Here is a 144179-nt window from a genome sequence, read left to right on the forward strand (position 1 = left end):
ATTTGTCAGTCATTTGCACCAACACAGGTCAATCTAAAGCCAAGATTCACACAGTACAACATCTCCATACAAACTAGTACGTGATTAAAAAAAAGTCAAGCGTAGCAAATGAGATATAGCATAAATTTTATTACATGGTGAGGAACATTGCAAATAAAATGAAAGCAAATAGAATCTTTGGCACTTGAGATATTGAGATTGAATAGATCCTTATAACCCTCTTGTGGACGTTGTGTTCACATTTTAAGCACAGATAGTCTTGTATGGTTGTCACACATTAAAATAAATGACTAAGAGCTTCTTCAGACTGTTTCACAGGAGCTGGGTACCGCTGTGTTGGTTTCCAGGTTCTTACTGTTCTGATTCTTCCCTTTTCCCCCGAATTTAAGGAGCAAAACAGAACTCTTTGACACTGCATTGAATGAGCACTGTACTTCCAACAATAGCCAATGACCATCTACAATCTTCCTCGGTGGTCAATACGGTTCTTCCTATTATTATAGTTTAGTGGACTATACTTGATTATGGCCAAAAAAATGGTGATGTATGGTCACTAAAGCCTGGTAATAAAATGAATAACATAGCTAAGTGATTAGAGGCGCCCCCTCTGCTACTGAAAGGCTTGACGTTACATTAGAGATGGTTTGCTCTTTGACATTAGAGAAGATATGATTTGGAGGGCTTTAAACATTTACTTCCAGCTTAATTCTGTGGTCAGCCGTACATGGCCACTAAAGGAAATCTCACCTGGATATTACCTAAAGGACCATGTTGCTGACTAAATATAATAAACAGATTGCTCAAACTAAACCCAGTTGGTTCTACAGGCATCCAATGTTACTGTTTCTTCTCAGAAGCTAGGATACATAAAGAGATTTATGATTTACCCTTTCATCGAAAATAAGGTTAGGAGGGCTTTCCAAAATTTAATATTGAAGGCAAATCCCTACTATATAGGCCATCAATATTAGATCAATGGAGGTCAGACTCATAGCACCTCCACCAATCAGTTGATCAAGGGGATGTAGTGCTTTTCATTATTTACCAAGCACAGAGCCATATACTTAGCATTGCAGATCTCTGCAGCTCACTCCCATAATAGTGAATGGGATGGAGCTGCAATACTAGGCACACCATAAGGGAATACCATGGGCTCTTCAATCAGCTAATTAGTAGGTGTGCCAGGAGTTGGACCCACAACTATCTGATATTGATCTTCAGCCATCAATGCCCAGGAATTTAAAGTGACCCTCTGGTTTCAGGACAAAATTCTGTCGTGAGACCAGAGGGGAAGAGGGGTATATTACTTGCAACTGTTGTTCTCTGCCACACCTCCAATCTGCCAATTCCGGCTACTGTTTTTGGCTATGCAAGATGGCCAATAGTATTTTTAGACTATTTAATTCCCCAAGTGCACTGGTAGTGTTAGACTACTAATGCATTATACCTGCACTCTGACTGTCCAAGGCCGCTCATGTAATCAGTGCTGGCCAAGCAGAGAGCACTGCACAGTATGCATTAAGTAGTTAGAAAGTTACAGCAGTCATCTTAGACGAGTGAATACAAGACCTGGTATTGGTAAGTCAAAGGGATGGCAAAGAAGAACTGCAGGTAATATACCCCCCTTCCCTCCAGTTTCTGGTCAAAATCTTGCCCCTAAACAAGAGGGTTACTTTAAGAATTGATTGGGAAATTTAAAAGGAGCTTGTTTTCAGTAGTCAAACTGAGGAGCCTTTTCTCAGTAGTTGCCTCGGGAAAGGACACCTAGATATTACCTATAACTAGAACCATGTTACTAACAGACTAGAGGAAGGCAACAACTGGTGCAACAAATACAATTGGTATATCCACATAACTGGCAAGCTTGGGCATTTAGTTCAATCACAGCTGAACACATATTTGCTTTGTTCTTGCAGTAAGATAGTTGCTGCACATGGTTCAAATTGCAATGGCTTCATGTGTGATGTGTAAAGTGTAAATAAAAGTCAGGATTAAAGATGAGCGAGTATACTCGCTAAAGGCAATTGCTCGAGCGAGTATTGCCTTTAGCGAGTACCTGCCCGCTCGACAGTGAAGGTTCGGGTGCCGGTGGCGGGCAAGGAGCTGTGGGGGAGAGCGGGGAGGAATGGAGGGGAGATCTCTCTCTCCCTCTCTCCCCCCCGCTACTCACCGCTCCCCCGCACCGGCACCCGAACCTTCAGTCTCAAGCGGGCAGGTACTCACTAAAGGCAATGCTCGCTCGAGCAATTGCCTTTAGCGAGTATACTCGCTCATCTCTAGTCGGGATATATATTGTTCTTAACATTGCTTGGTAAAGGGAAGAGTTTTAGTGCCAAGTCAACTGTGATTGGTGAAGGCGAATGTAAGGTGAGCAGCACATGACACCTACAGTATGATACACAGGTCTAAACTGTCAATGCAAACTGATTCTAACAATGTAAAAATAGTCTTGGTAATGACCTATTACAGGGATAGTTCTGGTTTTCTATTAGCCATAACAGCACAAACATTGTGTCATTTGGCTAGTAGGGATGAGCAAAAAAGCAAGTAAGATGCTTGGCTGCATACTGAGAGATATAACCAGCAGAAAGAGAGATATTGTGATCTCGCTGTATAGAGCTCAGGCAAGACAACATCTGGAAAAGTGTATTCAGTTCTGGAGATCTCACCTTTAGTAAGACATTGATAAAACAGAACGAGTCCAAAGACGGACTTCAAAAAAAGTGGAAAGTCTCAAAAACAAAACTTATCTGGAGAGACTTAAAGAACTTAATCTGTATAGCCTAGAGGAACGATTTTGGTGATAGGGGAACGGGCATGATCAAAACCTTTATATATGTTACAGGAGAAAAGAAGGGGGGGGCATATGGAAACCTTTATATATGTTACAGGAGAAAAGAAGGGAGAGTGGGGGGGACATGATGGAAACCTTTATACATAATACAGGAGGTGAGAATGTAGAGGGGGCAACATGATGGAAACCTTTATACATAATGCAGAAGGAAAGAAGGGAGAGGGGGCAACATGATGGAAACCTTTATACATAATGCAGGAGGAAAGAAGGGAGAGGGGGACATGATGGAAACACTTATATATGTTACAGGAGGAAAGAAGGGAGAGGGGAGACATGGTGTAAACTAGTATACATAATACAAGAGGATAGTAGCGCCATGATGGAAACCTTTATATATGTCACAGTTGGAAGAAGGGAGAGGAGGGGACATGATGAAAACCTTTATATATGTTACATGAGGAAGGAAGGGAGAGGGGGGACATTATGGAAACCTTTATACATAATACAGGAGGAAAGAAGGGAGAGGGGGGACATGATGGAAACCTTTATATATGTTACAAGAGTAGAGAAGGCAGAGGGGGACATGATGGAAACCTTTCTATATGTTACATGAGGAGGGAAGGGAGAGAGGGGACATGATGGAAACCTTTATACATAATACAGGAGGAAAGAAGGGAGAGGGGGGGGCATGATGGAAACCTTTATGTATATTACAGGAGGAAAGAAGGGAGAGGGGAGACCTGATGGAAACCTTTATATATGTTTCAAGAGGAGAGAAGGCAGAGGGGGACATGATGGAAACCTTTCTATATGTTACTTGAGGAAGGAAGGGAGAGGAGGGACATGATGGAAACCTTTATACATACTACAGGAGGAAAGAAGGGAGAGGGGGGCATAATGGAAACCTTTGTTATTGTTACAGGATGAAAGAAGGGAGAGGAGGAGCATGATGGAAACCTTTATATATAATATAGGAGGAAAGAAGGGAGAGGGATCACATAATGGAATTCTTTATATGTGTTCCATAAAGAAGGAAGGGAGAGGGGGGACATGATGGAAACCTTTATTTATGTTACAGGAGGAAAAAAGGGAGAGAAGGGACATGATGGAAACCTTGATTTATGTTACAGTTGGAAAGAAGGGAGAGGAGGGGATGTGATGGAAACCTATATATAGCACAATCAAAGCACAGTCTGTTATGGCTGGTAGGGGACTAATGACCAGAGGGGGGTCCCTACAATCAGCCCACTCCCGTATCCCTACCTACTTGCCCCCCTGGGCGACAACTGGGCAGCGGTCCTTGCTCTGACCTAGTGACAGGGACCCCCAGGGAGAGGGACAGGAGACGGATGGTCAAACAAGCCGGGTCAAAACCTACCGAGAGCGAAACAACAGAGGGTAATACAGAGAGTAGTCAGGGAAAACCATGTCAAACCAGGGAGACACATGCGCAGTACAAAAGGAGCAAGACAGGAATGGAGTCAAAGGCATAAATGTGTCAAAAACCAGAACAAGCAAAAACAGTAAATGTGGGTACTAGAAGAGCAAAGTCTAACCGAACACTGGCAACCTCTGCTAGCACTCAGCAGCCTTATATGTAAAAGTCCCCGCCCAGATAGGGCAAAGGGGACACGCCTATAGGGTAGATGATAAGACTAGCTGTCCCCAGGGCTGTGTACTATACAGATAGTCACACGGCTGGCCGAAGGGAGTGCGTCCCCGAGCACAGCGGGGCACATGCCGCCGGCAGGAGCGGCCAACCACCAACATGGGGGAACCATGACCGGAGCCGCCCACACTGACACCAGCGGCACCAGGAGGAGCAGAGTGTGACTGCCGGCTGCCAGCGCCCCCAGCAGTAGTCCTATACCTAATACAATAGTTAACAATCCCTAAAAGAAGGAAGAATAGGAAGCATTTAAAGAGACCAGGATGAATGAACACAGAACTTGCACACATGTTAAAGGTGAAGAAAAATATGTTTATCTAATGGAAAGAGGGGGGAATGTCTAAAGATTATAATTTGGTCTGCAGAAACTGTAAGGCAAGTGTCAGAAAAGCTAAAGCTGATAATGAATTGATGCTTGCAACAGAGGCCAAAAGCACTAAAAAGGGATTTTGTGGTTATGTCAAAAGCAAAAGAAAAGTCAAAGATGCTATTGGATGTTTACAAGATGAAAATGTTTATTTGGTTAAGAATGATGTTGAGAAAGCTTAACTTTTAAATTCCTATTTTGTATCTGTTTTCTCTCAGAAAGTAGATGGAACATCCACTAATCTTCCCTGTGCTATTGGGGTAATACAATAATGCAGGCTATCTATAAGCAGAGAGATGGTGAGGGAATACTTAGCTAACCTAAATGAATTCAAGTCTCAAGTTCCAGATGAATTACATCCTAGGATACTAAAGGAAGCAGCGGAGGTAATTGCTGAACCACTCGCTGTAATCTTAGAAAATCCCAGGAGAACAGAAGTCCCAAAAGACTGGAAAAGGGCAAATGTTGTCCCTATCTTCAAAAAAAGGAAGAAGGTGGATCCAGGAAACTACAGGCCTGTGAGCCTGACTTCCATACTGGGAAAGATATTTGAACAACTTATTAAACAGCATGTATGCAAGTACTTGGATGAGAATGGAGTAATTAACCAGAGCCAGCATGGGTTTGTAACAAACAAGTCATGCCAGACGAATCTAATTTCCTTCTATGACAGTATCACCGACTGGGTTTATCAGGAAAATGCGGTGGATATAGTATATGTTGACTTTGGTAAAGCATTTGACTAAGTATCCCATACCATACTTATTCACTAAGCAACCATTAGGTGGATTCACAACTGGTTGAGTGATCATACTCAAAGAGTGGTCATAAATGGCTGCACATCCAAGTGGAAGAATGTATCAAGTAGGGTACCACAAGGCTCTGTCCCAGGCCCAGTGCTGTTCAACATTTTTACAAATGATCTGGAGGAGCGAATTATTGAAAAACTAATCAAATTTGCCAAAGACACAAGGCTGAGAGGAGACTTAATAGCTGCCTACAAATATCTGAAGGGCTGTCACAGTGCAGAGGGATCAGCCCTATTCGCATTTGCACAAGGAAAGACCACAAGCAATGGGATAAAACTGAAAGGCAGAAGACACAGATTAGATATTAGAAAAACATTTCTGACATTGAGGGCGGTTAATGAGTGGAACAGGTTACCACGGGAGGTGGTAAGTTTTCCTTCAATGGAAGTGTTCAAACAAAGGCTGGACAAATATCTGTCTGGGATGATTTAGTAATCCTGCATTGAGTAGGGTGTTGGATCTGATGACCCTGGAGGTCCCTTCCAACTCTTCCATTCTATGATTCTATGTTACATGAGGAAAGAAGGGAGAGGGGCTACATGATGGAAACCTTTATACATAATATAGGAGGAAAAAGGAGATAGGGAGGCAGGTGCATGATGGAAACCATTATATATGTTACATGGGGAGAGAAAGGAGAGAGGGGACATGATGGAAACCTTTTTATATGTTACAGGAGGAGAGAAGGGAGAGGGGGGGCATGATGGAAACCCTTATATATGTTACAGGAGGAGAGAAAGGAGAGGGGGGCATGTTGGAAACCTTTATACATAATATAGGAGGAAAGAAGAGACTAGGGAGGCATGATGGAAACCATTATATATGTTACATGTGAAGAGAAAGGAGAGGGGGGACATGATGGAAACCTTTATATATGTTACATGTGAAGAGAAAGGAGAGGGGGGACATGATGGAAACCTTTATATATGTTACAGGAGGAGAGAAGGGAGAGGGGGGGCATGTTGGAAACCTTTATACATAACATAGGAGGAAAGAAGAGACTAGGGGGGCATGATGGAAACCATTATATATGCTACATGTGAAGAGAAAGGAGAGGGGTGACATGATGGAATCCTTTATATATGTTACAGGAGGAGAGAAGAGAGAGGGGGGCATGATGGAAACCTTTATATATGTTACAGGAGGAGAGAAGGGAGAGGGGGGGACATGATGGACACCTTTATACATAATACAGGAGGAAAGAAGGCAGAGGAGGCAGACATGTTGAAAACCTTTATATATGTTACAGGAGAAGTGAGGGGAGACATGATGGAAACCTTTATACATAATACAGGAGTAGAGAAGAGAGAGGGGGAACATGATGGAAACCTTTATATATAATACAAGAGGAAAGGACGGAGAGGGGGGCATGGTCCATGGTGCAAGTATAAATAATGTTCAAGATAGAAGTATATTTATTAGGAAGCTAAACACTTGAACAAGGGGACACAATCTGAGGTCAGTTGGGAGAAGATCAGATGCAATGTCCGAAAGTATTATTTTACCGAAATAGTAGTAGATACTTGGAACAAACATCCAGCAGATGTTATGGGAAAATAATCAATAAACGAATGTAAGCATGCCTGGGATAAGCATAGATCTATCCTAAAAGAGACTTAACAAGGATATAATGTAAGGACAGATTAGATGGGTGATGTGGTCTTCTACTGTCAATCTTTTATGTTTCTATCACAAAAGTAAGTGGATTCATAGTTCTGAGTCTGCTGTATTCATGAGGAAACCATTCTCTCTGCCCCTTCTCCATGGTGAATGACAGGTTCTTGTTCCAACCTGACCTCTGCTTATGTCTTATTCCTCCTATGCCTTGTCTTTCTCACTTGTAAAACTCTGACTATGTCATCGCTCCGGGTGACATGAGGAATTTCAGGGAGTTATATAAACTAGTAATGACATTCTACATGACTAAATTCAAAGTAAATATGCAGCCAAGGTCAATGCAATGCCTTTTAATGTGACCACCTAAACAGGGCCTCACTCCTGAAACACCGAAAACAAAGGCAATAACATACCTGGATACATTCAATCTACTTTGTGTACATCTGAAAAGCTTTGCTTTGATTGGTTCAAATAGCATTCAACACATAACCAATTCCATGGGGCAAGAACAGTTTCCAATCAAGGTAAAAGAAAAGTTGTGTCAGGTACACAAGATAACCTGATATCTTACAAAAGCTTCATTATTTATCGACTTGCTTAGCTTTGTTGTATTTTGCCAACCGTCTGCTGGTGATTTATTGGTTAAACCTCAGGGGGCCATAGGATGTGGTATAAAAATACTGACCATATAAGCTTTTAATCTTGACAAAATGTACCCTTTAATATAATTCCTTTACATTAAGCAGTACAATATATGTCTTACTATATGGAAGGCTCTAATGCACTTTGTTTGGGTCCTTTTTGGCAGTAAAAGAATCTTCACAGTTATAAAGTTGCTCCTGTTTATTGGCACTATGGCAATGAAATTAAACAAGTCTTTGCACCTTGTGCAAGTAGCTGGTGACTATTTTGCAAAGTGACAAAAAAAAAGACAAAAAAAGACCCATTGGTGAATTGTAAAGTGATTGCAGTGATGTCCGGGAGATCAGTCCAGGGCGAGCAGCGGCTGAGTGTTTTCACTGTCTCTGAGGTCCTCGTGCATCAGGGTGCCAGGTTCTACCACTGATTGAGACCTGCAAGAAATAAGCAAACATCATACTCACTGTGTGTTATGTATAATATTAAATGGGTTGTGTAATGTATCATAGTATCATAATATGTAAGGCCGAAAAAAGACATCTGTCCATCCAGTTCAGCCTATTACCACCCAATGTTGATCCAGAGGAAGGAAAAAAAGACAATGGGGTAGAAGCCAATGTTCTCCAGATCTTTTTGCCTTACCCATTCTTCTAAGCTTAGGATCTTTCCCTGATCTGCCTCAGCTAGCCCTGCCAGTAAAACAGAGGATCCACCCCAGGAAAGGGCAGTCCCACATCTGGAACTTAAATTGATTCCCTATATGTCCCTATATACTATAGATAAGAGGGATTATATGAGGACAGGCTGGAACAGAGTAGCCAAATAAACAAGCAGAGATCAGAGTCCAAAGAGACTATAGTCAGTACCCTAAAGAATAGTCCAAAATCCTTAAAGGAAGGCACTACAAAAAAACATTCAGAAGTACAAAAGCTAACACACCTAACTAATGAGCAGGATCAGTATACAAATATTGTGCATTACCAGCTTCTTCTGCAAAGAGGAGCCTGGATAAATACCCTAAGAAAGTCACTGATAGACTGACTGAGATGATAGACAATCAGTGCCAAATGCCAACACCGGCAAGTACATTACATGGTTCGGCACCACACCCGACCTGCTCATGCACCCGAACCTCAAACAATGGAAACCTATTAGTCTATGGGGGCCAACCAAGTGTTATGCATAGTATATCCATACTAACATTATAAATGCGAAAGTAATTATGTTTGTCTGTTACGTTTTCACGGCTAAACCGCTAAAGCGATTTGGCGGAGGTTTGATAGGGAGAGGACGTGATGAGGAAGGACATGTTGTATCCAAAAAATTTATAGACTTCTTTAGGAAGCACGACAAGACAGATTTGGTGATGCGCAGGTGCACCTCTGCTCCGCCGCCGGCGCCACGCCATGCAGCGAGGCAGAGGGCAAGAGGATGAACATGATAAGGCATACCTACACAATCGGGCAGACACGTGAAAAGAATACAAATTCCATGCGAACGAAGTCGCTGGTAACAAGTTAGTGTATTTTAAACACACAGCTAAGATTAAAATACCCTTAACCATGGCTGAGTGTCATATCAAGCTTCATTCTGGAGGGTCATTGGCATCAATTAAAATCAATAGTTGCTTACTGATTTTGTTGGGCATCCTGGAATGATATAGTTTAGCTTAGTGGCAATGCAGTGTATTTGGGCAACTGATCGATTGCTGCCCCTCACATCAGCTGACCATGGTGGTATCGACAGTAGATCTCCAAAAACTGTCATCCACCTACCACTAGGTCATACCATGCATAAACCGTAGAAGACTGCATTCACATGGCCATATTTGTGGTCCTTGTGAGTCCATTTACTGTATTCTGTACCAAAAGTTGGCTTAGATAATTTATTATGCCCCAGATAAGTGTAAAAGCTATGTGAATGCCTTGCTCACATCAGTGGGGGAACAAATAACCCTGGGCTTAATAACAAAGCGGAGGCTGCCTGCACACGAGCGTTTTATTGTGGCTATTTTGCCGCGATAAAACGCCGGCCGAAAATCTGGACCATCCAAAACATTGCATTCCATTTGTTCAGATGGGTGATTTTCTGGTGCGTAAAATCGGCCAGCCGGAAAAGATTGCGCATATGGAGCTTATTCCCGCCAGCCACTTTTACGCGGCCGGAAAAGATAGGTCTCAACCTATCTTTTGCCAGAATACGCCAGCCGGTCCCATAGACTCCTATGAGAGCCTATGAGAGCTGCCAGAAAAGGGAGGTTGGAGGGAGTTTCGCAATGGCTCACGTTGCTGTCCCTCCTCCTCCCCTTGCTGGCAGGTCCCATAAGCTGAGGAGGGGGAGGGAGTTTTGCACACTAGCTCTGCTAAACTCCGGCTCCATCTCACCCCCTCCCCTTGTTGGCAGTTGGCAAGGTGCGCAGAGGCGGAGGGAGCTTAGCATACTTACTCCAACCCCATCCCTTTTCCGGTAAGGGTCTCAGAGGGGGAGGGAGTTGAACAAAGCAGAACTCTCTCCCTCCGTCCGACAGTATTCCAGGCTGCAGCATATATACGCCACACCCGGCCATCTGAATGGGCGTGAAAATGGGAGATGCAGCCACGACTTGGTCGCGGGTGCCTCTTATTCATGCAATTTTCAGCTGCGATGCAGGCAGACAGAAATTGTAGCACCTGCATGAAGGAGCCCTGACGATGTCGCTCCTCTCAAGGTCTGAAATTACTATGAGATTCATTGAAAGCCACTATCATGATCCTACTGAGGAAAAGATGACAGGGCTAAGGCCTTGTTCACACAGACGCTGTTTTCATGCATTAGAGGCACCTGAAAATATTGTGCCTAAATAGAACCAATTTCTATAGAAGTGTTCAAACGAAGGCATTTTAGACACGCAAAAAGCTTGAACCGATCATAATGCAAAGAAGCATCAAAAAAAGGACCTGAGTAGAGAAGAGCGAGCAAGCTCAGATAAAGCAGTTACTTGAGTGAGCATTGCTCTTCTCGAGTAACTGCTTACTGGTCCGAACAAGCTCGAAGGGGCAGTAAGGGTGAGCGAGGGGCGCGGGGGGGGGGGGGGGGGGAGAGTGAGAGAGATCTCTCTGTCCCACCCCCACCCCGCTACCCCCCGCCGCCCCCTCAAGCCTGTTCGGACCAGTATGCAGTTACTCGAGAAGAGCAATGCTCCCTCGAGTAACTGCTTTATCCGAGCATGCTCGCTCATCTCTAGACCTGACCTCTCTTTGGTGTGTGCTTTTCATAGACTCCTATGGGAGCTGGATAAAACGCACCATGCACCTCCGATCATGTGAACGGGCTAATTAAAATAGCTGCAATTCACCCGTTCGCACAATCTTTAGTGCAGGATAGGTGCAATCTTTTCATGCGCCTACAATGGGCTAAAACAGCGCTCATCTGAATGAGGCCTATATATAAGGACATCATATGCAAAGAGACCGTCCAACCAGGCAGTAAGTTTAATTTGAAAGGAACATCAATCACACGGCCCGGATCACATCCTGTTACACCATGTCAGTTTATTCCTGCAGAACTAACTTCTAGATCATCTATCAAATGGGGAGGGATGGAGCTACTGAGTTGGAGCTTTCATGGATAGTATGAGTTCTGTTAATTACCTAATTAGTCTAATAAAGCTTCAATGAGATGAAATGTCTACATCTCTCAAAAAGAGGGTCATACTGCTAATAAATTCTGCTGTTTGATTTATATGAGAGGATTTAGAGGATCTTCTGAATTACGCAACCATGAAATCTAATACATGTGAAGGTCAAAACTTGGCAGGATTAAAAAATGTGGTTGATTCATTTGAGAGAATTAGAATATCACTAATTTCAGTTTTCTATATCAATTCAAATGTTCAAGTGCTACAACCGTGTATGTGTTTGTATATTCACATTGTAGTATGTATGGCCAAACGAACCGAACCCAGTATAGTCTGATGCCACAGGCACTTGTTACTCTCTTCTGTTTGCCCCTTCTTCACACAGGGCTCTTTCAACGAGCGTATATCGGCCGCTGTTTTCACTCACTCTCTCATCACACGATTTTATTGCAAGTGTGAAGGCACTCGAACACTAATCTCTCTCCAGTCCTGAAACCATAGTTGCTACATTCTATTAGTATAGGTAAATTGTATCAACAGGGAGTCCAAACTAGACATGAGCAAACTTTTGAAAAGTTTGGTTTGGGCGGTCTGCAACATTTCAGATAAAAAGTTTGGTTTGGTCTGAATTAGTTCAAACCGAACCAAAACTTCACCAAGACCCCTAAAATAATGATCCTGGCCAAATGGTGGTGGCTCAGTGGTTAGCACTATTGTCTTGTAGTGCTGGGGTCCTAGGTTCAAATCTGACAACACCTGCATGGACTTTGTGTATTCTCCTTGCGTTTCACAATATTCACCTTTGTTTACAAAGTACATATATACATACTACACAGCATTTCATATCAATTGATATTTTCTGTACTAATTGAGGCTCACAATCTATATTCACCTATTAGTATGTTTTTGGAGTGTGGGAGGAAACCGACCCAAACACAGGGAGAATATTCAAACTCCATGTAGATGTTGTATTTGGATTCAATACGATGGCTGTGATTGGTTCATCGAGCGCTGCTGTAATTGTTTCTCGAGCGCCGCGGCTCAGCCAATCACTGCAGTGCTCGATGAACCAATCAGAGCCAGTGCTTCCTGGAGGTGGGGTTTTTGAAACCCCTGACCAGGAAGCGCTGGCTGAAGACTACAGAGACGTACCGTGGTGCTTCAAAAGGAGATGTGCGGCAGAGCGGACAGCACCTGTTAGGTAGTATATTGTTTTTTTAAATTTTTTTTAATGTAGCGAGAGGTTATTTTAGGGGAAACAGTAGGATTTCCTACTGTAAAAGCTGCATCGCACCACACAAAAATGCAGCAACACAAAGGAAGCCTCAATGGGGACACCTGGACTACGAAAAAAATCGCAGCTGTATAGAGCATGCCGCGATTTTGTTTTCTCACAGTGTAGCAGCCTACAAAACATCGCTCATGTGAAAGAACCCATTGGAAAGCATGGGCTTCACATACATGTGATTTGTAGCACTGTCACACCGCGACAAAAATGCGTGATTTTTTCGCCCGTGTGAAAGGGGCCTAATCCTTTCTGAGTGTTGTTGAAAAGCGCAACAACAGACATGACATACAATGTTTAGGGTACATTCACATGGGTCAATAATGACTCTGCTGCACTCTAATGTTCATTAATACCCTCTATATTTAGTTCCATTATGCAAATTATACATAATTATCACCTAGAAAACCCATAGAAATACGAAATAAAGAAGCATTTTACTGAGTGTTCCTCAGAATATAAACTACTTGGAGCTCTGTGTGGTGGAATAATAAATGGGATTGCTATTTTAATTGCAAACATGTCCTTGGTCTAGGTCAATGCCATTAATCTGATTGCAAGTCACAGCTGTGACTGCTGAACCACGCTCATGTCTTGTGCTGCAGGCAGCCATACAGCTGGAGATATACGGCTGCCTTCTTCCATATCTGTCATGCTAGGGATGCACCTCAAAAATTATGGAGCATGTTTTGTGAAAGCCATAGTATTGTTTTACAGCTGATTTCTCTTGTCTATAGGCCTAAAGAGGACAGGTGAAGCAGCTTTGTATGTGACCTGTGTAGAAATGTTTCATTGCGTTTAACCTCTATTGTGTCTGAAGTGTTTGAAGGTTTCTAAGAGATGCTATCCTGCGGTTTCTCCATGAAAATAGCCGTATCAGCATGGGTTTATGAGAGATCGCTCCTGTCAGACCAACCTGATCAGCTTCTACGAGGAGGCAAGTTCTAGACTGGACCGGGGAGAGTCACCAGACCTTATGTGCCTTGACTTTTCCAAAGCGTTTGATACTGCGCCGCATAAAAGGTTGGTATATAAAATGAGAATGCTTGGTCTGGGCGAGAATGTGTGTAAGTAGGTAAGTCACTGGTCAGTGATAGAAAGCAGAAGGGGGTTATAAATGGTACATACTCTGATTGGGTCACCCTTACTAATGTGGTACCACAGGGGGCAGTATGGGGCACTATTCTTTTAAATATATTTATTAACAATCTCAGAGAAGGATTGCACAAATACGTGCAAAATAGTTAAGGCCTCTTTCACACAGTCTACAGCGATATCGCAGTGAGAAAATCACAGCAATATCGCGTCAGTGTTCGGTGTGATATTGCTGCATTTTGTCCCGATGATATCGCAACTTTGTTGCGCTCTTTTGCAGCCCTAGCTGCATAAAAAAAAACACAAATTCATTACCTAAGAGGCGCTGTCAGCTCCGACGCACGTATTCTCTGCATCTCCAGCACTTGTCTTCCGGCAAAGCTTCGTGGTCAGGAATTTGAAAAACCCCACCTCCAGGAATCGCTGCCTCTGATTGGTTCTTAAGCATTGGCTCTGATTGGCTGAACCACGGCGCTCGAGAACCAATCACAGCCAGCGCTTCCTGGAGGTGGGGATTTTCAAACTCTTGACCAGGATGTGCTATGGGAAAACTGCAAGCAAGTCTACCGGGGACCTGAGTAGACGCGTGGCAATGCCGAACCGTGCCTCTTAGGTGATGTATTTGGGTTTTTATGCAGCTAGGGCTTAATTTAAGGCTTTTTTAAGGCTTAAGTATTCTGTTACAAATGTATCTGGATAAATTGGAGGCTTGGGCAAAAAAGTGGCAAGTGAGGATAACAATAATAAATATAAGGTTGGGGACAGAAAATACATGCCACCATTATATACTAAATGGGAAAACACTGAGTAAAACTAACATGGAAAAAGGCTTATAAATTAAAATGGAGCAACCAGTGCCAGGCAGCTGCTGCAAAGCCTGTCAAATAAAATCATGGGATGCATCAAAAGAACATTGTTTTTCCTCATTGAATCACTAGTCAGAGCACACATGGAATATTGTGTACAGTCTGGGGCAGCAGTTTACCATAAAAAGATAGCAGAGGTCGAGTAGGGTCAAAGGCAAGCAACAAAAGTAATACATTGAATGGATGAACTACAATACCCAGAAACATTGGAAAAATAAAGGATATTTACATTAGAAAAAGCCGCTGAGGGGCGACCTAATAAATTTGTAGAATTACAATATACTAGTGGTCATTACTAGAGATCTCTCCCATTATCTATTTACACCCAGCATAGTAACAAGGGGGCGCCCTCTACATCTGGGGGAAAGAAGGCTCCTACACCAACATAGAAGGTCTTTACTTGCTCTCTTCATGAGGAAGTAGTTATATTGCATTCGCGTAAAGAGTTGAAAAAGGGACTTGATGTCTTATCTGAGTGTAATAATATTGCATGTTGAGTTACCGATCACTTCAGAGAGGTTGGTGATCCAGGGATTTATTTTGGATTTCGAGTCACATGAACATTTTTTTTCCCTAAAATGAGGAAAATTGGCTTTTGCCTCATGAGGGTTTTGCCTTTTTCTGGATCAACATTGCATAATAAAAGACTGAACTGGATGGATATGTATCTTTTTAAATAAACTATGTTTGTCACTATATTGCTATGTTACATTGTATCCTTTCTGAAACATGCTCTTATGTTCTAACGAGAGGAAATAGAGCCAAACAATGGAAAAACAACAGCTTGGTTCAGCGCTAGTCAGAACACGCTCTTAGCCATAAACTCAAGAGTTCAGGGGTGATTGGGCAATCCAACAATTCTTTTGGCGATGCATTGTTCTTACATAAGATGCGGTAAAGTCTATAGTTGTTATTTTGTATGATTTTTAGTTTGTTTTGTGGTTGTGAACATTTTTCTATGCTGTTTAAACTAAAATTGGGCCATAGTGTTTCTGACCTAAAAAAGACACCACGTAAAACAGCAATAAAAATGTCCATGAAGAACACAGCAAAGGCTTAAGCATGAGGACAGACCAATATAATCCACAGGCTCTGCAGGGAAAGATAAGTACCAGCATTCAGAATAGGCCAGGTCAGTACAGGGTCAGGAAATGTGAGTGCAATCTAAGCATTGTACGTCTATGTGCTGTGCGATAATTGGGCCATGGTGACCCGTGACAGTATTAATGATAGCGTGGCACAGCTGGTGTCCCTGTCGCACTGGGCTTGCAGTGGCAAAATGAAGAAAAATAAAAGTAATATAACAAAAGAAAGATAAAGTGTCAAAAAATGACCCCTTTTTTTGCAAAAAGGAAAGACTCAGAAAAGACATTCTAGCCATGCTGTCATCTGTCATCATCTTGCATAACATGAAGACAGTTTACCCACCATTTGGGACCACCGTCCATCAGCTGATCGTCTGGCCCGTTGTTCATTGCAGCAGGCTGGATGTTGTCATCAATGGACAGCAGAGAGGAAGCGCAGGTGCTGGCTTTACTCCCATTGAAATCAGCAGCAGTGCGGCTCTCCCATTAGTCTCAAAGGGAATAAAGTTGGCAGCTCCATGCATGATCACACTTGCCTAGAGTTGATCAGTGGGGTTCCTGGACTACAGACCCTTGCTGATCTACTATTGATGACTTATTACTGACTACAGACCCTGGTTAATCTACTATTGATGACTTATTACTGAAGATCGCAATTTCACAGAAATGAAGCAAGGTGTTTTTGAATGAAAAACGCCTCACATCGGCATGAAAACTGCATGTTGGCAAGTATGATATCGCACTCGCCCGTACGAGTCTAGCCTCATAGTGGGATTTTTATGCCAATTCATTGACAAGTCATTTAACCCCTTGAGTGGCACGCCCGGAAAATTTCCGGGACGAGCTCCACTGCTCATAGCAACATAGCCCGGAAGATTTCCGGGCTCTGTATCACTATGGGAGCTGCAGAGCACAATGCCACAAGCTGTGACAGTGTGCTCTGCCTGCACAGTCCCACAGAGAACAAAGCAAGGGCTTTGAAAAACCAGCAGAAGATATTGCCGACATGTCGGCAACCTCCTGCTTTGTTTACAGGTTGCCATAGAGACCATCGGCTTGTCAGAAGCAAGCCGATGGTCTCTGTGGCAGGGAGAGCTGGTTGTTAGCTGTCAGAGGACAGCTAGGTACTAGCTCTTACAGCAGAGATCAGAGAAAACCTCCGATCTCTGCTGTGTTAACCCTTTACATGCTGCAGTCTATGTGACTGCAGCATGTAAAGGGTTGTCACTGCAGCATGTAAAGGGCTGTCATCATCGGACCCCCGGAATGTGATCAGGGGTCCTGATGGGTCCCTGTGGAAGCCCCCTAAAGGGACAAAAAAAAATAAAAATAAAAAAATTATTAAAAAAATAAAAAGAACACTTGTCTCCCTTTACTTTGTAAAAAATCAAAAATACAATCACACATGTGGTATCCATGCGTCGTAATGACCCAGAGAAGGAAGTTAATACATTATTTAACCCCTTAATGACATGGCCCCTTTTTTTCTTTTTTCCCCATTTCTTTTTTCCTCCCCCCTGTTTAAAAAATCACAACTTGTCCCGCAAAAAACAAGCCCTCATATGGCCGTGTCAATGGAAAAATGAAAAAGTTATGGCTCTTGAGACGCAACTGCAAAACTAGTTGAAATTCAATGATTAGACCATTTTAAAAAACCTGCCCTGGTGGGCACGACAGGGTGGTAGGAAACCTGCCACTCAAGGGGTTAAATATGAACAACTATGAATTTACACCAGGTGACTTTTGATCAACCAGCGACTATTTTATTTTGGTGAGCTAAAATGAAACGACTGTCGGCTAATCGCTTGTTACCCTGTTGGAGCCCATCTTTACACTGAATGACTATTGTTTGAATTCGCTCTTTTGAGAGATTAGTTGGTTGATAGTTGTTCCATGTAAAAGGTACCTTAAGACTGGGTTCCCACGGGATGGAAATCTTGCGGCTTGGTCGCACCGTGGTAGAGCTGTAGCTTCAAAATCTGCGGCATTTCGTTGACAGTTTTGGAGTGGTTTGGCCACCAGCATTCCGTTGCGACTTTCTCTCCCCATAGTGAGGAGTGAGGCCGCAACGGTAAAAAAAAAAGAATTGACATGCTGCGGCTGTCAATTCCGCGCCGCATCGCTGGTTCCGCCCTGGCTGTGCCGTGATGGATTGGCCGCCTGGTGTAGACAAGATTTTTGCAAAATCTTGTCCACCCCGCTAGCTAATCCTGGGATTAAGAGCCGTAGGCGGATTTGCTGCACGGAATTTCGGCGGCAAATCCATCCCATTTGAACCCAGCCTAAGAGAACAAGGAGTCTATGAACAGCAAAGAATGACATCAAACTCAATGAGAGAGAAGCCAAGTGGAGGCAGAGGATAAGTGCTCCAACATTCAGAAAAGAGAGAGACAGACATTTGGTGGGTGGGTGCACGCACACTGATAAGGGTCCACACAGGGTTTATGAGAGATCGGATGCAGAAGGAGAGACTACCGAGTAAGGCCCATCTCTACACTTGCACTTTTTACTGCGATTACCGCGGCGTTCAAAACACGGCGGTAATGATGATACAACCTTCCCATTGTTTTCAATGGGGCCTCACAGACCTGCGCTCAAATGCAGCGTTAGAAAATGCCGCAATTTTCAAGTGCTGTCTGCTCTATTTTGACACGTTTTTGCGCTTTTTAACGCACTTCATTACCCACTACAATGATGGGATGCATAAAAAGCGCTGCGTTTTGCCGACACCGTGTGTGAGAGTGGCCTGAGAGAGGAGAACCAGAGACGAGTGACCGGTGTGACTACTGCATTAAAGTGCCGTTAGATTGTTCTTTGCTGCCAAATAAGGGCCGAACTGTGAGAGGCTGTGTTATCATTATTCATGTAAGGCCGCCTGCAGATGGATTCGGCTGCGAGAATTCTCGCAGCAAGACCCGACCCGAGCGTCTACAGAGAGCAGCGTGACACTCACCTGCTCCCGCGGCCCCGGCTCTTTCATGTGCCGGCTGCTGGGCAGCTGGCGCATGCGCAGTACGGAGCCGGTGGCTGGTGAGTGACGTTTCTGTGAGGGGCTTTGCGAGCCCCGCACAGAAATAGAGAATACCGCGATTTGTTTGCCGCGCAAAATTTCGCACAGCCAAATCGCGGCCATCTGCATAGGATTGCGTTTGTTAACGCAATCCTATGGCAGCTTCCAGGGGCGGAATTTCCGCCCGTCTGCAGGCGGCCGAAGGCTTGTTTATAAACAGCCATGTGGTGGAAGAAACAGTCTGTTCCGGTGGTTCCGTGACAACCCTGTGACTTGTTGGTCCACACAAGCTATACAGCCGTAAGGCCACTCTTACGCAAGTGGCAAAACACCACGATTTCGATTGCGGAGTTTTGACGCAATTTTACTGCCATTTTTGGACGCAGGATACTGTCTCTGAAAGCGGGTTTTAGCACACCTCATCATTGTGATGGGTGATGAGGGGCAGTAAATGCGGCAAAATAGCAGTAATTACAGTAATAATAATCTTTATTTGTATAGCACCAACTGTAGCGCTTTATACAGATAACATTCCCATAACTAGCCCTGAACCCCAAGAGAGTCCCACATGTAGTGCTGCTATAGCCTGTCCCTCCACTGATGCCAACAGCGGTGCGCACAACCTGTCGGCACCATTACATTCACAGTAATCACAATGCCCTTCCTAACTATTTCTAACAGTGTTCCCTAACCAGTAGTTCAGGTCTCTCGTGGCAGATTTATGACCATATCCACTGGCTACATTATAGCATCCGCATGGACAATATTGTGTCCATAGCATATCTCCGTCTTCTGTTTTTGGATGTGGGCCAGCTCCTTATGATCACTTTAAGGCTGCTTGCACACGGGCAACAAAATCACATAATTATGTCACTATGCGATAGTGCTACAAATCGCATGTTTGTGGATCCCATGCTTTTCTATGGATTCTTCCATCTGAGCGATGTTTTGTAGCCTTGCGACATTACAAGATTACAAAATCGCGACATGCTCTATACAGCTACAATTTGCTAATTTTTTTTTCTATGTAGTCCATGTTTCCCTATGGAGCCTTCCTTTGTGTTGCATCGCACGAAAACGCTGTATTCCTGCCTTGCGATGCAACTTTTACAGTTGGAAATCCTACTGTAAAAGCCCTAAAATAAGGCTTAGCTGCAGGAAAGAAAAAACAAACAAAAAAAAGAAATACGTCACCTAAGAGGCGCTGTCCGGCTCCAACACAAGTCACCTGAAGCTCCCCAGCACTTGATTGAAGTTCTCTGGCATGGCTTACTGGTCAGGCTTTTGAAAAGCTTCCAGGAAGCCCTCTACCTCCAGGGGAGCTTCGGGGGACTGCACTGGAGCCAGACAGTGCCTTTTAGGTGATCTATTTAGTTTCTTTTTTTTTTAAGCAGCCAGGGCTTATTTTCAGGGTGCACAGTTTCTGGTGTAAATTATACCCAATTATGTTGGGAAGAGATCAGGAGGAAAAAGAGTAGAATATATGAGAGTCTGCAAACCAAGTATGAGGCTTTGTAAATGCACGAGAAGGAAAACAACGCAAAAAACAAAACACATAAGTGCATCATTTTCTTTCTGCAGGCACGTAGTAAGATGTGTGTATTGGTTTTTCATGCACAAAGGTTTCCATAGCCTTTAAGCCTAATGTTGCTTACAAGGTACAGAAAGATGAGGATCTCTGCTTAATAGTCTGCTTATCTCCATTATCCATTATATTTTAAGCTATATTCTCATTTTTATATATTGTGCTGTAAATTATTGTACTGTGCAATAAAAGTCTGAAATGTTTTAAATTGTGAGTAGACTTCAGTAATTAGAGGCAGAAGAGGATTACCTTTTCATGTATTTCGGAGAGCAGTCTCTCTCTAGGTTGGTAGGCGCACACTTCACGTGGATGGCATTGTAAGACGTGTGAGTATACTCATTTTCATCATTGTAATCAGGACCAAGCAGAGTCCTTGCCCATGTCCCCATATCATACGGAGGAAGTGTACCTCCAAATTCAGATGGTAAACATTCTGGATGGATCAACTGGTGCAAACTGTTAAGATTATTACCATGGAGGAAAATCTGTCAAATAAACAAAGAAACATGTAAATATCACAGGAGAATCGACTGTACTTTCTGGAAATAATGTCAGTCAGCCATAATTATTCCATATAGTGTGCAGTGTACTTGTTATCCTGCCAATACCTTCTAGTCAATGTATTTCCCTGCTATCTGTTTTGTCTTTCAGAGCTAGAACTCTGTCTATGGTTACCTTTACGTGGGACAACTGTTGGGCGCATAAGCTTTACGCAGGAGCAATAGGCATTCAAGGAAATGGAGATGGAGCCGGAAGAGGACAGGGCTCAAATGGTGGACCCGCAATTCTGATTTAGAATGCCAATCAAGCTGCATGGTGTCAGGCTGTGACAAATGTCCTACTACAGGACACCAGGACCTCATGGAGACCGTTTGGTCAGAAACATGCAGACTAGTAGCCCGCGGGAGGTCATTTTGTTGGGCTCTAACAGTCTTCGTGTTTCTCCTTGCTTAAAGGAGCAGATACCCATCCTGATGCTGGGTTGATGCCCTTCCACAGCCCTGTCCAGTTCTCCTCATGTAATGGCCCATGTCCTGGTATCTGCTCAATACTCTTGAGACACAACAGACCTTCTTATGAAGGCATGTATTGATGTACTGATGTGTCATCCTAGAAGAGCAGAACTACCCGTGAAACCTGATTTAGACCTTATTCACACGAACATTTTATTGCAGCTATTTTGCCATGATAAAACATCAGTCGAAAGTCACAACCATCTGAATCAATGGACACCAATGCATTCGTTCAGATGGGTGATTTTTCCAATACATAAAATTGTGCGCCCGGAAAATATAGGTCTTGCCCTATCTTTTGGCCGCGATCGGCTGGGAGCTCCCATAGAAGCCTATGGCAGCTGCTGGCAAAGGGGTGGGGTGCAAGGGGGAGGGACTTCAGCAGCGGCTCATGCTACAAAACTTCTCCCACCTCCCTTTCCCTCCCTTTGCCGGCAGTTCCCATAGGCTTCTGTGGTAGCCTCTATTGCTGTGATCGGCCAGCAAAGGGAGGTGGAGGGAGGGGCATCTCTCTCGTTCATGCAATTTTTGGCCATGATGTTGGCGGCCAAAAACTGCAACGCCCATGGTAAAGAGGCCTTAGCTGTTGGTACCGACGATGTTACCAGCAACATTGCCAACCTGAAGTTTTTTTCTCTGGACAACTTATCTAAAAATCGTGGAAAGACAATATTTTTATGGCCAAATTTGTAAACTGTACTTAGTGATAAAAATGATAAGTGATTTATGTCTATAGCTCAATATACTGATATTAACGTTTTACCAGCATTTAGTGTGACCTGTATAGCGATGATCATTTAAAATCAGAATGACCTGTTCCAAGTATCACCAGCCTTAAAAAAAATAACAAACTCAAGTATTTTTTCATTAACAGTGAAAAAAAGTGCCCTGTTTTCACAGACTTACAAGAATTTTAGGAAGGTTGGTAACCCTGGCTACTACCCTGTTTCCCCGAAAATAAGACGCGTCTTATATTAATTTTTGCTCCCAAATATGCGCTACGTCTTATTTTCAGGGGGTGTCTTATTTTGCCGCGGCAAATCCGTCTGCGGCCGCTAATCCCTCAATTGGCCAGCTTTGTGGACGAAATTTCTCAGAAATCTCGTCCACATGGGACAGCAAATCTGTCATGGTAAAGCTGGGAGAAGCCGGTGTTGTGGTGCGGATTCACCGGCCACAGAAACGGAAAAGCGTGCGGCTAGGTATCTTCAAAACAAGCGGCTGAGTGCCATGGGTTTTGAAGCAGCGCTTTCCCGGCGGAAATCTCGCTGTTTATTGCTGTGGCCAAACTGCGAGATTTCCGCTGGAAATACGCTGTGAGAACCCAGCCTTAAGAATCACACAGGGTGCCTGACTCACACACAGAGCCATAAAAAAAAAATAAGGGCTGTAAAGTAACGTACCTGTCTGCAGACAGAAGTTCCTGTACCACTTGTAAGCAGGGATGGTATTGCAGCTTCCGGCCACCAGGGGGAGCTTATCACAGCAGACATGTACAGCAGAAACAGAACGTACAGTATGGACTTTTCCAGCCAGCAAGGGGAGCTCACAACAGCACACTCGTACAGCACAGCAGGGACAGGATAACAGCAGACTGTCTGCAGATCTACCTATACATCTGGAGGTAGGAGACAACGGGGATGGCAGCAGGGGACAGGCCTCTTGACTTGCCTGCACACTTTACTATGCCTTACTATCGGGGGTGCCTTATATTTGGGACTTCTGCAAATTTCAGGGGGTGCCTTATTTTCAGGGGTGCCTTATTTTCGGGGAAACACGGTAGTAGTAACAAGGATACTAGCAAAATGCAAAACTAGAGAAGAGTCAGTCAAGAAGGATAAGGACAGAATGACTGTATATGGCCACCACCTACAAAACCGGTCCACTTTTGGGGGGGTGCCTTGCTGTTGCCTCCCCAGCGCACCTGTTCTTACTTTCATTTGCACCAAAGCAGTTGAACCTGATTCACAATCAATTGTTTTCTAACTGGACAGATTGATTACACTGAAGTGACTTGGGGTTATACACTGATGCTTAAGTGTTCCCTTAAATTTTTGGAGCATTGTATATATTCTCCCTGTAAATAGTGCATACTACATCCAAATGAAAAGTATATTCCAAAGATTTGATGAATCCCATGTAAAAACACATAAAAAGGCAGCATATAGCCCTCACTGGCCAGCCCCTTCTTGGGTAACTGTCAATGCCAACCAATACATTTTCATATCACAAAGTCGTGAAAAGTACTGACATAAGGTATACTGAATATTCATAATGATAAGTATGTCGGCACTTTCCATATGGATCAATATTTGTTAAAACCAAGTAAAGAAAACACTTTCAAGACATATAAATGTTGCCGACCAAGATGGCGGCTGCAGCACAAGGCGCACTTTGCCTCAGCTACACTTGGGGGTATGAAGATGTGAGAGGTATTGTCCATTTATACTGTATGTATGAAGAGGGAAAGGAAAGAGCCAACTACAGGTGGAAGACAAACTTGTGGATAGTCACATAATGCACAGTGATGGGAATTATCTGATTATTTTCTATTGGTTTTAGTGTGGGCTATATTTATAAGGGCTCTTTCACACGAGCGCTGTCCGCGCGCAGTATAGCCACATGCAAAGCTCACGGCTATACTGCTCTAAAGATCGCATGAACTGGTTAATTTCAGCTACTTAAATTAGCCAGTTCACATGATCCGAGGTGTGTGTTGCATGCATACCAGCTCCTATAGCAGTGTATGGAAAGCACGCAGCAAGGATAGGACAGGTCCTATCCTTGCGTGCACCCCGGACTGACATGCGAGTTTGCACTTGCATGTCCTATCTTTGTTAGATGTGCAAATTCATCATATTTAAGAATCGTTCATGTGAACGCTTCTATAGGAACCATATACTTGGGATTTCTTGTAGAGGGATTACTTGTAGAGGGATAACTCACATGATTAGTTAGACTCAATGTACACAACTATAATACAAATATGTAATTAAAACATATGGTACCCATAGAAATCTTTGCACCTATACTGTAACTCTCTGTCCCATCCATCTCATATGGAAGCATACAGAGATTTTTCTCACTGACTGTATGTCTTTTGTCGGTTCTTACTTCTTATGATTTCCTCCTCTGTAATGCCTGGGTTGGGGTATATGGTAACTGTGTGGGCTCATATTGTCCATGAGGAAGGAAAAGGAGGTCAACTTGTGCTAGTGCTCTTTACTCACATTCCCATTCCAGATAAGTAGATGCCCACTTTTAAGACCTCCACTCACAGTTTAAGGCTTCCTAGCGTGTTTGGAGCTGTGTGCTGCCTGTATTAATCCACAGACAGCATACGGCCCCATTATAGTCTGTGAGGCTATACACATGGACATATTTCCCAAAGACCAATGGTCCATGTGAAGAGACTCATTGCATGTCCTATTCTTCTCCGTATCACGGACGAGAAGCAGGACATGCAAATGCAGGTCAATATAGTGCCTCTGCATAAACCGGATAGCACACAGACCAGTGTCTGTGCGCTGTCCAATGCTAGCTGTGTCCAGCCCTGAGCCTCTTGGGTGCAACTTGTGCACACAGCCTAATGCAAAGAGAAAAGTTGAAAAGGTCAATGGATTCTGTCATATGGTATATTATCACTGCACACTGTGTTTTTGTAAATGGGTCTTACATAAAATATCTTACTTCCAACTCTTCTTATGTATGTTGATTAATTACTGATCCCTTCACCTGTTATATGATGGGTTCAGATATCAGAGGGTAAGATTATATCCTTAACTGTATTAAGCAAACAGACTCAATTACTTTGCGTAAGAAGAGTCAGGAAATAATCCCTTCCTCCAGTCCTGTCTAAAGATTGTGCATCTGAGCATTAACATATTCGGGAGAATATGTCTCAACTCAACAGATCCTGCTGCAGGAAATAATGAAATGATAAAATAGAACACCTACTGCTGTAAATAGATATTCTCCATTATATACGGCATCTGATCTTTTATACAATTGTCCGTAATTACAGCTTCTTGTGCTGCCAGCAGTTTTAATAAATTTTCCCTTCATATCACAAATGAGATTCTGACTGGTTAGTTCCTGTTCTTTCCAAAGATCAAAGATGCCTCATCCTAAACACTCAGGCTGAATATAACCCATTGCCATAGCGTTATTGATCGGAAGCAGACAATCTGCAAGTTGCAGCTGTGACCACAAAGCAACATATGTCTTAATCTCAGAGGTCACCAGGAAAAAAAACTGAAAAAATGGGTCTCTGGAGATTCGGGGAGAATCGGGGATGCAGCCTTGCATGAGTTTTCATGTCTTACCCTTTTTCGCGTTTTGTCTTTAAGGAAAGGTTTAATTATGGTGTACAGAGCATGGATGTACCAAGGTTGATTGACGAAGTGGACGCCTCCAAAGCGAGCTGGAAAACTGTCCTAGAAACAAGAGGAAAACAGATGTTCGTTACTGAATATAATAGGATGACCAGCTGGTCAGAAAGGCAATACATTACAATGATTTCATTGCTGAACCTAATTAGATTTCTGCATATATAGAGACTGAAACACACATGTTGGTGAGCAATAAAACATTCCATGCTGTCTCTTACGAGGCAAAATACTAAAAGTGTATGCTTGTTTTTGGTGAATTTATGCAAATATATTTAAGAATGTATTAAATTGTAATTCCTTAGTAACGGTGCTATTATCAAAATGCTTCCCATTACCAACAGTAGTAGGGGCATAGCTATGTGGTGGTTGGCAGAGTATGCACCCCACTTCCTTGGGCGCAGGTGGGGAACACCATACGTAGTATTGTAGAGTCCAATGATACCCAGGCTGTTTCTTCAGAATGCATAGACACTTTATTGCATCGGTACACATGCGTTCAGTCTGAATCATTTCCAAAAGATTGAACCAACTATATTAAGCCTTTTGTCATGATTTTCAGTCCTGGCCACCATCTTGCCTCATCTCCCAACGCCAGAGGCTGTGGAGCACATCTTCCCTGGCTCCCCTGCAGGCATCCAATATCCATCATCCTCTGTCTCTCACTCTGCATCCTGGATGGCATGCACATGAATTTGTTCTTAAATTGTCCCCCATCAGTTATGGATCCTTGGGATAGGTCATCCATAGCAGATCAAGGGGGTCTGACAACTGGCACCCCTACTGATTGCCAGAGCTGCTGTATTTGGCCGTATTCACACAACGCGTATGCGTATTTGTGCATGCATTTGCATCACGTTTTTGAGGAATGGGCATTGCATAGTTGCATGTGCAACTGCAAGCATAAAAACAGGCACCCATGGTCCCAGGCATTGAAATGGCCAATTAGAGCATATGGAACTAATTACACTATTTTCCTATGTAATAAAATAGAACATGTTGTGGTGCTTTTATTTTTTATTTTCGCCCGACCCAAAATACGCATGTCAAATACACCCATGCAGTTCTGTTAATCAATGGGTTCTATTCTCTGCATTTTGTGCAAATACAGTTGTATGAATTAGGCCTTCGTGTCTGGTGCTGGTGTGTGTCAATGGCTCTGGGACCTGCACCTATCTGACTTTTATGGCATATTCTGTGGATGATGGAAACACCCCTTTAAGGGGGGTCTCTCATGAATGGATTTTTATTGCGGGACAATTTAATTGCTGTCCGCGTTGAAGATCCGCGGTAGAACACGGGCATTGAAAGGCATATATTTTCAATTTTTTGTCATTACTTGCGGGTATGAATTGCAGAAGAAAAATTGCAGTACGCCCTATTTTAGTGCGGATTCCGCTCAGACGGCCTCCATTGAAGTCACTGGATGCGAGTGTTCCATCGCCTATATGCAATTAACATTGCATATGAGCAGCGTAAACACTCGCAGCTGGAGGACAGAGAGAGAGCTCTTTTTCCAGCGCGGACGATACGCTATAAATACATGAACATCCGTGCGGGAAAACGCTCGCATCCACAATCTTCTGCGAACATTCACAATTACTTTCCGTGAATGATCGCAGGTCTTCCTCTGGCGAAATCTGCATGTGTAATCCAACCCATTTGTGTAAGCTGACCTAATAAACCAAACCTTCACTTAGGGACTTAAACAGATTGGCATGATTTAGTCCCGTTATGATAATCACGTCCGCATAATGGGACAAAATTAAACCATTGATTTCAATGGTTTCGTTTTCACTAGCGGTATTCTCACTTGTTAATACTACGTGTGAGAAAGATAGGGGAGGACCTATCTTGCAGCTTTTTTTTTCTAACTCTCACGGAATAGCGCAGAGTTTGTAAAGAAAAAGAAAAAAAGTTTTTTTTACCTTGTTCATGCGCAAGTATGCGGTGAACGAAGTTGTGTATACACTCATCGGAAGAAGCCCTAAGGGCGGCTTCAGACAACCATGTTTGTGCGCATATTTGCATGCACAAAATTTGCATGAGCAATACACAGAATAGAACCCATTTATTTCAATGGGTTCATTCTCATAAGGCCCAATGTGTCCAAGGGCGGATTTGAATTGCGGACGATCCGCAGTTCAAACCACCCATAGGGAAGCATGGGCGTTCACAACTGAATTAAAGCATGCAGATTTGATTTGCGAACCTTTGGTTGCAGAAATCAAATCGCAGCATGCTCCATTTCAGCGCGGATCCCGCACAGATGGGGGGCTGCGGATTCCACGGCAAAGCAGGAGTTTGAAAAAAAAAAGTACTGCGTATGTGCGCCAGCACTTCTGCACTCATCCAAAGTATAGGAAAAATGAAGACCCGGACAAGTACGCATCTTGTTCACCCGCGGGCAGGGTCGAATTCCGCTACGGGTTACCGCATGCGGAATCCAACCTGCCCATGCACATGAGCTCTTACTCTTCTTTGCGCATGCATTTCGGTCGTGCAAAAAGAAACGCGGCATGCTCTATATTTGTGTGCATTTGTGCACCAAAGGCCCCATAAAGTCTATGGGAGGTGCACAAATGGGCAATACGCTGTGCAAGACAGCAAGGAAAAGAACACATCTGGACCTCATTAGGCTGAATAGCTTTTAAACCATGGAAGGGGTGTGACCCGCTCAGAAAGGTAGAGATTGTTGATGCCGAGTCCTTAGCCTATGGATGTTACATGTAACTAATATAAAAAGAAGGTCTAGAAGTAAAATTGCCAATTTGTCAGGCTCATTCCCTTTTAATAGAGCATTTGTTATGCAGCGTATGAGTACAATGCAGCAGAAGATCTAATGCCTTTTGCATTGTAGCATTTTGTTTTCTCACCCACACAGTCCCTTAGGTCCTCGGTGAGGACACCTGAATAGAACTATCCAAAGCACAAAGAATGTATCTGCATTATTGAAAGCTTTGATTCCCAATGAATCCTCTAAAATGCAAAATAGCAAGAATTCCAACATTCGGCAGCGATGAAGTATTTGTATTCAGCGCACATTCTTACTGGGACGCGTCATTATATCTATAGCTACTCCAGAGCCTCCTCTGCAGCGCCCGTCCTCAGTTATCTCTGCTATCAGACTATGGAGGGTTTAATTTGAACCACGGCTAATATTTACTGGGGTTTGCCCCTGCTAGGCTCATGCACCCTTTACAAAAAACACTGCAGTTTTTTGTGGCAGTTTTCATGCAGCTTTTGAGAAAAGTCAGACGTGGATTTGAATAGAATGGAGAATGCAAAAGAACGACTTGAACATGAATGGGTCAGATTCCACATACGGGATCCCGCAGCGGAACCCAACCCTGTGCCCGGCCGGTGATCCTGCGTACCTGTCAGTAGTCTTTCTTCTCCCGTCAGTACAGATTTTGCTGCGCTGTCGCTAGGTGATGACGCAGATCTCTCGACTGTTTGGGCATCAGACTAATGGCATTATTTCTATCTTTTTTGTTGGTATTTGTTTGTTTTGAAGCTTATGAAGATTTTTAGGTAACATTTTATTGGTAGCCTCCCTGTGATTTCTATATTCTACCAATATCAGGATGTATACATAGGGGTAGGGTATATAAGGCTTGTAAAAAGAGTAGTCTGGTTACTGGACAACCCCTTTTTTGTAGCACCCCCTTGAGTAAAATAAACAACAGAGAGAAACGTAATCCTCAGCAGATGCCAAGATCATGCAGTGAAATTTTATTTTAAGATACTCGGCTAAGGCACTACTCACTCGAGTAATGTGCCTTAGCGAGTATACTCGCTCATCTCTAATCATATGCAATCCATAAGAATAAACACATATTAAAAATATTCTATCACATGTAGAGATGAGCGAGCACCAAAATGCTTGAGTGCTCGTTACTCGAGTCGAACTTCCCGCGATGCTCGAGGGTTCGTTTCGAGTAACGAACCCCATTAAAGTCAATGGGCGACTCGAGCATTTTTGTATATCGCCGATGCTCGCTAAGGTTTTCATTTGTGAAAATCTGGGAAATTCACGAAAGTGATGGGAACAACACAGAAACGGATAGGGCAGGCGAGGGGCAACATGTTGGGCTGCATCTCAAGTTCCCAGGTCCCACTATTAAGACACAGTAGCGGCAAGAGTGCCCCCCCCCCCCGCACTGTCAGCATAACGATCGTTCTCCTCTGCCATAGCTGTAACAGCTGTGGCAGAGAAGAACGATGTTAGCCCATTGAATTCAATGGAGCCGGCAATACAGCCAGCTCCATTGAAAGCAATGGGCTGCCAGCGAGCGCGTGATGAATTTTCGGGAAGGGCTTAAAAATATAAGCCCTTACCTGAAAATCATCCTAAAATGTGTAAAAATAAAAAAAAAATGTATACTCACCTTTCCGCTGAAGCCGGAGTTCAGCCGCGTCTGGCCGGCAGTTCTCCTGAACTGCTCTGTGTAGTATTCAGCAGCTGGGGATTTAAAATCCCCGCCTGCTGAATGAGCTGCCTCTGATTGGTCACAGCCTCACCAATCAGAGTCTCAGCGGAAATCTCGCGGTTAGGCTGCAGCGAAAAACCACGAGATTTCAGCCAGGAGAACCGCTGCTGCAAAACCCGCGGCGGCTCGCTCTTCCGCTCCCAGCGGCGGCTTCTGCCGGCTTAACTGCAGCGGATTTGCCGTCCCGTGTGGACAAGATTTCTGAGAGATCTCGTCCACATGGCTGGCTAATCCCGAGATCAGCGGCCGCATGCGGATTTGCCACGGCAAAATTCCGCACGGAATATCCGTGCCAAATCCGCCCCATGTGAACCCAGCCTAAGGGACTCCCCTGAATGGTCAAAAGGTTGCTGCAGAGATGGACTGTAAAGTGCTCTAAAAATTGTGCCAAAATCACAGTGTGCGCCAGAACTGAGCATGCTCCATGGACACTTGCTGATTGGCTGAGGCTTAGTTAGAAAAGGGCAAATTTTTGTTGCACATCAGCAATGCAGAAACTGAAAGAGTAAGAGGAGCTGCTGCATGACAAGCTGAGAAAGGAGAAGGCGTCAGATAGCGGGACAAGAGATTGTTGGCTGAAAGGACACAGGAACAGGACTGCTTGATCCAGGAGAGCAGAAGACCGAATCAGAACCAATCCAAAGACTGAGAACAGAAGCAGAGAGGAGCACTCCCAATCCCCAAGGAACTCTGCTGAATTAGTGGGGTCAGTAGAAGCTGTGACCAACACTCAAACCATAAGTGAGACCAGCCTCAACACAAACACTAGGTGTACACACCAACAAATAGTCAACAGAAGACAAGAAACGAGCAGAAGAAATTGAATTATTTAGCAAACTGCTGTTGCTTGCGCTGCCGCTTACGGACTGAAATATTAAAGGTGCATGAGCAGTAGGTAATAGAGATATTTTGAGTGAGTTCTGTATGTAAAATTTCCAAAAGACTGCATTACTAGTGGAATGTTAACCGTTAAAGATGACCTGTAAGACTAAATTCCACAATCATCTTTTCTGTGAAACTGGACTGATAGTAGCAGAGTATTATTGAGACTGTTATCATTTAATTGCTGTTACCTCACATTGTGTGCAAAGCATTATTATTTGTACATTCTAGTTAGCAGTAGATGCTGGCTAGGTGTTCATAGGTAAAATTCCAATTAATTAATCTGCCTTATTCCATTGTTCACTTTTATTCTTGCACTCTTAAATAAATATTGCATCTTTTGGTTACTCCTTCTGCTGTATCATATCCTGAATACTGCTTTACTTCCCTCTACCTGCAACACCATGAGTGACAATCCAAGTGCTTACTGCTATTAGTACCATTGTCTCTTTCACATGGCGTACAAAATCTCGCTAGGAAGTCATTTCTACAAAACACATGTATGGAAGCTCATGGTTTCCAATGGGTTCTTTCACATGATATGTTTTGTAGCCTGAAAGAACCCATTGGATACCATGGGCAGGGGCGTAACTATAGAGGATGCAGGGGATGCGGTTGCACCCGGGCCCAGGAGCCGTAGGGGGCCCATAAGGCCCCTCTTCTCCATATAGGGAACCCAGTACTATGAGTAAAGCATTATAGTTGGGGACCCTGTTACAGGTTTTCCATCGGGGCCCGGGAGCTTCAAGTTACGCCTCTGACCACGGGCTTCACATACATGTGTTTTGTAGCAATGACTTTGTAGCGAGATTTTGTAGCACGTGTGAGAGAGGCCTTAAGCTAAGGAGGTCCCACAACATGATTGGGATACATTATGGGTCATAATCATACTACATTATCTGAAGCATTAATTTAAGTTATACAATATGATTTTATAAAACTGGAAAGCGTTCATATTAACCCATTAATGACGTAGCCCTCTTTTTTCCCATTTTCGTTTTTTCCTCCCCCTTTATTTATCCATAAATGTAGCTGTATGAGGGCTTGTTTTTTGCGGGACGAGTTGTATTTTTCATTGGTGATATTTAATGCACCATATTATGTACTGAAAAAATGTACAAAAAAGGTTAGTTGAGTAAAGTGAAAAAATACTTTACATTCCGACATCTTTTGGTGCGTTTTGTTTCTACGGCGCACAAACCGCAACAAAAATGACACGATAACTTTATTCTATGAGTCAGTACGATTACTACGATACTAAACTTATAGTTTTTTTCTTTTTGCTGTACTGCTTTTATTTTTTTTCAAAGGCATTTATTTTTTTTAATTATTTTCTGCCGCCATCTTCTGCACGCAATGACTTTATTTTTCCATCGACATAGTTGTGCGAGGGCTCAATTTTTGCGGGATGTTCTGTAGTTTGCGTTGGTGCCATTTAGCAATACATATGACCTTTTGATAGCTTTTTATTGCGTTATCTCTTAGAGACAGGGTGACTAAAAAAGTGCCTCTCTGGCGTTTTTTTTAATGACATTCATTGTGCGGGGTAAATAATGGTTTACTTTGATAGATTGGACTTTTACAGATGCAGTGATACCAAATATGTATTTTTGCTTTATGATTTAGATTCTTTTACTATAAATATGGCAAAAGTTTTTTTTTTACTTTTATTACTTTCTTTTTAATTAGTAAAACTTTATTGATCTTGTCTTTCCTTTTTTTTTGTCCCCAGAGGGGACAACAACTTGCAATGCCTTGATCATTCCTGCAGTATGATGGAATGCCATAGCCATACGATCGGGCAGGCAGTCTATCAAGCCACCCCACGGGGATGGCTTGATAGGCATTCTACCATGACAGCCCTGGGGCCTTTCAGAAGGCCCGCGACTGCCATGACACCTGTACTGGACCGTTCAGGGGATTTAAATACGGCTGTCAGACTGAATATATATGTATGTGTATATGTATAAAATATATTATTTTGGGGGAAAGATTCAGTATAACTTGTATTTTATTTCTTTACATCTCTACTCATTTTGAGCTTAGAGGTCCGGTGGGTGGTCCTATCAGTGGTTGACAGTGTATGTGCATAGAGAAGTCCCTGTCAATCACTGATCGGGCCGCCCTCTGGACCTGTAAGACTAGAATAAGCAGTGATGTAAATGAGTAAAATACATTGTATCCTGAATCTTTTCCCACAACACTATATATGTATCTGTCCAGCTCCTTTTGCGCTGTAAGATGATACTTGCTATTTGGTCAGCACGTTCCAACCGATAGGTTGCCTTTAAAATATAGTATGTAAGTACCCAAGAGTCATAAAAAGTGTCATGAATATTATGACTAATATAATGGGAGTAAACAGTTAAGAAACAAAGTCAGTGCCATAAACTTCTTTAATGGAATTGTAACTTTTACGGAATAAAGGCTTTTATAACTCCTACAGGCAGCAATCCTGCGGTTACATCAAAACGTGTTATTTTATGTCAAAGCTTACAATACACCTACATGCCAACTAGACGCGCACATCGTTATTACGGGAATTGGAGTTTAATCATGAGTAAAGTATACTATAGAAATAATGTATTCTACAGTAGATGGTCTTAACACATGGACTGTCACAGATTTACGTAGGCTATAAATGTGAATCTATCTGCTGTGACTACAGATCATTAAATAAGTGATTCCTCCTCAATTATTCCAACCGCCTTCCCAATCAGTCAACAATAGTGATATGTGGGGATTCAGTATGTCATTCCTAAAAGTCAATGATATGTTAACTGGCTGAGCATTTATTACCTGGTGGCAAATTCATAATCTGAGCCCTAGTGGCTAGTGATTCATCAAATGACCTTTTCCTTGGTGGTCAAAGTAATGCTGAGGGTTTGGTTACACTGTGACATTTTTTGCACAGGAGCATTCATTGCTCAGTGAATGTAGGTGTAGCGAGCTAAGGATCATTCCGGCCCACCCACCTCCATTCACAGTAAACTGATGAATGACAGCCTGTTTACACAGAGCGATGCAGTGGCAGACCAACAATGATCTTTAGGTCTGCTTAAGGTCTTATTCACACAAACGCTTTATCGCAAGCATCTGAAGCATTGGCTTTCAATGCATTCGTTCAGATGGATGATGTTTAGCTGAGTGAAAGTGGCCAGATGGAAAAGATAGCAAACACTCTGCCAATTCAGGTGGCCACATGTTGACACGGCCGGCAAAGATAGGTCTTGCTCTATCTTCTGGCCATGATCAGCCGGCAGCTCCCATAGAAACCTATGGAAGCTGCCGGTAGAGGGAGGGGGGGGGGGGGGAGGGAGGGAAAGGGAGTTTAGCATGGCTAGTGCTGCTAAACTCCCTTCCACCTACCCCCTCTCCCCGTCCCTTTGCCGTCGGCTCCCATAGGCTTCTATGGGAGCTGCCAGCTGATCACGGCCAAAGGATAAGGCAAGACCTATCTTTGCCGGTCGTATCAAAATTTGGCCTATGTGTGTCAGTTGGTGGACCCCTGACACAGTTTCCCTATGTCAGCATGGTGGCTGACTGTCTATCCCCCTGGTATGAGGACACTTGGATTTTCTGTTAGTTTCATCTGTGTGCATATGATCTCTGGGTGGAGTCTGTGTGGTTTGCACTATATGTTATAGTCCTTGCCGCTTGCTGTGTGATTTGTGTTCCATGTTCTGTCTTGTGCCACTTGCTGAGTGATCTGTGTTCTTGTCTGTGCCGTTACAGCTTGCGGTGTGAACTCTGTCCAGTGACGCTGGACTCCTGGTTAGTGTAGGCACTAGTTTCCATGTTTTTATCAAAATGTCAACTAATACCTGGTATTTACATTCAGCTTTACTACCTGCTACTAGTGGTTGCATTTTCGCTGCTGTATGCTGTGTTTTCTGGCTCTGTGTGTCCTGTAGTTCTGCCCCTGTGATGTGGCATGTGTATGTGTCCTGTTCTGGTGGTGTGGTTCCTAGGAGCAGCAAGGGCCCAGTTCTGAAGACCGCTGGGCCGCACTTTATCAGGCTCTGGTAGGGCCATGTCATCCTTCCTGTAGCACAGGGCCAGTTGTCTGAAACCTGTGTGTATCCATTCTCTTTTGGTCACGATCGTGTGAGCCCTATGCTTAGTTTGCCCACACGATCGTAACACTTGTAATTGTAGGCACAGCTCTCATTGAAGTCAGTGGGAACAGTGCCTGCAGTTACAAGCACCAGGCACCACTCGGGGGTTGGAGCAACAGCTTCCGCTCCGTACCCCACAAATAGAGGCACTGAGAGCATGCAGCTGATCGTTCGGGTCCCGAGTCTAGATCATCAAAAGTATTTGTGCTTGGAAGACCCCTATAAGTAAAGTCAAGCGTGATCAGATAAATGTAAGATGACTAATTGTATTAACGGCATATCCTTGTCGTATTATTTAATAAGGGCTAGGAAAGTATATTGCCATATTTGTTTGCGACTTCTGCTAACCTAGACAGAATACAAAATGATAGAACATTTTGGGCATGACTGTAATAAAGAGCTGCTGGGTGTCTACATAATAAAATGACAAAGCTGGTGGGCCAAATCCTAATGTGTGTGGCTAAGTAGAGGATCAATTGACTGAAACTACTGCAATAAAGAGAATCCCAATGCAGTAAAGAAAATCACTTTGTGTGAAATGTTAGTAATGTTCTAGCAATGAAACATCTGATTAACAGACTGAGAAATGTGTAACTGTGTAATGTGTGTTTTATAGCCTATAAATAACCAGAGCAAGCCATTTCTGCTCTTCTATACAATGAAGGTCTGCAACTTTTAGAATGTGTCGTATAACCTCTGGAAAACAGAAAAGAAGACCTGTCTCTCTTGCCCGTAGCAACCAATCACAGTGCAGCTATCTTTTCTTATAGTGAAAGCTGTGCTGTGATTGGTTGCTATAGGCAACAAAGGCAACTTTTCTTTAAGAAAGTTTTCATAAACAAGGCCCAACAGTCACATTAAATTTGGAATCACCCTCCCAAAAATGTCACTATTGTTTACTGTAGATTATGACTGTATGTCTCATGTAAATAAATTTGCTATGGAACTTAGTCCTTTAAGTGCATTTTAACCACTTAGTGACATGACATCACTGAATGGCTGTTATTGGCTCATCGAGCGCAGGCTGTGATTGGCTACTGGCGCTCGATTATCCAATCACAGCGCTCGCTTTGCTGGAGGCGAGGTATTCAAAGCCCCGTCACCAGAAGCGATGGCAGGCGGGGAGGATACTGCAGTTTGCTGCAGCACTGACAGAGACCATCGGGACGCCACGGACCAGGTGAGTATAAGCCCCCCCACCGAAAAGAAGACTCTTGGGGCAAAAATTAATAAAAGACAGTGTCTTATTTTTGGAGAAACACGGTATGTTAACTTTATTCTATGGTACAGTATGATTATGACAACACCAAATTTATTAGGTTTTTTATGATTTAGTACTTTTGCACAATTTAAACACTTTTTTTTACAAAAAGACTTTCTTGTGTCACCACATTCCGAAACAAGAGTACTTTTACTTTTCAATTGGCAGAGCTGTACGAGGGCCTGTTTTTTTTACATGTGATTTGCAGTTTTTCTTTGTACCATTCTGAAGTATATTCACAACACTTGGGTTATTTTTTGATTTCTGCTTTGGGGACTCAAGATTAGCTGAAACCAGCATTTCCCTTTTTTGTAATAAAATTTGCTGTGCTGGATAATTCATGTACTGTTTTATAGTTATAATGGATGTGGCAAAACTGCTGTTCACTTAAAAAAATTCTTATTATTTTTTCAATATTTAAATCCTTGTATGTGGGATTTTTTTTTTTACATTTTCTGTAAAAAACATTTAGATGCTGCAATCAGCAGTGACTGCAGCATCTTCAGGGTTAAACAATGTAAAGGAATGATTAGATGAGCAAGCCTTCATCTGTTCACTCTTTTTCTGGGAAAAAAAGACCCCATGTGTCAATCAGAGAGCAAATATGCTCTCTGATTGATAGGGGAGAGGAGAACATTAAGATAAATCCATGTCACCCCACCATGGGACAGGAAAACGGACAAGAAAATGGCAAATCTATGTTGCCTGCTCGTCCTCCCCGCCCCTCCCTTTCTGCTTTGCAAACTGACTGAAAAGTAGTTGCTGTAAATGCCATATTCCTGACCCCATTTCAAGCAGCGGTAACCCCAGTTCTGTAAGTGCAAATGACAGGCTTTTGGTGCCATTTTAAAGCTAAGACTCGTAGCTTTGAAAGGCATGACAATAACACTGATAGAACAAGAGCAACAGCTGTTTTAAGTAGGACAAGCTCTGTTTATCCAAAACTGTAAAGTCATTTTCCTTCAGAACGAATAGAGCTCATACTAAACTGTATAGGAGTTAAACAGTTTTCATTAGATTGCCCCAATATCTTTCAGTAGATTAATTGAGAAATCTGCTTGTTAAAATTCACTATGATTTCTGAATAGAACCGAGAAACACCCTTTTATCTTCATAACTTGAGTTAGAAAGGGATAGTGCCCATTCTTATAAGAACAAAATTGCTATAATTAATATAATAATACAACCACAATTCCCAAAAATTTGTGACACTGTGTAAAATGTAAATAAATGTTAAAAAAAAGAATGGAATGATTTGGAAATCTCATCAAACCGTATTTTACTCCCATTCACATTTATGGGAGTTATGAAAACTGTGTAAAACAGCCCGCTTGACTGTTTACGTAACTAACTGCCAACCACTCCTGGCCACTGTACATAGCTGGAGTGGAGATGGTTTGACTCAGTTAAATGCCTGGATTGTTGTTTGGGGGTCCCAATGTGATCGCAGACTGCCGTTCGGCTGCCATGGCATCTGTGGCATTCTGTAGGCCCCCAGGGCTGACTTGAATAAATACCTATGAAACTGCCTGTCAAAATGGGGTATAATGTAATACTGTGGTATTACATTATACTATATTAGCGATTACCTAATCGGGGACTAAAAAAGTGTAAAAATAAGTAAAAAAAAAATTTAATTATCGGAAAAAATGAACAGAAGTAAAACTAAAAAAATAAACCCTTTTCCTTATTACAAATTTTAAAAAATTAAAAAAATAGTATTTGGTATCATCACGTTCATAAAAGTCAGATCTCTCAAAGTAACACATTATTTATCCCGCTCGGTGAATGTCATCAGAAAAAAGTAAACTATGTCAGATTGCCCATTCTTGAGAACACCATCTTCCAGAAAAAATTTAATTAAAAAAAGGATCAAAAAGTTATAGAAACTCCGAACTGATACCAACAGAAACTGCAGGACGTCCCACAAAAAATGATCCTTAGCACAACAATATCGACGGAAAAATAAAAAAGGTATGGCGGTAGAATTTATTTTTCCCCAAAGATATTCTATTTTTTTTTTAAAGTAGTACAGCAGAAGTAGAACTATATAAATCTGGTATCGTTATATTCGTATTGACTAATAGAATAAAGTTATCGTGTCATTTTTGCCGCAATGTGTACGCTGTAGAAATTTATTCTGCAGCAGGACAACAACCGCAAACATTCAGCCAACGGCATTAAGAACTATCTTCCGTGTAAAGAAGAACAAGGAGTCCTGGAAGTGATGATATGGCCCCACAGAGCTCTGATCTCAACATCATCCAGTCTGTCTGGGATTACATGAAGAGACAGAGGATTTGAGAAAGCCGACATCCACAGAAGATCTGTAGTTGCTTCTCCACAATGTTTGTAGCAACCTCCCTGCTGAGTTTCTTTAAAAACTGTGTGCAAGTGTAACTAGAAGAATTGATGCTGTTTTGAAGGCAGAGGGTGGTCACACCAAGTTTTGATTTGATTTAGATTTCTCTTTTTTTCATTCACTTAGAATGTTGTTAATTAACAAAAATAAACCATTAACATGTCTGTTTTTCAAAGCATTCTTACTTTGCAGCCTTTTTTCTACACCTGTCTAAAACTTCTGCACAGTAGGGCACAGTAAGTACGTCATTATTTGTGTTAATCAGACATTAGTCCAGGAAATAGTTTAATATTTGAGTGAAAATAATCATTTTATTCTCTACAGTCATTTAATAGCTAGTATTTCTGTTCTTGGAAAAAGAAAAGTTTTTGGCTTTGTCTCGTGTGGTTTTGCTGGTAGCCAGCTGCAAATGATTCAGTCTCCATACTGCTCTATGAAATGTCATTCATCTTCAATTCTACATATTCAACTCAGCATCCATCCTTAATATTCAATAAAATCTTCTATTCACTTAAGTTACCATGAAGCTGCAAATTCTTATATTTTACCAGATGTTGAACATTTTAATCCCTAAACCTCTACTGAAGGATTACATAGAAAATCTGTAAACAGCATTTAGCAGAGAGAATACCAGCTGGAACTATGATGTCAGAAGAAAGGGAACACAAAATCTGGCATTTCACACTGAGCAGAATCGTTTTTTCTTCACATACCTGCAAGCCTTCAATGGCTAGTCTGAGGATTGAAGGGGTAAGCTTGGAGGCTTGCTTGAAGGAAAAATTGCTCCAGTCTATAATTAAAATAAAGCCATTGATTTGAAGCTCCTGGTCTTCTATTAGAACTTCTAGCGAAAGGAGAATGGCACGCAAGATGTCCACAAAGGAGTTCCTTAAAGAAAATAAATGGTAATTCAGGAGTGACTCATGTAAGGAGCATCTTGAGAAAATGTATAGTGCATGAAGAATCAATACACACATATCTTACAGAAAAAATGATACACGTGTTTTTTTGCATTAGGTTTTTTTCTTATGCATTTGGAGAGCCTCATTCAAGTTACTAGCTCTGGGGCATTCTCAGCAATGATAAACTGTTTTCTCTCTTGAATCTGCACAAGCTCAACTCACTGCCCTGTCCTATTTCAGAAGCTGTGTAGCATAACCACACCCACTCAATACCGCACAGTTATTTCTCCATCTATCTCATTATCTCTCTGGTTCCTTCTTCTTCACTGCTGATAAGAGTAAAACCCCCAGGAGTGAATTACAGCCTTCTGTAATAGAAGTTTTCTCTGTCCTCCTGATCTTTTCCACCCTCCCACAGCACTGTCATACAGCCCTCTGTAATAGCTTAGTGCAAAGGCAGTGAATGCCCCTTCACAACAGGGCAGCAGACTAGAGGAGAAGTCAGTCAGTTTACAAGATTTCAGTCCTCCAGTCTGCAGTGCCTTGAAACCAATACAAGCATGCAAAACAGGCAATCAGAAATATTTAACAAAAACTAATTATAAAAAGTCTTACTTTCCAAAAACACATTCATTAAATAATAAAAAAAAGAGTGCAAATGTGTACATAGAAAAATTTATGGGCAGGGGATGCTTTAAAATAAAAAATAAATACTACTCACACGTTAAACGGCGCTCTGGTTCAGCTGCCCCATCTCATCCACTTTGGTCCCAGAAGCTCCTGCAGCAGTCAAGTGCCATTCATTTTTCATGTGACTGCTGCCGCCAATTACTGGTTTCAGTAGTGATATGGCAAAATCAGCCTTTGACTGGTGAAGCCATTATGTGAACAATGAATAGCATATAACTGCTACAGACGCAGTAAAGACCAGAATGGTTGCCCTGGGCCAGAGGACCATTTATCGATCAAGTAGGTCTTTTCTTTCTTTTTTTTTTTTTGCTTTTGGCCCATCCCCTGCTCTTAAAACTTGTCTCAGAAGACCTCTTTAATGCAATTGTTCTTTTTAAGAACACAAAAACTATTTAGCCAACTGAAAGCATATATTGCTTACTATACAATGCACAGTTCCATTGTCCTACAGTATGCCAAACTCGTTTAAAAGCCGACAGTCACATAAAGGATATAGCTAATATACTTTTCAGATGCTTTTTTGTTGATCCACTACTGACCAGTACGAGCAATTTTGGAACATGAGGATCGTAAAAAGAAAGAAGATATTGGGAACCCCTAAAGGACTTGTCTCATAAACACAACCTCTTTTCAAAAAGAAGCCAGCGTGTGATGAAATTCTCTCAATCCTGGTGATCAGGGTATTCAAATAGAGTTTGTCTTGATGGAATGACCTCTTTGAGGCCAATTCAATGGTGTTTTAAGGCTGGGTTCACACTACCCACCACACTTGCAGATGGGAAAATTTCAAGTATGCATCAATGTGCTCATAGATATTAATTGGAAAATGTCAAAAAGATGTCCACAATGATTCATCATGGACAACATGTCATGTGTCCATGATCTAAGAACGTTAAGTGGTGAGGACAGACAAAAGCCAGCAGCTGGTTAATAAACATTATTTCAATCTGGTTGGCTTTAGAGGGTTTCTTATTGACTAAAACTTAAATAATGAATGCAAGGCTCTCATTTAAGGTATTACAGATGGATGTTTAGTGAGCGGTATGATTTTTTAAAAATTGTTTATTAAATAAAAAAAAAAATTTAAAGGGCTACCAAGATATTTTTTCTATTTCTTTCCATATTTCCAAATATAAAGCTCATAGAAATAAAAAAAAAAAAACACATTTGTTTCATTGTTTCAAAGTCCCATTTATCTACATTGTAAAAAATATCAGAAAAATTCTCCGGTAGACTAGAAAAAGCATTTATCTTTAGAAAGCATCATTCTAAAACATAACATTTAACTTTGTAGACAGAGACATCAATGATGCCTGGCCAAACAAACAATCTGAAGTTTGACCTAAGGTCCAGAGTAGAGATGAGCGAACGCGTTCGTCCGAGCTTGCTATTCGTGCGAATATTAGGGTGTTCGGGATGTTCGTTATTCGTAACGAACACCATGCGGTGTTCTGGTAAATTAAACTTTCTTCCCTGAGACGTTAGCGCTTTTTTTTGGCCAATATAAAGACAGGGAAGGCATTACAACTTCCCCCTGCAACGTTTAAGCCCTATACCACCCCCCTGCTGTGAGTGGCTGGGGAGATAAGGTGTCCGCCTGATATGAAAGTCTGCCCCTCCCGCTGCTCGCTATGGATGCATTCTATATGCGCTCAATGGGGCCAGCGGCAGCAGCGCTGACCCCATTGAGAACATATAGAAGACAAATCCTTCTTCTCTGGCACAGCTGTAACAGCTGTAGCAGAGAAGAACGATGTTTGCCCATTGAATTCAATGGAACCGGCAATACAGCCGACTCCACTGAATGCAATGGGCTGCCGGCGATCGCAGGATGAATGGTCGGAAAGGGGTTAAATATATAACCCCTTTCCTGCAATTCATCCAGAAATGTGTTACACTAAAAATATATACCGGCGTATAAGGCGACCGGGCGTATAAGACGACCCCCCAACTGTCACCTTATACGCCGGTAATACAGTGGAGCAAAGAATAAAAAGCATTACTTACGTTTTTAGATGATCTGCGGCGCTCCTGCAGGCTGTCACTCCCTCCTGGTCCACGGCAGACAAGCTTTCTCCACGAAAGACTTTAAATCCCTGCCTCCAGAAGCACATGTGCCTTCAGCCAATCACAGCCAATGACAATGATGTCATTGAATGGCTGTGATTGGCTGTGTTTCTGGAGGCGGGGATTTCAAGCCTTGAAATCCCCGCCTCCAGAAACACAGCCAATCACAGCCATTCAATGACATCATTGTCATTGGCTGTGATTGGCTGAAGGCACATGTGCTTCTGGAGGCAGGGATTTAAAGTCTTTCGTGGAGAAAGCTTGTCTGCCGTGGACCAGGAGGGAGTGACAGCCTGCAGGAGCGCCGCAGATCATCTAAAAACGTAAGTAATGCTTTTTATTCTTTGCTCCACTGTATTGCCGGCGTATAAGGTGACAGTTGGGGGGTCGTCTTATACGCCCGGTCGCCTTATACGCCGGTATATATTTTTAGTGTAACACATTTCTGGATGAATTGCAGGAAAGGGGTTATATATTTAACCCCTTTCCGACCATTCATCCTGCGATCGCCGGCAGCCCATTGCATTCAGTGGAGTCGGCTGTATTGCCGGTTCCATTGAATTCAATGGGCAAACATCGTTCTTCTCTGCTACAGCTGTTACAGCTGTGCCAGAGGAGGACGATCTTTATGCTGACAGTGGGGGGGGGGGCACTCTTGCCGCTATTGTGGCTTAATAGTGGGACCTGTGAACTTGAGATGCAGCCCACCATGTAGCCCCTCGCCTGCCCTATCCATCACTGTGTCATTCCCATCACTTTCCTGAATTGCCCAGATTTTCACACATGAAAACCTTAGCGAGCATCGGCGAAATACAAAAATGTTCCGGTCGCCCATTGACTTCAATGGGGTTCGTTGTTCGAAACGAACCCTCGAGCATCACGGGAAGTTCGTTACGAATAACGAACACCCGAACATTTTGGTGTTCGCTCATCTCTAGTCCAGAGACGTATTGATTGCTCCTTTAGCAAAAATAAAACATGTCTGTTGACATCATCTTATTTCGAAGTATCTTGTGGTCCACTTGTATGGAGGTTCTTAGCTGTAGCAACAAACATTGATTTTGTCTGAAGCTGATTTCATCTAATAGGCAGTTTTAGAACTGCCCAATAGAAATGTCCAATAATTGATTTTTCAGAAATACAAACACCGTGTTACAAATAACAGCATCAGATCATCAGATCCTTTCATGGTTAGTAAAATTTCACGCAAACATACACTGAATTACCCACTTTATTCGAGACATCGGCCCTTTCAAGATTAGCGCTTCCCTGTGTGAAAATTAGAGAAATGACCCTGATATACAGCATAAAATGGAGAGAGCATGTTTTCTATGTATCAGTGCAAATGCAGATAGAATGGGAAAATCCAGTGATCTGAGTGACTTTGAACGATGCATGGTCGTCGGGCCTAGACTAGCCAGGGCCAGTATTTCAAAAACTGACAATCTTGTGAGGTTTTCTTATGCTACAGTGTAGAGAGTAGTGCTGTTCATCTTGATTGGAAGGGCAATAAAATTGTGCCAATTTTTGCAAAATCAGAACATCTCCTGACCTGATTTTTTGCAAAAATTGACAGAAAACAATTTTACAAATGAAGGTGGGGGTGCGTTTCAGCTATTAGCACTGTTGCCTTTCAGTGCTGGTTCAAATTCCATTAAAGGGGTTGTCCCGCGAAAGCAAGTGGGTCTATACACTTCTGTATGGCCATATTAATGCACTTTGTAATGTACATTGTGCATTAATTATGAGCCATACAGAAGTTATAAGAAATTTTTCACTTACCTGTTCCGTTGCTAGCGTCCTCGTTTCCATGGAGCCGTCTAATTTTCAGCGTCTAATCGCCATATTAGACGCGCTTGCGCAGTCCGGGTCTTCTTCTTTTCTGAATGGGGTCGCTCGTGCCAGAGAGCGACTCCTTGTAGCTCCGCCCCGTCACGTGCCGATTCCAGCCAATCAGGAGGCTGGAATCGGCAATGGACCGCACAGAAGCCCTGCGGTCCACCGAGGGAGAAGATCCCGGCGGCCATCTTCAGCAGGTAAGTAAGAAGTCACCGGAGCGCGGGGATTCAGGTAAGCGCTGTCCGGTGTTCTTGTTTAACCCCTGCATCGGGGTTGTTTCGCGCCGAACGGGGGGGCTGTTGAAAAAAAAAAAAACAGTTTCGGCGCGGGACAACCCCTTTAAGGATAACATCTTCATGGACTTTGAAAAACTCCATCCAGATACTGCTCTTAGTCAGGTCTGAACCCACAAAAATCCAGCAAGTAACCTTGTCCAGATCAGATGTCTTTAGTTGTTCAAAAATAGATATACACACACTATAGTAATACAGAAAACACAAAATATAAATAATGAAGCCTAGAGGGGCAATCTGACCTTAACCTACTAATGCAGGGGTGTCAAACTCATTTTCACCGCGGGCCACATCAGCCTTATGGTTGCCTTCAAAGGGCCGATTCTAATTGTAAGACAGTAAAGTAAAAGTAAACCCCACAGTGGTCCGATTGGTAATAAGGTCCTCCATAGTGGCCAGTGACGCACACCATTCTGCGCACACACACACGCACACCATTCTGCGCATACACCCGCACTCCATTCTGCGCATACACCCGCACTCCATTCTGCGCATACACCCACACAGACGCACACCATTCTGCGCATACAGACGCACACCATTCTGCACATATTACGTACAGACACACACACACACATATATATATATATATATATATATATATATATATATATATATACAGACACACGCAAGGCTCTCGCCCTGCAGCTGCTCCTCCTCAGCGTTGCTCTTCTTGCTGCAGAGATCATGTTCTCTGCACTCCTCTTCCCTCCTCCGCGGCCGTTGTCAGTCTGCAGTCGGCACTCCTCTATTACTGTCTGCACTAGACAGAACAAGCCGAGAGAAAATCATCTACTGACAGCAGCACGGAGGAGTGAGGGAACTTACTGCACAGCCGGCGGGCCACAGAAAATGAGGCGGCGGGCCGGATTGGGCCCGCGGGCCTTATTTGGCCCACGGGCCTTGTGTTTGACGCCTGTGTACTAATGTGATAAGACCCTACCTAAAGGCGAAGCACTCACTGTCAGCAATGTCGGGGTGCAACCACAACTCTCTCTAGTTAGAAAATAGGGATAATATTAGCTAATAACAAAGAATACAGTTTAGATGAAAAACAGCACATAATGAAGTAGATGAAATACAATAGCAATTTAGTCAAGGATTTAGATGTTACCCCACAATATCCTTTACCCTAAACAGACTTATCTAACAATGGAGCAGGACACAAGTTGGCAATGTGACCAGAAACCCCATCAGACTAGAAGTATAACCGGGGTCATCCATGAGGAGGAGCTGGAATAAATGGGTACAGATAGGCACTGATTGGCTGGCTGGGACACACCCATATACAAGTGTTCATGTTGGCATCCAGTGTTGAAAATGACACTAAGCATGCACCAGCATGTGCATCACGTAGGCCAGGGCTGACGTCATGACATTGCCCCAGTCCTGATGCAACATAGCCGGCCAGTTGTGGCACAATGGTTCTCTGGGAAAATCTCTGAAAATCTGGAGTCTGACACAAGATTTGTTTTCTCATGGATTCATACAGAATCCAACAGGAAGACCTCTGTGTGGAGTCAGAGGCATCCAAACAGACAGTAGAAGCTCTATCTACCCCTATGGCAGCCCTATTGCAGCACTGTACAAAACAGAGCTGTAATACAGCCGTGTGCACAAGCACTGTAATTATTTGCCGATTGATTACATTTTGTGGTGGTATCTTATGTCTGTCTAGTTTATGCATATGATGCATACGATAGAAAACATTAATATAATTAGGGGTACATTTATTGGGATGGGTAGCATACTTAATACTAATAGTAACAAACTTCATCTTACAAATATTTATACACTGGTCTTAACTTTGGTCAACAATTGTTTTCGCAAAACTAGATTCATCAACCTTCACTCCATGATCGTAATTACACAATGTGATTGGTAACTGACCAGGTTTTTATCCCTTAGTCAAGCGTGGGGGGGGGGGGGGGGGGGGGGGGGAGGGGGGGCCCTGTCACGCATCATAAATGTTCTTGGATCAGAAGTCCCAGATTAAATTGTACAGATCTAAAATATAATGGCCCCGTACACAAAGCTTTCAGTCTTAGCATTAGTAACTGATTTTGTAGATTTGATTTTTCCAAAATAGGTTTGAAGATTAAATTATTCTGCTTACAAATGGAAAACAATGTAACAGAGCAGTGATCATTATTCAATACCAATTGTTTATAGAGCGTCAACACTAATTATATCGCCTTGGAGCTAATGAAATAGGACAGGCTATTCCTCAACAAGACTCAGGGTATAAATATCTACAGTAGCAGACAAATTAAAGTTTTACAAACGCCCAGGTTTTTATGAGGTACTGTGCTTCCTTTCTTCGTCAAAATGACACATAAACATGTGCACTGGGCAATTAGGATTAAACTACATTTTGGTATAGAAGAGTCTATCTGACTCAAGAAACCAGATTTTCCCACAAGGCTTTAAAGCTTTTAGCTGTCTGGTACTATTTCTCTGTGTGTACTGACTGCAGGAGCACTAGAGTAGAAGTTGGGCAGGACAAGTGCTGGTTTGCAAAAGTCTGTAAAGCGTTTATGTATTCAAAACAATTATATATGTTTGCAAAAAGCATCAGCACACAATTATGGATATCATTTAAAGTTAAAGAGTTAAAAAATAAGCTGCTGTAAAGGAATGAAAAAAATAAAAATGAAAAAAAAAGAAAGCTGCGGTTTCCCTTTAAAATGTAGATGACACAAAGAACATATATAATGCAACAGTATAAAGAATGGCCATAATACAGTAAATAAAACACCATGTTCATTCCTTATAGCAGGGTTCTCCATCTATTCTTATTTGGCATGGGGTGAATTGTAGGGAAAAAGCTAGGAAATTGGCATGGCCTTTGGACAAAGAATGGTGCTAATGGAGACACAAGTGGCGTATGAGTAAACTTTTACTGAGAACCAGGAGGGTAACACATTTCGAGGTATGAAGCCGTTTCATCAGACAGCTGGATATTACACAGTGGTAGCCACGAGAGTCTTTAAGTACACCATTAGTGTCTCACCATGGTTTGTCCATAGATCGTGACGGTTTCCTAGCCTTTTACCTGCAATTCACCCCATGGCTACTAACACAGCCATTGGTTGATCAGCGAAATTTGGCCAGCTGCACCTTCATCGCTGTAACAACTATGTTTATTGCGTCTCATGTTTCTTTTTTCCATTCACAACCCTCAGAAAGTTTTCTGTCCTCTTTTTTTCTGCTGTACTTATTGGGGGCTTGCCAGTCAAAACAAAGTGATGCCTAAGCCTCAATCTATGTCAAAATTAAAAATGTAGTTATTTTTCCATCATCTTCTTATTACTTCCAGAGTAATATTATTACAGCATACAAGTTAATTGGTTTGCTAAACCAAAAAGAGAGTGCAGCCAGAGGTTGGAGGAATGAGCAGATGACCACTGGAAAAACTATATTTCCTGCCACTCCCCACCAACAACTGGACGGTGTCTCCCCGGTGATGCCCACTTCAGTTTCACACCTTTTAACACTGATTTTTTTTTTATTGCTCATTTGTTGCCTAAATTCAAAGTTGGACAACTTTGTACATATTTGACATTTTAAATATCCTACCATTTTGTTGCTGTAGAGTCTTTAGTGCTGATTTTGACATAGAACTGACAGCACACTGTTCCTGACTGCTTTAACTCAGGAAATACTTTATCTGCTTGATTGGCTCCCCCTTCTTTCAGTGTTAGAGACAGGGCCATATTTTTCCCTAAGCACTCTAGATCCAGTGTATAAAACATCACTAAGGTGGGTTCGACACAGGGGCCTTCCTCCTGAGTCTAGTAGGTCTTCAGCAAGGGTCGCAGCTCAATAACGGGAAAGGAAAGGGAATGGTTTGCTCTCTGAGCCTCCATTCAGTGCATAGGCTGCTAGCCTCTTCCAACCAACATCCTATATGTGCTTTGCTTTGCTACATGTTGACTGGTGTGATGCAATGATGTCATTATGCTAACCAGCGTGAGATTGGCCAACTAGGAACAGGAGAGGAAGTGCTGAACTCCCTGTAGGAACAAGGATAAGCAAGCATTGAAAATGTAGTCACTTTGTTATTGGGGTGTACTCTGGTACATGAGGCACTAAGGCTGATATTATACAATATATAGGGCAGCCTTTAAACAAATTTCAAATCTGAGCACATTTAACTAGTGTCCTGCTAAACCACATGGTTCCAAAAAAGTAATATGGGCTGCTCACACTTAGGAAATCTCAGTACTTGAGATGAGAAACTAAGATGGTCACCACCAATAACTTTTTTTCACTAAACTATTGGTTCTAGAGGATAACTTTTTGGACCACCATGCGTATGACGTGCCATTAAATCCTGCAATATATTCCAAAGGGAATTAAACAAGCCATTGATTAGAAATTATTCATTGTCTGTTCACTAATTACATTTAGTAATCATTCATAGATTTAGGCATGAACTTTCCCAACTAGCCATTTCTCTTTCTATTTGTCCTTCCCTTTTTGAAATCTTCCCATAAAATTCCTAATGCATTTTCAATATCGTCAACCTTTCGTGTGTAAATAGCTAAAACTTTTGGGATCAAAACCGATAATTTCCTGGTTTGTTAATTTGCAATTTGTTATGGGGGTTGGAAAATTACTGTCCTCATAGGCCAATGGATGTTGTTGGCTCGTCAACTGCTTTTAGTGCTTTCAATGTATTCAGTTTTGTCAGGAAAGTAATTCCATCTGTTTACATTTCTGCGACTGAAAATTCATTCCATTCATTTGAATGAGTTTTATTCTGCAGTAGGTGCAGGGATTTTTGCAAACCAAGTGTAGAACAGTCATAGAAATATGCCACTAATGAGCATGCACTTATAGTAAATCTACACTGAATGATAATATCCTAATGTATATGTTGTAGATTTGAAGATGCCAAAAAGATACTAAAAGTATTACGGACGTCCTCAGTAACCCGGAGTTGAAATCAAAACCCTACAAGAGAATCTGATAGGCTACCTGAGATGATAAACAGCTCAGCTAGCCTATCATTACCACTTCAGATGGGGAGATGTTTCTCCCATGGTGTCAGGATCTAAATGTCACTGCACATCACACTGTCCAAGGCTGATGCCAAGATGTAATGCACCCGCATCTGGACAGAGTTAGCATCTGCAGCACCATGATAGGTGTTAGCCATAGACTATTCCAATAAATATTCCCTAACCGCTGTACCAAACCGCCGTTGATTGTAAGATACTGATAGGAAGGATAGCCACTTGTGATCTAGCAGGAACCACTATTAGGCCCAATGTCCATGGGCGGATTTGAATTGATTTGATTCAAAAGGATCCGCAGTTCAAGCCGCCTATGGGGAAGCATGGGGCGTACATACTTCAATTAACAGCTGCAGATTTGATTTGTGGATGCCATGCACAGAAAAGAAATCTCAGCATGCTCCATTTCACAGCGGATTCTGCGCGGGTGGGCTCCATAGATCTCTATGGAAGTGAGCGATCCGCAATATATCCACAATTCAATTGCAGATGCATTGCGGATTTGTAGGCAGATACCTCTCTGGTTGCTTGAAGACCAACCACGGAGGTGGGGAGGAGGAGGAAAGGTAGTCACTTTGGGCTTGTGATTTTTTTTCCGAGTGGATGATCCGCAGTGCATCCGTGCGAAAAACAACAATAATAAATCGCATGCCGGCAAGCATTCAAAAATAACTTTAGTACTAACACGCAGGTCTTCCGCTGTAGAAATACGCGCATGCTATGGACATGAGGCCTTAGTAGGGCACCTACACAACTGCATGGGTTGCTGATATGGTATGTCCATCACTGCAACTACACTGCAATAAAGTGCTTCCATCAGAGCACACCTTTCAGGTTCCTGGATAATTATCAAGTTTATTCACAAACTGAATACTTCAAATGTACCATCTAAGAGCCGTCTTCATAATATATTTTGACTACAGGCTCATAATATATTTTGACTACAGATTTGTTTTAGAGAAAAGCTTTTCAGAGAAAGAAAAAAAATATTTTGTAAAAAGAACTTTTTAAGAACAATGAAATGAAGCCTCCCAGCAGTAACCGTTGTGAGGAGTCTCCATCTAATATGTAAACATTGTGCGGTAAGGTCTTTGAACACTACATTTACTCATTACAAATTGCTTCCCGATCTCTCCAGCATCACATTTAGAAAAATAAAAATTTAACTAAACCCGACAATAACAACATACGGCGTGCTGCTTGGCAATTACAGTCCTAACCGAGTAAGCACATTTACATAGAAATAACCACCCAAAGACCTCATAATAATTATGTTCAAATGCAAGAATCAACCACCAGCAGATTCTCTGCAGCATCTTTAGGTGAGATGTAAGATACAAACTGCTACTGCTAAGGAATGAGGCATCCAAATGGCATCTTTATAGTTAGAAGTAGAAATAATGGCAAGAAATAACAAAGATGGGAGATAATATTGATTTAAATTAACAAAATGTGTCATTTTACTGCTTCAATTCTAAATTATGTAAAGTGATCCCTTAAAGGGAGTCTGTCGGCTTGAACATGTGTAAGAAGAGAGCCCAGGTTCAACTTTGTGCCGCAATGAGCACTTATGTAATCTGGATAGTAAAAGGGTGACCTCTACTGGCATTCATACATTACTGCAGTTTGTGTATTTCTCTGTGGAGTGTTGTATGTGACTTCCCATTGGCTGCAGAGGTCAGGTGGGAGATCTGGAGGACATGAGATCATAGAGAGGTGCAAGCTGAAGAGCAATTTCAGTAGTACTGAGCCCTAAGAGATACTACATTGCCATGAGAGAAAGCTAGCAAAGAAGTGAAGAGTTGGCCTGTGAAGCTGTGTAAGACGTGAACTGGAGAATCTGTCCCTTTTAGAGAAGGACAGTTGCACAAGCAAGAAGGCAGCTGGTGTTTTAGAAGCACAGCTCCAAAATGCCCCAAAACCGACGTTGCTGAGAGAACAAAGCTGCGTCAACTACAGCTAGAGAGACTGCTGCAAAAGCTTCACATCTTCTTGAAGTTCTGCGAATCTTTATACCCCCAAGAGATGTCCAAAGACGCTTTACCTACATTACAGTACTGAACATGCTGGAGATATGTAAGTGAGGTAGGGCCTCAGGAAAAGGCCTGATGTGTCTACAAGGGTAATGACTTAAAAGTAGGCCTGCCAGTTATCATACACAAGCTCAAGACAACACCAGAGGAACACATACTCATCCTCCAGTTGCGGATAAGTTATTGGACAACACTTGCGTTACTTTTGGACTGTGTGCTGGCAACCTTTATTACTGGATTGAAACGTTTGGTGATACTAGCACGTGTTCTACAATTGAAGTGTGCTGCTAATCTTTGTGAATTCTAAAATATTGTTACCATACACCTCTGTCTATTAAAGTTAAGCTTATTCTTAAGGTGCTTTTACATGGAGCAAGAAATCATTCACCCAAGTGAACGACTTGTTTGTTTTAAATGATAACTGTTTACATGTATAGATAATCGGTTACATTTTTTGTCATTTTGCTCTTTTGCTTGCTTGTTTGGTAGTATTTAGACGGAATGATTAATTGCTCAGGTGGGCGTGGATATGTGCAACCGAAGCATGTGATTGGCTGTTTGAAGAACAAAAGAGAGTTTTAACATGCCTACTAGAGATGAGCGAACGTGTTCTTCCGAGCTTGATATTCGTGCGAATATTAGGGTGTTCGGGATGTTCGTTATTCGTAACGAACACCATGCGGTGTTCTGGTTATTTTCACTTCCTTCCCTGAGACGTTAGCGCGCTTTTCTGGCCAATTGAAAGACAGGGAAGGCATTACAACTTCCCCCTGTGACGTTCAAGCCCTATACCACCCCCCTGCTGTGAGTGGCTGGGAAGATCAGGTGTCACCCGAACATAAAAGTCGGCCCCTCCCGCGGTTCGCCTCAGATGCGGTGTGAGTTAGATGAGGGACAGTGCTGTTTGTACCAGAGCTGCTGTAGGGAAAGAATTGGTAGTTAGTGTAGGCTTCAAGACCCCCCAAAGGTCCTTATTAGGGCCACTGATAGCTGTGTGTTGGCTGCTGTTAGCAGTGGCAAATTTTTTTTTCTCAAAATCGCCTCTGCAGACCGTTGCACCTGGCATTAGGGACAGAAGTGCTGCATAGGCAGGGAGAGTGTTAGGAGTGAGTGTAGCCTTCAAGAACCTCAACGGTCCTTTCTAGGGCCATATTTATCCGTGTGCAGTACTGTGCTGGCTGCTGTTAGCTGTGCTGCATTTTTTTTTGCTTCTCAAAATCGCCTCTGCAGATCATTGCACCCTCCATTGATACTGCAGGGAAAGAATTGTATAGGCAGGGCGACAACACAGTTGTTATTCATTGAATATACGCAGTGCTGCCTTTTGGTGCCAAAAAACTGAAAACAAATCTATTTGTCCAGCCTCTGTCCGTCCTAAGGGCTGTGGACACGTGTGAGCTGCGTGAACAACATTGCTAAATCAGACGCACCCAGCTACGCTTTACTGCTGGCTTCGCCATTTGCTTTCCTTAATTGGGAAAAAAATACCTGCTCTCCAAGAGTTATAATAACTCTGCTACCCTCACGTTCTGTGACACATAAGCAGGGACACAGCACAGTTATTAAACTTCTCATGTTCATTGAATATACGCAGTGCTGCCTTTTGGTGGAAAAAAACTGAAAACAAATCTATTTGTCCAGCCTCTGTCCGTCCTAAGGGCGGTGGACACGTGTGAGCTGCGTGAACAACATTGCTAAATCAGACGCACCCAGCTACGCTTTACTGCTGGCTTCGCCATTTGCTTTCCTTAATTGGGAAAAAAATACCTGCTCTCCAAGAGTTATAATAACTCTGCTACCCTCACGTTCTGTGACACATAAGCAGGGACACAGCACAGTTATTAAACTTCTCATGTTCATTGAATATACGCAGTGCTGCCTTTTGGTGGAAAAAAACTGAAAACAAATCTATTTGTCCAGCCTCTGTCCGTCCTAAGGGCGGTGGACACGTGTGAGCTGCTTGAACAACATTGCTAAATCAGACGCACCCAGCTACGCTTTACTGCTGGCTTCGCCATTTGCTTTCCTTAATTGGGAAAAAAATACCTGCTCTCCAAGAGTTATAATAACTCTGCTACCCTCACGTTCTGTGACACATAAGCAGGGACACAGCACAGTTATTAAACTTCTCATGTTCATTGAATATACGCAGTGCTGCCTTTTGGTGGAAAAAAACTGAAAACAAATCTATTTGTCCAGCCTCTGTCCGTCCTAAGGGCGGTGGACACGTGTGAGCTGCGTGAACAACATTGCTAAATCAGACGCACCCAGCTACGCTTTACTGCTGGCTTCGCCATTTGCTTTCCTTAATTGGGAAAAAATACCTGCTCTCCAAGAGTTATAATAACTCTGCTACCCTCACGTTCTGTGACACATAAGCAGGGACACAGCACAGTTATTAAACTTCTCATGTTCATTGAATATACGCAGTGCTGCCTTTTGGTGGAAAAAAACTGAAAACAAATCTATTTGTCCAGCCTCTGTCCGTCCTAAGGGCGGTGGACACGTGTGAGCTGCGTGAACAACATTGCTAAATCAGACGCACCCAGCTACGCTTTACTGCTGGCTTCGCCATTTGCTTTCCTTAATTGGGAAAAAAATACCTGCTCTCCAAGAGTTATAATAACTCTGCTACCCTCACGTTCTGTGACACATTAGCAGGGACACAGCACAGTTATTAAACTTAGATAATTCATTCACTAGAGGCAGTGGGGCCTTTCGTTTTCCAAAAAGGGCAAAAATTATATTTGGCCTGCAGTCTTGCGCCAATTTATTTCCTGCCTGTGAAATCAAATCACTGGTAATACAGCATGCTGAGGGGTAGGGGTAGGCCTAGAGGACGTGGACGCGGCCGAGGACGCGGAGGGCCAAGTCAGGGTGTGGGCACAGCCCGAGCTCCTGATCCCGGTGTGTCGCAGCCGACTGCTGCGCGATTAGGAGAGAGGCACGTTTCTGACCTCCTCACATTCATCGCCCAATTAATGGGTCCACGCGGGAGACGGTTATTAGAAAATGAGCAGTGTGAGCAGGTCCTGTCCTGGATGGCAGAAAGTGCTTCGAGCAACCTATCGTCTACCCGCAGTTCTGCGCCGTCCACTGCTGCCAATCCGAATCCTCTGTCTGCTGCTCCTCCTTCCTCCCAGCCTCCTCACTCCACTACAATAACACCTGCTCAGGAGCGGGAACACTCCCAGGAACTGTTCTCGGGCCCCTGCTTAGATTGGGCAGCAGCGGTTCCTCTCCCACCAGAGGAGTTTATCGTCACTGATGCCCAACCATTCGAAAGTTCCCGGGGTCCGGGGGAAGAGGCTGGGGACTTCCGCCAACTGTCTCAACAACTTTCTGTGGGTGAGGAGGACGATGACGATCAGACACAGTTGTCTTGCAGTGAGGTAGTAGTAAGGGCAGTAAGTCCGAGGGAGCAGCGCACAGAGGATTCGGAGGAAGAGCAGCAGGACGATGAGGTGACTGACCCCACCTGGTGTGCAACGCTTACTCAGGAGGACAGGTCTTCAGAGGGGGAGTCAAGGGCATCAGCAGGGCAGGTTGCAAGAGGCAGTGCGGTGGCCAGGGGTAGAGGCAGGGCCAGACCGAATAATCCACCAAGTGTTTCCCAAAGCGCCCCCTCGCGCCATGCCACCCTGCAGAGGCCGAGGTGCTCTAAGGTCTGGCAGTTTTTCACAGAGACGCCTGACGACCGACGAACAGTGGTGTGCAACCTTTGTTGTGCAAAGCTCAGCCGGGGAGCCAACACCAACAGCCTCACCACCACCACCATGCGCAGACATATGATGGCCAAGCATCCCACAAGGTGGGACGAAGGCCGTTCACCGCCTCCGGTTTGCACCCCTGCCTCTCCCCCTGTGCCCCAACCTGCCACTGAGATGCAACCCCCCTCTCAGGACACAGGCACTACCGCCTCATGGCCTGCACCCACACCCTCATCTCCGCTGTCCTCGGCCCCATCCAGCAGTGTAGTTCAGCGCACCGTTCAGCCGTCGCTTGCGCAAGTGTTCGAGCGCAAGCGCAAGTACGCCGCCACGCACCCGCACGCTCAAACGTTAACCGTCCGCATAGGAAAATTCATCAGCCTTGAGATGCTGCCGTATAGGGTTGTGGAAACTGAGTCCTTCAAAAGTATCATGGAGGCGGCGGCCCCGCGCTACTCAGTTCCCAGTCGCCACTACTTTTCCCGATGTGCCGTCCCAGCCCTGCACGACCACGTCTCCCGCAACATTGTGCGCGCCCTCACCAACGCGGTTACTGCCACGGTCCACTTAACTACGGACACGTGGACAAGCACAGGCGGGCAGGGCCACTACATCTCCCTGACGGCACATTGGGTGAATTTAGTGGAGGCTGGGACAGAGTCAGAGCCTGGGACCGCTCACGTCCTACCCACCCCCAGAATTGCGGGCCCCAGCTCGGTGCTGGTATCTGCGGAGGTGTATGCTTCCTCCACTAAAGCACCCTCCTCCTCCTCCTCCTCCTCCTCTGTCTCGCAATCAAGATGTGTTAGCAGCAGCATGTCGCCAGCAGTCGGTGTCGCGCGGTGTGGCAGCACAGCGGTGGGCAAGCGTCAGCAGGCCGTGCTGAAACTACTCAGCTTAGGCGATAAGAGGCACACGGCCCACGAACTGCTGCAGGGTCTGACAGAGCAGACCGACCGCTGGCGCCGCTGAGCCTCCAACCGGGCATGGTCGTGTGTGACAACGGGCGTAACCTGGTGGTGGCTCTGCAGCTCGGCAGCCTCACGCACGTGCCATGCCTGGCCCACGTCTTTAATTTGGTGGTTCAGCGGTTTCTGAAAAGCTACCCACGCTTGTCAGACCTGCTCGTAAAGGCGCGCCGGCTCTGCGCACATTTCCGCAAGTCCCACACGGACGCTGCCACCCTGCGCACCCTGCAACATCACTTTAAGCTGCCAGTGCACCGACTGCTGTGCGACGTGCCCACACGGTGGAACTCTACGCTCCACATGTTGGCCAGGCTCTATGAACAACGTAGAGCTATAGTCGAATACCAACTCCAACATGGGCGGCGCAGTGGGAGTCAGCCTCCTCAATTCCTTTCAGAAGAGTGGGCCTGGTTGGCAGACATCTGCCATGTCCTTGGTAATTTTGAGGAGTCTACCCAGGTGGTGAGCGGCGATGCTACAATCATTAGCGTCACCATTCCTCTGCTATGCATCTTGAGAAATTCCCTGCAAACCATAAAGGCAGCTGCTTTGCGCTCGGAAACGGGGGCGGGGGAAGACAGTATGCCGCTGGATAGTCAGGGCACCCTCCTGTCTATTTCTCAGCGCGTACAGGAGGAGGAGGAGGAGCATGAGGAGGATGAGGAGGAGGGGGAAGAGACAGCTTGGCCCGCTGCTGACGGTACACCGGCTGATTGCCTGTCATCCTTTCAGCGTGTATGGCCTGAGGAGGAGGAGGAGGAGGAGGAGGAGGATCCTGATAGTGATCTTCCTAGTGAAGACAGCCATGTGTTGCGTACAGGTACCCTGGCACACATGGCTGACTTCATGTTAGGATGCCTTTCTCGTGACCCTCGCGTTGCACGCATTCTGGCCACGACGGATTACTGGGTGTACACACTGCTCGATCCACGGTATAAGGAGAACCTGCCCACTCTGATTCCCGAAGAGGAAAGGGGTTCAAGAGTGTTGCTATACCACAGGACCCTTGCGGACAAGCTGATGGTCAAATTCCCAGCCGACAGCGCTAGTGGCAGAAGGCGCAGTACCGAGGGCAAGGTAGCAGGGGATGTGCGTAGATCGAGCAGCATGTACATCCCAGGCAGTGCAACAGTCTTTAAGGGCCTGGCCAGCTTTATGGCTCCCCACCAAGACTGTGTCACCGCTCCCCAGTCACGGCTGAGTCGGCGGGAGCACTGTAAAAGGATGGTGAGGGAGTACGTAGCGGATCGCACGACCATCCTTGGTGACGCCTCTGCCCCCTACAACTACTGGGTGTCGAAGCTGGACATGTGGCCTGAACTAGCGCTGTATGCCCTGGAGGTGCTTGCTTGTCCTGCGGCTAGCGTCTTGTCGGAGAGGGTGTTTAGTGCGGCTGGGGGAATCATCACAGATAAGCGTAGCCGCTTGTCAACCGACAGTGCCGACAGGCTAACACTCATCAAGATGAACAAAGGCTGGATTTCCCCAGACTTCTGTTCTCCACCAGCGGACAGCAGCGATACGTAAGCAATACGTAGGCTGCACCCGCGGATGGAAGCTACGTTCTCTCTCACCATCCAAAACGGGGACATTTCTGCTTCATCAATCTGTGTCTAATATTCCTCCTCCTCCTCCTCCTCCTCCTGCTCCTCCTCCTGAAACCTCACGTAATCACGCTGAACGGGCAATTTTTCTTAGGGCCACAAGGCTCACTCAAATAATTTTTCAGAACAATTTTTATAAGTTTCAATGCGCTTAAAAGCATTGGAACTTTAACTTGAACCAATTTTTCGTTACACTGGGCTGCCTCCAGGCCTAGTTACCACTTAAGCCACATTAACCAAAGCAATTAATGGGTTTCTCCTGCCCTCTTGGCTGGCCATGGCCAATTTTTGGGATGTACATTAGTTCTGTTGATACAGCAATTTTTGTGGGCCCTCGCCTACAGTGTAATCAAATTAATTTTTAGCCCACCTGCATTAAGCACGACATTACTACCTCAGCTGTGTTGGGCAATGCAATGGGATATTTTTATGTACCGCCGGTGGGTTCCAGGGAGCCACCCATGCTGTAGGTGCACACTGAGTTTTTAATACATCTGTACACTTCTAAAGAACCCGTCTGACTCGGGCATGCAGTGTGGGCCGAAGCCCACCTGTATTACGCACGACATTACTACCTCAGCTGTGTTGGGCAATGCAATGGGATATTTCTATGTACCGCCGGTGGCTTCCTGGCACCCACCCAGGCAGTGGGTCCACAGGGAGTTTAACCTACATGTGTCCACTTGTAAAGAACCCCAATCTGACTGGGGCATGCAGTGTGGGCCGAAACCCACCTGCATTAACCCTTTCCAGTCCACTGTGTGACCTGTGAAGACATTAGGGTTTAAGGCTGTACAGCTCCGTTGTTGGTAGACGTCCGTCGGGGTTCTCTTACTGTATATTGCCAGCCTCTCTGCTGTCGGAGCCTATCCTACGTGTCAGCTCATGCAGTACTGGCTTTAGCCAGCATATAGCGCCGTTGTATAACAGCAGAAAAAGAGTAAGCCCCCTAGGAAAACCATATACAAATTGGATTGGAAAGGGTTAAGCACAACATTACTACCTCAGCTGTGTTGGGCAATGCAATGGGATATTTCTATGTACCGCCGGTGGCTTCCTGGCACCCACCCATGCTGTAGGTGCACACGGAGTTTTTACTACATCTGTACACTTATAAAGAACCCCAGTCAGACTGGGGCATGCAGTGTGGGCCGAAGCCCACCTGCATTAAGCACGACATTACTACCTCAGCTGTGTTGGGCAATGCAATGGGATATTTCTGTGTACCGCCGGTGGGTTCCAGGGAGCCACCCATGCTGTGGGTCGACAGGGACTTCACAATAGGGAGTTGTACCTGCCTGTGTCTATGAATTAAAAAGCCCGGTCTGACTGGGGCATGCAGACACCTTGACAGAATGAATAGTGTGTGGCACATAGGTTCCCCATTGCTATGCCCACGTGTGCAGCTCCTGATGGCGGTGGCACAGGATTCTATTTCTCATTGCTTCTGTACAGCATTGTGGGCTATCGCTCCGCCACTTTTAAAGAGGGTCGCTGCCTAGCCGTGCCAACCTCTGCAGTGTGTGCCTGCGGTCCCTCGTCATGGCAGACGCAATTCTAAATAGACATGAGCGTGGTGTGGCATGAGGGCAGCTGAAGGCTGCCCAGGGACACTTTGGTGTGCGCTGTGGGGGGGGGAGGGGGGGCGGTTGGGCAGCATGTAACCCAGGAGAAGTGTCAGTGGAGTGTCATGCAGGCAGTGATTGTGCTTTGTTGGAGGTAGTGTGGTGCTTAGCAAAGGTATGCCATGCTAATGAGGGCTTTTCAGAAGTAAAAGTTGTTGGGAGGGGGGGGGGGGGGCCCACTCTTGCCGGTATTGTGGCTTAATAGTGGGACCTGGGAACTTGAGATGCAGCCCAACATGTAGTCCCTCGCCTGCCCTATCCGTTTCTGTGTCGTTCCCATCACTTTGTTGAATTGCCCTGATTTTCACACATGAAAACCTTAGCAAGCATCGGCGAAATACAAAAATGCTCTGGTCGCCCATTGACTTCAATGGGGTTCGTTGTTCGAAACGAACCCTCGAGCATCCCGGGAAGTTCGTTCCGAATAACGAACACCCGAACATTTTGGTGTTTGCTCATCTCTAATGCCTACCAAATACTTTATTATTGGCTGTTAAAGCATTGGATGATCGTGGAAGTATGTCATGACATAAGCCATCAGGGTGGCATAAAAACCTCGAGGAATCATTCGCTATTCCGATTGCCTGGGGAGTGTCGCTGATATCTATGAGATTGTTCTTTTTGCTACTTTGAAGAATACTTTGACCTCTCCCTAACAGAATGATGATTACTTCATTTCATTGCCTAGAAGTATTGCCCATTTCTTCAAGAGAATATTTTGAATTATTTAAATGGTTCTAACTATGAAGCTTTTCTCGTTCTGTTTCTCCATAGCTTCCAGAACTGTTACTTCCTCCTTAGGGTGGATATACATGCCGAAATATCCTTTGAAGTTAAAAACAAAAATGTTTTGCAAGCACTAGCGGCACGTGGCTTCACACAGGTCTTCATAATGGCGAATACATGGTGCTGTTGCCTGCAAGACATTTTTGCTTGCTACTTCAAGGGGTACTTCCACATACTTCTTTACCGCAAAGGAAAGCACTCCATTAGGTCCTCATAGGCTTTGCAACTCCATCATATGAACTGCAAAGAAAGTGAAGTATCCTTTGAAGTTGCAAACAAAAATATCTTGCAAATGCTAGCGGCACGTGGCTTCATACAAGTCTGTGTAATGGCAAATGGAGAGCTATGTGGCACTGGTGTCTGCAACAGACTTTTGCCGCTACTCTGAGGGGTACTTTGATATGTCTTTTGGCCACAAAGGAAAATACTTTGGTCGTTATAGTCCTTGATACTCCCACCGTTATTAACTGTAAAGAAAGCGAAGCATCCTTTAAAGTTGAGAGCAAACATATCTCGCTAGAGGCACATGGCTCAATTTAATCGTTCGTAATTACAAAAGATTCCTCACATAATGGGGGCCAAGTGGTGTTTTTGCCTACAAGTAGAGATGAGCGAGCACCAAAATGCTCGGGTGCTCGTTACTCGGGACGAAATTATCGCGATGCTCGAGGGTTCGTTTCGAGTAACGAACCCCATTGAAGTCAATGGGCGACTCGAGCATTTTTGTATATCGCCGATGCTCGCTAAGGTTTCCATTTGTGAAAATCTGGGCAATTCAAGAAAGTGATGGGAACGACACAGCAACGGATAGGGCAGGCGAGGGGCTACATGTTGGGCTGCATCTCAAGTTCCCAGGTCCCACTATTAAGCCACAATACCGGCAAGAGTGGGGCCACCCCCCTCCCAACAACTTTTACTTCTGAAAAGACCTCATTAGCGATGCATACATTAGCCAAGCACTACACTACCTCCAACAAAGCACAATCACTGCCTGCATGACACTCCGCTGCCACTTCTCCTGGGTTACATGCTGCCCAACCCCCCCCCCGCACGACCCAGTGTCCACAGCGCACACCAAACTGTCCCTGCGCAGCCTTCAGCTGCCCTCATGCCACACCACCCTCATGTCTATTTATAAGTGCGTCTGCCATGAGGAGGAACCACAGGCACACACTGCAGAGGGTTGGCACGGCTAGGCAGTGACCCTCTTTAAAAGGGGCGGGGCGATAGCCCACAATGCTGTACAGAAGCAATGAGAAATCCAATCCTGTGCCACCTCCATCTGGAGCTGCACACGTGGGCATAGCAATGGGGAACCTAGAGAAAGCAGGTCGCCATTGGATGCTGCCAAAGTCTTTTTTTCATTGCTGCAATGGGGAACCTATGTGCCACACACTATTCATTCTGTCAAGGTGTCTGCATGCCCCAGTCAGACCGCGTTTTTTTATAAATAGTCACAGGCAGGTACAACTCCGCAATGGGAATTCCGTGTGCACCCACAGCATGGGTGGCTCCCTGGAACCCACCGGCTGTACATTAATGTATCCCATTGCAGTGCCCATCACAGCTGAGGTAACGTCCGATTAGATGCAGGTGGGCTTCGGCCCACACTGCATGCCCCAGTCAGACTGGGGTTCTTTAGAAGTGGACACATGCAGTTACAACTCCGTGTGGACCGACAGCATGGGTGGGTGCCAGGAAGCCACCGGCGGTACATAAATATATCCCATTGCATTGCCCATCACAGCTGAGGTAATGTCATGCTTAATGCAGGAGGGCTTCGGCCCAGACTGCATGCCCCAGTCAGATTGGAGTTCTTTAGAAGTGGACACATACAGTTACAACTCCGTGTGGACCGACAGCATGGGTGGGTTCCAGGAAGCCACCGGCGGTACATAAATATATCCCATTGCATTGCCCATCACAGCTGAGGTAATGTCGTGCTTAATGGAGGTGGGCTTCGGCCCACACTGCATGCCCCAGTCAGACTGGGGTTCTTTAGAAGTGGACACATGCAGTTACAACTCCGTGTGGACCCACGGCATGGGTGGCTTCCTGGAACCCACCGGCGGTACATAAATATATCCCATTGCAGTTCCCAACACAGCTGATGTAACGTCAGCTGTAATGCAGGTGGGCTAAAAATTAATTGGATTACACTGTAGGCGAGGGCCCCCAAAAATTGGTGTACCAACAGTACTAATGTACGTCAGAAAAATTGCCCATGCCCAACCAAGAGGGCAGGTGAAACCCATTAATCGCTTTGGTTAATGTGGCTTAATTGGTAACTAGGCCTGGAGGCAGCCCAGTTAAAATAAAAATTGGTTGAGGTGAAAGTTTCAACGCTTTAATGAGCATTGAAACGTATAAAAATTGTTTAGAAAAATTATATGACTGAGCCTTGTGGGCCTAAGAAAAATTGCCCTTTCGGCGTTATTATGTGAGGTTTCAGGAGGAGGAGGAGGAATATTATACACAGATTGATGAAGCAAAAAGGTCCCCGTTTTTGATGGTGATAGAGAACGATGCTTCCATCCGCGGGTGCAGCCTACGTATTGCTTAGGTATCGCTGCTGTCCGCTGGTTAAGAAGAGAAGTCTGGGGAAATCCAGGCTTTGTTCATCTTGATGAGTGTAAGCCTGTCGGCACTGTCGGTTGACAGGTGGGTACGCTTATCAGTGATGATTCCCCCAGCCGCACTAAACACCCTCTCTGACAAGACGCTAGCCGCAGGACAAGCAAGCACCTCCAGGGCATACAGCGCGAGTTCAGGCCACGTGTCCAGCTTCGACACCCAGTAGTTGTAGGGGGCAGAGGCGTCACCGAGGACAGTCGTGCGATCGGCTACGTACTCCCTCACCATCCTTTTACAGTGCTCCCGCCAACTCAGCCTTGACTGGGGACCGGTGACACAGTGTTGCTGGGGAGCCATAAAGCTGGCAAAGGCCTTGGATAATGGTCCCCTGCCCTGCGCTGTACATGCTGCCTGATCTCTGCGCCTCCCCTGCTACCTGGCCATCGGAACTGCGCCTTCGGCCACTAGCGCTGTCGGATGGGAAGTTTACCATCAGTTTGTCCACCAGCGCCCTGTGGTATAGCATCATTCTGGAACCTCTTTCCTCTTCGGGAATGAGAGTGGAAAGGTTCTCCTTATACCGTGGGTCGAGCAGTGTGTACACCCAGTAATCCGTAGTCGCCAGAATGCGTGTAACGCGAGGGTCACGAGAAAGGCATCCTAACATGAAGTCAGCCATGTGTGCCAAGGTACCTGTATGCAACACATGGCTGTCCTCACTAGGAAGATCACTTTCAGGATCCCCCTCCTCCTCCTCAGGCCATACACGCTGAAAGGATGACAGGCAAGCAGCATGTGTACCCTCAGCAGTGGGCCAAGCTGTCTCTTCCCCCTCCTCCTCATGCTCCTCCCCCTCCTCCTCCTCCTCCTCAACGCGCTGAGATATAGACATGAGGGTGCTCTGACTATCCAGCGACATACTGTCTTCCCCCGCCTCCGTTTCCGAGTGCATAGCGTCTGCCTTTATGCTTTGCAGGGAACTTCTCAAGAGGCATAGCAGAGGAATGGTGACGCTAATGATTGCAGCATCCCCGCTCAGCATCTGGGTAGAATCCTCAAAGTTTCCAAGGACCTGGCAGATGTCTGCCAACCAGGCCCACTCTTCTGTAAAGAATTGAGGAGGCTGACTCCCACTACGCCGCCCATGTTGGAGTTGGTATTCCACAATAGCTCTACGCTGCTCATAGAGCCTGGCCAACATGTGGAGCGTAGAGTTCCACCGTGTGGGCACGTCGCACAGCAATCGGTGCACTGGCAGATTAAACCGATGTTGCAGGGTCCGCAGGGTGGCAGCGTCCATCTTGGAGTTGCGGAAATGTGCGCTGACCTGGCGCACCTTTCCGAGCAGGTATGACAAGTGTGGGTAGCTTTTCAGAAAGCGCTGAACCACCAAATTAAAGACATGGGCCAGGCATGGCACGTGCGTGAGGCTGCCGAGCTGCAGAGCCTCCACCAGATTACGGCCGTTGCCACACACGACCATGCCCGGTTGGAGGCTCAGCGGCGCCAGCGGTCGGTCTGCTCTGTCAGACCCTGCAGCAGTTCGTGGGCCGTGTGCCTCTTCTCTCCTAAGCTGAGTAGTTTCAGCACGGCCTGCTGACGCTTGCCCACCGCTGTGCTGCCGTGCCGCACGACACCGACTGCTGGCGACGTGCTGCTGCTGACACATCTTGATTGCGAGACAGAGGTTGCGTAGGAGGAGGAGGAGGGTGGTTTAGTGGAGGAAGCATACACCGCCGCAAATACCACCACCGAGCTGGGGCACGCAATTCGGGGGGTGGGTAGGACGTGAGCGGTCCCAGGCTCTGACTCTGTCCCAGCCTTCACTAAATTCACCCAATGTGCCGTCAGGGAGATATAGTGGCCCTGCCCGCCTGTGCTTGTCCACGTGTCTGTTGTTAAGTGGACCTTGGCAGTAACCGCGTTGGTGAGGGCGTGTACAATGTTGCGGGAGACGTGGTCGTGCAGGGCTGGGACGGCACATCAGGAAAAGTAGTGGCAACTGGGAACCGAGTAGCGCGGGGCCGCCGCCGCCATCATGCTTTTGAAAGCCTCCGTTTCCACAAGCCTATACGGCAGCATCTCCCGGCTGATCAATTTGGCAATGTGCACGTTTAACGCTTGAGCGTGCGGGTGCGTGGCGGCGTACTGGCGCTTGCGCTCAAACAGTGGTGCTAGCGACGTCTGGACGCTGCGCTGAGAGACATTGCTGGATGGGGCCGAGGACAGCGGAGGTGAGGGTGTGGGTGCAGGCCAGGAGACGGTAGTGCCTGTGTCCTCAGAGGGGGGTTGGATCTCAGTGGCAGGTTGGGGCACAGGGGGAGAGGCAGTGGTGCAAACCGGAGGCGGTGAACGGCCTTCGTCCCACCTTGTGGGGTGCTTGGCCATCATATGCCTGCGCATGCTGGTGGTGGTGGCTCCCCAGCTGATCTTGGCGCGACAAAGGTTGCACACCACTGTTCGTCGGTCGTCAGGCGTCTCTGTGAAAAACTGCCAGACCTTTAAGCACCTTGACCTCTGCAGGGTGGCATGGCGCGAGGGGGCGCTTTGGGAAACAGTTGGTGGATTATTCGGTCTGGCCCTGCCTCTACCCCTGGCCACCGCACTGGCTCGGCCTGTGCCCACACCCTGACTTGGGCCTCCGCGTCCTCGCCCGCGTCCACGTCCTATAGGCCTACCCCTACCCCTCAGCATGGTGTATTACCAGTAGTGCAGAAACAGAATGCTGTAATTAAATGTGCCGCTTATTGGCCTGTGGTTGGAGGCTGACTTCGCTTACGGAACGCCAGGAAATAATTTTGCGCAAGCCTTCTGTAACACTTAGCTGGCTGCGTATGAATTAGGAGGACAACTACACCCAGCACAGACCCAGTACACTGAGGACAATCACAGGCAGCCCAAATAGATTTTTTTCCCCAAATGTTTTTGGAAAGGCCCACTGCCTATATACACTGTATATGCCTTCTCTCTCTGCGTCACCACTACTGGCCCTGGAGTATGTCAAATAACTGCAGACTGTTGCACTGTGGACTGGAATACAGCGGTGATTTAACAGCCAACACAGAGCCAGAAAATAATTTTGCGCAAGCCTGCTGTAACACTTAGCTGGCTGCGTATGAATTAGGAGGACAACTACACCCAGCACAGACCCAGTACACTGAGGACAGTCACAGGCAGCCCAAATAGATTTTTTTCCCCAAATGTTTTTGCTAAGGCCCACTGCCTATATTCAATAAATATGTCTTCTGTCTCTGCCTCACAATATATGTCTTCTGTGCCTGCCTCACAATATATGTCTTCTGTCCCTGCCTAACCACCACTTCTGTCCCTGGAGTATGAATAATTACTGCAGGGCGCAATGCTCTGCACGGCCGATATACAAAAAAAAAAAAATGTGCATCTCTGCAAAAAGCAGCCTCCACAGTACTGCACACGGTTAGATGTGGCCCTAAGAAGGACCGTTGGGGTTCTTGAAGCCTAAAATACTCCTAACGCTCTCCCTATAGCAACTCCACCAAGACAGCACTTTCCCTGAACTATGTCAGAACGCATCTGTGGCGAGCCGCGGGAGGGGCCGATTTTTATACTCGGGTGACACCTGATCTCGCCAGCCACTCACTGCAGGGGGGTGGTATAGGGCTTGAACGTCGCAGGGGGAAGTTGTAATGCCTTCCCTGTCTTTCTATTGGCCAGAAAAGCGCGCTAACGTCTCAGAGATGAAAGTGAAAGTAACTCGAACATCGCGTGGTACTCGTCACGAGTAATGAGCATCTCGAACATGCTAATACTCGAACGAGTATCAAGCTTGGACGAGTACGTTCGCTTATCTCTACCTACAAGGCATTTTTTGTTCGCTATTCTGAAGGTTACTTTGACTGAGCAAGTGCTGGTACAGAGGATGATAGAATCAATAATTGGAGTCTATAAGGGCTCATTTATATCAGCGTTAGGAGATTTTGTTTTCCTGCTTTATTCAGGGTTAACAGCTCCATCCTATGATGGAACTGAATGGCCCTCATTGACTATTATGGGGGTGTGTTCAATTTCAGATGAGCAGTCTGGCATTTTGCCAGAGTCTATGGGACAAAATAGTGCTGCTACTTCGTCCTGTTTTTTAGTATAAATCAGCGATGGAGGATCCAAAGAGAACCTCCAACGCTGATGTTAACGAACCCCAATAAGCGTGCTTTGGGTTGGTATGTGGGATTAAATATTGCTATCTCATTGATCTGTGATACTACACCGCTGTGTCATGAGTGTTCAGTCTTCTTGGTTTTGTTTCCATAGGGAAGTCATGGAGCATGAAGAGTTCCTCATGGATTTTATTGAAGTCTACTGATCTTTCCTTTACTTGTGGAAAGAATACAGTAATCGGTTGAAGAAGGCAGAAGCTTATAAAAAATTAATTGAAGTTGTGCAGAAATATTTCCCTGGACAGCAGATAAATGTAAGATATGTCAAGGGAAAAATTCAAATGCTGTGGACTGCCTATAAGAATGAATTGAAAAAGGTGAAGAGCTGCAAAAGATCTGGGGCTACTGTGGGTGACGTTTACACACCAAGAATGGAGTACTACGACCTGCTGGCTTTCACCAAGGCGGAGGAGGTCTCATGTTCTTCACAATGTGTTCTGAACACTGCTGAAGATGTTGCATAGGAGCCCAGCACTGACTGCATAGACACAGCATAAGCAAACCAGCCAGCCTTGGACAGTGTACGTACATGACTAGCTATACCGCAAAAAGCATAATACTATTATCATTTCCATAAGTAATTTATGTGCCAAAGTAATGACTTTTTAAATTATTTTCTACAGAGCACAACGATTAATAAATAAGACATCAACACCAAAGAACTGACTACAACTCCAATCCCTTCCTCCATCTTAACCCCTTAACGACCAGCCCATAGTGTTTTTACGTCCTCCCGAAGTGGGCCTTATTCTCTGAGGACGTAAAAACATGCTTCCTGCAGAGAATAGTGCCCCTCGGGCTGTGGACGTGACAGCTCCATGCTGTCGGTGTCCGCAGGTAGCTGACAGCATGGAGCTGTCATCCCGGGCTGTTCGGAGCCCCCCCCGGCATTGCGATCGGCGCTATGCAATGGATAGCGCCGATCGCAAAAAAAGTAAATAAAAGTACATAAAAGTTAAAGATTCAGCTGCTCTGATGGATCGGATCCATCGGAGCAGCTGAAATTACTCACCGAGGTCTGGCACACTGCTCCCCGCTCTCCTGCCGCTCCGGGGCCCGAAGCCGGTCTTCTGCGCATGCGCGCCAGGCGGCATTACGTCAGCCGCATGCGCAGAAGGCCCGGCGGCGCGGGAGATTTAAAATCTCCTGGCTCCCGGCTCCTGTAGGTAGCCGGGAGGCAGGAGATGTCAGCGGGGACTGCGGTGAGCGGTCCCCGGTACCCGCGATCGCCGTTATCCAATGGTTAGCGGCGATCGCGAAAAAGTTAAAAAAAAGTTTTAAAAAAGTCAGTTTCACCTCCCCTCATGGATCGGATCCATGAGGGGAGGTGAAAATACTCACCCCCAGTCCTCAGCGGTGTCCCGATGTCCCGGGACCCGAATCCCCGTCTGCGCATGCGCGCCCGATGATTGACATCGGGCGCGTGAACAGACGGGCTCGAGCCCCGGGAAATTTAAAATCCCTCTGCTTCTGGCTGCCATGTGTAGCTAGGAGCAGAGAGATTATACCGGGGACATGATCACTGTCATCCAATGGATGACAGTGATCATGTAAAGTGAGAAAAAAGTGTAAAAAAGTTTAAAAAAAAAAAGTAAAAAAAAGTTTTTAAAAGTTTAAAAAGCGTACGTTTCATCTCCCCTCATGGATCATATCCGTGAGGGAGGATGAAAGTACGTACCTAAGGCCCCCAGATTTATCCGCGGACCTTACCACAGCTTCTGCACACGCGCCCGTCGCCAAAATGGCGGGCGCATGCGCAAAAGCTGTGGATTGCCAGGATAATTTAAATTCTCCCTGCTCCTGGCTACAAAACGTAGCTAAGAGCATGGAGATTTAATGGGGGTCCGCGGTGAGCGGTTCCTGGTCACGTGTTCGCCATTATCCAATAATGGCGATCACGTAACAGTAAAAAAAAAAATTTGAAGTTTCATCTCCCCTCACTGATGCGATCGGTGAGAGGAGATGAAACTTTTTACCGGAGGCCTGCGTATTTGAATCCCGACGCGATCTTCCTCCGTGGACCTTCCAGGATTCTGCACATGCGATTGCCGGCAAAAAGCCGGACACATGCGCAGGAGTCAGAGAGCCCAGGAAATTTAAAATCTCCTTGCTCCCAGCGACCAACGGTCGCCGAGAGCCTGGAGCAGCGATGGGTGGCCTCGTTGAGCGGTCCCCGGTCACGTGATAAAAAGGTAGCGATCTACCTTTGGCCGGTCTCACATGACCAGATAGGAATGACGGATTCCGCATGCGTCTGATCCGTGGTAATACGCAGATCAATCGCATTGGATTACACAATTACGCTCACATTAGCGGGTCAGAATTGCGTAATCCACTCGCAGAAAAGAGAACGCAGCAGGTTCTATTTTACTGTGGATATCGGCAACATAGAGCCCATTGTGCTCCATGGTCGCGGATATACCCGCAGTCCATACGCAACTACATTGTATACGGGCTGCGGGTACCCGCGTCATCGCTAAGCGATGGTGCGGGAAATACAAACAAAGGTGTACTGTGCATGACCGCCTGTGTGAGTACGCAGTTATGCGCAGTACATTACGCAGCCGTACGCAGGGTCACAGCCGGGCTCACAGATGGGATCCGCTGTGGGCCTCCGCAAGCGGATTCCGCCTGCACCCGCGTGAGCCCGGCGTTATTCAGACCGCTACCTGTGATACGTATTTTACAAGAAGCCCCGGGAACGCTCGCTTTCCTGCAGTTCCAGGAGCACCTTGTTGAGCGCCTTCTGTGTGAGACCGCCGCACCTCATCAAGCTTACGGAGACTCACGGAACGCCACTTTTTACACCCCATACCCGCCACTGAGGTCATGAAATACCCCCAAAAAGCATGAGAGGAGGGGGGGGGGGATACCCGGTTTTATTGCCCCATGGGCCCATTCCAACCAGCCTCCATAATTACCCCTGTCTTCGGAAATACTACACAGTTCACATTTTTACTTTTATCTAAGATTTGCGAATGCCAAAAAGGGCGCGGAGGGGGAGGGGGGGAATTTTTAGGGAGTCAATCTTTATTCTGTACAAATAAGCAATGGGGCCTGGAATTTATTCAGTTGTGCCCTAAAATCCAACAGGTGTTCCGTCCTTTATAGGCCTTGCCATGCGTCCTGTAAGTAGATTAGGGCCACAATGGGTATGTTTCTGAACTCGGGACAAACGGGGGTATCCATTTTGGGGTGAACGTCTTCATTCCTATGTGCACTGTACAAAAAAACTGTTTTTAAATTGAAAAAATTGCCAAAAAAATTGAAAATCGTAACTTTTTCCTTCTGCTTTGCTTAGATTCATTCAAATACTGTGGGGTCAAAATACGCAGTACACCCCTAGATGAATTCGTTAAGGGGTCTAGTTTTCAAAATGGGGTCATTTGAGGGGGTTCTTTATAGTTTTGGCCGCTCAATGGCTCTATAAGTGGGCAATGGGGCCTGAAATTTATTCAGTGGTACCCTGAAATCCAACGGGTATTCCTTTCATTGTAGGCCTAGCCATGGGTCCTGTAAGTCTATTAGGGCCACAATGGGTATGTTTCTGAACACGGGACAAACAGGGGTATCCATTTTGGGGTGAAAGCCTTCATTTATATGTGTGCTGTACAAAAAAAACTGTTTTTAAATTGACACAATAGCCCAAAAAAGGAAAATCCTATTTTTTTCCTTTTGCTTTGCTTAAATTTATTCAAAAACTGTGGGGTCAAAATATGCAGTACATCCCTAGATAAATTCGTTAAGGGGTCTAGTTTTCAAAATGGGGTCATTTGTGGGGGTTCTATATGGTTTTGGGCGCTCAAGAACTCTACAAGTGGGCAATGGGGCCTAAAAGGACTTCAAGCAAAATCTATGTTCTGAAAGCCACCAATTACTCCTTTTATTTTGGGCCCCGTTGTGCATGCGGACATAAGATTAGGGCCACAATGGGTATATTTCTGAAAACAGCACAAACAGGGGTATCCATTTTGGGGTGTAAGTCTTCCTTCATATGTGTGCTGTACAAAAAAAGCTGTTTTTAAAATGACAGAATTGCCAAAAAAACAAAAATCCAAATTTTTTCCTTTTGCTTTGCTTGAATTTATTCAAAAACTATGGGGTCAAAATGCGCAGTACACCCCTAGATAAATTCGTTAAGGAGTCTAGTTTTCAAAATGGGGTCATTTGTGGGGGTTCTCTATGGTTTTGGGCGCTCAAGAACTCTACAAGTGGGCAATGGGGCCTAAAAGGACTTCAAGCAAAATTTGTGTTCCGAAAGCCACCGGTCGCTCCTTTCATTTTGGGCTCCGTTGTGTATCCAGACATAAGATTAGGGCCACAATGGGTATGTCTCTGAACACGGGACAAACAGGGGTATCCATTTTTGGGTGCAAGTCTTCCTTCATATGTGTGCTGTACAAAAAAAGCTGTTTTTAAAATGACAGAATTGCCGAAAAAACGAAAATCACAATTTTTTCCTTTTGCTTGGTTTGAATTCATTCAAAAACTGTGGGGTCAAAATATGCAGTACACCCCTAGATAAATTCCTTAAGGGGTCTAGTTTTCAAAATGGGGTCATTTGTGGGGGTTTTCTATGGTTTTGGGCGCTCAAGAACTCTACATGTGTGCTATGGGGCCTAAAAGGACTTCAAGCAAAATTTCTGTTTTGAAAGACACTGACTACTCCTTTCATTTTGGGCCCCGTTGTGGACTCAGATATAACAATAGGGCCACAATGGGTATATTTCTGGACACGGGAGAAATAGGGGTATCCATTTTGGGGTGTAAATCCTGATTTTCATGTAAACTATAGGAAAAAAATATGTCTTTAAAATGACAGATTTGCAAAAATATGAAATTTTACTTTTTCTCCTCTAAATTGAATTAATTCCTGAAAAAAAACTGTTGGGTCAAAATACTCATGACACCCCTCAGTGAATACATTAAGGGGTGTAGTTTTAAAAATGAGGTCATTTGGGGGGGTATCTATTATTCTGACACTCATGAGCCTTTCCAATCTCGGCTTGGTATAGGAAAACAAAGTGTTCCTCAAAATGCTAAAAAGTAATGTTAAATTTGTACGTCTCCTAAATAGTTAAAAAAAAACGAAAGTTTTTCCAATGTGCGCCCAAAATAAAGTAAACGGGTGGAAATATAAATCTTAGCAAAAATTTCTATATTATGTTTGCACATATTTAAGATATTGCAGTTGGAAATGTGAAAAAATGACGATTTTTTCAAAATTTTCCCAATTTTGGCGCTTTTAATAAATAAACACAATTTCTATCGGTCTATTTTTTCCGCCTAAATGAAGCACAACATGTGGCGAAAAAACAATGTCAGAATCGCTTGGATATGCAAAACCTTTCTGGTGTTTTTCCATGTTAAAGTGACACATGTCAGATTTGCAAAATTTGGCCTGGTCATTAAGGCGCAAACAGGCTTGGTCACTAAGGGGTTAAGACCATCTCAACACACCACCGGACCCTGCAAAAGACATGGGATGAGCTATTGGAAATGAATTCATGAATGGGTGTGAGTCAGACCTGCCTCTGATTGGCTCAGCGCTGAGCCAATCAGGGGGCAGGTCTGACTCACACCCCCTTCACACCCACTGCAGGCCGACCGCGCGGAACTCCGGCTGCCGGGAGCAGGTGAGTATGTATATTTTTTTTATTTTAACACTTTTCTGGATGAATTGCAGGGAAGAGCTTATATATTTAAGCCCTTCCCGACAATTCATCCCGCGCACGCCGGCAGCCCATTGCTTTCAATGGAGCCGGCTGTATTGCTGGCTCCATTGAATTCAATGGGCAAACATCGTTCTTCTCTGCCACAGCTGTTACAGCTGTAGCAGAGAAGAATGATTTGTCTTCTATATGTTCTCAATGGGGTTGGCGCTGCTGCCGCCGGCCCCATTGGGCGCATATAGAGAAGAGAACAGGAATTGCAGATCGCAGATAGGTGCGATCTGCGATTTCTGTTCTATAATTTATCGGACGAGTGCATAAAAAGCGCTCATGTGTCCGATACCATTGCAAAGCAATGGTTTAAAAAAATCGCCAGACACATGCGCATGCGCAAATCGCGCGAAAAAACGCCCGTCTGACTAAGGCCTTAGAATGCAGCAATGCAAAAAAAAATATTAATTTCCAAAACCAGAATTTTTATTGTGCAAAAGTCGAAAAAACTAAAAATATATAATTTTGGTATCATTGCAATCATACCAACTCCAGAAAAGGGTTATCATGTCATTCAGGGCTTAGTCACACGGGTGCATCCGGGTGCCGATGCGCCCATCTTCCTGCAGGATAAGACCGCTGCACTGCAGGCACGGATGATTCTCTGCACCGCCGCTAGAAAGAACACATGACCAGCTCCATTGCCCGTGTGCCTAAGCCCTCATGCTGTATGATTAATGCTGTAAAAAAAAAGCGATGACAGAATTAACATGATTTTCTTCTGGCCCTCTAAAAAATTTCAGAAAAGTTTTACAATACATTATATCTACCCAAAAAATGGTACCAATAAAAACTACAGTTCGTCATGCAAAAAACAAGCCCTCACATGACTATGTTGATGGAAAAATAAAAAAAGATATGGCTTCTGAAAAGTAAACATGAAACTCCAAAAAAAAATCGTTGGGTCCTTATGGCCAAAATAGGCTGTCTCTTTGGGGGTTTAAAGGGGGTTTGTCATTAGAAAAAAAATTCTATACTCGCCTATTCCGGATAGCTGTCAATCACTGATAGCTCCGCCCATTGGACTGTTCAGCTCCTTATTGAGCCGAGGTATAAGTGAATAAAATCCATGTTATAGTGAATCTTTCCCCATAAAAGTATATATCAATCTGCTCAGCTCCTCCTGCTCTATAACATCCTGCTAGGGACTTGGACAGCATGTTCAAGCTGACAGATTCCTTTTAAATCACAACTGCTCAACAAATGTATTTTTTGAAAAACATAAACAAAACAAAAAATCTAGACATATTGTAGGCCTATTATGTTCCCTTAAACATCTCCGTCACATCACCAAAACTTCTAAGTGTAGCTCCACGTCAAGCAAATGGTTCAATCAAACAATCAATTATATCGTTTGGCTCAGGCCCTGGGTATGTGTCCTAGGTCTTTTGCTTGGTGAGCTGGGGGTCTTGAGCCACCTACTATACAACTTTATCTACATCCTAAGGATGCTATTATCGGGGGCATTGGGGCTGGTATAGGGGAAATTATGGCTGCAATGGGTGCAATCTTGAGCTGTCTTGGAAAGTATGTTGGGTAAAAGTAAGGAGCCAAAGATTGCATCATAGCTGCACAAAGCCTTTATGCTTATCTAGGCCAAATGAAAAAGTGGAATAGAGAATGACATCAACTGCAAAGGCCCTTTGACATCAACCAATTATTGGATGGATGAACGTTTGTATGAATGCTTATTCCAGGCAGACAATTTGCCCATGTAAACTGTCAATTGGTATGAATTGGTTTACGTTAGCCATGAATACTTGTGGATATTGAATATATACATTTTTCTTTTGGGTGGTTTCTATGTTAAACTATATATCTTAATTGGCTTGACCCCTAGGGATATTATTGCATTATGGTACTTTATATATATATTACACTGGTTAACACTGAAATTGTTACTGACCTAAAAAGGTCCTAATCTGTAAAATCTTGGTTTGCTGAAAACGAATATGACTAAGAACATTTTTCATTGGCTCTTGTTTTCAAGATATTTTATATAGTTTATTTTCTGTGTTTCACCGTGTAAATTTATCCAGTAGGACTGTAATGACATCCTTACAGTTACAGTTTCATTTACAGTTTGAGCCAGACAGCAGCCGTGTGCTTACAGGACCTGTGATGATGTCACCATCATGTGATCAGTCACTGCCTCTGAGTTCATTACGTCACACCTAACCCCAACATAACCAGTACACCATGTTAACTCCCACAGTACCAGTGTATGTATCAACACCTAATTTTTAGTGTACTATATAAAGCCTAGTCGGAAAGGTTGAGCATGTGAAATATTTCAGACTTCGTAGGATACAGTTTAAGTTACTGTTACATAAAACTTTTATTATTTTATCCATTTAGTTATAATACAGAACATTAATGCCTCGAACGTGCGTTAATACCGTAGACAATTTTTGCTATATTTGTGGGAAAGTTACCTTTGCCAACCAGAAGAAAAGTATCACTTCTCAAGTGAAGAAGGCATATCATCTTTACTTTGGATGCAAGATTGGCGACCAAGACAAGCCTTGGGCCCTGCATATATGCTGTGCTACATGTACAATACGGCTTTCACACTGTTTGAATGGCAAAAGACCATCAATGCCATTTGCAGTCCGCATGGTGTGAAGAGAGCCAAGCAACTACACAAATGATTGTTACTTCTGCTTGGTTCCTCCTGTTTCTGACAGGATAACAATGCAGAAGAAGTTGAGAATCCTCGACCCCAACATTCTGTCTGCATTGAGACCAGTTCCACATGGAACCTCCATCAAAATATCCCCTTGATCCAGCTGATGAGGACAAGGGTGAGCTGACCTGTTCTTCTCCTGGTCTGTGAGCATGCAGTCATCCAGATTTTCACTGTGGTGCATCATCAACCCCACACAGAATAATACAGGAAGAACTAAATGACCTGCTTCATGATTTGAACTTATCCAAGGACAAGGCAGAATTGCTAGGTTTAAGACTCCAACAGTGGAATCTTCTAGAAGAAGATGTCACAGTTACTTCATATCAAGTGGCACCAGCAGTTTTAGTCTTTCTTCAGAAAGGAAGGTAATCTGGTATTCTGTTCCGATATTGAGGGCCTCATGAGACTATTTGTAGACTTTTCGAAACTGAGTCTTAAGGCTGTGCTTTTACATAATGGAAACAGTCTTCCATCTATTCCAGTAGCGCATGCTTTCCACATAAAAGTGACGTATGATAACTTAAAGCAGCTACTTAATTCCATTGAGTATAACAAGTACAGCTGGCACCTCTGTGGTGATTTGAAGGTAGTTGCTCTTTTAATGTGACTGCAGTAGGGATATACAAAACACATGTGTTTCTTATGTGAGCGGTATAGCCGAGCAAGGGAATTGCACTACTTGCGGATGGAATGGACTCACGGACAAAATGTAGCAGTTGGATAGAAGAATATCCAGCACCCAGCTCTGGTCAAGGCTCACAAAATCTTGCTACCACCCCTTCACATCAAAGTAGGTTTGGTGAAGAATTTCGTGAAAGCCATGGACCAGACTTCACCAGCTTTCTGATACCTTCATGAAAAATCCCCTTGACTCAGTGAGGCAAAGATTAAAGAGGGAGTTTTTGTGGGTTATCAGATTCCAGAGCTCTTCAAAGATGACCGGTTCAACAACTTGCTGCAGGGTGATGTGAAACAAGCATGGAATGCTTTTTGCCGAATGTTTACAAACTTTCTCGGGAATGTTAGGGCAGAAGACTACAAGGAACTAGTACAAGACATGCTGATGCAGTCTCAGAAACTTGGCTACAATATGTCTCTAAAGATCCACTTCCTTCACTTGGAAAAATGTGAAGGACACTGACACTGTGGTATGGTTAGTGATAAACATGGCAAACATTTTCATCAAGATATCGCAACAATGGAACAAAGATACCAGGTAAAGTGATCCACTACTATGCTGGCTGACTACTGATGGACACTCCATAGAGAGGCTCCCGAACAGCTGGACAAGAGACAAGCAAAGAGATCCAAGACATAGCTTACGACTTGATTTTTTACAGATATTAACCATAGGCCTATTACCATTGGCATGCATTTCATGCTGTAAACAATTATTGGAGATTGCAAAAAAATAGAGCCAATTTTGCATTTTGACTGACATATTCGTGTTGAGCACATACAAATTGATAAGAAATGACTAATTTTATCTCAGTAACATGACTTTTATAAATATTTGTTGACGATGGTTATTATTTCATATCTCTGTAACTACCTCAAATTGCTTTCCTATTTCTTCTTTTCTCTTTGTCCGATATATTTCTATGATGAATTGTGTTTAATAAGTATATTCATTTTTATTATAAAGTGTAGTATATATTTTTTGCCTTATCCCTCTATATTTTCTTGGTTTTCAATGTGATATAGGAGGTTTGGTATTATTATTTTGGAGGTTTTTATAGGTTACTTATTCTAGAGTTCAGACAGGGAGTCAGACATAACATAGACAAGATCAAGACCTAGCATTTTACTGGATTCAGAAATCAGATCTGATTGTTTTCACACAAAATTCAGCAGTCTGACATAAAACAGGTGGGATACAGATTCAGGAGTCAGACAAACATCTGACTGGGTAGAGACAGGACTCAGGAGCCAGACATAATATGTGATTGTGCTCAGACAGGAATCAGGACTCAGACATCACATCTGACTGCATTCAGGTAGGAAACAAGCAGAAATCACAGAGGACACAAACAAACAGAATCCTGACCAGCATGTATGCTAAAAACCATACAGGAGAATAACCAGTGACGTCTGAGAGGAGGAGCCAGAGTAAATGTATGCAGACAAAGAGTGATTGGCTGGCTAGGCTAATACTGTATACCCCACGACTAACCAAATCAACCCAACACCTGCAGAGAAGTATTCCTGTTTGTACCTAGCACCAGTATGATAGGGAGCACATACTGACAAGCCATTCCAATATGATTATGCATCTCCAAAATCAAGGTTTTTTCCCCTATATTAATACAGTCCTGCATAATTCCTCTTTGTAAACCTCACAGATAGGTAACATATAGAAAGGCAAAATAACTGCAAATATTTTTCAATGAAATTATGACCTCAGGGATTCTTTTATCATATAGCTTTCAATTTTAATTCAAATTAACCACAACAATGTCTGTGACATGATGCACAAAACTATAATTCACGACCTTCCATAACCTTCAAAAAGAACACAAAGCAAAATGGAATTACCATAGCAACCAATCAGGATTCTAGATCTCATTTTGGGAAAGGCAACAATGTGATAATTTACTATGGACAACTGCTGATCTTTTGCTAGGTTTCCCCTTATGTATAGCAGCCAGTCTATGTAGGAATATCTCTGTAGATGAGATCACATACCCTATGAAGAAGAGAGGCTGCAAAGTTTGTCATTTAACCTTTTTACTGCCCAAAAATATATGTGCTGTACTTGTTCAGTTAGCCAGAAGAATTTTTTGTTTTTGGCTTCCCACATTCATAGCCATAACAGCCATAACCTTTTATGTCAACATCACTGTATGGGGTCTTGTTTTTTAGGAGACAAGCTGTAGTTTTTGATGCTATTTTGCATACGCAAAAGCAAGCGTTTAATTCATATCAACTTTTATTATGGGTTGATTACAGAAAAAAAAAAACAATAGCGCAAATTTTATTTCTACCCTTTATTGTCATTTGATTATCAGGAAACCAAATACTGTATGTCTATGTTATTTATTGTATTGTGATATCTATTTAAAGGGGTATTCCAATTACTTACAGTTTTTCTATGTTTTCAGAGGAGGGGGTCTCATTTTGCAGTCTTCCTCCCAGCAGCCTCACAGTGAGAAGGGGATTGAATGGAGCAGCGGTTGCACCAATGTAGTGCAGGTGCATTGATTTTCAATTAGACTGCTGGAAATACTCAAGTAGAAAGCTCTTGGCTATTTCTGTCAGACTCATTGAAATGGACTGAGCGATGGCCACACAATATGCACTCCATTTGATGACGTCACTGTGAGTGGGGGAAGCCATCCAGAAGTGTGAACTAATGGTGTAATGGGACCCTGTATTCTTGGGATCAGTGGGGGTCACATCTGTTGGACCCCCACCAAGCTATCAGTTTTCACCCATCTAGTAAAAGGGTGAAAACTTAAAAAAACATGAAATAGTTGGAGTAAAAAAGTATTTTACATCAAGTCTTTAATAAAGTCTATTACATAAATGTGTTTATTGCAATTGTTTTTGTGCTGTAACTTTTACTTGTCAACTTTTTTTTACCTATAATGTACTAGCATATAACATATATCTGTATATACTAACACATTCTGCCTGTGAAGAAGAATACTTTTGAGCTTTTTCATCACAGAAAATTCTCCCATAGACAACAGTGCAGCCTGTGGCCCACAGTTAGTTTATCTGCCTCCCATATAGCAGAATCTCAGTTTGAGACCTGGTCAAAGGAAAGATTAAATAAAGCCGGGGCATCCCCAAGTGCTGGCAAAACACCTCTCCCAATATCCTGTGTTACAGGATATAAGAATACAGCAGTTGGCCTGGAACCTGTTCAGTCTTGCTGATGCCAGCTTTGCCCAAGGGTTAGGGTTTTCTGGGACTTCTACTATTGATGACAGCTTGCCCAAAGTCTAGTGACCTGGTTTGGTAATGCAGGCACACCTCCCTTTGAATTCACTCCAGCTCTGTGCGTATTGATAGCAGGCCCAGCAAATAACTGATCAGCAAAGATCCAGAACAGTGGACTCCCACCGATCAACTATTTAGTAAAGTCCCAGAAAAACTTTGAGGCTTGTTGGACAATCATTGAAAGGCATATTACATTATAACTATCTCAATATCCTTTAAATATACCATATATACACTTGAGTATAAGCCTACTTTTTCAGACCAATTTTTCTGTGCTGAAAAAGCCCCCCTCGGCTTATACTTGAGTCGGAAGGGTTTAAAAATTAAAAAAAAAACCTCCATACTCACCTCTTAGCTAGCGTCTGTGTCCCCAGCAGCGGTGTGGCAAGCTGCTTGAATTCCTGTGTTCCCGTCGGCGGTGCGGCAAGCTGCTTGAATTCTGCCCCCTGTCATCTCCTGCTGCCCTCTCTGCTCGGCTCTGTCATCCTCTGCTGTCAGGCTATGATAGGCTGTGAATGATCGAGCGCCGCCTGTGATTTGCCGGCGCTCGATCCAATCACAGCGCTTACTTACACAGTGCTGATGGAGGGGGATTTGAAAGTGAAGCAGGAAGATGACTGCGGGGAGAATTCTAAAGCAGCTTGCATGTGGCAAGCTTTAGAATTCTCCCTGCTGTCATCTTCCTGCTCTGCTTTCAAAGCTCCCGTCGTCAGCGCTGTGATTGGATCGAGTAGCGGCCAATCACCGCCGGTGCTCGATCATTCACAGCCAATCACAGCCTGACAGAGCTGAGAAGAGAGGACGGCGAGGAGAATTCAAGCAGTTTGCTGCAACACCACCGGGAACACAGATGCCGTCTGGGAGGTGAGTATGGAGGGGGGGGGGGGGGTTTACCCAGTATATACTCGAGTATAGCTAGGTTTATACTCGAGTCAATAAGTTTTCCCAGTTTTTTGTGGTAAAATTTATTGACTCGGCTTATATACGTGTCTGCTAATACTCGAGTATATACGGTATTTAGCATGCAAGTCTACATCCTTGTCTGGAATAGATTGTGATCATGAATTTGGAAGTGTAAAATATTTTCCCTTGGTTTATATCCTCACCCTAAAATACAGGAAGATGATTGACACCACTCATTAACGTATCATTGTAGTATATTACTGTTGAGAGATTAATACATACTGACACTGATAATGAAATATTCCATCTAAATGTATACATATGAGGCTGTTAACTTAATCAATAAAAGGACTAAATGCTTATCTACATTTACCTACTCTGGTCCCAGTTGGCTGCAAAAAGGAGAAGAATCTTCCTGCCATAGTGATCACGGTTGTCGAGCACACCGGGAAATCCATCCATGAGAGCACGCTTTACCCCTGGATCATCTGCTTTAAGATTTTTAAACATGTCCAAATGAAGTTGACGATACTGGAAATACTGTGCGAGGAGTCGGAAAGCTTCCATCTGGTTGAACTTTCTTGCCCTTAGAAACCTTAATATGAAGGCATCGTCTGTCCGCAGGAAGCCAATATCCGGTCTCGTGATGATCATGTCTCTAACTTGTTGGATATCCTGATGTAAAGTGTCTGGATTTTCATTCAGTTCCAAACGAGCTTTATCTATCGTCTCTGGACTTAGTCCAACTTGTAAGTGGGTCATCTTTTAACCTTTGCGTATGCTAAACCTTAACTTCTGTTCAATTAGCTATGAAAATGCTCATCTCCTCCACCAAGGCTGGACATCAAATTCTCCAAAATGATATATTAGTTGCAAGCACTGTCCCACGATACCAGGATCGGCAGTCAATGGAAGGGGGCAATGAAGCAAATGTATCCAAAGACAAAGGCTTGAAACCTGAAAATATAAGAACATAATGTTTAGTTAAATGTATTCTACCATAGACACTGCCACTGCTTGCATTTTATTCCATTTATTTTCAAATTTAATTGGTAAAAGTAGGTGTTGCTTTTGGATATTAACTAGAGATGAGCGAGCACCAAAATGCTTGGGTGCTCGTTACTCGGGACGAAATTTTCGCGATGCTCGAGGGTTCGTTTCGAGTAACGAACCCCATTGAAGTCAATGGGCGACCCGAGCATTTTTGTATATCGCCGATGCTCGCTAAGGTTTTCATTTGTGAAAATCGGGACAATTCAAGAAAGTGATGGGAACAACACAGAAACGGATAGGGCAGGCGAGGGGCAACATGTTGGGCTACATCTCAAGTTCCCAGGTCCCACTATTAAGCCACAATAGCGGCAAGAGTGGGCCCCCCCCCCCTGCACTGTCAGCATAAAGATCGTTCTTCTCTGCCGCAGCAGTAACAGCTGTGGCAGAGAAGAACGATGTTAGCCCATTGAATTCAATGGAGCCAGCAATACAGCCGACTCCATTGAATTCAATGGGCTAACATCGTTCTTCTTTGCCACAGCTGTTACAGCTGTGGCAGAGAAGAATGATTTCTCTTCTATATGTTCTCAATGGGGTCGGCGCTGCTGCCGCCGGCCGCTCCATTGAGCGCATATAGAGAAGAGAACAGGAATCGCAGAACGCAGATAGGTGCGATCTGCGATTTCTGTTCTATAATTTATCGGACGAGCGCATAAAAAGCGCTCATCTGTCCGATAAAAATTCGCCGGACGCATGCGCAAATCGCGCGAAAAACGTCCGTCTGACTAAGGCCTTAGTCAGACGGGCGTTTTTTCGCGCGATTTGCGGATCGCATGACGGATGCGCATCCGCAAATCACATGACCGGTGCCCGAAAATCGCCCGAAAATCGGGCGGAGCTGTCCAGCGCATTGCATTCAATGGAGCCGGCAATACAGCCCGCTCCATTGAAAGCAATGCGCTGCGGGCGAGTGTGGGATGAATTGTCGGGAAGGGCTTAAATATATAAGCCCTTCCCTGCAATTCATCCAGAAAAGTGTTAAACTAAAAAATATATATATACTGACCTGCTTCCGGCAGCCGGAGTTCCGCGCGGCCGTCCTGCAGTGGGTGTGAAGGGGGTGTGAGTCAGACCTGCCCCCTGATTGGCTCAGCGCTGAGCCAATCAGGGGGCAGGTCTGACTCACACCCCCTTCACACCCACTGAATGGGTGTGAGTGAGACCTGCCTCTGATTGGCTCAGCGCTGAGCCAATCAGGGGGCAGGTCTCACTCACACCCCCTTCACACCCACTGCAGGACGGCCGCGCGGAACTCCGGCTGCCGGTAGCAGGTCAGTATATATATATTTTTTAGTTTAACACTTTTCTGGATGAATTGCAGAGAAGGGCTTATATATTTAAGCCCTTCCCGACAATTCATCCCGCGATCGTCGGCAGCCCATTGATTTCAATGGAGTCGGCTGTATTGCCGGCTCCATTGAATTCAATGGGCAAACATCGTTCTTCTCTGCCACAGCTGTTACAGCTGTGGCAGAGAAGAATGATTTGTCTTCTATATGTTCTCAATGGGGTCGGTGCTGCTGCCGCCGGCCCCATTGAGCGCATATAGAGAAGAAGGACCGTTGGGGTCCTTGAAGCCTAAAATCACTCCTAACACTCTCCCTATTGCAGCTCCAGCATCAGCAGCACTTTCCCTCCTCTATGTCAGAACGCATCTGTGGCGAGCCGCGGGCCGGCAGATTTTAATACTCGGGTGACACCTAATCTCGCCAGCCACTCACTGCAGGGGGGTGGTATAGGGCTTGAACGTTGCAGGGGGAAGTTGTAATGCTTTCCCTGTCTTTCTATTGGCCAGAAAAGTGCGCAAATTTCTCAGGGAAGAAAATGAAAGTGACTCGAACACCGCGTGGTACTCGTTACGAGTAACGAGCATCTCGAACACCCTAATACTCGAACGAGTATCAAGCTCGGACGAGTATGCTCTCTCATCTCTAATATTAACCCTTTCCAATCCACTGTCTGACGTCTGAAGACATTCTGATTGAAGGCTGTACAGCTTCGATGTCGGAAGACGTCCGGCAGGGTATTGTTAGTGTAGATTACTGGCCGCTCTGTTGTTGGGGGCCTCTCCAGCATGTCACATACCGCAGTTCTGGCTCTAGCCAGCAGATGGCGTCATTGTATGATGGAAGAAAGAGAAAGCCCCCTAGGAAACCCTGAATCCAAAATTGGATTGCAAAGGGTTCATATCTGATTTAATGTTGATGAGGTCTACTTTAAGGGCCCTTTTACACTGGACTATTGATGAGCGCAGAAATACTCAACAGTCATCCCAACGGTAATTGCTCTTGTGCTTTTACACAGGAGCGATCTTCACCCTGTAAATAGAGGTGGAGCAGGCTGGAGATTGTTTGAGCTGTTCACCTCCATTCACAGTAAACAGGCAGTTGTACGTAGATGAACGACTGTCTGTTTACACAGGCTGATTGTTGTTTGTTTTTTTGTCTGCAAGATCGAAACGACGAATGATAAGTAAATAAATCATCATTTGTCTTTCAGATTGTACAGGCATTTACACTGAACAATTATCGTCCCATGTAAAAGATCTCTGTTGTGACACATACAGTAGTTGATCAAAAACCACTAAAATCAAGGCATTACTGCAACTCATATGAGATCTCATGAATTCCCTATGAGGCAAAAAAGTAATTTGCAGCTGAGAATAGGGAATAGTTGTGATTGTCAAGTGACTTTTTCCCCTATAGAAAAACATTGAGGTTGTGTGGAAATATTTAGAGGAATATTGGCATTTGTTAGATTTAAGGCACCTATATATGGGGAATTATCGCCCAAATAATCGCTTCAAACAGCAATTTTCAATTCTAGTTATCCTGTGTACACAGCCATTGAGAGGGCACTGAGCAGGAAATCACTCAGTAGCTACTAGTTGCTTAGTTTCAGCACACAGAGGATTCCGGTTGGGAGTCCAGCCGGTCACCCTGCATACCTGCTTTTTCTGTATTGCGGATGACTGTGGCGGCTCACCATCGGTTATGTGCAGTGCAGTTTTTTTTGGTTACTGTTTGTATTTTCCATGCTGTCGCTAAGTATAAGCAGCCCATTCGCAATGTTAATTGCGTATGGACTGCAGGTCGAATGGCCTCCACATGGAGTTTGTGGGAAAAATAGAGCATGCTGCAATTTTTCTTTTGCTCGTAGAAAACGCAATTCGTATGCGTGAGTGTGAAGGAAAAATCAAAAGTTCATGACTTTAAATGCCCGTGTTTTTCTGTAGATCCTTGGCATGGACACCGATCGCGGATTCCGCAATTGGAATCTATACATGTGAGACCTCCCTGAGCAGTAGTGGTTCAATCTTTGAATGACTGCCTGTTCACTGTAAATGGAGGCGGGCGGCCAGACGTGATCTCTGACATGCTTTGCCTCCATTTACTGAATGACTATCACTTCTGTGTAAAAACAATAGTTGCTGGAATGACTGTTGGGTGTTTATGCACCCAATAGTTCTCCTATGTAACGGTATCTTTAGACATCCCAATTCTTCATTTTGGGTGAACAAATGTGCTAATCTACGGGTTCTGACAGATTCCTTTTTGTCTGGGTAAATAGATTGCATTAGAATGATTCCCATAGCCCTAATGTTTCCCTTTGGTGGAAAAAGTCGTAAAACAATTGCAAGAATTCCAACCAAGGAGCCTTTTATTTTTATCTCTTACAGGTAAAGATTGGGGTTGAATGGGAGTCTCTGTAGACTAGTAATTTGTCTATAACTAATAAGCAAAAAACTGAGCTAGTGAGTGTGTAAGCAGGAAGAGATTGGTTTTATTGTTCATTTGTTAACATTTATTTTGCTTTGTTATCATAGAGTATATCAGAATTGAACAATAATGTAGGTGATGGCTGGTGATGTGGAACTGTAACTGTAACTGTTTCCAATGACTTGAAATAGGGTTGTGACCTGGTAAGGTGTGGGCAATGGAGCTGGCATCTGATACATTAGATGGAGATCATGTGGTTTGAAGGAGGCCTGAAAGGGAAAGAGTCAAGGAGTTGTGACCACGTTAGTCTCTGGGAGATGGAAAGAGAGGGAGCTATCATTAGAGAACTCGACAAACACAGAGAAAGATTGAAAAGGAATGGTATGTAAAGCACATGTAGAGGAGTATGGGGCCTACCAGTACTTGAGACACCACAGTCCTAATTCTGTAAATGTCCGTTCCTGATATAAAAATGTAAAAGCAATCATATAAACTCAAATCTACACCATTGCCTATAACTTCTTGTCAACTATAATTCAGAAACTGTCCGATTCCTCTAATTTCTAACCATCTGGGATAATGAGTGGACCGCACTGTGATCGATTCTTTTATAACCAGTTAAGGTCAAGCAGCCTTTGGAGGGACAAACCCCATAGCTCCAAACTGCCCCCGAGGACCTTAAATGTGTGCAATTTCTTTTGTAAATCATAACCCAAAGTGAAGAAGTCTGAAAGTGTGAAACCTTAGAAACACCAAAAGACTCATCACTTTTTTTTTTAACAGGGTTCACGCACTAACTTCCTTGTGTACCTGATTAATGGCAAACTGGTCTCATGTTTTATGATTTTAGGGCAGGAGTCCCCAACTCCAGTCCTCAAGGACCACCAACAGGTCATGTTTTCAGGATATCCTATGGTAAGAACACCTGTGGCAATGTCTGAGGCACCAACAATAATTACATCACCTGTGCAACGCTGAGGAAATCCTGAAAACATGATCTGTTGGCGGTCCCCGAGGACTAGAGTTGGGGAACACTGTTTTAGGGTACATATCCTAAATAACACTACACTACAATAATTTGCATTCAACTGAACCTGCTTGGTTAACTTTGATTAGGCATCATATAGACTCTCTAGTCTAGAAGTAGCGTGCGCTGAAAGCAGGGCCCCTTTAAATTTTAAAGTGCTACCAAAATTAAATGAAGTAATGGGAACATAACGCACTGCCGGAGTGGTACTGATAGGGATATTACTGGAGTGGAATAGGAGGTGTTTTTCTTATCTAATAATGTCATGGAAAAGTACCGCTACACGTGACAAAGATTGCTGAACTAGTTGTCAAGTGTTCGTAGTACAATAAATAATACATGATCAGCCACTTTACGTATTGTTCTGCATATAAATATGTCATAACTAGAGAACAGAGAATAGCCTGGCACACTGGTATGCATGATTCATATGTCTGATTTTGTCACAAACAGTTGGATCTATCTATCTATCACATGTGAAGAAGAACCATTACCTTCCTCAGAAGTCCGTATTTTATGAAGCAATTTGACTGTTAGTTTAATAAACCCTTCCATTACATTTCCCGGAATACATATACTGAGTGCATAAAGATTGAAAAAGCAAGGATTGCTGGGAGAATGGAATTTATCAGCCTATGGAGTAGAATGGCTGTACTACAGGCTGTTAAAGTATGTTTACAAGGGTGGCCTTCCGAATCATTGCTTGAAGTTCAGGTGAAAGTTGTCGCATGTACATATGGCCACCGGCTGGGCACTGAGCGAAAAATCGCTTACTTGTTTATTGTCTGTTTGCAGTGAATGAAGGGGGTCAGAAGAGATCTCTGGCATGCTTCACCTCCATTCTCTGAATGACAATCATTCCTGTGTGAAAGAACAAAAGCGATAGTCTGTGGCATGGCTGTCGGGCACTTATACACCTAACAGACGTCCCGCCCGTATAAAAGGTGCTTTTACTCAGTAGCAAGATACGTAAAGTAATGTATCTACACAATACACACATGACTGCTGCCTTCGTAGATGATCTGTTAATATTGCTGATCAACCCAACCCAGGCCATTACCTATATACTGCTCTTTAAGATACTGCTGTGGCTTGTCAATAGCAACGGCATCGTGGCCATGATGCAGGAACAGACCTGTCACCCTGCCACTATGCAGGACACAGGCTGAACATATTGTGCGGGGGCTGCTGGCTGCTATTTACCTGGATTCTGCATACTGGTATGCTATCTGAGAGTCATACTTGTGAGAAAGGGTGTGGTTCCTTCTGTGCTATCTATTAACAGGTGCGGAGGCCTTTATATTCCTACCCCTCCCTTTCTTCCTTGCTGTTGATTCAGTTCAGTTAGAGGAATAGTTGAAGAAGGCTGAAGCCTCTATCCTGGATAAGAGCTTGTACATTTAGTTAAGTACTGGTTATATTTTCTTTCTGTTAGTCTTAACATAGTTTCTTTGTTGCATTTTGTGCATCTCTCCAGGTACCTTATCAGGGATAGTCAGGTCTTAGGTGAAGTCCGTGGGGCCGTCCTTACTAGGACGCTTACCTCGCTTTTAGGCAGGGGCCCCTTATTCCGCTGAATTGTAAGAAACAGGTTTCTCCATCTACCTTTGCCTGAAGTGGTGTAGTTTGTGTTATCATTGTATCTTGTGTGCTTCTGGCGTTCGTGTGAATGCCGCCCTGCGTCCGTGCTGAAATGTGGTGCTCTTGTGCTGCGCGGACGTGACAGATACACCTGTCAAAGTTAGAAGTTTTTAATATATCCACTTTAGCAAGAGATAATGACATACTTATAAGGTCTTCACCATTCTTATAGTCTGATTCTTCAATTAAGTATCTATGTGCTCAGATTACTGCTGATCCCTCTCTTCTATATACTAAAAATTATATTCCTCTCCTCAACAATTACAGAAGATGCACTTGTTATTCACCACTTGGATTGGTAGAATTAATATTTTGAAAACTTCTATGCTTCCAATATTCTGTATGTGGTGCAGATGGTCCCAGTCCACCAGCCTCACTTCTTTTTTAAAACTACTAGGAATCTGTTTATCAAGTTCCTGTGGAATAACAAGCATCCAAAATCAGCATATTTGCAAATGAAGCAAAATGGAATATTTGCCTTACCAAATATACAAATCTATGACAAAGCTAACCATCTTTCCCATTGGCTCTAGTCTGCTCCATATTTAGATACTGAAAAATCCCTTCTTGGACAAGACAACCTTTTTCTTCTCTGGTCACCTGTGATCCCCTCCATAGATCGTCAGGTCACTAGTGAAATAACAAGAGGTACTATGTGTGTTTGGTAGTCAGTTCAGTTGGGCCAGGTCACTTGGCTATCTCCTTCACCTCTAATGTCACTTATCTTTGGTCCTTCCTTGAATGCCAAATAGAAGTGTCATTTGCCTTTGTTCTACATGAGAGGCCTCACATTTAGTTTGATCTAAATCAGCAATCAGTCAATATAGAAATATGGAGAAATAGGAAAATTTACATTCCTCCAGAGGGTGACCATAAGACAACAATATAGAGGGTTAATTAATAAACCTTCTTAGTTTTTGAGGGATGTCAACAGGCTTGAGAGCTTCCTTCTCCTTCCCAAACCCCCACCGAAATTACTTTCTAGGATGTATGGGTTTTTGACTCTGTTTCACCTTGTACTCCTATTTACATTTAAGCCAGGCAAAATGAATTAGACAGGAAGTTTTCAATAAATGAGGTAAAGTTTATCCTTAAGCACGCTCACGGCTTTTACAGCTGTGTTAGAATTCATGAGAATTACTTTAAAACATTGATAAGGTGGTATAAGATTCCTCTCTTCCTTAAGAGTACATTCATCTACTTCTGGCGACTGTTGGAGATGGCACTTTATCCCACTAATGGCTTTCATGTCCTGTGCTTTTGCAATTTTGGAGTCAAGTTTGTGAGCAAAAAAACATCTCAAATAAATATCTGTCTCATGCCTTAGTTGATCCTACTTTGGGCACCTACCTCCCTTTTTCTCCTTCAAGTATAACCTGGCTGTTTACAGGTGCTAAATTATTAATCCCAATAAACTGGTGCTCTCAAATGATTCCTTATATTAACCCCTTAGTGACCGCCCCATAGTGTTTTTACGTCCTGTCGTTGCAGGACGTGTATGGAGGGAGATAGGCCGCTATCTCCCACCATACAGCGTGGGCATCAGCTGTTTATTACAGCTGACACCCACGGGCAATAGTCGCAATTGGCCGCGCGGCCGATCGCGGCTATTAATCCTTTAAAGGCCACTGTCAATTCTGACAGCAGCATTTAAATCCCCCGAACGATGTTTGGGTGTCCCATATGGCCCTCTTCTGAAAGGCCCCATGGCTGTCTTGGCAGACTGCCTATCAAACCATCCCCGTGGGGTGGCTTGATAGGCTGCCTGTCAGAATGCAGTATGATGTAATGCTCTAGCATTGCATCATACTGCAGGAGCGATCAAAGCATCACTAATTGTGGTCCCCCAGGGGGACTAAAAGAAAGTGCAAAATTGAAAACAATAAAGTTTTACTAATTATTAAAAAAAAATAATAATAAAAATAAAAAAAAAACTTTTGCCATATTTGCAGTTAAAAAAAATCAAAATAATAAACCCAAAATACGTGTTTGGTATCGCTGCGTCCATAAAAGTCTGATCTATCAAAGTAATGCATTATTTTCCCTAAATGCTATACGTGGTCCAAAAAAATAATAAAAATAACACCAGAAATGCACTCTTTTGGTCACCTGATCGCAGAGAAAAAATGCAATAAAAAGCGATCAAAAAGAAATCTGTATGCAAAAATGGTACCAAAGGAAACGACAGGACATGCCGCACAAAATGAGCCATCACTCAACTATGTCGCCAAAAAAAATTAAAACGTTATTGTGCGCAGAAAATGGACACAGAAAATAATGTAAAAAAAATTAATATCTTAAAAAAAAGTAGTACAGCAAACAAAAAAAACTATATAAGTTTGGTATCGTAGTAATCATACTGACCCATAGAATAAAGTTATTGGGTCATTTTTGTTGCAGTTTGTGTGCTGTAGAAACCAGACGCACTGAAAGATGGTGGAATGTCGTTTTTTTTCCATTTCCCTCCACTTAGAATTTTTTTTTTTTCAGTACATTATATGGTACAATAAATAGTAAATTGAAAAATACAACTCTTCCTGCAAAAAACAAGCCCTCCCACAGTGACGTCAATGGATAAATAAGGGAGCTACGATTTTTTAAAAGGGAGGAGGAAAAACGAAAATGGAGAAAAGCAAAAAAGCTCCGTCACTAAGGGGTTAAAGAGTGCTTTCAAACAATTTATCAGCTATATAGTTTTGAGGAACTAATAGCATGGGAAATAGATACTAGAGGCCAGTTTATTACTGTGTGGGGTAGATGGGCTTCTTTTAGCCATTCATCATAACATCTTCTTTACCTTTTACCTTTACCTCTTGATACATCTGACAATCTGAATGTATTAATATGACATGCTTCTTTATGGTATCCAACTTTTAGAATTACCAGCGACCGCATCATTGCTATCCGGTTACGTGGTAAGCCAGTGAACATCTCAATCTTATAGGTCTATGCCTCAACGACTGATGCTAATGAGGAAACGATTGAAGATTTTTATGCCGACCTCCAGAAAACTCTAAACAAAGTGCCAAAGAAGAACATCATTTACATTAAGGACAACTTCAATTCCAAAGTCGGCAGCCAGCCAGAAGCAACCATCACAGGAAAATTTGGGCTTGGTGAAAGAAATGAAGCCAGTGATTGCCTGGTACAGTTCTACCAAGAAATTTGGCTCAGGGTACCAAATACATGGCTTATTCAGCCTAAACGCCGACTGTACACGTGGACATCTGCCAATGGCCTCCATCGAAATCAGATTGATTACACCCTGTGTAATTATCGTTGGCAAAGTTCAGTTGTTGCAATAAAAACCTTTCCTGGCACCGACTGCGGCACTGATGATAAACCCCTTTCAGTTAAGATCAAGATCGAATTCCACAGCATTAAGAAATAAACCTTTAAAATCCCCCGATCATACACTACTGAGGTAGCAAACCGATTCGAACTGCTTGATACATCAGAAAAGCATCCAGAGGAAGCATGATATAGAGTCCCCAGTTATGGAAACATCCGGTAAGCATCTCACGTATAAGAAGCAGGAAAACAATGTTGTCCAAGCAAACCCTCAGAATAGCTGATAAAAGAAGAGCAGCAAACATGGTCGGCAACAAAGATGAAGTTCGGCAACTAAATGCGGATTTTCAGCAAGCGGCAAGGAAGCAACATGAAATGGACTGGAATGAGCATTGCAAACAACTGGAAGCAGAAGCCATGTAAGGCCATATGTGAGACCTATTCTCACAGGTCAAGATGGCCCGAAACCCTTTCTTGGCACGCAACAATACAATGCAAGGCAAAAATGGGAAGGATATGAATGACCAACAGAGTATCAAGGATAGGTGTAGGGAATACTCAGAGGAACTATATGCCTGCAACCACATACCTGCACCATTGCATGAGGTGGAGGCTGTGGACTTGGAGCCTCCATTATGGAGTCAGAAGTGGTTATAGCAATGAAACAACTAGCCAAAAAAAAAAACATCAGACATAGATAACATACCAGCAGAGTTATTGCTGCCAGACCCAGTGAAAACCATCACAGTGCTGTTTCAGGCAGTATGGGCATTAATGGGCTTGCTATTTTTACGATTGTAACTAAAACATGATAGGGTTTTTTAATGAAAGAACATAGATGGCCATCAATGTGAGATCAGTGGGGCCACCCCTTCTCCACCCCAGTACCCCACACCAACCAGTAGAATGAAGGGGCCACAGTGCTTTCAGCTGAAAGTTGAACTCGAATAGTTCTTAGCTGTAGTATCAGTAGCACCTACTTGTACAAATGAGTCACTGTGACTGAACAAACGTTGAAGGGGCACTTTCATACTACTGATTGGGGAGGGTCCAATGATCTAACCCCTCGAATTCAAACATAAGGGTAGTCCACTCATGCTTGTCTATGTTTAAAGAGATTGTCCAGTTTAGGTATTTTCAGATACCCTATTAGAGAAACCTGAATTAATAGAAATAGGTTTTCTGTTCAGGATCCTCTTCTTATGGCCAGAGTGGAGAACAGTTACAAAAATGTATCTCTCGCTCCGGAGGACCTGCATTACACAGACAGCCTATTTATTTAAACAATCACCATGTAATGGTTCATTTTCCCTGTGGAGGCACTGCAGAGAAATTAAACACTTATACTTTCTGGTTTCCCAGTAGATTGTGGTTGATCGCTGGGGATCCCAGCAATAGGACACTTTGTGATCTGCTTATAGTCAAAGGACCCTTCTAACAAGTCAGAATTGTCCAAGGTGGAGAACTGCTTTAACAATGAAATGGTGTTCATTGATGGGTATATAATTTAATATGGATTCAAAGACAGAGTACGACCTTTCCATGATTTACCCTGTAACCAATATTTGAAGGTATCCTAAAATGTTTTTCGTATTGTCAGGGAATATAAAGCCTAATTTTCAGATGAAGAGATCCTGTCTTCAGATTGAAGTGTATTTAAAAGAAATACCTTAGGAAGAATAATCATATTGCCAAATAAGCTTTCTTCGCTACACAGTTTTAATCGTCTGACACAAATATAAGCAAATACCTAATGTTACTTATACACATGCCATTCTATCAGTCAAGAAGATTGAATGCATCCACATGGTAATGTGGGCTTATTCTTCGATCCCTTGTAAATGAAATAGTTCAAAGCAGTACTCAATTTCTTTAATGCTCTGCTTCACAAAAGACTTTTCAAGATCAGCTCTGCAGCTAAGAAAGATATGTGTGTTCTACAATGGAGCAGATGTTCATTCAAAAGAATGTGTGCCTATACGCTAATAGTCTGTCAAAATATACATAAAGTCCATAAATATTGTACTGTTGTATTTTGAAATTCTGCAAACAAATTTAATGCAAAACTGCAGTTGTAAGCATAAAATTGTTACAAATTACAAAGCATTCAAGTGTAGAGATGAGCGAGCATACTCGCTAAGGGTAATTACTCGAGCAAGTATTGTCCTTAGCGAGTACCTGCCCGCTCGAGAGAAAAGGTTCGGGTGCCGGCACGGGTGACAGGTGAGTTGCGGCAGTCAGCAGGGGGGAGCGGGGGGGAGAGAGGGAGAGAGAGATCTCCCCTCCGTTACTCCCCGCTCTCCCCCGCCGCCGGCAGCCGAACTTTTTCTCTCGAGCGGACAGGTACTCGCTAAGGGCAATGCTCGATCGAGCGATTGCCCTTAGCGAGTATGTTCATTCATCACTATTCAAGTGTCAATGCATCAAATAAAAAGAAACATAGTAAGAGACAGATAGCAATTACCTTTCCTGGGTATTAACTGCGTCTCCCTGCTTTTACATTTCCCAGGATGTACTGTAGAGCTTAGTAGTTTAACAAATGGATGGTTACAAGTAATGTTGAGTGAACTATTCAAATGTTTAGTTAGACCTGTTTGTGAACGTCAGTAAAAGTTCAATTCAGCCTACATTACTTCAAATCGAACCAATACCCCTAACTTTACCAATACCCCTAAAATTGGTGGCTAACATCAATAATGTAGTAGTGTGATAGTGGGAGGAGGAGAAAAAAAGAAGAAAGGTGAAGCAGAAGCATGGTGGCTCAGTGGTTAGCAGCACTGTTGCCTTGCAGTGCTGAGGTCCTAGGTTTAAATCTGACCAAGGACAACATCTACATAGAGGTTGTATATTCTCCCTGTGTTTGTGTGGGTTTTCTTCCACATTTCAATAACACACTAAAAGGGGAATAAAGATTGTGAGCCCTGATCAGCACAGAAAATATCAAGTGATGTAAAGTGCTGCAGAATGTGTATGATCATTATAAAACAGAGGGAGAACACACACTCCATGAAGATATTGTCCTTGCTCAGATTAGAACCTTGGACCATAGTGCTGCAAGCAGAGGCATAACTTGAAGCTCCTGGGCCCCAATGCAAAACTTGTAACAGGGCCCCCAACTATAGTTCTTTATTCATAGTACTGGGAGAAAAGAGGTCTCATGGGCCCTCTAAGGGTCCTGGACCCAGGTGCAACCGCATCCCCTATAGTTATGCCAGTGGCTGTAAGACAACAGTGCTAACCGCTGAGCCACATGACCACCACCTTTTTTTTTTTTTTAGCAGGTTCGGCCAAGACAAATCAGCCAGAGTTCGACCTAAAATAAGGTTTGACTGGTTTGGGTCGTGCAATGCTTGTTGCATGCATAATAGATAAGCAGCATATATCAACACAATAAACAACACAAATACAAAACTAGGGACTCACTGTTAGGTGACACGGGCAAAAGATGATGGTAACTGGATGATGATGGTGAAATTGATGATGATGATGTTGAAGGAACTAAATAGAGATTGGAGCAAAGGATGTGAAATAGATATAACCAGAAAATTGCTAATCTCAATGCTAGCTTTACCTAATTGCTTTTCGACAATGACCCTAACACCACATACCGCTGTCTCTAAGTAGCCCTCAGTTATCCCTGTTGGCAACACGATCTGAAATACTATTCCTAACAACAAGAGGGCACTAAGACTTAGGCTAAAGCCTCTTTCACACAAGAGTTTTACCGTGGCTATTTTGCCATGATAAAACACCGGCTGAAAATCACAACCATCTGAAGCATTGGATTCTAATGTATTTGATCAGATGGGTGATTTTCCTGTGCATAAAATCGGCCACCCGGAAAAGATAGCACGTACGGTCCGCATTCTGGCCGGATGCTATTAAGCACGGTCAGAAAAAATAGGACTTGTGCTATCTTTTGCCAGAATACACCGACCCTTCCCGTAAAGTCCTATGGGAGCCTGTGGGGGCTGCCGGAAAAGGAAGGTGGGAGGGAGTTTAGCAATGTCTCGAGTTGCTAAAGTCTCTTCCCCTCCCCTTGCCGGCAGCTCCCATAGGCTGGGGAGAGAATTCAGCATGGCAAGAGCAATGTGGGCGTCCAAAAATCACAACGCCTGTGTGAAGGAGGCCTCAAAGCCAAAGAAGCAAGCTGAATAATAAACCACGTCTAGGTAAATACAAAGAAGGAATAAATAGTCAAAATACAAAGGCTAGGAATCAAGACTGAACTAGATTACCATATGAAGCAGACCAAACTGACAAGAACAAACTAGACAAGAACAAGGTAGTAAAACTGGAATACTGGATTTAGATGTACATTATTATTGCTATTACCAGCAACCACATTACAGAAGCAAGGGATACTTAAAGGGAGGCTAGCCAATAAGAACTCCACCATAAAGAAGATCAACTGAGTAATGATGTTGCTTTATCCACTTCAATAGATCACCTGTGGGAACAGCCACAGAGCAACTGCCCAAACAATAGGTTAGAAAGCAGGAGGTAACGATCCGGCAGGAGAATTCCTGCTGGTTGTGAAAGATTTATAGATACTCTGATAGCCCATAGTAAAATTCCTCTTGATAAACTGTTAACCATGAAACAACAACACTATAATTTATGATGCTGATACAACTACTGTACAGTGCTTAATTGTTAAAATGAATTTCCAATAAGGAATGGAACTAAATCAATATAAACTAGTTGTTATGCTGGCCCATTTCATTTACACTGTGTATCTTTTGATCATTGCTTTGTGTGCCTTCCATCTGTCACAATCTAGCAAATGTTGGCTGGTCAATGAAAGCGAGCTTCCAGATTGTTCATAGCTTTAATAATATTAAATAGGGGCATGAAGCAAAATCAGAAGTTTGGCTATGCTCTAATTGTTACATTGAATACTTACATTTTGCCTTTTCTCAGCTATGATAACTCTAAGCAATATAATAGGGACAGTACTGTATTAGAGTGGCTTACAGTACATGCACCATTAGGAATGTTCATTTTACAGCAAAGTTTTATCTTGTATTCTACTTAGGTTGAATATTATAGGGGTTATCCGGTTACCCGACAGCATTACCCCATTACTACCAATTGTGTTAAAATAACAAAAAGACCAGTACTTACTCATTTTGGTTGCATCCTAAACGAACGAATATTTGCACACTTAGTATAAAGGCAGATAACACAAAATATAAGAAGAAAACACAAAACTGGGAATATAACCCTAAACATTTGGATACAAGAACACCTCACCTATAAGCAGAGTGCTTGCCCTGATTAGGACAACCCCAGGAACCTGGGGCGACCCTGACTTTCCCTAGATACTGACAGGAAATAGTGGCAAAAGTAAGATGACACACAATGTATATTCAACAACTATAGTACAGGGAAAAGATATATAAACATTCCAGCTTAAAAAGTAGATCAAAAGCAGACTTACCTTACCTGAAATACACTTCAAACCCAGAAGCCACCAACATGACCAGAAACACCTTCTATTTTATACAGAGAGTATAACCAGCACCTTCTGTTTAGAAGAGCTAGTTTAAATAACCAAACAGTTGCTGTCTGACTGACGGAGCAGCCAATTATCTCAGTCAGCCAATTAACCACTTAACAGCAAGGAGTCGTTAACTCCATGCCAACAGAAAATAAACACATGCCAACATGGTGCATTGGGTGGCTGGGGCTGTTGCCACAATGTAACCCTGGACCTATGACTGTCTGCCAGCTGCATTGTGATGCCCATCCTCTGCCACGGGGGTCCAACAGCATACCCCCGCCATCCTTCCAGTGTGTGTTGTGGAGATGATGTCATGGGAACTCATCTGATTGTTGCAGCATTACCACCTGTTCTCCTGGCATCAGCGTTCACATCCTGGGCACCATGATGTCAGGAGTGCAGAACGGTGATGCTGCAGCCTCTCATTGGCTGCAGTGGACAAGAAATTTCCTGTGACATGACCTTTCACAACACTGAGAGGATGGTAGGGCTATGGCCCTGGATCCCCGTGGCAGAGTACGGGTAAGTACTGCTTATTGTGTTATTTTATTACAGTTGGTGGTATGAGAGAAATGCTGTAACTGGACAAACCTTTAGGCCTGTTTCACATCAAACGAATTTGTAGCAATGCAACATTGCTACGAAACGCATGTATGTGAATCTTATGGTTTCCAATGGGTTCTTTCACATGAGAATATATTTTGTAGCCTGAAAGAACCCATCAGAAACCATGGGCTTCACATACATGGCTTTTGTAGCGATGGTGCATTGCTACAAATTCGTGCGTACTTATATAAGAAATATACTAGTACTAATATTTTTTTAACAGTAATTAAAACTAGTAGTTCTCCCCAGGCTCTCTGTCGAGCATGTGCCATAGATGTATACAGTTATAGGCTTATATACCGTATATACTCAAGTATAAGCCGAGTTTTTCAGCACAAAAAATGTGAAAAAGCCCCCCTCGGCTTATACTCGAGTGGGGTAAAAAAAAGCAAAAAAACCCTCAATACTCACCTATTAGACGGCATCTGTGTACCCGGCGCAATGCTGTTCCCGGCAGTGTGGCAAGCGTCTGCAGTCTTCTCCCTGGCTTGCTTTTGAAATCCCTGCCGTCAGCAAGCCAGGGAGAAGACTGCAGCAGCTGGCCGCATTGCCGGGGACAGCATCGCGCCGGGGTCACAATCGCTGGCTGATAGGTGAGTATTGCTTTTTTTTTTTACCTACTATATAGCTAGGCTTATACTCAAGTCAATAAGTTTTACCAGTTTTTTGTGGTAAAACGTATTGACTCGGCTTATACTCGGGTAGGCTAATACTTGAGTATATACGGTAATTGCATATGACTGCCACTAACTCTTACTGACTCAATTATGTCTTAAAATGCATTACTGGTACAGAATAATTTCTTCATACAGTTGTTGAGTTTACTTTTTAGTAGAGTTGAGTACAGGTATACTGACTTACACTGGCCAAACATATGCCAAAGTGACTAATGATAGTCTATGGGAGCATTTCATGTATACACCAGAAGAGTTTCCCAGTATAAGTGATCATCATAGGCCCCAGCAACAAAAACCACGTAATCTTGTAGATATGATACCTTTAAATGGCTAACAAAAATGCATGATGTTAATGCAAGCTTTCGAACCAACGCAGGGCTCTTCTTCTGGTTTAAACACGGTACCAAACTTTTTTCATCATAGACCCCTAACATGTAAACCAAGACTTACAGGGCAGAGTGGTAGGATGGATATTAAATTCTCCGCCACTGCTCTGCCTGGAGCCATCAATGAAATGCAGTTGTCATGTATTGCATCAATGGAGAAATGACACCTCTATTCTACTGTTGGTAAAAGAGAGATGCATGAGACAGAAAGAATTAGTCTTTGGATATGTAAGTGTATACAATAACTGTTGTATGTAATATTAGAAATAGTTTGCAAGATTTTTCAATAATGTTGTAGGTAAAATGCGTATAGAAGATGGTGAAAATGGCAAAAACAATGCCAAATTTAGCAAAATGGCGCACATAGCACAATAAACTTGGTGTATCTGGCTAGACGTGTTGGACTAATTTCTCTTCTTACTTTACTTCATTGTTGAAAAATATTAACACCAAAAAAGATCAATAAGGTCTTAAAATGCATTGATTTTTATTAAAAATTATGCAAATTATGGCAAATTTGTCAAATAACAATATGCAAAATATGATGCATCTTGCTAGGTGTGTTAGACAAATTGCTTATCCTTAGGCCAGGCTCACATGGGCGGGTCGGATTCCATGTGTGGATATCTGCAGCAGATAACCTGTGAATGATCGCGGAAAGGAATTGCATATGGTCGCATATGCGTGCGGTTTTCTGCAAGGATATACGCGGATGGATAGTGTATTATCCGCGCAAAACACTGAACACAAGCAGGTAATGACATCAGAAAGTTGCCAACCCCCTTGAAACACCCTTCTATCGCTCAGACGCCCGCCTGCGAGACATTCTCTTGTGCTGTTGCTGTGAGAGCTGTTCTGAGAGCCTTCAGAACAGGATGCTGCTCCCTTGGCGTGGCTGGTTTTACACTACTTATTTTGGAAGTAGTATAAAGCACTTTAAAAAAAACCACTTATTCTTGAGGAGGAAGAGCCTAGAAGAACAAGCGGAGGTTGCAGACAGCGGTCTGGATGGTAGGTTGCTCCCCAACTGTCCTGCATTGTCTGCCCACAAATACCTGCTTTCTATATTCTATTAGTATCTGATCTCCTAGCAATGTGCATACAAATCCGTGTCTAAACGCTATGTTAATTGCATATGCACTGCAGATCAAACACATCCATAGAGATCAATGGAGCTCATATGCGTGGAATCTGTGGTAAAATAGAGCATACTACAATTTTTATTCTGCTTGAGGAATACACAATTCCTACCGGCAAGTATGAGCGAACGGCCGAAAGTCCATGCATTCCAATGCCCACATATTACCATGTATCATACGTGCGGACAGCGATCACGGAATCCACAATTCAAATCCACTCGTGTGAGCCTGGCCTTACATCATCTCCATCACACTTTAGACCAGTGTTTTCCAAACTCCCGTTCTCAAGATCTCTCAACAGGTCAGGTGTTCAGGATTTCCTCAGTGTTGCACAGGTGATGTAATTATTTTCAGTGCCTCAGACATTGCCACAGGTGCTCTTACTGTAGGATATCCTCATATCATGACCTGCTGGGAGGTTGTGAAGACTCAAGTTTGGGGATTACTACTTTTGGCTGGATTTTCATGCCCAGCCGATATACGTCGTCTCTCTCTGCAGGGGGGGAGGCTGGAAGAGCCAGGAGCAGTGCTCTGAGCTCCCGCCCCCTCTCTGCCTCCTCTCCGCCCCTCTGCGCTATTGGCAATGAGGAGAGGTGGGGTGGGGCGGGGCTAATTCTCAGCACTTAGCCCCGCCCCACCCTACCTCCTTTCATTGCAAATAGTGAAGAGGGGCGAAGAGGGGGTGGAGAGGAGGCAGACAGGGGGCGGGAGCTCAGTTCCTGGTCCTGGCTCTTGCATCCTCCCCCCCTGCAGATGAGGACACCGTATATCGGCTCGGCGTGAAAACCGAGCCGATATACGGTCATCTGAATCCACCTTGCAACCAATATTTTGTACCCCCCAAATGCCAGACATTTATAATACATTTGACAAGATTTGGCTATAGATTCTTATTAAGATTAGTATTTCTTTTTGGTTTCAGAAATTACACCATATATAAGAGAGCGGGAACGGAGTAGCACCATCAAGGTAGATGTAAGAAGTGTTCAAAAAACATAATAGGTTTATTTCATTATTTTGGACCAATATACAACATAGTTTTTGTGCATTTCACTTCCCCAATATATTCTGGCGCCGTTTGGTTTTATAGTGTCCACCATTCAGAATTATTGTTACTGTATTTGTGCCTGGAAAAACTATATACCTGCTTCCATATGCGGAGGGAAGGTTTGCTGCTGGCATTTTTATGTTTATTCGGGGGCGATGCTCACGAACAGTTTTATACGGTTGATTTTGAATTGTGTGATGAATATTTAGTGATTATAATGCAGAGTCAGGGCTTATTCACACAGGCGCTATCCCTCTGATACATTGGCTTACAATGCATCAGTGCACAGGGGCGTATTTCCGCGACGTAAAAGCGCCCGACTGGACGCTCTCACGCCGTCAGCGGCAGCTGCATAGGTTCCTATGGGAGCCTATGCTAGCTGCCGTAGAAGGGAGGTGGGAGAGAGTTTAGCAGCTCCACCCCTTCCCATTCCTAGCTGCGGACAAGTGGCAGGGAGGGGACGGGCGCTTAAAGGGGTTGTCTCGTGAAATCAAGTGGGGTTCAGCACTTCTGTATGGCCATATTAATGCACTTTGTAATATACATCGTGCATTAAATATGAGCCATACAGAAGTTATTCACTTACCTGCTCCGTTGCTAGCGTCCCCGTCTCCATGGATCCGTCTAAATTCGCTGTCTTCTGGCGCTTTTAGACGTGCTTGCGCAGTCCGGTCTTCTTCCTGGTGAATGGGGCCGCTCGTGCCGGAGAGCTGGTCCTCGTAGCTCCGCCCCGTCACGTGTGCCGATTCCAGCCAATCAGGAGGCTGGAATCGGCAATGGACCGCACAGAGCCCACGGTGCACCATGGGAGAAGACCCGCGGTGCATCGTGGGTGAAGATCCCGGCGGCCATCTTGGTAAAGGAAGATGCGAAACGAAAACACAACTAAACATGCGTTTAAAATTCGCTTGTCTGACTTGAGCCCTCAGTCTGAGGGCCCATTTACACATCCGTAGGCATTTTATGTGCATCCGCCGGCGCAGTAAGAACGCCTGAATGGCAAAGGGCCTGGCGCATATACACTGAGGCGGCAATGCTGTGTGGCCTGGGGAGACATTCCCCCTTCCCTCCCCCTCGTGGACTCACCTCCTCCCCTCCAACCATTTGCAATGGGAGGGGGCGGGATGGGAGTTGAGTTAAAGGGGTTCTCTCACGCCGAAACGGGTTTTTTTTTATTCCTGCAGCGTAATTGTAAGTTATAGACTTTTTTGTTTACCATTTTTGGGCTTTTTTGTGGACCCAGAAATGGCAGCATATACAAGGGACCGGAGATCAGGCTTTAGCTTATAGACAGAGCTCCAAATTGGTTACATCACACAGCGATAGAGTTAAATGATAACATTTTGTCTGCCTGCAGCAGCCACTAGGGGGAGCATATAGAAAACAATAAACTCCAAATTGTAGTAGCCTCCAGCCGTCAGAATGTTTCCTTTCAATTTGTGATGGGAGACAGATTCTAAGTCCTGCATAAGGTTGTATTTACGCAAGTGAGAAAAACCGCACACATTCTGTATGATTGCGAGACACACAGAACTTTTGAGTTGTAATAACCCATTATTTACAATAGATGTATTTGCATAGGCAATTTTTTCTGTTGTAGTGAGGCTGCAAAATAGAAAAATCGCAGCATACCCTATTATTTGGGTGACATGATGTTCATGGGAGTGCGATGCAGTTATGTATTTTTCCTGTCGAAACAACAAGCGATATTCAGATACGTGAAAATCATATTTGCAGAGTTTCTCGGACTAATATCGTGCTTTCCTGTATGAATACAGCCTAGTGATAACACAACTCTAATCCCCTTCCCCATAACCTATATGTTTTAATTTTTTAGGTGAAGGGCTATGGGATACCTCATGCTTTGGGCTCTTGGGCAATGCTCTGTGGACCAAATGGTTATTTTATCCCTTTAAGGCCGGGTTCACACAAACAGATCGGATTCCGCATGCAGGAGGCCCACTGGGAATTCCAGCTATAAGCCCGACCAGTGACCCTGCGTAACTCACTAAACTGTACTGCAGATGACCGTGGAGGCTTGCAGGCGGACATGCGCAGTACAGTTCTTTTTATTCTAGTTATTTGTATTTCCCGTGCCATCACTCAGTGAGGATGTGGGTACCCGCAACCCATATTCAATGTGAATTGCGTATGGGCTGCGGGTGCAGTGAACGTATTTGCACACGCGCTCATCTGTTTTAGCCCTGAATCTACTGCTGCTATTACTGTATATAGAAAAAAGCATATATTGATGCTGGTCTCACATGAGCAGATTCTAATTGTGGATTCTGCAAGCATATGATCTGCCGCAGAGGCATAATTTGAAGCTTCTGGGCCCCAATGCAAAATCTGTAACAGGACCCCTAACTATAATGCTTTATTCATACTACTAGGCTTACTATATGGAGAAGATAGGCCTTATGGGCCCCCTAAGGGTCCTGGGCCCAGGAGCAACCACGAACCCTGCATCCTCTATAGTTATAACACTGATCTGCGATAATACAGAAGATTCTTACTAATTTCTTGATCATTTCTTGCTGTAGCTTTGTCTCCTTCTGTGGAAGGAGAAAGAGGTAGAGCAAGAAATGACTCCACAAACAAAGAACAGAGCAGAGGAGAAAAAGGTACAGCCAGAAATGACTACCTATAAAGCACTGTGTAGTAAGCACACAGAGTCCTCTTGAATGGAGAAAAAGAGGTGCTGTTGTGAAGAAGAAAAGGAGAGTGGTGGTTGTGGGAGATTCCCTATTGAGAGGAACAGAGTCCGCTGTCTGCAGACCTGACACCTCACGAGAGGTGTGCTGTTTTCCAGGTGCACAAATCAAAGATGTGTCTGATAGGCTGTCAAGACTCTTCAGTCCTACAGAACACCACCCATTCCAACTAATACATGTAGGGACAAATGACACTGCAAAAAACTACCTTGTAACTATCTGCAGAGACTTTGAAGACCTCGTAAAGAAGGTCTCATCCATCCTCCCAGCGGATGGCCATGGAATAAGAACAACAGAAAGGACACTATTGTAGCCATTTACTATAGGCTGCCTGGACAAGCAGAAAATATGGATGAACTCTTTCTACATAAGATGGCCAAGCTCTCTAAAAAGCATGACATAGTGATCATGGGAGATTTTAACTATTCAGACATCTGTTGGGAATCTCTCTCAGTAAGTAATCGATCCAACAAATTCTTATCCGCTCTTGCTGACAACTTTATCTTCCAACAGGTAGAAGAGAAAACAAGGGGATCTGCTATCTTGGACCTAATTCTTACCAACAGATAGGAAATAGTTCAGGAAGTAAGAGTGTCTGGGACCTTAGGAGGTAGTGATCATGCTATCCTTGAATTTTGGATAAAAGGTGCAGGAAGACCTGAGAAAACTCAGACCTCAAGGTTGGATTTCAGAAAGGCAGATTTTAATGAACTCAGAAAGAGGGTAAGAAGGATCGAATAGCTGGATGCTCTTCAGGACAGAAATTTCCAGGAAAGTTGGGAAATATTGTGAAATGAGATTCTCAAAGCACAATCGTTAACAATCCCTAAAAGAAGGAAGAATAAGAAACATTTAAAGAGACCAGGATGGACGAACACAGAACTTGCACACATGTCAAAAAGGAAGAAAAATATGTTTATCAAATGGAAAGAGGGGGGAATATCTAAAGAAGAATATAATGCGGTCTGCAGAAACTGTAAGGCAAGTGTCAGAAAAGCCAAAGCTAATAAGGAATTGAGGATCGCAACAGAGGCCAAAAACAATAAAAAAGGATTTGGGGGGTATGTCAAAAGCAAAAGAAAAGTCAAAGATGCTATTGGATGCTTACAAGATGAAAATGTGAATTGGTTAAGAATGATGTTGTGAAGGCCGAACTTTACATCAACTTATCTTCCCTGTGCTATTGGGGAAATAAAAAAATGCAGGCTACTAAAAGCAGAGAGATGGCGAGGGAACACTTAGCTAACTTAAATGAATTCAAGTCTCAAGGTCCAGATGAATTGCATCCTAGGATACTAAAGGAAGCAACGGAGGTAATTGCTGAACCACTTGCCATAATCTTTGAAAATTCCTGGAGAACAGGAGAAGTCCCAGAAGATTGGAAAAGGGAAAATGTTGTCCCTTTCTTCAAAAAAAGGAAGAAGGTGGATCCAGGAAACTACAGGCCTGTGAGCTTGACTTCTATACCGGGAAAGGTCTTTAAACAAATTATTAAACAGCATCTATGCAAGTACTTGCATGAAAATAGAGTAATTAACCAGAGCCAGCATGGGTTTGTAACAAACAAGTCATGTCAGACTAATCTAATTTCCTTCTATGGCAGAATCACCAACTGGGTGATCATGGAAATGCGGTGCATATAGTATATCTTGACTTTAGTAAAGCATTTGACAAAGTATCTCATACCATACTTATTGAAAAAAATGACCAAATATAGGATTGACAAGGCAAGTGTTAGGTGGATTCACAACTGGGTGAGTGATCGTACTCAAAGAGTGGTCATAAATGGCTGCACATCCAAGTGAAAGAATGTATCAAGTGTGGTACCACAAGGCTCTGTCCTAGGCCCAGTGTTGTTCAACATTTTTATAAATGATCTGGAGGAGGCAATTGATGGGAAACTGATCAAATTTGCCAATGACACCACGCTTGGAGGGATAGCTAACACTAGGAAAGAGAGAGAGAGTATTCAAAAAGATCTAGAAAAGCTTGAACAGTGGGTGTCTACTAACAGAATGGAATTTAACAAGGAGAAATGAAAAGTCGTACATCTGGGCAAGAAAAATGAAAAAAGCACATACAGAATGGGAGGAATTGGGCTAAGCAGCAGCATATGTGAAAAAGGCTTGGGTATACTAATAGATCATAGACTGAACATGAGTCAACAATGTGATGCAGCAGCCAAAAAGGCAAACACAATTCTGGGATGTATTAAGAGAAGCATAAAGTCTAGATCACGTGAGGTAATTATTCCTCTCTACTCTTCCTTAGTCAGACCTCATCTGGATTACCGTGCCAGTTCTGGGAACCCCACTTTAAAAAAGACAGACACAACTTGAGCAAGTTCAGAGAAGAGTTACCAAGATGGTGAACGGTCTGCAAAGTAGAAGTATTCCAACAAAGGCTGGACAGACATCAGTCTAGGATGATTTAGTGAATCCTGGAGGTTCCTTCCAACTCTACCATTCTATGATTCTATGAATACGCAGATCAATAAAATGCTTCAAATTACGCAGTCCCACTCACATTAGCATGTTGGAATTGTGTAATCCGCTCCCAGAAAATAGAACGCAGCATATTCTATTTTACTGCTGATATCTATGACATGTCTGTGCCTTGTCATAAGTATATGTACATATATATGCATGCCTCTTCGGATCTATTTCATTATGCCTGAGGAAGAATCTTGAGAGTTTCGAAAGCTTGCTATAACATCATGTATTTTTGTTAGCCATTAAAAGGTGTCATATCTACAAGATTACTTGGTTTCTCTTGCTGGGAACAATCACATTAAAATATCCCTTTCACTGCAACGTATCTCAAAGTATGTGAAAGAGAGCCTTAACCCGTTAGAAGGCAGTCTAATATACAGTTAGGGCCAGAAATATTTGGACAGTGACACAAGTTTTGTTATTTTAGCTGTTTACAAAAACATGTTCAGAAATACAATTATATATATATAATATGGGCTGAAAGTGCACACTCCCAGCTGCAATATGAGAGTTTCCACATCCAAATCGGAGAAAGGGTTTAGGAATCATAGCTCTGTAATGCATAGCCTCCTCTTTTTCAAGGGACCAAAAGTAATTGGACAATGGACTCTAAGGGCTGCAATTAACTCAGAAGGCGTCTCCCTCGTTAACCTGTAGTCAATTAAGTAGTTAAAAGGTCTGGGGTTGATTCCTGGTGTGTGGTTTTGGATTTGGAAGCTGTTGCTGTGACCAGACAACATGCGGTCAAAGGAACTCTCAATTGAGGTGAAGCAGAACATCCTGAGGCTGAAAAAAAGAAAAAATCCATCAGAGAGATAGCAGACATGCTTGGAGTAGCAAAATCAACAGTCGGGTACATTCTGAGAAAAAAGGAATTCACTGGTGAGCTTGGGAACTCAAAAAGGCCTGGGCGTCCACGGAAGACAACGGTGGTGGATGATCGCCGCATACTTTCTTTGGTGAAGAAGAACCCGTTCACAACATCAACTGAAGTCCAGAACACTCTCAGGGAAGTAGGTGTATCTGTCTCTAAGTCAACAGTAAAGAGAAGACTCCATGAAAGTAAATACAAAGGGTTCACATCTAGATGCAAACCATTCATCAATTCCAAAAATAGACAGGCCAGAGTTAAATTTGCCGAAAAACACCTCAAGAAGCCAGCCCAGTTCTGGAAAAGTATTCTATGGACAGATGAGACAAAGATCAACCTGTACCAGAATGATGGGAAGAAAAAAGTTTGGAGAAGAAAGGGAACAGCACATGATCCAAGGCACACCACATCCTCTGTAAAACATGGTGGAGGCAACGTAATGGCATGGGCATGCATGGTTTTCAATGGCACTGGGTCACTTGTGTTTATTGATGACATAACAGCAGACAAGAGTAGCCGGATGAATTCTGAAGTGTACCGGGATATACTTTCAGCCCAGATTCAGCCAAATGCTGCAAAGTTGATCGGACGGCGCTTCACAGTACAGATGGACAATGACCCCAAGCATACAGCCAAAGCTACCCAGGAGTTCATGAGTGCAAAAAAGTGGAACATTCTGCAATGGCCAAGTCAATCACCAGATCTTAACCCAATTGAGCATGCATTTCACTTGCTCAAATCCAGACTTCAGACGGAAAGACCCACAAACAAGCAAGACCTGAAGGCTGCGGCTGTAAAGGCCTGGCAAAGCATTAAGAAGGAGGAAACCCAGCGTTTGGTGATGTCCATGGGTTCCAGACTTAAGGCAGTGATTGCCTCCAAAGGATTCGCAACAAAATATTGAAAAAAAAATATTTTGTTTGGGTTATGTTTATTTGTCCAATTACTTTTGAGCTCCTAAAATGTGGAGTGTTTGTAAAGAAATGTGTACAATTCCTACATTTTCTATCAGATATTTCTGTTCAACCCTTTAAATTAAACGTTACAATCTGCACTTGAATTCTGTTGTAGAGGCTTCATTTCAAATCCAATGCGGTGGCATGCAGAGCCCAACTCGCGAAAATTGTGTTACTGTCCAAATATTTCTGGCCCTAACTGTAATTGACCACATGTAGAGAAGACAATTTCTTATATACTGAGTCCTTGTGTGCTGATCCTGGAAACTACAGTGGCAGATTGTTCCTTTACATGCATTTATCACTAGACATGGGATAATCCCATAGAGATTTACTTACTATATCTATATACTTCTTGTCCATTTGGATGAGCATATGTAAAAAATAAAAATCTCTGTTGGCTCCATTGCAAAGCCATTATGCCCAGTATCTGCCCTCCAGAACTGAACTGTAACACACTGTGGTATATTCTTTTGTGATAAAACTATGACACCTGTTTTAATCTCATGCAGTAGTGAATTTACTTAAAAATTAGTTTTCTTGCTGACGAAATCACATTTTGTTTTTTACTTGTTTGTTAGATGTTCCTATGAGTTGTATAGTGAGGAGCAGATGATCTCACACCCACTGAGGCAAATAGGATCATAGGGTGCATCAGAAGAGGTCTAGGGGCACATGACAAGAACATTGTTCTTCCTCTTTACAAGTCACTGGTCAGACCACACATGGAATATTGTGTACAGTTTTGGGCACTGTTACTCAAGAAGGACATACCAGAGCTTGAGAGGATACAAAGTTGGGCAGATAAAGTAATAAACATAATGGCTGGACTGTAATACCCAGAGAAGTTATCAAAATTGGAGTTATTTAGTTTAGAGAAAAGACCGCTAAGGGGCGACCTAATAACTATGTATAAATATATCAACGGACAATACAGAGATCTCTCCCATCATCTATTTATACCCAGGACTGTGCCTGTAACAATGGGTCATCCAACATAAAAGGGGGTTCTTTACTGTAATAGCAGTGAGACTATGGAACTCCTTGCCTAAAAACGTGGTAATGGCGAGTTCGACAAGAGTTCAAGAGGGGCCTGGATGTCCTTCTTGAACGTTACAATATTACATGTTGTAGTCACAATTTACTCAGAGGGGTCAGGGATCCAGAGATTATTCTGATTGCCAGATTGAAGTCGGGAAAAAATATGGGGGGTAATAGGTCGAAATGACGGACATATGTCTTTCTTAGCCTTACACATTATGTTACTGTATACATCAATATAATACCTCTATAAAACGTTTGAACTCCACTACAGAGTATATCAAGTAATTACATACAAATAATTTCCTGATATTATGTTACAATTAAACATTTCTCTAGATGTTGGAATAATTTAATTAGAATCTGTAGAGCGGCCTGGGGCATTTCAGATTCATTGTAGTGACCCTACAGATCTATCAACAGACTACAGGCTGCCATAAACACAGCTATTGGAGTATTAAGATAATACATTGTAGGGCTGGAGTTCTGCCATGGGAAATATGAGATATTACTATTGGATAACTCCCATAGCTACATGGGGGAAATTCCCATAATGACATAATAATTATATTAGTACATTCGCATATATGTGGATTTAAAAATGGCTCTTTGCCTATGTCTTCCAATTCCCTCAGATAATCCTTATGTTATACAACACAGCACTGGGGTTAAGCCATGTCTTAAGATATAATAATTCCCCAAATAATATATGAGAAATAGTATGAATTTTACTTCATAATCACTCCTGTAACATTGGGGCCTTTAGCCTTGATAACTTTTTACTCTACATTTTTCTGCTAGTTTCTCCATCTCTTACATGTGATGCATCTAGACATGGAATGAAATATCATCATATCAAAATAGTCAGCAGCAGAATTTATTTGGTGTCCCAATGATGTGCTGATCGTAGAGGAGGGCCTGTGCAAAGGAGACTGACTTGCTGCATGCAATGTAGTGTGATTTCAGGGTAAAGCAGTTCTATAACTGATTATACTATAGAGAGGCTTGTGTACCAATCTGTCCACAACAGAAAAATGGTGCAAACTCATTAGAAAATATGACGCTTAAAGGGGTTGTCCCGCGCCGAAACGGTTTTTTTTTTTTTCAACCCCCCCCCCCCGTTCGGCGCGAGACAACCCCGATGCAGGGGTTAAAAAAGAACACCGCACAGCGCTTACCTGAATCCCCGCACTCCGGTGACTTCTTACTTACCTGCTGAAGATGGCCGCCGGGATCTTCTCCCTCGGTGGACCGCAGGGCTTCTGTGCGGTCCATTGCCGATTCCAGCCTCCTGATTGGCTGGAATCGGCACGTGACGGGGCGGAGCTACACGGATAGATAGGCCATTAGACGCCAAAAATTAGGCGGGCTCCATGGAAACGAGGACGCTAGCAACGGAACAGGTAAGTGAATAACTTCTTATAACTTCTGTATGGCTCATAATTAATGCACAATGTACATTACAAAGTGCATTAATATGGCCATACAGAAGTGTATACCCCCACTTGCTTTCGCGGGACAACCCCTTTAAGAAATGCATTCAACTTGCTTGCCTAACATAGTTCTAAGAGTTTTCTTTCATCTGTAGGGGTCTGGTAGAGGCTCGGCATGTGCAGGTTGGTCATTCACATCAAATTGTTACAACAAAATCTTTCTGTATCTCTATGAACCCAACAGGTAAACAATTTGTGAACAATGGTAGAAAGATGTTTGTTCATCAGATGCAAATAGGTTTTATTTAGCTAAGAATTCTAACAAAAATGATGTTGAATTATCTTTTAGTTGTTGCAAATCACAGATTATTGTCATGTAAAAGTCTTGTAATTCACTTAACTATAAGGGCCATTCACTAGAGAACCCAATATTAGTCTATTTACACTGAGAGTGCGTGATGAAGCACTATTGGAGAGAGAAGGCACCTTGGACTATCCTAAAATGATTTACAACGATTTATGAGGCCTTATTAGTAAATCTTAAGGATAGAGAGATAGAAGATAGATAGATAGATAGATAGATAGATATGAGATAGATAGATAGATATGAGATAGAGAGATAGATAGATATGGGATAGATAGAGAGATAGAAGATAGATAGATAGATAGATAAGAGATAGATAGATAGATAGATAGATAGATAGGAGATAGATAGATATGAGATAGAGAGATAGATAGATAGATAGGAGATAGATATGAGATAGATAGAGAGATAGAAGATAGATAGATAGATAGATAGATAGATAGATAGATAGATAAGAGATAGATAGATAGGAGATAGATAGGAGATAGATAGAGAGATAGAAGATAGATAGATAGATAGATAAGAGATAGATAGATAGATAGGAGATAGATAGGAGATAGATAGATATGAGATAGATAGATAGAAAATAGATAGGAGATAGATAGATATATAGATATGAGATAGATAGATAGATATGAGATAGATAGATAGATAGAAAATAGATATGAGATAGATAGATATATAGATATGAGATAGATAGATAGATATGAGATAGATAGATAGATATGAGATAGATAGAGAGATAGAAGATAGATAGATAGATAAGAGATAGATAGATAGGAGATAGATAGGAGATAGATAGAGAGATAGAAGATAGATAGATAGATAGATAAGAGATAGATAGATAGGAGATAGATAGGAGATAGATAGATATGAGATAGATAGATAGAAAATAGATATGAGATAGATAGATATATAGATATGAGATAGATAGATAGATAGATATGAGATAGATATATAGATAGAAAATAGATATGAGATAGATAGATATATAGATATGAGATAGATAGATAGATATGAGATAGATAGATAGATATGAGATAGATAGATAGATATGAGATAGATAGATAGATATGAGATAGATAGATAGATAGATAGACATGAGATAGATAGATAGATAAACAGATAGTGTTTTCTGTATAAACAACATTAAATGTCATCTGAAATTGTATCTATAAATACATACATTAGCTTTGATTAAAAAGTATAAACTCAGACTCACATTACTGCCCCATATCAGGGCATCATATGCAATTTTCTGTATGCACAATTTCAGTACTACAGGAACTTACTTTAGTATACATCCGCATCCCATCAATAGGCTTCTTCTGTAAAACCATAATTTCACCTAAGCCCTTGTCTTTTGTACCATAATCTTTTTTTCCCCTCAAACCTGCATTAACCCATTGATTCCAAACGGCATAGGATTACCAGCAGCATCTGCTTTTCAAACACATCCATCTACGTAATTTAATCTTCTCGCCAACAGCCTCCTAACCATTGTGCCCAATCACTTTTTTTGCCTGCTCATTGCCTACGGCTTAACCCCTTACAGCTTCCTGCCTTTCATTGCTTTGTGTTTCCATTCATCAGTGCGAAAACCTTCTTTAAACACTATAGAAAAATGGCAGAATATATATTGGTTTTCTAAGGATCTATCCTATTGTATATGGATTTAATCACAGGCCATCCTATTTTAGCTTCTACCCCTCTATGCTGAGTCACTGGAACCATCAGCATGTCCTGGTCCTGAACTCCAGTGCCCTTTGTCTGTGTAATAGCATACGGATTGTGTGTGGCAGATTATGCAGAGCATTGTTGGACGGGGAAGGCTTCGGCGGAGACACTGCAGATGGGAGCTGTCCATGCGCTGAAGTGCTGAAATGCTGCAGCTACATAGAATCACAACATTGTATAATCTGCACATACCTGTTACGCGTTAAATCCATGCGGAAAGAACCAAGCTGTCCATCTTGGATATGGAAATATGAGCTGTCGACTTTAGTCAAGTTTCCAGAATAATGTCTTCAGCTGTGGGCTTTGCCAGAAGGCTTGCATGCCAGAGAATGAGCTGGAAGGAGGCAGTGAAAGAGTCCTCCCCAGCAGTGGTTGTCTTCAAGGCAATAGATGGAAAAAAAAAAGGTTTGCTTGCAAGAGCGGAGCCTCCCCTCATATCTCATTGGTGGATCAGACATTGTGCAGCAAATATTTAAACTGAATTTCACATTTCTGTAGAACGGCTATAGCCTAAAGTATGCAGAGAAGATCAGATACAGTGAATGTCTTATCACACAGTATTTAATAAAGACTTCCATACCTACAACCCCTGGATCTGGTTTTCTCTAATATTAATAAGATCATGCCTATATAAATTTCAAAGAGAGGAAATTTACATCTTGTACTTTGTAACTAAAAAGAGGCAACTATCGATGATATGTGGGAAGAAATAAAAAGAACGTGTGTGTGTATGTATATTAGAGATGAGCGAACGCGTTCGTCCGAGCTTGATATTCGTGCGAATATTAGGGTGTTCGGGATGCTCGTTACTCTTAACGAGCACCACGCGGTGTTCGGGTTACTTTCACTTTCCTCTCTGAGACGTTAGCGCGCTTTTCTGGCCAATTGAAAGACAGGGAAGGCATTACAACTTCCCCCTGCAACGTTTAAGCCCTATACCACCCCCCTGCTGTGAGTGGCTGGCGAGATCAGGTGTTCGCCTAATATAAAAGTCGGCCCCTCCCGCGGCTCGCCTCAGATGCGGTGTGAGTTAGATGAGGGACAGTGCTGTTTATACCGGAGCTGCTGTAGGGAAAGAATTGGTAGTTAGTGTAGGCTTCAAGACCCCCCAAAGGTCCTTATTAGGGCCACTGATAGCTGTGTGTTGGCTGCTGTTAGCAGTGGCATTTTTTTTTCTTCTCAAAATCGGCTCTGCAGAGCGTTGCACCTGGCATTAGGGACAGAAGTGCTGCATAGGCAGGGAGAGTGTTAGGAGTGAGTGTAGCCTTCAAGAACCTCAACGGTCCTTTCTAGGGCCATATTTATCCGTGTGCAGTACTGTCCAGGCTGCTGTTAGCTGTGCTGCATTTTTTTTGGGCATCTCAAAATCGCCTCTGCAGAGCATTCCACCCTCCATTGATACTGCAGGGAAAGAATTGTATAGGCAGGGCCACAACACAGTTATTATTCATAGAATATACGCAGTGCTGCCTTTTGGTGGAAAAACAAGTGGAAACAAATCTATTTGTCCAGCCTGTGTCCGTCCTTACGGGCGGTGGACACGTGTGAGCTGCGTGAAAAACATTGCTAAATCATACGCACCCAGCTACGCTTTACTGCTGGCTTCGCCATTTGCTTTCCTTAATTGGGAAAAAAAATACCTGCTCTGCCAGAGTTATAATAACTCTGCTACCCTCACGTTCTGTGACACATAAGCAGGGACACAGCACAGTTATTACACTTCTCATGTTCATTGAATATACGCAGTGCTGCCTTTTGGTGGGAAAAAACTGAAAACAAATCTATTTGTCCAGCCTCTGTCCGTCCTAACGCCTGTGGACACGTGTGAGCTGCGTGAAAAACATTGCTAAATCATACGCACCCAGCTACGCTTTACTGCTGGCTTCGCCATTTGCTTTCCTTAATTGGGAAAAAAAATACCTGCTCTGCCAGAGTTATAATAACTCTGCTACCCTCACGTTCTGTGACACATAAGCAGGGACACAGCACAGTTATTAAACTTAGATTATTCATTCACTAGAGGCAGTGGGGCCTTTCGTTTTCCCAAAAGGGCAAAAATTATATTTGGCCTGCAGTCTTGCGCCAATTTATTTCCTGCCTGTTAAATCAAATCACTGGTAATACAGCATGCTGAGGGGTAGGGGTAGGCCTAGAGGACGTGGACGCGGCCGAGGACGCGGAGGGCCAAGTCAGGGTGTGGGCACAGCCCGAGCTCCTGATCCCGGTGTGTCGCAGCCGACTGCTGCGCGATTAGGAGAGAGGCACGTTTCTGGCGTCCCCACATTCATCGCCCAATTAATGGGTCCACGCGGGAGACGGTTATTAGAAAATGAGCAGTGTGAGCAGGTCCTGTCCTGGATGGCAGAAAGTGCTTCGAGCAACCTATCGTCAACACGCAGTTCTGCGCCGTCCACTGCTGCAAATCTGAATCCTCTGTCTGCTGCTCCTCCTTCCTCCCAGCCTCCTCACTCCACTACAATGACACCTGCTCAGGAGCGGGAACACTCCCAGGAACTGTTCTCGGGCCCCTGCTTAGATTGGGCAGCAGCGGTTCCTCTCCCACCAGAGGAGTTTATCGTCACTGATGCCCAACCATTCGAAAGTTCCCGGGGTCCGAGGGAAGAGGCTGGGGACTTCCGCCAACTGTCTCAACAACTTTCTGTGGGTGAGGAGGATGATGACGATCAGACACAGTTGTCTTGCAGTGAGGTAGTAGTAAGGGCAGTAAGTCCAAGGGAGCAGCGCACAGAGGATTCGGAGGAAGAGCAGCAGGACGATGAGGTGACTGACCCCACCTGGTGTGCAACGCTTACTCAGGAGGACAGGTCTTCAGAGGGGGAGTCAAGGGCATCAGCAGGGCAGGTTGCAAGAGGCAGTGCGGTGTCCAGGGGTAGAGGCAGGGCCAGACCGAATAATCCACCAAGTGTTTCCCAAAGCGCCCCCTCGCGCCATGCCACCCTGCAGAGGCCGAGGTGCTCTAAGGTCTGGCAGTTTTTCACAGAGACGCCTGACGACCGACGAACAGTGGTGTGCAACCTTTGTTGCGCAAAGCTCAGCCGGGGAGCCAACACCAACAGCCTCACCACCACCACCATGCGCAGACATATGATGGCCAAGCACCCCACAAGGTGGGACAAAGGCCGTTCACCGCCTCCGGTTTGCACCCCTGCCTCTCCCCCTGTGCCCCAACCTGCCACTGAGATGCAACCCCCCTCTCAGGACACAGGCACTACCGCCTCATGGCCTGCACCCACACCCTCATCTCCGCTGTCCTCGGCCCCATCCAGCAGTGTAGTTCAGCGCACCGTTCAGCCGTCGCTTGCGCAAGTGTTCGAGCGCAAGCGCAAGTACGCCGCCACGCACCCGCACGCTCAAACGTTAACCGTCCGCATAGCAAAATTCATCAGCCTTGAGATGCTGCCGTATAGGGTTGTGGAAACTGAGTCCTTCAAAAGTATTATGGAGGCGGCGGCCCCGCGCTACTCAGTTCCCAGTCGCCACTACTTTTCCCGATGTGCCGTCCCAGCCCTGCACGACCACGTCTCCCGCAACATTGTGCGCGCCCTCACCAACGCGGTTACTGCCACGGTCCACTTAACTACGGACACGTGGACAAGCACAGGCGGGCAGGGCCACTACATCTCCCTGACGGCACATTGGGTGAATTTAGTGGAGGCTGGGACAGAGTCAGAGCCTGGGACCGCTCACGTCCTACCCACCCCCAGAATTGCGGGCCCCAGCTCGGTGGTGGTATCTGCGGAGGTGTATGCTTCCTCCACTAAAGCACCCTCCTCCTCCTCCTCCTCTGTCTCGCAATCAAGATGTGTTAGCAGCAGCATGTCGCCAGCAGTCGGTGTCGCGCGGTGTGGCAGCACAGCGGTGGGCAAGCGTCAGCAGGCCGTGCTGAAACTACTCAGCTTAGGCGATAAGAGGCACACGGCCCACGAACTGCTGCAGGGTCTGACACAGCAGACCGACCGCTGGCTTGCGCCGCTGAGCCTCCAACCGGGCATGGTCGTGTGTGACAACGGGCGTAACCTGGTGGCGGCTCTGCAGCTTGGCAGCCTCACGCACGTGCCATGCCTGGCCCACGTCTTTAATTTGGTGGTTCATCGGTTTCTGAAAAGCTACCCACGCTTGTCAGACCTGCTCGTAAAGGCGCGCCGGCTCTGCGCACATTTCCGCAAGTCCCACACGGACGCTGCCACCCTGCGCACCCTGCAACATCACTTTAAGCTGCCAGTGCACCGACTGCTGTGCGACGTGCCCACACGGTGGAACTCTACGCTCCACATGTTGGCTAGGCTCTATGAGCAGCGTAGAGCAATAGTGGAATACCAACTCCAACATGGGCGGCGCAGTGGGAGTCAGCCTCCTCAATTCCTTTCAGAAGAGTGGGCCTGGTTGGCAGACATCTGCCATGTCCTTGGTAATTTTGAGGAGTCTACCCAGGTGGTGAGCGGCGATGCTACAATCATTAGCGTCACCATTCCTCTGCTATGCATCTTGAGAAATTCCCTGCAAACCATAAAGGCAGCTGCTTTGCGCTCGGAAACGGGGGCGGGGGAAGACAGTATGCCGCTGGATAGTCAGGGCACCCTCCTGTCTATTTCTCAGCGCGTACAGGAGGAGGAGGAGGAGCATGAGGAGGATGAGGAGGAGGGGGAAGAGACAGCTTGGGCCGCTGCTGACGGTACACCGGCTGATTGCCTGTCATCCTTTCAGCGTGTATGGCCTGAGGAGGAGGAGGAGGAGGAGGAGGATCCTGAAAGTGATCTTCCTAGTGAAGACAGCCATGTGTTGCGTACAGGTACCCTGGCACACATGGCTGACTTCATGTTAGGATGCCTTTCTCGTGACCCTCGCGTTGCACGCATTCTGGCCACTACGGATTACTGGGTGTACACACTGCTCGATCCACGGTATAAGGAGAACCTGCCCACTCTGTTTCTCGAAGAGGAAAGGGGTTCGAGAGTGTTGCTATACCACAGGACCCTTGCGGACAAGCTGATGGTAAAATTCCCAGCCGACAGCGCTAGTGGCAGAAGGCGCAGTACCGAGGGCAAGGTAGCAGGGGATGTGCGTAGATCGAGCAGCATGTACATCCCAGGCAGTGCAACAGTCTTTAAGGGCCTGGCCAGCTTTATGGCTCCCCACCAAGACTGTGTCACCGCTCCCCAGTCACGGCTGAGTCGGCGGGAGCACTGTAAAAGGATGGTGAGGGAGTACGTAGCGGATCGCACGACCATCCTTGGTGACGCCTCTGCCCCCTACAACTACTGGGTGTCGAAGCTGGACATGTGGCCTGAACTAGCGCTGTATGCCCTGGAGGTGCTTGCTTGTCCTGCGGCTAGCGTCTTGTCGGAGAGGGTGTTTAGTGCGGCTGGGGGAATCATCACAGATAAGCGTAGCCGCTTGTCAACCGACAGTGCCGACAGGCTAACACTCATCAAGATGAACAAAGGCTGGATTTCCCCAGACTTCTGTTCTCCACCAGCGGACAGCAGCGATACGTAAGCAATACGTAGGCTGCACCCGCGGATGGAAGCTACGTTCTCTCTCACCATCCAAAACGGGGACATTTCTGCTTCATCAATCTGTGTCTAATATTCCTCCTCCTCCTCCTCCTGCTCCTCCTCCTGAAACCTCACGTAATCACGCTGAACGGGCAATTTTTCTTAGGGCCACAAGGCTCACTCAAATAATTTTTCAGAACAATTTTTATAAGTTTCAATGCGCTTAAAAGCATTGGAACTTTAACTTGAACCAATTTTTCGTTACACTGGGCTGCCTCCAGGCCTAGTTACCACTTAAGCCACATTAACCAAAGCGATTAATGGGTTTCACCTGCCCTCTTGGCTGGCCATGGCCAATTTTTGGGATGTACATTAGTACTGTTGATACAGCAATTTTTGTGGGCCCTCGCCTACAGTGTAATCAAATTAATTTTTAGGCCACCTGCATTACAGCTGACGTTACCTCAGCTGTGTTGGGCAATGCAATGGGATATTTTTATGTACCGCCGGTGGGTTCCAGGGAGCCACCCATGCTGTAGGTGCACACTGAGTTTTTAATACATCTGTACACTTCTAAAGAACCCGTCTGACTGGGGCATGCAGTGTGGGCCGAAGCCCACCTGTATTACGCACGACATTACTACCTCAGCTGTGTTGGGCAATGCAATGGGATATTTCTATGTACCGCCGGTGGCTTCCTGGCACCCACCCAGGCAGTGGGTCCACAGGGAGTTTAACCTACATGTGTCCACTTGTAAAGAACCCCAGTCTGACTGGGGCATGCAGTGTGGGCCGAAACCCACCTGCATTAACCCTTTCCAGTCCACTGTGTGACCTGTGAAGACATTAGGGTTTAAGGCTGTACAGCTCCGTTGTTGGTAGACGTCCGTCGGGGTTCTCTTACTGTATATTGCCAGCCTCTCTGCTGTCGGAGCCTATCCTACGTGTCAGCTCATGCAGTACTGGCTTTAGCCAGCATATAGCGCCGTTGTATAACAGCAGAAAAAGAGTAAGCCCCCTAGGAAAACCATATACAAATTGGATTGGAAAGGGTTAAGCACAACATTACTACCTCAGCTGTGTTGGGCAATGCAATGGGATATTTCTATGTACCGCCGGTGGCTTCCTGGCACCCACCCATGCTGTAGGTGCACACGGAGTTTTTACTACATCTGTACACTTATAAAGAACCCCAGTCAGACTGGGGCATGCAGTGTGGGCCGAAGCCCACCTGCATTAAGCACGACATTACTACCTCAGCTGTGTTGGGCAATGCAATGGGATATTTCTGTGTACCGCCGGTGGGTTCCAGGGAGCCACCCATGCTGTGGGTCGACAGGGACTTCACAATAGGGAGTTGTACCTGCCTGTGTCTATGAATTAAAAAGCCCGGTCTGACTGGGGCATGCAGACACCTTGACAGAATGAATAGTGTGTGGCACATAGGTTCCCCATTGCTATGCCCACGTGTGCAGCTCCTGATGGCGGTGGCACAGGATTCTATTTCTCATTGCTTCTGTACAGCATTGTGGGCTATCGCTCCGCCACTTTTAAAGAGGGTCGCTGCCTAGCCGTGCCAACCTCTGCAGTGTGTGCCTGCGGTCCCTCGTCATGGCAGACGCAATTCTAAATAGACATGAGCGTGGTGTGGCATGAGGGCAGCTGAAGGCTGCCCAGGGACACTTTGGTGTGCGCTGTGGGGGGGGAGGGGGGGCGGTTGGGCAGCATGTAACCCAGGAGAAGTGGCAGCGGAGTGTCATCCAGGCAGTGATTGTGCTTTGTTGTAGCTAGTGTGGTGCTTAGCAAAGGTATGCCATGCTAATGAGGGCTTTTCAGAAGTAAAAGTTGTTGGGAGGGGGGGGGGGGCCCACTCTTGCCGGTATTGTGGCTTAATAGTGGGACCTGTGAACTTGAGATGCAGCCCAACACGTAGCCCCTCGCCTGCCCTATCCGTCACTGTGTCATTCCCATCACTTTCCTGAATTGCCCAGATTTTCACACATGAAAACCTTAGCGAGCATCGGCGAAATACAAAAATGTTCTGGTCGCCCATTGACTTCAATGGGGTTCGTTGTTCGAAACGAACCCTCGAGCATCACGGGAAGTTCGTTCCGAATAACGAACACCCGAACATTTTGGTGTTCGCTCATCTCTAATGTATATACATATGGAATTTGTTTTATTTAATCTAATCTGTGTTTTGCTCTATATTGAAACGTAATAAGTTAAATAGTGAAAGGAATGTGACTGCAATATGCTGTCAGCACAGTTCTGTACTAGAGATGAGCGAGCGTACTCGTCCGAGCTTGATGCTCGTTCGAGTATTAGGGTGTTCGAGATGCTCGTTACTCGAGACGAGCACCACGCGGTGTTCGAGTTACTTTCACTTTCGTCTCTGAGACATTAGCGCGCTTTTCTGGCCAATAGAAAGACAGGGAAGGCATTACAACTTCCCCCTGCGACGTTCAAGCCCTATACCACCCCCCTGCAGTGAGTGGCTGGGGAGATCAGGTGTCACCCGAGTATTTAAATCTGCCCCGCCCGCGGCTCGCCACAGATGCATTCTGACAGAGATCAGGGACAGTGCTGCTGATGGTGGAGCTGCTATAGGGAGAGTGTTAGGAGTGATTTTAGGCTTCAAGAACCCCAACGGTCCTTCATAGGGCCACATCTGACCGTGTGCAGTACTGTTGAGGCTGCTTTTAGCAGTGTTGCACATTTTTTTTTTTTTGTATATCGGGCGTGCAGAGCATTGTGTCCTCAGTCTGCAGTCATTGTACAGAGTATAAGGCCAGTACTGGTGAGGCAGGGACAGTGGTACAGGGAAAGAGGTATACTGGCTATATAGGCAGTGGGCTTTTTCAAAAAAATTGGGGAAAAATAGTATATTTGGGCTGCCTGTGACCGTCTTCAGTGTACTGCGTGTCTGCTGGGGGTAGTAGTCCTAATTAATACGCAGCTAAGCGTTACAGCAGGCTTGACTGCTTCTGCGCTGTGAATTCCACTAGCTGAGTCATACGCACCTACGTCACAATGCAGGCGTGCGCAAAATTGTTTGCTGGCTCTGCTGTGCATTCTGTTACATCACCGCCGTCATCCCGCCAGAGGGAAACAGTATACATAATATACGCTGCCTACAGTATCTGTCTGCTTTACCAGCTCTGCATTTAAAAAAATAGAAGCTAAATACTTAGGGCCTACTAGTGGCCTTTGGCCACTTGACTGCTTCTGCTGTGAATTCCGCTAGCTGAGTCATACACACCTACGTCACAGTGCAGGCGTGCGCAAAATTGTTTGCTGGCTCTGCTGTGCGTTCCGTAAGTGAAGTCAGCCTCCAACCACAGGCCAATAAGCGGCACATTTAATTACAGCGTTCTATTTCTGCTCTACTCGTAATACACCATGCTGAGGGGTAGGAGTAGGCCTAGAGGACGTGGACGCGGGCGAGGACGCGGAGGCCCAAGTCAGGGTGTGGGCACAGGCCGAGCTCCTGATCCACATGTATCACAGCTGACTGCTGCGGGATTAGGAGAGAGGCAAATTTCAGGGGTCCCCAGATACATCCCACAATTTATGGGTCCACGCGGTAGACCTTTATTAGAAAATGAGCAGTGTGAGCAGGTCCTGTCGTGGATGGCAGAAAGTGCAATCCAGCAATCTATCGACCACACAGACTTCTACGCCGTCCACTGCTGCAACTCTGAATCCTCTGGCTGCTGCTCCTCCTTCCTCCCAGCCTCCTCACTCCATTACAATGACACATTCTGAGGAGCAGGCAGACTCCCAGGAACTGTTCTCGGGCCCCTGCCCAGAATGGGCAGCAATGGTTCCTCTCCCACCGGAGGAGTTTGTTGTGACCGATGCCCAACCTTTGGAAAGTTCCCCGGGTCCGGGGGATGAGGCTGGGGACTTCCGGCAACTGTCTCAAGAGCTTTCAGTGGGTGAAGAGGACGATGACGATGAGACACAGTTGTCTATCACTCAGGTAGTAGTAATTGCAGTAAGTCCGAGGGAGGAGCGCACAGAGGATTCGGAGGAAGAGCAGCTGGACGATGAGGTGACTGACCCCACCTGGTTTGCTAAGCCTACTGAGGACAGGTCTTCAAGTGCAGCAGCAGGGCAGGTTGGAAGAGGCAGTGCGGTGGCCAGGGGTAGAGGCAGGGCCAGACCGAAAAATCCACCGTTTCCCAAAGCGCCCCCTCGCGCCATGCCACCCTGCAGAGGCCGAGGTGCTCAAAGGTCTGGCAGTTTTTCACTGAGAGTGCAGACGACCAACGAACTGTGGTATGCAAGGTTTGTCGCGCAAAGATCAGCCGGGGAGCCACCACCACCAGCATGCGCAGACATATGATGGCCAAGCACCCCACAAGGTGGGACGAAGGCCGTTCACCGCCTCTGGTTTGCACCACTGCCTCTCCCCCTGTGCTCCAACCTGCCACTGAGATCCAACCCCCCTCTCAGGACACAGGCACGACCGTCTCCCGGCCTGCACCCACATGCTCACCTCCGCTGTCCTCGGCCCCATCCAGCAATGTCTCTCAGCGTAGCGTCCAGCCGTCGCTAGCGCAACTGTTTGAGCGCAAGCGCAAGTACGCCGCCACGCACCCGCACGCTCAAGCGTTAAACGTGCACATAGCCAAATTTATCAGCCTTGAGATGCTGCCGTATAGGCTTGTGGAAACGGAGGCTTTCAAAAACATGATGGCGGCAGCGGCCCCATGCTACTCGGTTCCCAGTCACCAATACTTTTCCCGATGTGCCGTCCCAGCCCTGCACGACCACGTCTCCTGCAACATTGTACGCGCCCTCACCAACGCGGTTACTGCCAAGGTCCACTTAACAACGGACACGTGGACACGCACAGGCGGGCAGGGCCACTATATCTCCCTGACGGCACATTGGGTGAATTTAGTGGAGGCTGGGACCGAGTCAGAGCCTGGGACCGCTCACGTCCTACCCACCCCCAGAATTGCGGGCCCCAGTTCGGTGCTGGTATCTGCGGCGGTGTATGCTTCCTCCACTAAACCACCCTCCTCCTCCTCCTACGCAACCTCTGTCTCGCAATCAAGATGTGTCAGCAGCAGCACGTCGCCAGCAGTCGGTGTCGCGCGGGGTGGCAGCACAGCGGTGGGCAAGCGCCAGCAGGCCGTGCTGAAACTACTCAGCTTAGGAGAGAAGAGGCACACGGCCCACGAACTGCTGCAGGGTCTGACAGAGCAGACCGACCGCTGGCTTTCGCCGCTGAGCCTACAACCGGGCATGGTCGTGTGTGACAACGGCCGTAACCTGGTGGCGGCTCTGCAGCTCGGCAGCCTCACGCACGTGACATGCCTGGCCCACGTCTTTAATTTGGAGGTTCAGTGCTTTCTGAAAAACTACCCACGCTTGTCAGACCTGCTCGGAAAGCTGCGCCGACTCTGCGCACATTTCCGCAAGTCCCACACGCACGCTGCCACCCTGCGGACCCGGCAACATCGGTTTAATCTGCCAGTGCACTGACTGCTGTGCAACGTGCCCACTCGGTGGAACTCTACGCTCCACATGTTGGCCAGGCTCTATGAGTAGCGTAGAGCTATAGTGGAATACCAACTCCAACATGGGCGTGCGTAGTGGGAGTCAGCCTCCTCAATTCTTTACAGAAGAGTGGGCCTGGTTGGCAGACATCTGCCAGGTCCTTGGAAACTTTGAGGAGTCTACCCAGATGGTGAGCGGCGATGCTGCAATCATTAGCGTTACCATTCCTCTGCTATGCCTCTTGAGAAGTTCCCTGCAAAGCATAAAGGCAGACGCTTTGCGCTCGGAAACGGAGGCGGGGGAAGACAGTATGTCGCTGGATAGTTAGAGCACCCTCATGTCTATATCTCAGCGCGTTGAGGAGGAGGAGGAGGAGGAGGGGGAGGAGCATGAGGAGGAGGGGGAAGAGTCAGCTTGGCCCACTGCTGAGGGTACCCATGCTGCTTGCCTGTCATCCTTTCAGCGTGTATGGCCTGAGGAGGAGGAGGAGGAGGAGGATCCTGAAAGTGATCTTCCTAGTGAGGACAGCCATGTGTTGCATACAGGTACCCTGGCACACATGGCAGACTTCATGTTAGGATGCCTTTCTCGTGACCCTCGCGTTACACGCATTCTGGCCACTACAGATTACTGGGTGTACACACTGCTTGACCCATGGTATAAGGAGAACCTTTCCACTCTCATACCCGAAGAGGAAAGGGGTTCGAGAGTGTTGCTATACCACAGGACCCTGGCGGACAAACTGATGGTAAAATTCCCATCCGACAGCGCTAGTGGCAGAAGGCACAGTTCCGAGGGCCAGGTAGCAGGGGAGGCGCGGAGATCAGGCAGCATGTACAGCGCAGGCAGGGGAACACTCTCCAAGGCCTTTGACAGCTTTATGGCTCCCCAGCAAGACTGTGTCACCGCTCCCCAGTCAAGGCTGAGTCGGCGGGAGCACTGTAAAAGGATGGTGAGGGAGTACGTAGCCGATCGCACGACCGTCCTCCGTGACGCCTCTGCCCCCTACAACTACTGGGTGTCGAAGCTGGACACGTGGCCTGAACTCGCGCTGTATGCCCTGGAGGTGCTTGCTTGTCCTGCGGCTAGCGTCTTGTCAGAGAGGGTGTTTAGTGTGGCTGGGGGAATCATCACGGATAAGCGTACCCGCCTGTCAACCGACAGTGCCAACAGGCTTACACTCATAAAGATGAACAAACCCTGGATTTCCCCAGACTTCTCTTCTCCACCAGCGGACAGCAGCGGTACCTAAACAATACGTAGGCTGCACCTGCGGATGTAAGCATCGTTCTCTATCACCATTAAAAACGGGGACCTTTTAGCTTCATCAATCTGTGTATAATATTCATCCTCCTCCTCCTCCTGCTCCTCCTCCTGAAACCTCACGTAATCACGCCGAACGGGCAGTTTTTCTTAGGCCCACAAGGCTCAGTCATATTACTTTAGTAAACAATGTTTATACGTTTCAATTCTCATTAAAGCGTTGAAACTTGCACCTGAACCAATTTTTATTTTAACTGGGCTGCCTCCAGGCCTAGTTACAAATTAAGCCACATTAACCAAAGCGATTAATGGGTTTCACCTGCCCTCTTGGTTGGGCATGGGCAATTTTTCTGAGGTACATTAGTACTGTTGGTACACCAATTTTTTTGGGCCCTCGCCTACAGTGTAATCCTAGTAATTTTTATGGGCTTCGCCTGCACTCATGGTAGAGCAAGGTGTGTGGGGTTGGCCTACACTTTTGCTACATAAACATATTACCAGTCTGACTGGGGCATGCACTGTGGGCCGAAGACCACCTGCATTTAATCGGACGTTACCTCAGCTATGATGGGCAATGCAATGGGATATATTTATGTACCGCTGGTGGCTTCCTGGGACCCACCCATGCTGTCGGTCCACACGGAGTTGTAACTGCATGTGTCCACTTCTAAAGAACCCCAGTCTGACTGGGGCATGCAGTGTGGGCCGAAGCCCACCTGCATTAAACCTGACGTTACCTCAGCTGTGATGGGCAATGCAATGGGATATATTTATGTACTGCCGATGGGTTCCAGGGAGCCACCCATGCTGTGGGTCCACAGGGACTTCACAATAGGGAGTTTTACCTGCCTGTATCTATATATATAAAATTGAATGTATGTCTGTCTGTCTGTCTGTTTGTCCTTTATGCGCTACTACACCATTCATCCGATCGCCATGAAACTTTGGGAGGTTGTTGATTACACTCCTGGGAAGATTATAGGCATAGTACATTTATGCTATGATAAATGGCGCACGTGCGAGCGTCGTCGACAGTTACGCCCCCCCCCCACGTAGACCGTTCGATTTCCATCATTGCCACTAATTCTCTCACTTCCCAATGTCATAGAAACTTGAAATTTGGCACGAGCATTGATTATGTCATAAATAGGAAAAGTTAATGGGTCCCAACTCAATTATTTAATTCTAAGCGCCAAAGAATTAGCGTCCAAATTTTACGTACGGAATCTAATTTTCTCGCATCCCAATGTCATAGAAACTTGAAATTTGGCATGATCATTGATTATGTCATAAATACGAAAAGCTTATGGGTCCCAACTCAATTATTCAATTCTAAGCGCCAAAGAATTAGCGTCCATATTTTACGTACGGAATCTAATTCTCTCACTTTCCAGTGTCATAGAAACTTGAAATTTGGCACGAGCATTGATTATGTCATAAATAGGAAAAGTTAATGGGTCCCAGCTCGATTATTCAATTCTAAGCGCCAAAGAATTAGCGTCCAGATTTTACGCACGAAATCTAATTTTCTCACTTCCCAATGTCATAGAAACTTGAAATTCGGCACAAGCATTGATTATTTCATAAATAGGAAAACCTAATGGGTCCCAGCTCGATTATTCAATTCTAAGCGCCAAAGAATTAGCGTCCAAATTTTACGTACGGAATCTAATTTTCTCGCTTCCCAATGTCATAGAAACTTGAAATTTGGCACGAGCATTGATTATGTCAAAAATAGGAAAAGTTAATGGATCCCAACTCGATTATTCAATTCTAAGCGCAAAAGAATTATCGTTCAAATTTTACGTACGGAATCTAATTCTCTCACTTCCCAATGTAATAGAAACTTGAAATTTGGCACGAGCATTGATTATGTCATAAATAGGAAAAGTTAATTGGTCCCAACTCGATTATTCAATTCTAAGTGCCAAAGAATTAGCGTCCAAATTTTATGTACGGAATCTAATTTTCTCGCTTCCCAATGTCATAGAAACTTGAAATTTGGCACGAGCATTGATTATGTTAAAAATAGAAAAAGTTAATGGGTCCCAACTCGATTATTCAATTCTAAGCACAAAATAATTAGCGTCCAAATTTTACGTACGGAATCTAATTCTCTCACTTCCTGATGTCATCTATATATATATATAAAGGAATGTATGTCTGTCTGTCTGTCCTTTTTACGCTGCTACACCATTCATCTAATCGCCATGAAACTTTGTGAAGTTGTTGAGTACACTCCTGGGAAGATTACTGGCATAGTACACCTATCCTGCGAGCATCGTCGACAGTTATGCCCCCCAGACAAAGATCGTTTGATTTCCATCTCAAGCACAAAAGCAAAAGGCATTACGAGCAAAGGGATGCGTGTTCAACTACAAAATGATGCATCCGCCAAACGTTTCACTAGACAATTGCTGGATATTGAGAATGCTGAGGTAAAATGAAAGCTGTGCTGTGATTGGTTGCAATTTCTTATACTGCTGAGGTAAAATGAAAGCTGTGCTGTGATTGGTTGCTATATATTATACTGCTGAGGTAACATGAAAGCTGCTGTGCTGTGATTGGTTGCTATATATTATGCCGCTGAGGTAACATGAAAGCTGTGCTGTGATTGGTTGCTATATATTATACTGCTGAGGTAACATGAAAGCTGCTGTGCTGTGATTGGTTGTTATATATTATACCGCTGAGGTAACTTGAAAGCTGCGCTGTGATTGGTTGTTATCCAGATATATAAAAACAAATGTATGTATGTATGTCTGTCTTCGCAGCAACGCGCGACGAGTAAGCTAGTCTACTTATAAAAAACCCCAGTGTGACTGGGGCATGCAGTGTGGGCCGAAGACCACCTGCATTTAATCAGACGTTACCTCAGCTGTGATGGGCAATGCAATGGGATATATTTATGTACCGCCGGTGGCTTCCTGGGACCCACCCATGCTGTCGGTCCACACAGAATTGTAACTGCATGTGTCCACTTCTAAAGAACCCCAGTCTGACTGGGGCATGCAGTGTGGGCCCGAAGCCCACCTGCATTAAACCTGACGTTACCTCAGCTGTGATGGGCACTGCAATGGGATTTATTTATGTACCGCCGATGGGTTCCAGGGAGCCACCCATGCTGTGAGTCCACAGGGACTTCACATTAGGGATTTGTACCTGCCAATGTCTATGTATTAAAAACCCCGGTCAGACTGGGGCATGCAGTGTGGGCCGAAGACCACCTGCATTTAATCGGCCGTTACCTGAGCTGTGATGGGCAATGCAATTGGATATATTTATGTACCGCCGGTGGCTTCCTGGGACCCACCCATGCTGGGGGTCCACACAGAGTTGTAACTGCATGTGTCCACTTCTAAAGAACCCCAGTCTGACTGGGGCATGCAGTGTGGGCCGAAGCCCACCTGCATTAAACCTGACGTTACCTCAACTGTGATGGGCAATGCAATGGGATTTATTTATGTACCGCCGATGGGTTCCAGGGAGCCACCCATGCTGTGGGTCCATAGGGACTTCACAATAGGGAGTTGTACCTGCCTGTATCTATATATATAAAATTGAATGTATGTCTGTCTGTCTGTCTGTTTGTCCTTTATGCGCTACTACACCATTCATCCGATCGCCATGAAACTTTGGGAGGTTGTTGATTACACTCCTGGGAAGATTATAGGCATAGTACATTTATGCTATGATAAATGGCGCACGTGCGAGCGTCGTCGACAGTTACGCCCCCCCCCCCCACGTAGACCGTTCGATTTCCATCATTGCCACTAATTCTCTCACTTCCCAATGTCATAGAAACTTGAAATTTGGCACGAGCATTGATTATGTCATAAATAGGAAAAGTTAATGGGTCCCAACTCAATTATTTAATTCTAAGCGCCAAAGAATTAGCGTCCAAATTTTACGTACGGAATCTAATTTTCTCGCATCCCAATGTCATAGAAACTTGAAATTTGGCATGATCATTGATTATGTCATAAATACGAAAAGCTTATGGGTCCCAACTCAATTATTCAATTCTAAGCGCCAAAGAATTAGCGTCCATATTTTACGTACGGAATCTAATTCTCTCACTTTCCAGTGTCATAGAAACTTGAAATTTGGCACGAGCATTGATTATGTCATAAATAGGAAATGTTAATGGGTCCCAGCTCGATTATTCAATTCTAAGCGCCAAAGAATTAGCGTCCAGATTTTACGTACGAAATCTAATTTTCTCACTTCCCAATGTCATAGAAACTTGAAATTTGGCACGAGCATTGATTATGTCAAAAATAGGAAAAGTTAATGGGTCCCAACTCGATTATTCAATTCTAAGCGCAAAAGAATTATCGTTCAAATTTTACGTACGGAATCTAATTCTCTCACTTCCCAATGTAATAGAAACTTGAAATTTGGCACGAGCATTGATTATGTCATAAAAAGGAAAAGTTAATTGGTCCCAACTCGATTATTCAATTCTAAGTGCCAAAGAATTAGCGTCCAAATTTTATGTACGGAATCTAATTTTCTCGCTTCCCAATGTCATAGAAACTTGAAATTTGGCACGAGCATTGATTATGTTAAAAATAGAAAAAGTTAATGGGTCCCAACTCGATTATTCAATTCTAAGCACAAAATAATTAGCGTCCAAATTTTACGTACGGAATCTAATTCTCTCACTTCCTGATGTCATCTATATATATATATATATATAAAGGAATGTATGTCTGTCTGTCTGTCCTTTTTACGCTGCTACACCATTCATCTAATCGCCATGAAACTTTGTGAAGTTGTTGAGTACACTCCTGGGAAGATTACTGGCATAATACACCTATCCTGCGAGCATCGTCGACAGTTATGCCCCCCAGACAAAGATCGTTTGATTTCCATCTCAAGCACAAAAGCAAAAGGCATTACGAGCAAAGGGATGCGTGTTCAACTACAAAATGATGCATCCGCCAAACGTTTCGCTAGACAATTGCTGGATATTGAGAATGCTGAGGTAAAATGAAAGCTGTGCTGTGATTGGTTGCAATTTCTTATACTGCTGAGGTAAAATGAAAGCTGTGCTGTGATTGGCTGCTATATATTATACTGCTGAGGTAACATGAAAGCTGCTGTGCTGTGATTGGTTGTTATATATTATGCCGCTGAGGTAACTTGAAAGCTGCGCTGTGATTGGTTGTTATCCAGATATATAAAAACGAATGTATGTATGTATGTCTGTCTTCGCAGCAATGCGCGACGGGTAAGCTAGTCTACTTAAAAAAAACCCCAGTGTGACTGGGGCATGCAGTGTGGGCCGAAGCCCACCTGCATTAAACCTGACATTACCTCAGCTGTGAAGGGCAATGCAATGGGATATATTTATGTACCACCGGTGGGTTCCAGGGAGCCACCCATGCCGTGGGTCCACAGGGACTTCACATTAGGGAGTTGTACCTACCAGTGTCTATGTATTAAAAACCCCGTTCAGACTGGGGCATGCAGTGTGGGCCCGAAGACCACCTGCATTTAATCGGACGTTACCTCAGCTGTGATGGGCAATGCAATGGGATATATTTATGTACCACCGGTGGGTTCCAGGGAGCCACCCATGCCGTGGGTCCACAGGGACTTCACATTAGGGAGTTGTACCTACCAGTGTCTATGTATTAAAAACCCCGTTCAGACTGGGGCATGCAGTGTGGGCCCGAAGACCACCTGCATTTAATCGGACGTTACCTCAGCTGTGATGGGCAATGCAATGGGATATATTTATGTACCGCCGGTGGCTTCCTGGAACCCACCCATGCTGTCGGTCCACACGGAATTGTAACTGCATGTGTCTACTTCTAAAGAACCCCAGTCTGACTGGGGCATGCAGTGTGGGCCGAAGCCCACCTGCGTTAAACCTGACGTTACCTCAGCTGTGATGGGCAATGCAATAGGATATATTTATGGACCGCCGGTGGCTTCCTGGAACCCACCCATGCTGTGGGTCCACACGGAGTTGTAACTGCATGTGTCCACTTCTAAAGAACCCCAGTCTGACTGGGGCATGCAGTGTGGGCCGAAGCCCACCTGCATTAAACCTGACGTTACCTCAGCTGTGATGGGCAATGCAATGGGATATATTTATGTACCGCCGGTGGGTTCCAGGGAGCCACCCATGCCGTGGGTCCACAGGGACTTCACATTAGGGAGTTGTACCTGCCAGTGTCTATGTATTAAAAACCCCGGTCAGACTGGGGCATGCAGTGTGGGCCGAAGCCCACCTGCATTAAACCTGACGTTACCTCAGCTGTGATGGGTAATGCAATGGGATATATTTATGTACCGCCGGTGGGTTCCAGGGAGCCACCCATGCTGTGGGTGCACACGGAATTCCCATTGCGGAGTTGTACCTGCCTGTGACTATATATATAAAAAAACCCGGTCTGCTGGGGCATGCAGACACCTTGACAGAATGAACAGTGTGTGGCACATGGGTTCCCCATTGCTATGCCCACGTGTGCAGCTCCTGACGGAGGTGGCACAGGATTGGATTTCTCATTGCTTCTGTACAGCATTGTGGGCTATCACCCCGCCCCTTTTAAAGAGGGTCGCTGCTTGGCCCTGCCAACCCTCTGGAGTGTGTGCCTGCGTTTCCTCCCCATGGCAGACGCACTTATAAATAGACATGAGGGTGGTGTGGCTATGAGGCCAGCGTGTGGCATGAGTGCAGCTGAAGGCTGCGCAGGGACACTTTGGTGTGCGCTGTGGACACTGGGTCGTGCGGGGGGGTTGGGCAGCATGTTAACTCAGGAGAAGTGGCAGCGGAGTGTCATGCAGGCAGTGATTGTGCTTTGTTGGAGGTAGTGTGGTGCTTAGCTAAGGTACGCCTTGCTAATGAGGGTTTTTCAGAAGTTAAAATTGTTGGGAGGGGGGGGGGCACTCTTGCCGCTATTGTGGCTTAATAGTGGGACCTGGGAACTTGAGATGCAGCCCAACATGTAGCCCCTCGCCTGCCCTATCCGTTTCTGTGTCGTTCCCATCACTTTCTTGAATTGCCCAGATTTTCACAAATGGAAACCTTAGCGAGCATCGGCGATATACAAAAATGCTCGGGTCGCCCATTGACTTCAATGGGGTTCATTAGTGGAAACGAACCCTCGAGCATCGCGAAAAGTTCGTCTCGAGTAACGAGCACCCGAGCATTTTGGTGCTCGCTCATCTCTATTCCGTACATTGCATTTTTGGTCTTGTCATCTTTTGCTAGGATATGTGATTGGTTGCTATGGGCAACACAGATTTTCTTTGAAATCTCAATCCATGTTAATGCGTCTTTCATTCAAGTTTTAATCCCAGGCAACACGGGGTATTCCTGCTAGCTTAATAATCGCATACATGTAGCAACGAGGTCTGCCCTCACGTGACTGCACATTTGGGGAGGCCTAGCTTATGATGTGCACCCCCTTTCCCTCTGCTCTGCCGCACTTAATAATCGCATACGTGCTGCAACAACGTTTGCCCTCATGTGTCTGACCATTTGTGTAGGCATAGCTTATGATATGCACCACCTTCCCCTTGCCACATGGTGCAGCGGCGGTGGAGGAGTAGAGGTGCGCCTGCACATCACCAAATAAACCTGTCTTGTCACGCTCCCTAGAGAATGTTATACATTTTTGGGATAAAACATAGCCTATGTTCTTCCTCAAGATGCAAGTGATCTCCCTGCCTAATTTCATCAAAACTGCTTTAGTGGTTTAGCCATGAAAAGGTAACAGACAGACAGAGTTACTTTAGCAATTATAATACTTGTATGAATATGGATATATCTATGTCTGGAAAATGTGTAATGATCTATGTCTGGAAAATAGGAATATTAGTTATATATTACCTCTTGGATATGGATATATATATATCCAAGAGGTAATATATAACTAATATTCCTATTTTTCAGACATAGATCATTACACATAATGTAGCCAATTCCCTTGGAAAACTGAACCGTGACGGCACACCAGTTGCAACACCATTGGGAACATGGAAGCAGGCCACAGTGTTGACAAATGCACACTGCCATTTGGCACTGAGCACTGGCATGTAGACATCAAACTGCTGGTGTGTGGTTTGATTGGTTGGCTGGGAGGTGGTTTCGCTAACCAGCCAATCAACCTTTTTTGTGCCATATGCAATCCATTCTCTCCTCTCAGAGGGTCCTGGTTATTCCTCTACATTGTGGAGTTCTAATCTGGTCCACATCCTCCTGGTGCCTTCTCTTAGTGGGATAAGTCCTCGCTGTTCTTAGTTATGATTTGGGATAACATCTACTGTTTAGTATGGATGGGATTGTTGTTATTTACATTTGTCAATTCTCACCCTCTTTTCCATCTAGGGACAGTCTAGGTTACCTCTAGGTTTCGGATATGGAGCTGCCTCTGTTAGATTATGGCCTTGCTTTTAGGCAGTGTTTTCTTGTATTAGCATGATAGGGTAAGATTTCCCTTTCCTCATTGTTATGTTATTAATAGTTTTGTTCTTTGAGTTTTCAAATAGAGTATATATCCATCCTTTTCTAAAACTATTAAGTCGGATCTCCATGTGGTATTGGGTTTCTGTTGCCATTTTACTGGACGCATGGTCTGATATGCTGCCTTACAACACATATCCAGAGAACTTGAGCAAGCCCCCAGTTGCCATGGCAACCCATTTTTACTTTTCTATCGCATTTCAGGGTACCAATGAGTGACAGGAGGAGCCCCCTTCATTTGCCAATTGCTTAGATGCAGTAATCATTATTGACCATGGCATGTAAGAGGTTACGTGGCCAGGATCTGAGGCTTCTCCACTCCCAGCTATTAGAACAGGAGCCAGGCTGTCAGTAGACAGGTAAGTCCTGTCTCTTCCTGGCACAGAATTCCTGTGACAACCTTAAACTATTTCAGTGGCCAAGCCTAAGGCCTATTAGTGACAAACATAAAAACAATTACGGCTGGTCACTAAAAGGTTAAAGGGACTACATGCAGAAATGTTGAAGTGGTAACCAGCATTTTGTGATAATGATAAGGGCAGTCGACGACCTAATATTTTAGAAATATAAAAATGTATTACTAACATTTGCAATTAGAAAAAAAACTGTTTATGTTGAATAATTCATACTCGGAATGGTCCCCGGTTATATGTGGTGTAACCTAGATTCAGTGCTGGTCTATTATTCAGCTTACATACTGTACAAGCAATATAGAGGATGGGGCTAAAGGTTTATTCCAGTTATAAACAGTTCTAAGCAATATTCAACTATACATTAGATAGGTGCTGACTACTATATTGTTAGTGTTACAAGCACTGGGACCCATGCCAAACGCCATAATGGGAGGCCCAGTGTCACCCTTTCGAATGGAGTGGAGGTAGAGATTATGCGGTGGCTTTCCATTCAGAGTGGGACTGACACAGATACATGTACAGCACTTGACTATCTCTTCGACTGAGTTTGAGAGGAATAGCACTGCACATGATCGAACTTCAAATGAAGGACACAGGACCCTCAGTTCTGGCAATTAGTGGGAGGCTCCATGGCTAGACCTCCATCACCCTAGCAGTTATCACCTACCAGTAAAAAACTGATTACAACTGGTATACCCCTTTAATTGTAATGTTTTCATCCTTGCAGGTGTAATCGAGAATCAAGGCCCTGAATAAAATGATGACTTGTGCTCAGTCTCAGCGCATTGTTAAGTATGGATAAGATCTGGAAAAATAAAGACATAGGCATTGGAACGAAATGCCGGATAGTCAATGCAATCATCTTCTCAATCACAACTTGCGGCTACAAAAGTTGGACACAGAAGGAAACAGATCAGAGGAAGATTGATGCCTTCAAACTATCGTGCTGGAGGAAACTCCTACGAATTCCTTGGACTGTCAAGATCACAAACAAAACAGTTCTAGCCCACATGAAACCAAAGTTTTTATTGAAGGGCAAAATTACAAAAAAAGAGACTCTCATAATGCGAGCTAAATCATTAAAAACATCTGTGACATAACATGCTACTATAGATGAGCGAGTATACTCGCTAAAGGCAATTGCTCGAGCGAGCATTGCCTTTAGCGAGTATGTTCCCCGCTCGAGACGGAAGGTTTGGGTGCCGGCAGCGGGCACGGAGCTGCGGGGGAGAGCGGGGCGGAACGGGGGGGAGATCTCTCTCTCCCGCCCCCCCCCCCCCCCCCCGCTCCCTCCTGCTGACAGCAGCTACTCACCGCTCCCCCACGCCGGCACCCGAACCTTCTGTCTCGAGCGGGGGAGATACTCGCTAAAGGCAATGCTCGCTCGAGCAATTGCCTTTAGCGAGTATACTCGCTCATCTCTACATGCTACCATTATGAACAATTGTCATGGATCAGACGTCAGCTGATACTTTACAGGTCTGACAGTCACCAACCTGTGATGTTGACACCCAAGGGCAAACCTGCAGGGTCAACTTAGTTGCAGCTCCCTGGATACTGCACTTCTGCAAGATGGAGCCCAAATCACACCCTGCGCAGCCTAGCACACCTTAACACATCTCGCTACCACCACTGACCGTTTCCGACAGGTAGGTCAGCTACCTCACAAGCAATTACCACACTTCGGAGTCATGGATGCCTTAAAACAGTCAAGGATGACTAATAAAGTTGTAAATCCTTATTCTACATAAACGAGTTAGCAGTGCTTAGATAAAAATATTGTGGGAGCGGGTCTGCTGGATTCCCTAGCCTTACGGGCCTGACGTTCCTCTTTTCTAGATCTCTGTCTCCTGTCAGCCTTAACCGCCGATTCCCTCGCATCATTGATTGTCACGGGAGCAAGATGAGAAATGAGTAGATCCTTGACAGGGTCAGAAAGACCCAACAAAAACACATCTTTAAGGGCATTATCGTTCCAAGAGGTTTCACCTGCATACAGTCTAAATTTAGAGCAATAGTCCTCTACCCACTGCTGCCCCTGATGTAGAGACATGAGATGAGATACCGCCAACTCCGCACGGTCCGGTTCATCAAAAATACCTCAAAGTTCCCAAAAAAACAAATCAACTGACTGCAGGCAAGCCTAACTCTTGGGTAAGGAGTAGGCCCATGTCTGGGGGGGACCCCGAAGTAAGGACATAATCAATCCAACTTTCTGGGATTCTGAGCTGAAGGAATGGGGCCGCATCTGAAAATACAATCTACATGCCTGCTGAATAAACAAAAAACTTGCTCCTCTCCCCTAAAAAATACCTCAGGAAGCGGACGCTTGGACTCAGGCATAGAAGGGGCGGGGTAGAAACATGCACTAACTACCACTGCTCCTGGGCCACCATACGACCGGACAGGTCTTGAATCACGACTACTAAATCCTGCAATTGACTTGTGAGGGTACTCATGGCCTCCATTGGAGAGCAATTTTAAGGGCCAGTTATTATGTTACAGTATACTACCCTTGATACGCCAGCCCGGGTGCCCTAGATCTCACCCCAACCCCTGTCCCTGCCTACTTGCCTCCACTCCTGGCTAACTCCAGGCGGGCAACTGGGCGGCGGTCCCTACTCTCACTAGGCCCAATATAGATAAATGGGCAGCAGGACACTCAAAATAACCCACAAAGAGGGGGAGCCACACAAAAGTTGGTGCAAGACTTCAGTGCTGCGTCCGGACTTACTGACCCAAAAAGATATATTTACCAATAAGTGTGTTGTAGTGAAGTCAGCGCTCCAGGATCTTTCTTGGATAGATAAAAAAACTTTTATTCCTCCATGTAAAAGCTGCGACGTTTCGACCTTTAGAAAGTTCGAAACGTGTGGAGGAATAAAAGATTTTTCATCTATCCTAGAAAGATCCTGGAGTGCTGACTTCACCAAAACCTACTCTCACTAGGGTCCGAAAAAGGGACGCTGGCGTACCTGGATGAAAAGGGTAGAATACTGACAGAAAAGGCAGATGTAAATAACCAACACGAACAATACTAAGCAGAACTGAGCAGATGGAAAAACCTGGCGGATAATAGCAAAGTATAGCAGACAAGATGACAGAAGCAGGAGACCAACAGAGGCAGACTAACTAGCACACTGAGGTAAGCCAATAACTGGCAGTGATTGCAAGTCTCTGCCCGACCTATAAACAAAAGCCTCCACCCAGGGGCGGAGAGAGGGAGACAGCCAACTCCCAACAGAATGCAACAAAAGGGAACTCGTGCACGGTAGCTGCACTCACAGGTGGGCGTGCATGGTGCACGTGCCACCAGCAGCCGGACAACAAGCCAGGGGGATGTGCTCCGACAGCGGGACCCCGCACACCGCTGCCCCGGGAGGACCAGCATCCGCCGCATGGTAACAAATATACAAAAGATGATTTAAATAAAAGGGTCAAGAACATATAAGTACATACAAATAGTGTTAAACAAAAATGGATAAAATAAAAGAGAATACCAATCTATGTTGTTTCCAATAGTCCTGGACGTGGACTCAGCTCGGAATGGGGGATCAGCCTGCAACTGGGTGCCGCTCCTGAATCTGACAATTTGGGGTTGGGATCCACTTGGTTTTAAAGTCTCCACAGAACCACAACCCCGTTGGCCTTCTTCTGACCTCATCAATGTGCGGGTTGAGTATATGCAAAGATCATCTGGATGGAACCCCAATTTAACATTTCGGCCATATTTCCCCTGGAGGTGCTCCAATATGGAAGGTATGGCTGCCATGTTAATTATCATGAATCCACCTATGCGTGGATACCAAACATGATAGGTGACAGATGATCGACTATGCATATTGGCAATTCTGTGGGTTCTGGGAGTCGCACAGTGATGGGAGTAACTGCATCGGGTCCACATTATCTGCACTGCTTCAAAAATGTAACTGCTGTTAGGCTGGGACCTTCTGGTGGCCCATAATTCCCATTGTAAATTTCTCCTTTGTTATATATAGTATCAAGATGAGGTGCTGGAATATCTGCTTGGAGAACGCAGGGCACATTATGGGACAAATGGTTGGTTGGAATGTGGTAATTGACATCCCCTTGTCAATTGGTAACTTCATTACCATCAGAACAAAGGAGTGCTTTGTATTCCAAATAATCTATATTCTGCTTGATGGATGCTTAAATCTCATTACATCCTGCTATACTAAACTAAAGCCTCTTTAACACTATACGACTGTCGAGCAAACAATGTCCAACACTCATCCCCGCATGTACTAGCTCCCGTACTGTTGCACAGGAGCACGTATCGTTGGCTCGCAGTGGGGCAGCTGGAGGAGATTTCTCTCCTCGCTCTGCTCTGCCCCTCTCCATTCACTAACACAGCAGCCATTCAGTACGAAATGGCTGCGGTTTACACTCATCGTTCATCGTTCAGGATCATCGCTCATCGTTTAGGTTGCATAAAATCCTGAACGATGATCGTTTAGTATAAACAGCAGAAGTTCAGTACTGAACGGCCACTGTGTTAAGTGAATGGAGAGGGGCGGGGGAGAGCAAGGAGTGAAATCTTCTCCTGCCACCCCGGCCTCCTGCTGGCCACTCTGTCAGAGAGCCAGTGATACTTGCTCCTGTGTAGCAGCACGGGAGCGAGAACATGCAGGGACGAGTGTCAGGCATCTTATGCCCGACATTGGTTCTGTGTAAATGGTACTTTATATATACTGAAAGATCACTGCATTACGAACAGCTACTGAAAAATGGGTTGGTCCACATTTTTGCGTGATCATGGCTTTCAGATGTTGAGGAAGAGACTCCACAAAGTGGTGAACATCCTCCATACTCAACTCGATCCATGCCCACTGCAGCAACTCCATCAGTTGGTGCACATTTTGCAGATAAGTCAGAGCAGATCTCAAAGCCCTTTCCACCATACCCAAAACATGTTCAATAGGGTTACAGTTCGATGAGTTTGGGGCCACGGCAGTGTGTAGAATTCATTGTTGTGTTCCTCCAACCTATCCCTAGTGATCCAGGTTTACATATGAAGTGTTGTCCTGTTGAAAGATGGCACTGTAGTCAGGGAAGTCTTCCTGAAGCTATAGCTGCAGATGGTCAGCTAACAGGTCCCTTTAGCATTCACTATTCAAGGGTTGTGGTATGATGACCAATGCTCTCAGACCATGACACTGCCAGCTCCCACCTGTTGAACCCCAAACAATGCACCCATTAGATACAGCTTTATGCTGATTGTGCTAGATGAGGACCTGGCTAAATAGTTCAGCAGCAAATGAGGCTCATCACTAAAGACATCTTTCTGTCATGTTCCAAGGTCCATTTGTCTCATGTAACAAATTTCTAGACATTTGCCAATTAAATACATGTCCATTGTTGTAGTCATCCAAAGCCTATTTGGTCTTTCAATATCTATTTTAAAGCTTTTAAACATGACATCAGTCTTGGTTTTAAACAATTCCCAGTCCTGAGTGGTTATCACACTATGTAATTGGAATTCTGTCTCTCCCACACATTTTTGAAAGCTTCAATTGTCAGTTGTAGAAATTCAATATTAAGCTTGATATCAAAGCATATTTCTTAGTTGTGCATTCAAATCTTGAACAAAATTGGCAGTTATTAAGCAAAAGTTTAGGTCTCACATGGTCTCAATCCTCTAGATGTTCTCTGTACTCTGAATTTAGATACGTCTACTTTATCTGAATATTATAAGGAAATCATGCATCTCTGCTCACCTTCTCATTTCCTCTTTAACATATAAGATGTTGGAATATTCAGAAATGTGTTATCTATTCTGGAGTCAGTCAGTACCCTCAGAGCATGCTGCTCAGTGCAACAAAAAGTGTTGGAGGGTCATGGAGTATCGAAACCTGGACAGACGTGTAGACTCATAGGGTCATTACCCTAGATGTACGCTGGGTGGAATTCACATGTGTAATTTTGTTTTTTAATTTTTTACAAAGTAAAGGGAGACAAGTGTTTTTATTTTTTTCAGAATTTTTTCCACTTTTTTCACTTTTTTTTTATTTTTGTCCCTTTAGGGACTTCCACAGAGACCCATCAGGACCCCCTGATCACATTCCAGGTGTCCGATGGTGACAGCCCTTTACATGCTGCAGTCACATAGACTGCAGCATGTAAAAGGTTAAAACAGCAGAGATCGGAGGTTTTCTCTGATCTCTGCTGTAAGAGCTGGTGCCTGACTGTCCTCTGACAGCCAAGCACTAGCTCTCCCTGCCAAAGAGACCATCGGCTTGATTCTGACAAGCCGATGGTCTCTATGGCAACCTGTAAACAAAGCAGGACTTTGAATTTAGAAGCGGGAGATTGCCGGCAGACCGGCAATATCTTCCTGCTTCTGTTTTTCAAAGTCCTGTTCTGTGTAGGTCTGTGCAGGCAGAGCACAATGCCACAGCTTGTGGCATTGTGCTCTGCAGCTCCCATAGTGAAACATAGCCCGGACATCTTTCAGGCTATATCACTATTGGCAGTGGAGCTCGTCATGGAAAACTTCCTGGCGTGCCACTCAAGGGGTTAAGAGAAAATGTACATTTTAATTACATATGCTAACAACATTGAAAGTGCATTTTAATTTTTTTTTAATGACAGTTACATTCAAAGGCCGCCTGCACACAGGCGGAAATCCCGCGGCGGGATTTCCTGCGGGATTTCCGCCACTGAAAGTTTGCATAGGAGTGCATTACAATACGCACTCCTATGCAGACGGCCGCGGTTTGGCCGCAAGAAATCTCGCACGGCAAACAAACCGCGGCATGTCCTATTTTTGTGCGGGGCACGCACTCACCCGGCCGCCGACTCTGGTCTGCGCATGCGCCGGCTGCGCCGCAGCCGGCACATGAAAGAGCCGGGGTCGCCAGGCGCGGGTGAGTACGCGCTCGTCCCTGCAGGCTCTCGGGTCGGGTCCCACGGTGAGAATTCTCGCTGCCGAATCCGACCCGCTCATCTGCAGGCGGCCTAAGAGTTGTAAGGGTGCCTGCACGCGAACGGAATTTCTAGCGCGTTATTTTAGGCACATTGTCCGCCCCAGACCTCAGCCAATATACTCCTATGAGGATCTGCAGTTGTCCCCAGACGGACGGATTTGTATCGCGTTTTTTCACGACCTGTTCTAATCTGGGTCGGATTCTGCGCGTGAAGCCTCCAATACAAGTGAATGGGTGCGTTTTTTCACGCAGTACATCTGCAGTGCAGCTGCGGATGGAGTCACTGGTTGCTATGACTACAGGAAGTAGGCATGGTAGGAGGCGTCCCAACACACAGCACAGAGCTTCACAGGCAAATTTCAGCAGCAGCACTGCCCTTCCAGTCACCTCATGCACCAGACAGCAGCCAGCAGCCTGCAGCCACAAGCCACCAGCCTGCAGCCACAAGCCACCAGCCTGCAGCCACCAGCCTGCCACAAGCCACTAGCCTGCCACAAGCCACCAGCCTGCAGCCACCAGTCATCAGCCACCAGCCTGCAGCCACCAGCCACCAGGCGTAACGAATAATGATCGACATGGGCAAACTTGTCGCAATAATGCAGGACTTCCCTAGCATGTGGGACAGTAACTCCCCAGAGTACCTAGACAAGAATCGAAAGGAAAAATCCTGGCTTCAACTCTCCGCTCAGGTTTATGGGGATGCCTGGACGAACGCAATAGCAGCGGAAAAGAAGAACTTGCGTGAGTATTATTCGCTATTGCGTCAAATGTCCTTTTTTTTTCATTTTAACCCCTTAGTGGCCAAGCAGTTTTACTTTTGCTTTTATTGTGCTTTTTTCCATCCCCACTTTTAACCCCTTAGTGACGGAGCTTTTTTTGCTTTTTTCCTTTTTTTTCCCCTACTCCCTAAAAAAATCGTAGTTCCTTTATTTATCCATCGACGTCGCTGTATGTGGGCTTGTTTTTTTGCGGGACGAGTTGTATTTTGCAATGGCACTATTTATTGTACCATATAATTTACTGAAAAACCTTTAAAAAATTGTAATCGGAGAGAAAAAAAAAAGACTTTCCACCATCTTTCGGTGCATCCTGTTTCTGCAGCACGCAAAGTGCAACAAAAACGACCTGATATTTTTATTCTATGGGTCAGTACGATTACTACGTTACCAAACTTATATAGTATTTTTTTTTGCTGTAGTACTTGTATTTTTTTTTAAGATATTTAATTTTTAAAAATTATTTTCTGTGTCCATTTTCTGCGTGCAATAACTTTTTTATTTCTTTGGCGACATAGTTGTGTAGGGCTCATTTTGTGCGGTATGTCCTGACGTTTCTGTTGGTGCCATTTTCGCATACAGTTGACTTTTTGATCGCCTTTTATTACATTTTTTCTCGGAAATAGGGTGACCGAAAAAGTGCATTTCGGGCGTATATTCTTTATTTTTTTTTACCACATTCATCGTGCAGGGTAAATCATACATTACTTTGATAGATCAGACTTTTACGGATGCAGCAATACCAAAACGGTCACACTGCAGGACGGACGACTCTCCACAACGCTGGCAATAAAGAGCACATGACCGGCTCTATTGCCGGACTTGTGTTCTTTCCTCCAGCTCTGTGGAAAGACGTCCATCCTGCATTGCGGCCGTCTTGTGCAGGAAGACAGGTGCATCAGCCGCCAGGATGCGCCCAAGTTACTAAGCCCTCCCTGTTTGTTTTTTGCGGGAACAGTTGTATTTTCCACTGGTGCCACTGAAGCGGCATTTATTGGGTTAATAGCCTTGTTCAGCAGACACCCGCAATGTGTAGAGGGAGATAGGTAGTATTTCTTGCCAATGCAGGATGCAAGAACGCAAAATCTGTAGTAATGAATTCCTCTTGTGAATTTTTTTGCAGTGACTGAAATAAAGTCACGCTGGAGAAGCGCCCGAAAAAAGTTACATGGATCAACCATGCCCACAAAGACATCTGCTCACCGGGTGAAAGCATGTTGCCAGAATAATTTAACGGTGCTCGCACAAGCAAGAGGGACAAAACGGAGTCTGGGTGTTGGTTTTTAAGCTGTTTTCCAAGGAATGGGAAGTTCTCTAGGGGTTGGGTTTACAATATGGGGCGGCTGCTGGTTTTTCTGCGCGTTTTTTTCCGCAACACATCCGCGTATATCCGCGCGTGATTTTTTACGCATCCGCACCTATCCGCAAGCACATTTAGGTACCATACGCGCGTGAAAATCCGCTAGCGGAATCCGGAACGCTCGTGTGCAGGCAGCCTTAATGGAAGAATGCCAGGCAGGTGGTTCGGTGAGAAGAGAATCATGTGGTGACTTCATGAGATCGTTTTCTTTTGGCTTGCCTCTTGTAAGTGAGTTCCGGAGCATCCCTAAACACAGACCAGCAGTAATCTGCAAGCATTGCTTTATTCCAATGGCCCTGATATCTTTGTTCCATTACAGAAATATCCTGGTGGAATCTTTCTTCATGTTCATCACTGACAGCTCCACAACTAGGAAGGGAAAAGTCTAGGTGGGAGTGGAGAAAATGGATTTTAAGAAATATGTTGCATCCGAGTTGATGGTATTTTTCAAAAAGTACTGTCACCAACGGAGTGTAGTTATCATCTCTTTTGTTGCCTAAGAATCCATGAATAACCCCCTTCAAGGCTTGCCAAGCTTCCTTTTCTTTTCCCTCTAACACTTGGTCAAATGCAGGATCCTTTACAAGTTGTCGAATTTGTGGCCCAACAAAATACCTTCCTTAACCTTTGCATCACTCAATCTAGGAAATTTGTCTCTTAAAGGGGTTGTCCCGCGCCGAAACGTTTTTTTTTTTTTTTCAACAGGCGCGAGACAAACCCGATGCAGGGACTTAAAAAAAAAACGCACAGCGCTTACCTGAATCCCCGCGCTCCGGTGACTTCTTACTTACCTGCTGAAGATGGCCGCCGGGATCTTCTCCCTCGGTGGACCGCAGGGCTTCTGTGCGGTCCATTGCCGATTCCAGCCTCCTGATTGGCTGGAATCGGCACGTGACGGGGCGGAGCTACAAGGAGCCGCTCTCCAGCACGAGCGGCCCCATTCAGAAAAGAAGAAGACCCGGACTGCGCAAGCGCGTCTAATCTTGCGATTAGACGCTGAAAATTAGACGGCACCATGGAGACGAGGACGCCAGCAACGGAACAGGTAAGTGAATAACTTCTGATAACTTCTGTATGGCTCATAATTAATGCACAATGTACATTACAAAGTGCATTAATATGGCCATACAGAAGTGTATAGAGCCACTTGCTTTCGCGGGACAACCCCTTTAAGTACTTAAATACCTGTCCTTCCTGGTTCATACAAAATTTTCATTAAACCCAGCTTTATAAGAAGGGGTAGAAGAAGAACATCTTTTGGGTCCACGAGAGGCTCGGCAACGACATTTTTCTCGGTAGAGTCAAGATTTCTTGCAGGCCAGACCACTTGAATGTAATGTGATTTCCTATCCCTACTGTCCCACATACATAAAAAGCAACAGTATTTAGTGGACCCCAGTTGCATTCCTAAAAGTAGAGCAATGACTTTTAGATCGCCACAGATTTTCCACTTGTGTTCAGCATATTTGATTGAGTCAACGGCTGTCATGTTTGCATAAGTCTCCTTCATGTGAACTGCATGACCAACAGGAAAAGAGGGAAGACGGTTGCCATTGTGAAGTAATACAGCTTTCAAACTAAGCTTGGAGGAGTTATGAATAGCCTCCATTCAGTTGGATCATGGTTCAGATTCAAACATTTCACCAAGCCATTAACATCGCAGTAAACAACCGGATTGTTTTTATTCT

General features: G+C 44.6%; 1 protein-coding gene across 1 annotated transcript; it reads right to left on the reverse strand.

The window, feature by feature from the left end:
• Window positions 1-8043: 8043 nt before the first annotated feature.
• CLVS1 (clavesin 1) lies at window positions 8044-112484 on the reverse strand. The gene is made up of 6 exons (XM_066579001.1): window positions 112413-112484; window positions 80893-81476; window positions 39668-39842; window positions 25776-25886; window positions 20687-20922; window positions 8044-8329 (listed from the first exon to the last, which is right to left on the reverse strand). The coding sequence occupies exons 2-6, from the start codon at window positions 81279-81281 to the stop codon at window positions 8242-8244; spliced, it is 999 nt and encodes a 332-aa protein (XP_066435098.1). The 5' UTR covers window positions 81282-81476; window positions 112413-112484; the 3' UTR covers window positions 8044-8241.
• Window positions 112485-144179: the final 31695 nt, after the last annotated feature.

Source organism: Eleutherodactylus coqui, chromosome 9, assembly GCF_035609145.1.
Source record: "Eleutherodactylus coqui strain aEleCoq1 chromosome 9, aEleCoq1.hap1, whole genome shotgun sequence".
Lineage (NCBI taxonomy): Eukaryota > Metazoa > Chordata > Amphibia > Anura > Eleutherodactylidae > Eleutherodactylus > Eleutherodactylus coqui.

Coding starts and splice junctions, on each gene's coding strand:
- CLVS1 (XM_066579001.1), bottom strand. CDS start 81,281: ATGACCCACTTACAAGTTGGACTAAGTCCAGAGACGATAGATAAAGCT. Junction 39,843..80,892: donor GCCAACTGGGACCAGAGTAG/GTAAATGTAGAT, acceptor ATTTTCTTTAAG/GAACTCCTTTGTGGACATCT. Junction 25,887..39,667: donor TAGCCATTGAAGGCTTGCAG/GTATGTGAAGAA, acceptor TCTTGTTTCTAG/GACAGTTTTCCAGCTCGCTT.